Source organism: Vanessa tameamea, chromosome 27 (genome assembly GCF_037043105.1).
Source record: "Vanessa tameamea isolate UH-Manoa-2023 chromosome 27, ilVanTame1 primary haplotype, whole genome shotgun sequence".
NCBI classification, from domain to species: domain Eukaryota; kingdom Metazoa; phylum Arthropoda; class Insecta; order Lepidoptera; family Nymphalidae; genus Vanessa; species Vanessa tameamea.
In genome coordinates this window covers 3,461,299-3,605,477 of record NC_087335.1, presented here as the reverse complement: position 1 = coordinate 3,605,477, position 144,179 = coordinate 3,461,299, and the positions used below count along the sequence as shown (strand labels likewise).

The following is a 144,179-nucleotide window of genomic DNA, read 5'->3' as shown; positions in this document are numbered from 1 at the left end:
CGTAAATACAAAACTTTCATCCCTAGTCTTGTACTCTAGGAGTGCGAAGGGACGGATAGTTAGCACAAATAAAATAACAGTCCACTAATGTCTCGCTACAATTCACTGTATCAAGGTGCAATGACCTTTTCTCTAATCTAGACAATCCATCAACATATAATTCTCACGACGATTGACACCGAGGACGAGGATTAATTTATAGTTCTATCTAATGGTCGATTTAAAAAAAAATCGAAAATGGCTTAGACTTTCGCCTGGGATTGAACCCATGGATCATCTTGGAAGTAAAGTTTTTTTGCAAACATGCCAGGATAAGTATCAACCACTCATGACATATTCTAACGCCAAACACCTCCGTGACGACCTCCGTGGTCGAGTAGTGTGTACACCGGTTTTCATGGGTACGCCACTCCGAGGTCCCGGGTTCGATCCCCGGCCGAGTCGATGTAGAAAAAGTTCATTAGTTTTCTATGTTGTCTTGGGTCTGGGTGTTTGTGGTACCGTCGTTACTTCTGATTTCCATAACACAAGTGCTTTAGCTACTTACATTGGGATCAGAGTAATGTATGTGATGTTGTCCAATATTTATTTAATATATTTAAACACCAATACTTGGTACTGTTGTGTTCCGGTTCGATGGGTGAGTGAGCCTCTACAGGAACAAGAGACATAACATCTTATTTCCCAATGTAGGTGGCGCAATGATATTCCACTACGCTACTCAAATGTGGCATGGTGGATACATGCGCCAGAATTTCGTTGAAATTTGACACATGCAGGTTTCTCCACGATGTTTTCCTTCACCGCCGAGCACGAGATGAATTACAAACACAAAATAAGCACATGAATATTCAGTGGGGCTTGCCTGGGCTTGAACCCGCAATCACCGGTTAAGATGCACGCGTTCTAACCATCTCGGCTCATAGACTCATCGTATTTTCATAACCAGCCATAATAATTATAACACAATCTCAGATTTCAAGTATTAGTATTCGTTATCAGCAATACCTATATTGTTGGTAACTCTATATATTGTAACTGTAATAAAGCTGGGTATGAAATATATTTCAGATAAGATTAATCGTGGCGGCCATTGATACTAGAATGATCGATGAGTTTTTATGAAACTCATAATATTGGACATATATGGAATACCTTTATCTCGAAGATGAAAGCTAAGAAGCTAAGAAGGTGGGTAGTGGTTTGCCACGCATTGGCTTTATAAATAGAGTTTAATATCTTACAGTACCAAAGTCTTTTAAAGATCAGGTCTACTGTCTTCAAATAATTATCGAGCAGAATTGTTTCAGTAGAATAAATAAATTATTAAATAAATAAATATTGGACAACATCACATACATCACTCTGATCCCAATGTAAGTAGCTAAAGCACTTGTGTTATGGAAAATCAGAAGTAACGACGGTACCACAAACACCCGGACCCAAGACAACATAGAATTTTTTTTTTCTACATGGGCTCGGTCGGGAATCGAACCCGAGACCTTGGAGTGGTGTACCCATGAAAACCAGTGTACACACTATTCGAGCACAGAGGTCGTCAAACCAGCTTTGTTATCTAAATTCAAATCGAAATGACTATAGATTTGCAAAACAACACATTCTCAGTATGGAAGGAAACTCAGCGTAATTTTTTTGTCCAATTAAAAATTTGTTAATATTTACCACCACCAAGGTGATGATAGGGCTTTGTGTAAGCCCATCTGCCTTTTTTTTTCTCTCTGGAAAAACGCCTTACGCGCTTCCCCCACGTGATGGAAAGTGGGGGGGGTGTGGGACTCCTCGGAACACTGGACGCCGAGTGCGCCCAGGTACGCCGGGTTTACCCACTAAAAAACCAGCGGTACCCTCTCCGTCTTTCGGCGGGTGCCACGGGATCGCTTGCGCATGCTACCGTGACAAGCCCGTCTGCCTAGGTTTACCTCTCATTATATATTCTAACGCCAAACTCAATATTGTTGTGTTCCGGTTTGAAGGGTGAGTGAGCCAGTGTAACTGCAAGCCTTATATCTTAGATCCCAAGGTCGGTGGTGCATTGGTGTGATTTGTGACCCATTGGCCCCTCGGCCTACCTGTTGCATTAAATAATAATAATATGCTTTAGTGCACACCTCAAACTTATACAACAGAAGATTTCTTTGGACTTACATACTTGAGATGTAAAACAGGTGGTTTTACAAAGAAGCTATCTCGTGGTTTGCAGTCTTATCAATCATTATAATAGTTATTAATACTTTGAATATACTTAAAATACTATTTGTAGCCCGCGAATTTGCTCGCATTTTAGAAGTTAGTCGTCAGGTGATAAGTATTAAAAAGTAGCATATGTCCTTCCTTGTGCAAGCTTGCTTTATATCAAATTCGATTCAATGGTGTGACCGTAAAAACGTAACATACAGACATTCAGACAGAGTCACTTTCACATCTGTAGTATTCGAATAGATTAATAACGCATGCATGTTAATGCAATCAAGTCGGCTCCACTCGATACCGTTGCAGTGTTTATTAAATTTGTAATATTGAAACCGTCGATCGATCTCCAAGTTTCCGAATTGCAAACTTGGGCAGCACTTGAAACTTATGAAATTCCATGTCATATTTATATTACTATATTATATATATATTGTAGTTTGCCGTTCATAGTATCGTTCTATTATAATTGCTCAGTACGTCTCACAGCAGATTATTACTAGTCATTCGATTAATTAGAATTGACTGGAATCCAATTTAAGTTATCCATCCAAATTAACGCATCTTGTAATTCGAGAGGGTGATTATTTATTGCATAATAAAAGCTTGGAATGAGTCAAAAATGAGCAGTATAATTAGACACTGGAAATATGCTTGTACTTGAATCTGAAAATTTCGGATTTTGGTTATTAAAGCATCAGTCTGAATTTTTTTGGAACGATGAAAGTACCATAGTTAATCATATTTATACCTTAATTATATACTTTTATTTTAATATATATTTGTATTGTACTTAAAATATAAATGCCTAGAAAATCTTTGTTGAAATAGGTATACATATATACTACGTGGTCACCTGCATATTACGTCGCATAAAATTAATCTGAACCTGTTTTGGAGCAGCATTGCTACTAGGCGAAGAGACTTGCCAAGCAAAAGGAGACTTGGCTGGGTTCTTCAATCTCTAATATGGCGAGAAGGCTTGGAGCATTTTCCACTACGCTTCTGCAATGCCGGTTATTGAATACACGTAGCAGAATTTCATTGAACACATGACACGTGTAGATTTCACAGTACTTTCCTTCACTTACAGCTCTTAATAATGCAGTGGTATTTGCCGGGCTAGGCCCACAATAATCGGTTAAGATGCACGCGTTCTAACGAATAAAATTCAGTGGCTGTTTACGTATTCTCAAGGTTGACTTAATCTTAACTCGTAAAAATCTCTTTATTCGCGAAGACGCCCCTCAACTTTAAATTATTATCGGCTTGCTTTAGTATGAGAGAATGATGATCGTGATAAGAAGATGTCTTAGTGTGCGTAAAACAGCTAAGAATAAAAATAGCAATATATTTCAATTACATTATTTTGTAAAGTTTATTTTATTAATAATCCTTATTATAACGTGGAGAGGATTAGCAGGAGGAGGATTATAGCGCGCCTTTGTGTTTTTCTTTGAATTTTAACTGTTTCCTTACTTTTATATTTTAGTATTTCAATATTTATTTTGATTAGTAATATGGTTTTTATTTTGACTCCAAATTAAGCTTATAATTAAAGTCAGATAACCAGCCATTCGTTTGGCTAGATACGAGCAAGAAAGATGTGCTGACAAATAAATACCTGTATTATAAAAGTGGTAAGTGTCTTTAATTATAATTAAAATCCTAACGGCCCAAAGTGAAGTGTAATAGAGAAAAATAAACTGTTGTGCAGATTGAGTGACTAAAATAATAAGGCCGTAACATTACATACAGTCCGCTATTTAGGGGTTTGTCGCCATTAGGTATGAAAGTCCCATTGGACATCAAAAGTCCTTGGAGTTCAAGTTGGCTTCATATCAAATTTCATGGTTTTTTGTGGTTTGGACGAGAAAGAGCAACAGGCAGACAGACAGAGTTATTTACCCATCTGTAATATTAGTATAGATTTGTTAAGCAATGACGCTATATTATCAACATAAACATAAATATCTCGTAAAGCTAAAAGCCCCTAAATATTACAACATACAAATAAAATATAAACAAAAATTGCACATTGATAGCTCGGTGCAAACATGTCCTATTTTTCTAACAAGTTTATTTTCGCAAACATGGCGACACGACTCGACGTTTCGGAAATAATATCAGTTAGTTGCGTGATATCCAACAATAAGTCCGTGGCGAAGTTTTGCTTTAGCCTTCATTGTGTATCGATCAGGTTGACAATTGTTTTTCGATTTTGATTAACCCTATCGTTCATCTATATTCGTATCTACAGCGAAAATCTAGATTATCTTGGATGACAATTACGCAACAGATTGGATGACCTTGGTTGTGACATTGATTAATCGCTTCGCAATCCTTTTTCAAATATAACCGTTGGGAGTGTATGTTACAAAATATCACTAGATGGCGCTCATTATTTTTTTAGTCAATTCTAAATCGCGCTGGCTAGATTTTTGTTTATTTAGTTATAATGAAGTCCATTTTCGTCAACATCCTAAGTCGATGACACTGAGAACGATCTTATCGCTGAGTCCTCATGTTAGGTACTGCCTTTTTATCAGTATTACTAACAGCAACCACACAAGGTAAAGTTTAATGTGTTATGGTATACTAAATATCCTTAATACATTTCTCTCTTGATCACACGAACCAGCATCAAAGCAACTCAGGAATTACCTTTGCACCTAGTCTCCTCGCGACCATAGTGACGTAAGTGCCGACATTTTCTTGATTAGTCTTCGGTTGCTATATCTAGTGCGTGGGACATTTTTGCGACCCTGTCTGAGCGTAGTTACCTAATAACTTTTCTACAGTACTGACAAGATAATAAAAAGGGGCTAGATAGAAATACGTTATTTACACCCATGTGTTTAAAATCGTATTCTTATACGAAAACATAACACCTATTTTTTATAATATGTTACCTACATAACGGACAGGTCACCGCCGCATATAAACATTGGCGCTGTAAAACATAAATTTCATTCAAAGGGCTATTAACCTTGGGAACTAGGATGTTATGTCCCTTGTGCCTATAGTTACACTAGCTCACTCACCCTTAAAACCGCAACACAACAACACTAAGCGTTGCCGCTTGGTGGTAGAATATCTTTGGTATAAGTGGGTGGTGCCTACCCAGACGGGCTGGCACAGAGCCCTACCACAAAGTAAAATTATTTTGATGACCAAAAAATATCCAACCATGTGAAAAATACAAGACTATGAGTACTCATATGTCATGGAATTTGTTTCGTATTATCTTTTGCAGAGAAAACGGAAAATTGCATTTCTGCGTCTACGCTTATTTTTTATGAAGTTCTCATAACATAAGGGTTCCCGCCATTTCATGAAAAACAAATACGAAAATTTCATTTCACGAACAACTTTTGGCAAATACGAATCTCATTTACATCTAACATTTTCTAAAATTATTGAACGAATTTTCATTTCATAGAATATCTTTTAAAGAAAAAATTATATATTTAATAATTATTTAAGTTAAGTAGAGAAAAAAAATGTATTATTATATTTTTTTAATCAAATTGTAACAAACATTTTCTAATTAAATGTTTTACGAATTGAGTTATTGTAAAATGATCCTTTATAAAACTATATGTTTGTAGAATAAGATGTTTTACATCGTGAACATTATTATATTATTATTAGTAACTCTATATATCTGTCTGTTGCTCTATCACGCCGATCATTGAAACGAATTTAATGAAATTTCGTATGAAGGAAGTTTGAACTCCAAGGAAAGACATAGGATAGGACATAGGATTTATTCTTAACATCTGACGACCAACCCCTAAAACACGAGCGATGCCACGGTTTGATGTATTCGAGTAGACTTTTAAAACACTGTTGAATCGACATTATAGATAATTTAATTATACGTAAATCTACCACAACTATCTCAGGCAAAACTCAGTAGTTACTCTTTTCCAACATTTAAAATACAAAATTTATATCAATCAGATACAATTAATGTCAGTTATTCTGTCTGTAAGACGAAAAGCTTTGACTCCACGCTTTTTTATCACCTATATAGTCTCGTGTTCATTATATGCCTAATTTATTAAAAACGGTTTAAATAAATCAATATTAACATAAATTGGCAAAGTTAAATCAAAATAGGTTAAAGAAAGGTTTATCAAAGAAAAACCAACGTACGGACGAACGTATTATAAATGCGAAAGTAACTCTGTCTGTATGTTACACTTCATGGCAAAACCACTGAACAGAATTTGATGAAATTGTAGCAAACTCGAACCCTAAGAAAGGAGATAGGCTGCATTTTAACATCTAAAACCAACGACCGCCCCCCTCCCCCAACATGTATATTTCATAAGTGCCAATCATTTGATACCAAGCTGAGCAGAGTTGTTGAATTAATGTTAATTGAGTATTGTGCTAATATGTATTTATGTGCACAACACAGATGCACTTCTTATTTTCCCTCTAAAAGGTCCATGAGACCCACAGTTTTGAACCCAGAATCTCAGGAAATAAGCATTAACAGCCTGTAAATTTCCCACTGCTGGGCTAAAGGCCTCCTCTCCCTTTGAGGAGAGGGTTTTGGAGCATATTTCACCACACTGCTCCAATGCGGGTTGACGGAATACACATGTGGCAGTATTTCGATGAAATTAGACACATGCAGGTTTCCTCACGATGTTTTCCTTCACCGCCGAGATGAATTATAAACACAAATTAAGCACATGAAAATTTAGTGGTGCCTGTCTGGGTTTGAACCCGAAATCATCGGTTAAGATGCACGCGTTCTAACCACTGGGCCATCTCGGCTCTCAGAAAATAAGCCTTATTACTTACTAGTTCAAAGAGTTCAAAGGTACATTATAGATCGACTTACCGATATCATTATTGTATCTTGTAATTAAATCGATTCGTTTAATGAATAATATAATAATAACCTCATTTAATTATTTACGACTCAAATATAGAATTCAGTAAACAACAGGGTTGGCAATTCTTTGGCATCATCATCATATAACAATGACATTTACATTGGCAACATTTCTACGTTGGCACTTTTCGTATAATTACACTTAAGTGTATAATTTGATGAGTTCCTTATTACATATACATAAAACCATTACAATTATGTATGTTTAACCTTATCGTACGACAGGGTGAGTAAAATATGAACATTTAAGTGTTACACAAGTGTCACGCCATAACTTTAGGACGACTGTACCGATTTCATTCATCTCTTCTTTAACAAAGACATTTTCAGAAAATGTAAGAGCGTTTATTTCGCAATCGCAGTTTACACGGATTTTCTAATAAAGACTGTGAGCCAATAAAATTGCACGCGTGCGAAACCGGGTCGGTCGCTAGTTCAGATATAAAACGAAAATTTATTTAAACAGTAAATGTGTTACTGATACGAGAAACCACTACGAGAATATTTTAAATGTATTAAATTATATTAGCTAATTATTTTAGTGTTATTATTATAATGTACTTCAAATGTTGGAAAAGTGTAACTACTGAGTTTCTGGCCGGTACATCTCAGTAGAATCTACATCAATCTTAGTAGCTTTACTTTTAACATAGTTCTGTAAAATGACGATTCAATAATACCTCTAAAAGTCAAATTAAATAAAGTACATTTTGATTTTGATTCTTAAATATTACGACATAACCAAGCTCTTTGGTTCTGAATTGATATTACAAGAATAACAAGACAATAGTATTAATATTCTTACCATAAGTTAAATTAAAAAATTTCTAGAATTACCTTGTGTTTATTGATGTACTAAAATAAATAAAGCCTTTATTGCTGTTGCTGTTTATACTCGTACAAATAAATTATAATAAAATATTTTTCTCTTTGAATGTACCTTAAACTTTTGATGTAAAATTTCGGCTCACCGTCGTTAATCTCCTACAGCTTGTCTTCCTCCTCTAAAGATTTCCATTGATGTACTAGATACCTACTAATTAGAACAATACTTCCCAGGATAGCGTGCCCATTGGATTATGTGTTTGCACACACATTAGTGCAATATAATGTCCTGCGTAGTTAGATAGTCTCTCTAGAGATTGACCGGCGTAACCCAAATCGTTAGCACGACATCCTCACATTACTAATGAAATTAAAATTTATAAAAAAGTATTGTCTTAGGGTGGGAGGGCTTTATGCAAGCCGGTCTGGGTAGGTACCACCTACTCGTCAGATATTCTACCGCCAAACAAAAGTACTCAGTATTTTGTTTCGGTTTGAAGGGTGAGTAAGCAACTACAGGCACAAGGGACATAACATCTGAGTTCCCAAGGTTGAAGGTGCGTTGGCGATGTAAGGAATGGTTAATATTTCTATTGGCGGTGGTGACCAGATACCATCAGGTAGCCCATATGCTCGTCCGCCATAATGTACCATGTCTATAGCGTAAACGTCAATAGTGTGTATATATAGTGTCAATATAAAATTTAAGTTATAAAATCTGGTTATAATTATGTTGCAAGATTTAAAACATATATATATATATTAAAGATTAATTTATATAAAAGTTTGTAATTAAATGATTGTAAACTATTTAAAAAAAAAGGATATTGTCAATTCGGTTTCGTATTTTTTTTTGTTTGTCTTTGGTAACATTTGTAAACCGATTTGGAAAATCATTTTTGTTTGGGAAAAAACACGTTCCGTTGGATCCGATATCAATTTTAAATAAATACCACCCTATCGATGAAAAAAAAAATCAGGAAAAAAAAAATTGGTTCTATTTTTATTTATAATTTATTTTCTCACAGTATTATTATATGCCTTTATACCTAATTTTTGATTAGTATATAATATAATTATGTTATTATTTAATTATTCGCTATTTAAGAAATGTCAAATAATTCTTACAACATAATACGCTATATACTATATTAATGTTAATAGCTCAATATCGATAACCAAATTTAAAATAACTATTTATTTGTGGACGTAAAAATATCACGAACAACCATTTCAACGTGTTGCAAATTAAACATCCTGTGTATTCATTTCTGTAAATCCCTTAGAGATAATATTTGTATAATTTGAACAATTAAAAAAAATACTTACAATAATTTTATAATAATCCAATTTTGATACACAACACAGCGCGGTAAATTATATTTATTTAACTAAACACGTCCGCCTTCCACGGAGGATTGAGCAAACTGAGGCAGGATCGCTCAGGAGGGCAGGACCCTTCATCGAGAGGTTACTAGGAATTCTTAAATTCACGCGTTTCTATGGTATTGTATTTTGAGAAAATATTTTAAGAGGTTTTTAATTAATTGGTCTATTTAATGAAAGGTTTGATGCCATTTTAGCAAGTTTCGACTGACGGAAAAATACTTAAATATATATATGATATTTTTGTTTGTTCAAATATAGCACTTTTTTATTATTGATATTATGATGTTTATTATAGAATATAAATATAGATTATATACATAGATATATTATATAGAATACAAAATTCAAAAGAGGGGATTGAATCCTATTTATAATTTTAATTTCATTTGTAAAGGACATTGTTGAGTTTTTTTATTTAAAACATTGAAGCAAATATTTAAAGAAATGTTATTGTTTATTTTTGAAAAAACATATTATGTATATATATATATATATATGACCGTAAGCTATGAATCAGATACTTGTTATAGTAAGTTATTATATATGAACAATTTAAAAAAATCCATCAACTTGGAAATTAAAGAATTCCAACTTTAAAACCGCTTATACAATAAATTTGAAATGGATATTTTTGTTATTGTTTCTCATATTTATTATAGTTTTTATGTGACTACGTAGTCGTTTATCATTTATAGTTTAATTTTGATATAAAAATAATTGGTCAAATGGTTAAAAGATTTGAATCTTAATCAAAGATGGCGGATTTGAACTGAACGCCAATGAGTTTTTATAAATTTATATTATTTGTTTTTTTTTTTTAATTTTATAGGTTAACGTCGATAAAGGGAAAATTATCACAATCGCCCGTAGACTTGACAAGAAATACGAACCATTCCATTTTGACACCAATGCACCACCAATATTGGACACTTAGATTTTATATACCTTGTGACTGTAGTTATAATCACTCACTCTTCAAACTGAAACACAACGATACTGAGTGTTGAAGTAAAATTTGTGAAGAAACATCGGCCAACATTGGCTAACAGTTGGAATAAGTGCCAAATATATGCCCCTATAACATATCTATGTTTCCTAATGATTTTATCTTTCGCCTCCAAGCGCAAGATATATTTTAATCACAAACAAAGCACATGAAAATTTAATTATACTTACCCAGGCTTGTTCTTGCAAACTTCGTTGAAAATTCACAACTCGTAATCACTGAGCTACCTAGCCGAGGTGGCTCAGTGATAGAATAAAAAATATTTTTTAAACTTAATATTTCTACACAGACGAACTGTGTCATTGTTCATATTCATAAACGTCTTTGAAATCCAACCGAGTCTCACGTCATCCTAGGAATGCGAGTCTTCTGTGTCAAGGGTTGCGGGGTCGAAGTTCGTGACGAAAATTTTAAACGAATCGCGCAGAATGTGTTTGTCGGCTCTTTAAACTTCAGGCTAAATGTTTCAACTAGCTGCTCCACGCGATTTCACGCGTTTATCAGGAATCGTAGCATGTTATCACTAAATATTACAAAACAAAGTCCTCCCGTTGCGTCTGTCCGTTGCGAAAATTACCTAATTATTGTTTATACGGTTTTCAGTAATGAACGAAGTGATACATGAGGAATGTTTAGGTGTATAGAAAGATTTTGTGTGAATTATTGCTAAAGACTTCGGATGAAAACATGCCGACAGGATTTTTGTATAAAAATCAACGAATACTTGATTCAGGGTTTTTTTCTTATTTTATATAACGTATTGAGTTAATATGACATATTTGATAGATGGTAATTCTTCTTTTGGTCTTTTGCAGACCGATTCGTATGCCGTGACAGCAATGTTGTACAGACATTTTACTATTCTATGTAAGTTCTCGTTCCTAAAATATATATACTTATTTTTTTTAGTCTCATCAGAATTGGTTTATTTAATTATAAATTCACGTCTGTTGTCCATTAATTAAATACCAAACGAACATATTAGGTATACTATAAAAAAAAAAAAATCGAATACTATTTTAGAATTAAATGCTGGGAAAATACTTCATTTACTAGAATAATTAGAGCCTTTGCTACTACGTTTCCTTCGAATATACATATTACCGATTTATTTTATCTTAGATCTATTCTGATATTATAAATTCGAATGTAACTCTGTCGTCTGTCTGTTGCGCTAACAAAACCAAACCACTGAACCTAATTTGATGATGGTGCTGCAAGCTTGCCCTCCTAAGAAGGACATAGGCTTTAGGACGTGTTTTATTTATGCCTACCACCTAATAACCGTTACTAATTTATAAGTTTCATTATGAAATATTATTTCATCGCCGAGCATGAAATAAATTTACACAATATAACCACAATGTGTATAGAAGTATCTACACTAGTATGAAAAGTATCAAAAATATCTACACAGGCCCGGACAGACAACTGCCCTGGTGCCTACACATAAGAATATCAGATGTGCTAACAATTATAATATAATATATTATATAATAATTGTTAGATATCTAGATATAATCAAATTATAGTATTGCTGTTAAAACGTTATGTAATGTAAATTAAAAGTTACTGACACAAAGAGCAAATAAGTTATAAACAAACCTAACTGACAGAAATTAAATTGGTAAAATTAATTTATAAAAAAAAAAAAAAACAAGGGGGCTCCCACTTCTCTGTCGCCCCAGGGCCTCCAGATCTCTGAATCCGGTCCTGTATCTACAGGAGTACACTTATAAATATCTCAGAGGATATCTATGTAATTTAAATTATTGTTATTCAAAGAGACCATTTTACAAAAGTCATTATATTGTCGAGCACTTTCTTCAGTTCAGACTGTCCACTGTTCCGTAAAGAACCGCCAAGAAACTCAGTAGATGCTTGATGACATAACGACAAATATAATTGTGGATCTTTAAAAGATGGATGGATAAAAAGTTAATTAGTTATTTAGGCTACTATGCGCTCAGTGGTCGATATTTTTTACATTACATTAGCAGTCTGTAAATTTCCCACTGCTGGGAAGAAAAGGGAACGAAGAAAGGGAGAGGAGGCCTTACCTCCTTTCGTAATGAATCAAAAAAAAAATACATTTTATATAATCCTATTATAGTATGACATTTTTTTAAATTATTGTTACTTATTCAGTATATAATATTTTATATATTAAAAAAATAAGAATATTTACCGATATTGACGGTTCTTAGTAAACTTCACTTCCATAGTATAAGGTCTTACTGTATTATGCTTTGGGGTAACGTAGCTGTCTATACGATATTTGAGCTGCAGAAAAGGGTTATTAATGCAATGTATAATAATCTATGAGAAAAATAATAATTCAGTAATACCTAAATTTAAATATTAAACACAAACACAAAAACAACAACCGTATAAGCGGGTTAAAATTATAAAATATGTAATTAAATTTATAATTTTCTAATTACTTCCGTTAGTGCAATGCATCAAGCCAGTGACACTTTTGTAGGGCAATGTATACGGTTTTATTAGGGGATCCCAGAAAGCATTCGAAAAACATCCGTTGAAAATTTTAAATCGTTTGTGTGCAAAGAGTTTGTATACAATTAGTATGTTCATGGACTTACTAACTGGAGAATAAAACGATCGCGTTCTAAAATTAAAAAAATAAAGCGCTAAGCTGAGATTTATTTAAAAAAACAAGCATACGCTTAGGATTTTTAAAAAATTCAAATCTGACCGGAAAAATAACTTTTATAATTTATTAATTCCCTTACGAAGTCTGGATGGGCAGCTTCTACAATGTATGTATTTTGATGAGTAACATATATTATTAAGATTTGACTCATAATATAATGACTGGTCGAGACAAGCCGTTACATCTTAAACAAGGTGATTCATAACGCGAAGGGTAGAAACATTATCAATATAATATTAGAGATCCATAAGTGCAATTTGCAAACGTGAGTAACTATATGAATATTTCCTTTCCAAACCATTCCAGACTTTAGAGTCCGTATCTTTTTTATGTCTTCTTTTTATACTTCACGCTTTGTTATTATATTTTTTTATGAAATTTATTTGGGCGGGCAAATAGACCACCTCATTTTAAGTCACCAACGTACGCAAAAGAACCGAGACCTAGTGGTTAGAACACGTACATCATAACCGATGATTACGGGTGCAAGCCCAGGCAAGCACGACTGAATTTTTATGTGCTTAATTTGTGTTTATAAATCATCTCGTGCTCGGCGGTGAAGGTAAACATCGTGAGAAAACCTGCACGTGTCCAATTTCAACGAAATTGTATCACATGTGAATCCACCAACCCGCATTGGAACAGCGTGGTGGAACATGCTCCTAACCTTCTCCTCAAATGGAGAGGAGGCCTTAGCTCTGCAGTGGGAAATTTACAGGCTGTACGTGTTGTACGCAAAAAATATAAACCATTCCGTACACCTCCTACGCGCGACAAACTTGGGAACTAATTAGTTATGTCCGTAAACAGTCAAGTGCCTGTAGTTTCACGGGCCGACTCACCCTAAACCGGAACACAGAGTATTTCTATTTGGGGGTATAATATGTGGTGAGTACCCATAGACTTGCAAAATCTTAACCACCAACAGTTAAGTACCTTTTTCTCTTCAGTCGTTTGTCAATCGATTTTGGTTTTTGTGGTTGGTTATAATAAAAAAAAAAAAAAACAGAGTCATATTAAAAAATATGTTAGATACATAGAAATTCATAATATAGTTTCATTCTTCATTCATTCAAAATACTGGTTCATTATTACGCTTAGGAAAGTGATGATAAAATTAAGTATATTTCTAATGGCGAAATAATTATTCAAATATGTTGAGTAATTTCAAAACTAATCGATTACGAGTAAATTTTTCTTCTTTATAATATTACATACTAGCGACCCGCCCCGGCTTCGCACGGGTGCAATGCTGGTACTAAATATACTACAGAATGTCTTACAACGTTCACAGTTTTTCAGTCATTAGACAATACAAATCGTTATGTCCCTGCGTTTTAAATCTGTAATATCTTCAAAAATATTAATTTAAATTACATACTGTAAACAGCCATATTGTTCATATTAAAAGCGAAATGTATTTAAGGTACTTAATTGGATAAGAATTTATTTTGTATTGCTTAAATTCACTTCGAAAATAAGCCATTACTTCTCGTAAAAAGTAAAGGATAAAAATTGTTCCTAATCCCTAAGAGATAGACATATATCATTGCGGACTTTTTTGAAGACTTTTTTAAGGTGTACAATACTATTGTACATTATTCTAATCTATCTCGTAGGGTTCAGCCAGCGTTTGCAAAAAATGTGTTTACTTACATTAGAGACCTCTAAACAATCAGTGTTTCACTGATTGTTTAGAGGTCTCTAATTGTGACTTATTTATACAGGTGACTTATTTTCCTGTGTGTTTTAATATACAAAAAAAAAATCCAACTGGCGACTAGATTTATCTTTAATACAAAATGACTAAATCTTTGTGAAATTTTAAGACACAACCGCATCAAAATCCATTGTGTAATTTTAAAGATCTAAGCATACATAGGGACAGACAGCGGTAAGCGACTTTGTTTTATACTATGTATTGGAATATTTAGTTTAGTAGTATAATTATTATATTTCTCATCGGCTTATAAGAGTGAGCAATAGAGTGCCCCTGTGTTTCGTACACACTTGTGCAGTATAACACTGCCTGTGCACTGCGCCTGTGCAATGTGCTGTAGTTAGATAATCTCTCTTCGGTGAGGTTGACATCCATCCATGATATAAATAATTATTGTTAACAGAAATCTTTTACCGATTCTTTATAAGTTAGACGTGTTTTTCTGACCCGGTCGTTAGAGTTTGAAGAACAACATTCCACGTTGAATAAAGATTTCGAGTTTGAATAAGAAAAATGAGCTAACCTAATGGCAGTAGCCTTTCATAGGCAAGATGTGTTTTTGTTTTTCAGTCCAAAAGCCAATGATGTTTACATTGAGTTAAGTATTTTTTTCCCTGTTCACACAAGACCAACTCAGATCAACACGTAACAAGAAATTGTTCTCTATACATATGCGTATCTGTACTAATAATTGAATAGCTTTTTTTGGATTACCTAATTTAAAAAAAAAACTTAAAGAGTTATGTGAAATGGACACCCAGTTAGAAGGAAGTTGCTAAGCTGAGCCGATTATGTCCCAGTGATTATGGGACGATAGCTGCCCATAAAAAATCGATTATAGTCTCATTTTGAAGAGCTCCAGCCGTAGATGTGCAGAAAAATAAAGAGGATTCTAAATTGTTACAATTTAAAAAACAATTAATTTCAGAGAGCGGGGAAAGTTACTGGCCGGTTAGAGTGTAATAAAAAAAATGAAAAACGTCAACAAAGTTAAAGTAAATTGTTATCGACAGACTCCAATTCTAACTTAACTAATGAATTTGATATTATAAATTTCATTTAAATAAATTAAATTAAGTTTACAATGAAATGAAATCAAAATAAAACCTGTCATAGGTTCCGAAATTCCTAAAAAATCTTTTGAATAAACGCAAAGTTTCGCATCTGACCCTCGAGTTATATATTAACACAATAATATATAAATGATAAGACATTAAAATATGATTGATAATAATCCCTTGCAAATTAAAATAATAACAAAAACGTAATAGAAAGAGACAGAAAGAAAAAGAGCGAGAGGTCTCCTGGAGGAGCATAGCGCTTTTTCCTTACGCGTGTTCCGTCAGTTCACTCTACTGTAAGGCGCTTGAAAGAACTCCGTTCCCGAAATACTTTACCGGAGTAGGTCTTGGTATATAATAAACAACATAACATAACATTAGCAGCCTGTAAATTTCCCACAGCTGGGCTCAGGCCTCCTCTCCCTTTGAGGAGAAGGTTTGGAGCATATTCCACGCTGCTCCAATGCTGGTTGGTGGAATACACAAGTGGCAGAATTTCATTGAAATTAGACACATGCAGGTTTCCTCACGATGTTTTCCTTCACCGCCCAGCACGAGATGAATTAAAAACACAAATTAAGCACATGAATATTCAGTGGTGCCTGCCTGGGTTTGAACCCGAAATCATCGGTTAAGATGCACGCTTTCTAGCCACTGGGCCATCTCGGCTACTAAGCCGGTATACACTGGTATAATATATATTATATAGTATATAATATGTATATAAATAGCTGTGTAGTTAAAGCCGCTTTATTCTAATAATGTTAAAAGCGTAAATCTCTTCATTTTGTATATAATAGCCGAGATGGCCGAGTGGCTATAACGCGTGCATCTAAACCGATGATTGTAGCTTCAAATAGAAACTTGTATGTTTCTTATTTCAATGAAATGGAACCATGTGTACCCACCAAACCGCATGTGGGCAGCCTGTCGATTTAGCTCCAAACCATTTCCTCAAAGGAAGACAAGGTCTTAGGCTCTTACTTTACTTTTTTTTTCTTTTGTAAAAAGTTACGTTTATAATTTAACAATGAAAACATTTACTTGGGAGTATATTAGATGGTAGAACTTTGTGCAAGTCCGTCTGGGGTACCACCCACACATCATAATTATCTTCTACCGCCAAGCAGCAATACTTTGTATTGTTGTGTCCCGGTTTGAAGGGTGAGTGAGCCAGTGTAACTACAGGCACAAGGGCGTACATATACTACACAAATACACATATTGGACAACATCACATACATTACTCTGATCCCAATGTAAGCAGCTAAAGCACTTGTGTTATGGAAAATCAGAAGTAACGACGGTACCACAAACACCCAGACCCAAGACAACATAGAAAGCCAATGAACTTTTTCTACATCGACTCGGCAATCGAACCCGGAATCGAACCCGGGACTTCGAAATGTACCCGTGAAAACCGGTGTACACACTACTCGACCAAAATATTCATAATACATAATAACTTAATTCCAAAGGTTAGTGGCGCATTGGATATCTATGGTGTCCACTTACTATCATTGGCCGATTTGCCCACCTACCTATTTAATAAAAATAAAAAAATCAACTGTTGTATGTATTTGACATTCGATCAGATTTATAAACGACTAGCTGTTTCCCGTAGCTCGGTCCGGCTCATCCGGCAATCTATATGCCTTATCCCTTTCCACGTGGACATCCAATTTCATTACGATCGGTTGAATGCTTCAGTCGTTATGATGTAACAGACAGATTTAAATTGCATTAATATTATATATAGCTGATAGTTTTTCCGTTTTTTATATTTTATACGTTTTAAATATTATAAAAATCTCGATAAATGTATATCATTGTAAGCGTAGTCGAGCTAACAGATGTATTTTCATAGTGGCTCATATTAAAACCAAGCATATGCCTATACTTAGCTAAAAACGGTTCGTTATCCGAAGTCGTACTAAACAGACTACACTGTATTTTCAGTGGGAATACTACATAATTAGTATAGATCTATTTACTTACGAAGGCGCGCCCCTCTACTTTAAGTTATCATTTTAATAAAATAATCTTCGTTTACTCCTGGCCGTCTCACGCACACAGAGACATTGTGATCACGAGAATCACTCACTCATACTAATGCACGTCAGTTATAATTTAACGCAAAGAGGCGAGTTTACGCGAGTGAACACGGCTTGGATAAGGTACCCTAGGTGTCACATTTTCTACCTGCAAATAGCAATAGCCACGCATAGTTAGTAGGTAATTTATAATGTGTCACATTCTACTCTAACTAGTAAATTAATATCTAGTTTCCAGAAGAACATATCGTGATTCAACCTGCATTAATAATATTTACCCGAAATGACACGAAAAGCGCTCGTAAAACATTTTAAAATTCAAATAATAAATTATAAAAGGCAGCTATAAGAGTTAGTCGTGTTTCTTTAAATTAAAAACTTTATGTATAGAAAATATATTGACAACTCTACCAGTACTGATTTAAGATAATTTTCGATATTTTTCACAATAAATGAATACGTGTTTTATTCCATTTGCTGTTGAAACACCTGAAGTAGTGCAAAAAATTTCCACGAAAGTATTGCTTCGACTAATGACAGGAGGGCTGGCTCATTTTTCGCCCAGAGTATCGGAATTGCGATCCAACGGGGAAATGCTGCTAGCATTCTTGCAACCATTCCACGCATGATTTATACAGTAACTACATTTAATTTGTATTATATATAATTAAACACTTAATGTTATTAATTCTTATATAAATAAATGTATCGTTAACATAAATATGTTGATGTATTATAGTGACATGTGTACTGAACTAATGACAGTTATAAAGTTACAGTGTTACCCGCTCCACAGTGCATTAACTATAAAGGGGGAAGGGATGTTGTAGGGATCAATGGAATTAAAAAATATATTAGCCTATACTACTACTACTCAGTATAGTACTAAATATATATGTATATAAACAAGCTGCCTCAGCCGAGTTCGTCTGGGTGAAATAAAAAAATTATTTACTTAAACGTAGCACATCAGGTAGGTTAGGTCCAATCTAAACCAACATCAACTTACAAATTTTCTAGATAAGGCTGTCAGACAATAATGTTACCTTGTTTCGTATTTTTCTTAACGATATTTTGTCCATAGTCGGTTTTTAGTTTTTAAACATATTTTTATAACGACAATCACAATACAGACCACGACGCAAGACACAATATGTATTTGCCAATAAAATGTCTGACGCTAAAAACTCACTACCTCATTTTTCGTCATAGCCGGCTCAGCGTTTTCATATATTATTATTAATATTGTTTACAAAATCACACAGATTTGAAATAACTACGTGAAAATTAAAACAGAATTCGTACCTTTAGGAATGAACCTTATATAGAAATAGTATTTTGTTTTATTCAGTAAAATAAAATTATCAATAAGCTACATCTGAATCGAGATAATCTTTATTGTAATAGGCTTACAAAAGCACTTTCGAATCGTGGTAATTACGTTCTCTGTTTTATTAAATTCAGCACAATTATTTTAAACTTCCACTCCAATTTTGTTACTTTTAAAAAAATAGACACATTCTATTAATACGTCAATACAATAAAACTATTTTATTAATTGTCAGTGCCGTGCCGGTCACATTATAGCCCGCCCATGAATTTAGCACCCCTCTTCGTTTAGAGACCGTCTTCCGATATACGAGTATTCATAGATATTGCTCATTACTCAACTGCCACATTACATGCAAATACGAGCAAACAAACAAACAAACAAAGCGATCGCGTGCGAATATACGATCGTGTGTGTTTAGCTCTGAGTCGACTTAAATAAAATTATTAACGTTATGTATGAGAATTCTCTGCTTCATATTGCTCTGTATTTTAATTAAGATATAGGATCTGTTATGAAGTTTACTATGAATGAAGATTAATATAATAACCGTATACATAAAACTTGTGTTCATTTAAATATCTTTTAATAATCGAGTTCTGTACACGCAGTAAATATTGTTTATTATTGCATATTTAGTATTCATAATTTTAAACGATATAGTAGAGCCTCATAATGACATAGCAATAACACTTTCAGGGAAAATATTCTAGACAGAACAGTTAAATGATGATTTCGTCCTGCCCGATTTCGGCGGGCCAATCTCAAGGGCCGAGATTGCCCAGTGGTGAGAACGCGTGCGTCTTAACCGATGATTGCGGGTTCAAACCTAGGCAAGCACCACTGAATTTTTATGTGCTTAATTTGTGTTTATAATTCATCTCGTGCTCAGCGGTGAAGGAAAACATCGTGAGGAAACCTGTATGTGTCTAATTTCAACGAAATTCTGCCACATGTGTACCAACCACCCTGCATCGGAGCAGCATGGTGGAATATGCTCCAAACCTTCTCCTCAAAGGGAAAGGAGGCTTTAGCCCAGCAGTAGGAAATTTACAGGCTGTTAATGCATGTAATGCATCGGTATACAGCAATTTAAATCTACAAAACTTTTCTATAGAAAGCATTGTCATTAGTTTTTCCCGTTAAGGCAACGTTCATAACAAACATATTCGGTCGGCCATTTTTTGTAGACTGATGTTGCAAAATTGATCTCAAAGAATAACCTTTTTATATTAAAGGCGTTATAGCTTATGTCCACCCTGAAATTTCTTTGAGTATAGTGGTGTACGATTTTTCGAAATTGTATTAGTCGTTTCGAAGATCAGCTCGGACATCCAAACTTGCAAACTTTGCCTATTCATAATATAAAAGATGACCAATATTAATTAAAAAGCAAAATTAATTTTATATTTCGAAACATTCGAAATTTGAAATCTAACTTTTTAAATAATCAATTACATAAAGAACTGAACAGTACTGACGTAGACAAATCGACTTAATTTTTTTTTTTTTTAAATATCTTTCTCCATTGATTCTACGCTGAAAAGGCTGGGAGTATTCGCGCTTTGGCGACGTGATGTCTGCCGAGTATACAGAGAACTTTGAACACAGAGATACCATTTTCATTGCATTTTGAAATTAATTCTGTGATCGGAGGAAAACTAACAAAATAAAAAAGTAATGTCAATTTATTCACTTGTTTTCCTTCAATACTTCAACTATTTACTGTGAAATTAGTATTATCAGTGCTTATTATTTCATACAAAACGGTCTAAGTTTTAATGACTTAATATAATTTTTATCACGAATAAGCTAATATTATTTTGAAGTGATAACTTCTTACAGGAGAGTAAACCGCTTCGTTACGTAACGCGTTACGGCGCCAGTCTGTCTGGCTTCCCTTTCTCGTACGCATACGGCAGCGGTAGGCAATTTATAGGATTTAATATTGACACTAATAATCTACAAACACAAAATTATAATTTACATATTCAAGAATTATAACTAAGAATAAAAAATATTTTATAATCAATAAAAGATTTTATTAATAAATAACCTTTTCTTACATTATCATATTAAAATACATAAAATTTAAGTAATAACCTAAGATTTTCATAAGATAAACAATTTAAATATTAAATAGTTCAACTTAGATTAGTTTAAGTCCCGTGACGTAGTACATTTTTAGTATTGTAAATAAACACAATATTGATTTCTACTTTTATTCAAAATATACGGAATATTGCTCTTTTATATAAAACGAAAACAGTTGAAATACTGACTCAGTCTGTAATATTAACTTAAATGAATATGTCGTTAGATATAATGCTATGACAATAATCAATACCATTTGGAGCAACTAAATGATACCGATGGGAGCTTATTTCCCTGTTAGGGAATTGATGACTGCAGTTAAATAAGTATTCAACTCTAAGTTTCAAATCTAAACTTAATCTTATATTTTAAGTAAAGATTTACACAAACAAAATTAATTACACGAAAATATAAAAAAATACAAATACTCTTTTAATTAATTCCTTACTATAAAATGCAATTTCAAAACATATTATGCAACCTCTACGATATTTACTCTGTATGGTGACCTAGCAACCGTTGCTCAGCAACCTGCGATCGTTCGAAGCGACCTATGAATTACCATCAACGTGAATTGTTGTACGTATTTGCACTCGTACGAATGACTATATCACTGAATTTATAGATATGTACGCGATACTGCTATCTATTGTCATATATTGAGAGTCTATTATTGTGTGTTTTTATAAAATTATTATTGTTCAATTATTTTAAAAATAGTCCTGATACTACTTTCTTTTAAACTCGATTTTATCACCAGTCCTTAGTAACCTTTAAGGGTGACCTTGAAATGTTCTAAGATTAGACTGGTTCGGAATGTTGATTTTTATTCAATTTTATCTTGTGAATTGACCATTTATTAGTTCTTGTCTTTGAAATATGTTTGATTTTTTTTTTATTTAATATTCGTGGTAACGTTTTTGTTACAATGTTTTGTAGAAAGTTTTCATACAGTTTCTAAACGTTACTTATCGTTACGGTCCTAATTAAGAATAGTCCATTTGATGGTCCTCTATCTGATTCCAAATAATTTCCAAAGTTGCTTCGTTGACCTTATGGATGAACATTATAAATAATTTAAAAAGGGTCGCGTATCTTTTCACTTGAGAGGAGATAAACCTATTTACCGACATTTTGTCCTATTTGAGTCAAATGTGCTCAATTCAGAAATGTCATATGTTTCTATTCGTCACACGTATAGGTACACTAACTGCTAGTCCCGAATTCGTACGAGTGAATTTCATACAAAATTGCATACTTTCCATTTTCATCTTTAAATTAGAATTTCCAAAAATAAAAAATAATTACTTAGTAGATGCTTACATTGTGAAATAAAGCTACGTTCTTAATTTCAGCCTTAGACTCAATAGTTTTAGCTATGCGTTTATAATCATTCAGAACAAGCAATTTGATAAGTATAGATGTCGTTTAAATACATTTTAATTTGAGGTTTAAGTACTGTATAATAAGGATGGTTTTTCTTCAAACATGTTTTTCCCATGTACGATCTCACAGAATATTTTATTATATATGGAAATATTAAAAATACATTTTTATTAAGTTATAATAATTAATATAGATCCCACTGCTGGGCTCAGACCTTCTGCCTTTGAAGAGTATATTTGGAGCTCGCTACTCCAATGCGAGTTGGTAGATATATAGCAGATTATTTTTTAAATTTAGAATTCCCCATTAAGTTACCTTGACCGCCGAGCACGAGATGAATTATAAGCACAAATTAAGCACGTAAAAATTCAGTGGTGCTCAGTCGTGCATGGGTTTGAACCTGGAATCATCAGTTAAGATGCACTCGTTCTATCTAGGCCATCTGGGCTTTGATATAATTATTATTATCTTATACTAGCGACCCGCCCCGGCTTCGCACGGGTGCAATGCTGATAGTAAATATACTACAGAATGTCTTACAACTTTCACAGCTTTTTTGTCATTAGACAATACATACAGCTATGTCTATATGTCTATGCATATAAAATCTGCAATATATTCGAAAATATTCATTTAAGTGACATGCTGCACGGGGTCACATTGATCTATATTAAATGCACAATGTAATTAAGGTACTTAATTGGATAAGCAATAATGCTGTATTGCTTAAAATCGCTTCGAATTTAAGCCTTTATTTCTCGTAAAAAGTAAAGGAAAAAATTATTATTGTGGGTTATCCCTATGAGATAGAAATATGTTAACGCGGACTTTATTGAAGAACTTTTTAAGGTGTATAATACTGTAGTAATTTATTTTGATCTATCTCATAGGGATAAGCCAGCGTTTGAAATGTAAACGTTATTTACATCACTTTAGTAACCTCAAATATAATAAGTGTTTCTCTAGTATATTGTACATGTATTATACATATAAACTTACTTCCTCTTGAATCAATCTATCTATTAAAAAAACCGCATCAAAACCAGTTGTGTAATTTTAAAGATCAAAGCATACACAGGGACAGACAGCGGTAAGCGAATTTGTTTTAGACTATGTAATTATATAAGTTATTAATTTACTTTGTATTGTATGTATTTATATAAGTTATAAGTGCGAAGCTGTGCCACACCCTATTTTTTTCTAGCTGGAAGTCTGATCTTTTTCCGGCGTTTCTTTAGAGAAACCATTTATGGAATGAAAATGTTTTTAAATATTTTCTTAATAATCTTTATCAAAAGGCGAAGAGAATTATAAACAAGAATCTAATTGGTTTCCTGTAAACATGGCGACTAATAAGGAATTTCTTACGCTTCGATATTTAAAAAGTTTTTTTTTTAATTATTCTCTTAACTGTTATTTAAATAATTTTGATGGCATTCACAAACAATTAATCACTTAAATCTTGTTAAAAGTGTAAACGTCATCCAGCATACGTGAAACGTCAAAATTATTCGAATTAATTTATTACTAAAATGAAAATGTTCTTATTGTAATAATATATAGCAACCTAGGTATACTCTCGCTTTTATATAATATACTAGTTGTCGCCTGTGGCTTCGTTCGCGTTTTAGAGTTTGGTCGTCTGGTGCTAGGCACAAAAAACGGTCTATTAATATCAAGCATTTGAGCACCTCGATCAACAGAGAAACATATGATGTTTATGAATATTTAAGGAAGTTTATTTTAAGATCTATTTTAGATCTAGATATTCTTGGTGGTTAATACACGTATTCTAAAGCTATTAAAAATTGCGAGTTCAAATTAATAATGCTATAATATATTTTATCAAAAAAACTTTTTTTTTTTTCATTTTAAGACAAATGTCTAAAATCTTAGAATACCGCTAGCTAATAAGGCTGCAAATCGCGAAGTACTAGATTTGAATAATTGGTTTTGCGGTCTATCGATTCACAGTAGGCGGCCTCCCGTTATTTCATATTGATGGAAATGTTACAAGACTTAACGTTCCGATGGTCGAATATGCAATCCAGTGAACAGGAGTAAGAGGTAACAGAGTCGGTTGTCTCAAATGAAAACTTTAATGTTATGAAATGTACATATTAATTTATCGAATAAAAAGTATAAGTAACACTCTGTAGATGTCCCATAACAGAATTAAGACTATCTCTCGACCAAAAGGTTTGGGACTTATTGGACGAAACACGCTGCTTCAAACATGGGAGTTGGCTGTCGTATAATTTTACTTATGTGAACCCGTGAATCTTCAACGAAGATTGCGGGTTCAAATCTGGATCCTGGTTGACGATATTTTGATGTCGATTGAAATTGTCTATACAACAAAAACTTCGTATCTATCCGTATTGGAGCAGCGTGGTTGATTGAATTCTAAAACTCTTCAAAATGAGAGATCTTTCCAGAGAGCCCAGCTGTTGGACATTTGCAACTTGTTACTTTACTATACAAATAGCTCATTCAATCTCTGTAAAATGTAAACACTACAATGCACAATATATAGATATTTTAAGTAAGTTTTAATACATATTATTTCTAAGCCCTAAGATCCATATATATACCACTTATTTATATTATGTCTGTCTGTTAACAACAATAAAGAAAAAATCGAAAATGTATAATTCAATTGTCTGCAAGACGACACAAGCCCTTTAAGCATAAAATTGCTCTCAAATGAATGAGAAAATTTAAATTACTCTTGACTGGGAAAGTTCGGAACGATCGTTCGAATAAAACATTTTTTTAATAGGCTTAGCATTCAAAAATTAGCTTTCATGAGAAAATAAAAAATAAAAAGAATTATATTAAATAGTCAGTCAAGATTTATAATAATAACCTTAAGAGATTAAAATCATTTCTATTATGAACTTTTACATTCATCATTTCTTGTCTTTGCTGCTGGCCTTAAAGAGATATTGTCTCTGGAGTTAAACCTGGATAAAGAATTAGGTCATGATAAAAATGCCCTGTCATCGAAACTGAACCAACACGTATAATTTCAACTTTAAGTTATGTAATAACAAAATTATTACAGGCGGACAGACAACAGACCGACGACTTTAAGTGATCACCATCGCACATTGACATTAACGCAGTTAGTAATTTCGACCATTCCTTACATCTTCAACGCGCTACAAAGCTTGAGAATGTTATATCCCTTTTGCCTTTAATTACACTAGCTCACTCACCCTTCAAATCGGAACACAACGTATTGCTGTTTGGCGGTAGAATATCTGATTAGCTCATTCCCTTAGGAGGTATGCCACGATGCCACAGACTGGGGCACTAATCTTTTTACGTTGGGGTTAATAAAATACTTGATATCATCTGACCGACGACAAGCAAATTATAAAGTAAAATAATAATAGTAAAAAATAATAATATCACTAATACATTATTATCAATGTTGAGTTGATATTATCGATCTTGTTTAGTTACCCGAGATGGCCCAGTGGTTAGAACGCGTGCATCTTAACCGATGATTTCGGGTTCAAACCCAGGCAGGCACCACTGAATTTTCATGTGCTTAATTTGTGTTTATAATTCATCTCGTGCTCGGCGGTGAAGGAAAACATCGTGAGGAAACCTGCACGTGTCTAATTTCAACGAAATTCTGCCACATGTGTATTCCGCCAACCCGCATTGGAGCAGCGTGGTGGAATATGCTCCAAACCTTCTCCTCAAAGGGAGAGGAGGCCTTTAGCCCAGCAGTGGGAAATTTACAGGCTGCTAATGCTAATTAGTTACTATTGACGCTATCCCCTAATCAAAGACAATTTTACTACTTTTTAATACTAACTGATATTTATTACTACTTCATTGTTATATACATTTTTATATGTTTGCATATAGCTTTATTGTTTAAAACTTGTCTTTGGTCTATGTTTCTGCTTCGGGCTTAATAAAGCAATATCAATTTCAGTGATGTTGGATATTGTTGTTCATAATTGAAGCGTACATTCAGGCGAAATTTCACGTAGGATTTCCCATCCCATCGGATAATGAAAGAATCTGCACGTAGTACGTTTACGTACTCACTACCTAACTACCAAGTCACCCTAGTAATTGGCTTTTGGGGGGAAATCTCTCTAGTTGAACTCGTGGCTTCATCTGCTTAGAATACAATTTTTGACGAAAATGTTTCAAGAACTTGATTACAACTCGCTATCCCCAACATTATCCTTAATGGGTTAAAAAAAGAAGTCCATGTCCATACTTGGACTTCAAGCTCGCTTCGTAAAAAAATCTGTGAAAAAGTAACAGACAGAGAGTCAGAGTTACTTTCATATTTATAATATAAGCACAGATTATATCGTCACGGTATCATGCGAAAGTGATCCCGTGGCGCCCATCGAAGGGCCGGAGAGGGTACCGTTGGTTTTTTATTAGGTATTCCGGTGTACTAGTCGTTCTGGGCATCGGCGAGTTCCACAATACCCCCACTTCACGTGGGGGAAACCCGTAATGCGTTATTCATTTTATTATTAAGTTTATTGGTGACAAAAAAAAGATTACCTATATTTTCCTATAAATAATTATATATTTCTATGATTACTTAATTATTGAATTACCATACGAAAGTTAATATTCACACCTTTATAGAACGATAAGCATTTGTATTTAATGATAACGTTAATTTGTTGACAACTTAAATTTCATAGTTAATTAATAAACACGGACGCCATTTTGAAATATTCGTCACAGATTAAAAAAAACAATATAAAAAGCCTAGGTTTATTTCGTATCATTACTAGTGAGTTGGTGAAACATATCAGACAATATGAAACTTCTAATCGTTTTCGCTTTTTGCCTGATCGTTGTCTTGGCTTTGCCTGCAGTAAGTTTTTTTTTTTTATATCTTACCGTATAATTTATAAGCGAAGAGTACAATTATATTATAATATTAATAAAACAAAAAATCCGAATTCGGTAATTGACAAAGAGATAGATATAAATTTACTTTATTGAGGCGGCAATAATAGTAATAAATTTGGCGGTATTTTTTTTTTTTCTTAAAGATCTATCTGTCAAAGATATTTATCAATGGTAATTTTTCACTTTTTTATTACTATAGCCGAACCAGCAGGACGATGAGGATCAAGAACAGGTTCATAATTGTTTATAAAAAATATTATTTTTGATTCATGAAAGATTCAATATTGTAAATCTTTGAATAATTTGCTTTACAGCATACCCGAAGAAAATTAAAAAGTGTTCGCTTACAAGTAAGTCAATAAAAAAAGTTTGGCAGTGAAAATAAAATAATATACTCAAATAATTACTCAATTAATAAAATTTTTTTTTTGTTTAATTTTAGCTAGTCGACAACGATAAAGTAAATACTCTTTTATGTCTATCTTTTTGCTAAATAAAATGACAATTTATTTATCATTGCGTCGTAATTTTGAAACATATTTTTTTTCCAATTTTAAATAATATTGTTTATTTAACGTCATAATTCCTATGTTTGAGGAATACAGTTTATATAGTATTCTTATTCATAAAAAAAATGGGATGAAAAAGTATAATCAATTATAATTTATAACAAATTATAATGTATTATTTATAAATTTAAACCACGGTATTTTTAAAGACGTTGATTAACGGATGATATGTTAAACAATGTTGTGTCTTTTTCCTTTGAATGCGAAACCAATGACGACTGAATGAGACAGCTTTCTTTTTGACTAAACGTCCGCTAAGCAACGTATTTAAGCAGCGTTGATATTTCTTACAACATACCTAAACACTCGAATTCTTTTTTTCAGAAACATTCAACTCAACTCGGTCAACAAGTAAGATAAAAATCATCATTTTAAATTTTATATTTGTTAAAGGATTATAACAATAAAACAAACTTGACAATAGATTTAATAATACTTTATAGTTTGTATTATTTAAATAATATCTAGATAAAGTGTTGCACTACAAAAGAACTAAAACAAACCGGCCATCTTGGTGTACGTGACAGCTGCGCTTAACACTCGTCAAACGTCATACTACTTTACTAGAGAGCGTGTACTTAATGGTCAAATATTGACTACTATTTTTTTCGACGCATCCTCAACATTGACAGCAGGGCCGGATCTACCATATGGCTTTTTGGCCTTCAAAGTCAAGTCAAAGTCAAAAATAGACGATAATGAATCCATAACTTTATTAAATTAAACAGATCGTATGGTTTGCAGTCTGCAAGTCCTGCAATAAATCAAACCCATTCAAATAATTGAATTCAAGTCTACGTTCAGATATGTCTTAGATGGGCCCCTTAGTAGTGTTAGCGCAGGGCCCCCTAAACTTATGGCCCGACCCTGATTGACAGTCTATCCAGACATATAAACAACCAAACAAACCAAAACTTTATTATTATTATTTTTTAATTTAAACCAATCACATACACATACGTAACTTTACATAATAATTATTCAAAGTGACTGTACTATTTTTTTTTTCTAACAGGGCTCTGCAGCTTCCCAGAGAAGTGTGAGTTCACATACAAACAGTAATAAATATAATAATTAATTATTAAAAGTGTATAAAAAATATATTATTAGACAAACCAAATTTTTTAATCGTTCATCTTTAGACTATGACATAGTCTAAAGATGAACAATTAAAAAAAAACAATCAATAACATATAACACAATAAAATATTTTATAAGCATATAAGTAATAAAATGTATATATATGTATTCATTAATTAGTAGGAAATAAAAGCATTGCGTTTATTTCAAATGTCAAATCAGAAAGAGACAAATGTATTATCTAAACTCCGCTAAGCAACGTTTATAAGTGAGGCCGTTAACATTTAAATTTAGAACTTCAGTCTGATTAATATTTTTCTTTTTTTTTTTATAGTACTATGGCAAATCCTACGATCTTGGCGTATGTATACACTACATTATTTTACGATATTTTTTTTAAATTTAGAAATGATACTGACCTTTTTTTTTTTTTCAGAGCCTGAGCTTCAGATACGTAAGAACTTTCATCATAATACTTTATATCTATACTAAGAAAGGACAAGGCATTTTTCGTAATGCCTAACAAAAAATCTAATTTAATTAAAACAATATACCTTCGAAGATGCGTTTAGCAATTTCACTCGCTTTAAATTTAGATTATTGACGTGGAACATGTGAATGTACTTTACTGATATCTGTAATTAAAACGGTGGAAAAGAGTGACTACTGAGTTTCTTGCCGGTTCTTCTCGGTAAAATCTACTTTCCGAACCAGTGATAGCATTACATTAATTCCACACTGTAATATAACGATCCAAAAGTATATGAGTCTACTTAACATTAACAGCCTATAAATTTCCCACTACTAAGGCCTCTTCTCCCTTTGAGGAGAAGGTTTGGAGCATATTCCACCTCGCTGCTCCAACGCGGGTTGGTGGAATACAAATGTAGCAGAATTTCGTTGAAATTAGACACATACAGGTTTCCTCACGATGTTTTTCTTCACCGCCGAGCACGAGATGAATTATAAACACAAATTAAGCACATGAAAATTCAGTGGTGCTTGCCTGGGTTTGAACCCGTAATCATCGGTTAAGATGCACGCGTTCTAACCACTGAGCCATATTTTGAATTTGAAATAAAATATTTTTTTATCTATATGCTTTTTTACAGTATTCTCCGTATTATTACGGCTCGTACAGACCGGTAAGATTTAATTTTTCTCCTACTATTAACATTTAATAAATTTTAATAATGCCCAGTATAGCACTGCCGTTTTTAAATTAATAAAAAAAATATAGATTTCTACGTTTAAAACATTTTTTATTTCTAACTTTTTTAAAATTATTTTATAATAACTTATATTCAATTAAAGGGTTCTGTGAAATTTATAAAATATCTTTCTCCGGTTTGAAATATAGGAATTCTTTCGAATTTGGACTACTGACCCCTAATTCTCACTTTGGGGGGGATTTCTCTGCTTTTTTATTTTCAATAAAATCAGTAACTCATTCTTTTTTACTTTGCAGCCATATTATGACTACTACAACAAGGTAATTAAAATAATTTTAACTGATATAGACCGACAAATAGGCGTCACCTCCGCCCATCGACGTTAACACTGCAAATATTGACAAACCAATTTATTTCGTCTCTTTTTATAAAATCTTCGCATTTAATATATTAGAAATTATGTCTATATGTCGATATGTATGTTCGCTACAACCCCGTCTACATCTTTGCCAGCTTGTAAGTTAGGTGACGAGCCTTGGTTCAAATCCAAAAGTAAGAAAAAAAAAATAGACTCTAGGAGCCAAGTTGGCAGAAGTCCTTTGACAATTTTATTCGCTTAATTTATAAATTCGTATATAATGAAAATTATTATAACATTTTTTTTTCTCAACAGTACCACTATTACAAGGTAAACAAAATATATTTATTTATTTTTCCATTTATATTAGAAACGATTACTTCACAAACACTCTCCACGCACACAACTTTCCAAAAATAATTACTTAAATTACCATTTTAAAACTTTTTCTATGATATATTTTCTTTCTTGTCTTCGAGTCTTATCGAATTTGTAAAAAAAAAAAACACCATCACCATAAAAAAATAATTGACTCTTTATTGATTTCTTAGTGGTAGGGATTTGTGCAAGCCCGTCTGGGTAGATACCCACTCATCAGATATTCTACCGCTAAACAACAGTACAGGCACAAAGGACAATACATCTTAATTCCGAAGGTTGGTGGATGTAAGAAATGGTTAATATTTCTTACAGCTTCATTGTCTATAGGCGGTGGTAACCACTGTCCTCCAGGTGGGCCACATGCTCGTCCACATAAAAAAAACTATTTAAAATTATATCTATATTTTTGGGAGCACACAGAGTGAGTATGGGTTGTTTTTTTACTAAAGTTCATGTAAAAGGGAATACATAACAACACTAAGTATTTCGGCTTGGCGGTAAAATATACGGTGGAACCTACACAGACGGACTCGCATAAACCCCTACCAAATATACACTCAACTTATACAGTGATTCATTTAATGTGTATAATCTTTACAGCCAACTTACGGAAATACCGGCTACGGATACGACGTAAGTATTGATTATTAATTTTTATTTTCATTGTACATCGTTCCAGACGAACGAACTCACAATCGCGTTTATAATATCAGTTAGGTTAAACTGTCCTTTGATTAAAAACCAAAGGTAAAGCTTATTAAAGAAAAAAAATCTTTGACGTTAATTAATCACAATTTATTTTATTACAGACGAACACATATTACGTGAGTACTATACGACAGTTTAAAATAATATATATTTCGATCAGTGTTCGGCAATATTGTGCGAATCTTCTGTAAGAACTCACTGCATATCTCACTCGTGAAATCTTGAGAAAATACTTAATATATTTCACTGTTTTGATATGTATCCATTAAATGTTATATTTATTATAGACTAGCTGTGCCCGCGACTTCTTGCGCGTTGTTTGAATTTAAGTTATTTGGATATTGCAGCGGGATTTTATTTTTACTCTAAATGTAATTCTAAAATAAAAGTAGCCTAAGTTACTCCTTATTACATCCGCTATCTGCCAGTGAAAGTCCCGTCGAAATCGGTTCAGCCGTTCCAGAGATTAGCCGGAACAAACGGACAGATAAAAATTGTAAAAAAATGTTATTTGGGTATATGTACCGTGTATACATACATACATATGCATTTAGTAAAAATGGGTTATTTTAATATTACAAACAGACACTCCAATTTTATTATATGTATAGATAATGTCGTACACAACCTACTGTCATTTCAAGAGCGTAATCGATAGTTTTAGTATCGTTTAGACTAGCTCTGTTTGACATTGACATTGACAATCATGGTGAATTAAATTTTTTTTTTTTTTTATAGGGTCAAGGTCAAGGATATACCAATACTTATTATAACCAAGGATACCAACCATACTTGGTAAGTTAAATAGCATCGTCTTATCAATGTCTTCGTCTAATTAAATTAATATTAATTAATTTACTTGGTGGTAGGGCTTTGTGCAAGCACTTCTCGGTAAGTCCACCCACTCATCAGATACTCTACCGCCAAATAACAGTACTCAGTACTGTTGTGTTCCGGTTTGAAGGATGAGTGAGCCAGTGTAACTACAGGCACAAGGGACGTAACATCTTAGTTCCCAAGGTTGGTGGCGCATTGGTAATGTAAGGAATGATTAATATTTCTTACAACGCCATTGTCTATGGGCGGTGGTGACCACTTACCATCAGGTGGCTCATTTGCGCGCGCCTCCCGATATCATAAAAAAAATATTTCCAGTATTGCCAGTGTAAAAAAAAAACAATAATATAATTAACATTAAGAAGGGCCACACTTTATAAGATTTCCACGTTATTTATTTCCTAAACGCAAAGGCACAAATAATTCATCTTACAGCCTAATCGGTGTAGTTATATAAATACTATTTTCTTTTTCGCAGAGGGAGCAGGACGACGATGACGACAACCGACGTTAAGACTTCAACGACTCTGCTACCGAATATATTCAAATCACGTATTAAATATATCTGTTATAATTCGAGAATAAATAAATAAACTGCAGCTTATTTACGACTATTATTTTCCCCTATTGCTTATTATAAGTTATCAGTTTCGACTTGAAATTTATCAATATATTAAGAAAGATCAAATTTTATAAACTGACATTGTTGTAAACATCTGACCGTTTATTTTTTTTTTAAATAGTGATGTATACTTCTCGAAATAAATCGATTAATTAACGATCTTTGAAAGCATTATTTTTTTTTGTATATTACTGTTAACGATTATATAAAATAGAGTTCCCAGTATATAAACTTATTGAATACTGCTTCTCAGGGCTGGATTTCGGGGAGGACATCCGAGGCTACAGCCCTGAGGCCATTTAAGACTTCTAAAACAAATAAGATCCCAATTCCAACGAGTAAATACATATAATAATGTTGATATAGTAAAATGCTAGTATATTTCTTATATTTTAATATAATTCCATGTTTGTTAAAATTTAAATACCGAACGGAATAAATGTTTAATTTAGTGCAAGTCTACGATAGACACGATCGAAACCTATCTTTAAAAGTTAATGATTTTTTAGTTGATAACATGAATCCGCAAAATTCGCCTGATAAACGAAATAATTTGATATTAAATTTATAAAATTCAATGACATGGAACTTCAACGGGCGGCCATGTTTGACGTTTACGGGTGCGTTCAGAAAGTGTGTTCCAAATAATAATTTCGTGCAGGGGTACGGTAGTTTGTATATTTATAATAGTATACTCTTATCTATTTACCCGAGCGAAACTGGGTTTTTATCTAGTATTTTTTATAATCTCCTGCTTCATTGTCCAAGTCTAAATAGTCTATCAGCTATTTAGTCTTATTGAAAGTCAAAAATCTATTACCAATTCAGAAAGTACCTCAGGTTTGAAAAGTTCTGGTGAAACTCAACGACATTTTCCTTTTTTAACAAATTATTTACAATATATATTACTGTAAAATTCTAAATATCGTTAGATTATAATCTAACAAGGTAGAACTTACTATAAAACGTATAAATAGTCGATAGTTTATAACCGTTTGGTTAGGTTAGCTTAGAGTTTTTATAATTCAACTGAACATAACTTCGTAAGATTATCATCTACCGAAAAATAACGGGTTACATTCTGATCAATATGTTAAGCTTCAAATATATCATATAAATTACTTTATTTTATTCCAAATCGTAGCTTGTACAACCGGGTACAATCGCCGCCATCGAGAGATCCACTCAAATACTTCAGCCATATACACACATACAGAAGCTTTAAACATACATTTAAAATGTTAGTATTCAAAACGGCCTGAAGGCAATCTTTTCTTTTAAAAGCTTTTATAATATCCATTAAGATATGAACTTAAACAACGTAGCGTTTATTTTTGTTTTATATTTATAATTGAAAATTTGTTGAATAGATTGTCAGAAATTATGAGATGTTGTTTTAAAGCACATAATTATTGTAGTATTATAATAAGTACGTACAAAATTTATCTTTGAATCTTCGGTAGTGCTTACATCGAATCGGTGACTTTATTTTAACATTAAATATAATATTGTAACTGTTTCGTTGGTTTAGTAGCTAGATGTAACGCCACACTTCTGCATTTAAACCTCAGATCGGGCCGGTAAAAAGTTATTGGGGTTTTCTGTCGAAAAATTCTTAGTAACAGTCCGAAGTCTGTTACTTCTTTATCCAGCCCCGCCCTACTGTAAACATATCATATGTGAATAAAATATCTTATAAATATAATGAAGCATTACGAGAGTATCACGTCCACTCGTCGAACACATATTGTAATCTCCGATCTGTTTGTCATTGTCTGTGCCTCTCCTTCGTGTACCAATAATACGCTAATATAACTCACATATGAGAACTAGCCAAGTCAGACCTTAGACTACAATATATTCTCCTAAGTTATAAACAGAAATAATATTTTATGTAGTTACAAATAAATTTCAGGACTGACCATTGAACTTGGCACCCATTTAGATCTTACTTCTTTTGTCGTTGAAGTCAACAACCAAGGCCTATATCATAATATTGAACTTGGCTCTCATTTCACATTTATGTTTTGATTGAATATCATTACTTTTTGTACATAAATTATTAGTAAGTACTTATTTATAACAACATTAACACCAAATGGTTTTTGTTTGTGTTCGATACTTGCCAACATGGCAGTATTAAGCTGGTTACATATATTTTGAGTGGGAAATAAACATTCTGTATCATCGTACAGCAGTCTAAAATAAGATATGATTTATTTAAGCTGCTTCTTTTTGTTTTTAGCGGTTAATTTGAGGAGTCGATTAGACAAAGTACAACTGTCTTGACTTATTACTATACCCATTCTTAAACGATTCAACATTTCGCCCCACCCCGCTGCTCCGGCGTCGCATCGCGCGCCGTGTACCGAAATGCCTATTATTTAATTGTATTAATGAACTTACTCTAATGATGTGCGCTAAATATTGAAGGAATAATTAATACTAAATCCCATCTAATAACGTAATAAATACGAAAGTCGATTAGACTCTTAATTATACGTACTAAATCGAAAATGATTTTGGATAGAAAAAAAATTAAAGGATTTATTGAACTCATTACATATTCACGTGAAGATAAGAAGAAAAATCCACATATAGACTGGCTGTCATAAGTTTTGATTGCTGATTTTTTTTTTTTATACACTTATCACAGAATGTAAGTATATAAGTGTTCCTAATAGAATCAATTAAGTGAAAAACTATAAGAAAATGATAAAAATTTACCAGTTTCAGATATTTTCCTTTCTATTCGCCTGATTAGCTACCTGCATGCCAAATTTGAACTTTCTAGGTCACCTGGATTTGGGTTAGAGTTTTGATCTATAGGTCAGTCAGTGATAAAAATGACAATTTTCGGACTTTAATATCTAAATAACCGTTTGAGATGTGTTAATGAAATTTGAAGCACATATGTATCTCGTGAGAAAAAGTGTGAAATAGTATTTGAGTTATGAAGGGGTCAAAAGTGGCTCCGAATGATTCGTGTAATATTACACACGGTTCTGCTCGCAAGTTATTTTACTTGAACTTGCCTTGACACGCTACCGCTAGATGAGAGAATGGGTACCTACTCAGACGGGTTTGCACAGCCCTTACACCAAGTGAACCAAGTTTATTTCGTTGGATCTCTCCATCGGTATCGGTCGGTAGACAAGTGTAATTGCTTGTATCCTAACTAATATTATAAATGAAAAAAGTCAATTTGTGTGTTACGCTTTAACGACTTCACACTCACAAAAACATGCGGTCCAAGCCGTGGGTTGAAACTAGTACTGAAAAATAAATTGACTTTGGATTATCCGCAAATATAATTTAATTATCGAACATTAATTTTCCAACGTAAACGACAACAAGATTTTAACAATTAACGTTATAATTTTCAAACGATAAAGTTAATTTGCGGCCAAGTTAAATTATACACTTAATTAATCAACATGGACGCCATTTTAAAATATTCGCCACGGTAATGAGTGTACCAATATAAATATGCGGAAATTCTTTGTACAATTCGTAGTAAGTTCGGTGATTGAAAACAGGAAACATGAAAGTTCTGTTCGTCCTTGCCTTCTGTTTGGCCGTGGCTTCGGCTACACCTGTAGTAAGTACCTCAAAATATTTCATTTCATTTATTTATTATCGGGAACCATTTAGCGTAGTATAATGCACAAACATTTGATACCAAAATAAGTCTCTCATAGCCAACAAGGTTTGACTTTGACATTAAAAGATTGAATGAACCTAATAAGAACGTATATAAGAAAGTATATAAAAAAATTATACGTGTGCTTCTCGGGACGCCCGACAGAAGTGATAACTTAAAGAAAACGTCTGTCCGAAATACGGCTAGTACTGTAGTTTAGAGAGAGACAGGAGGAACTTGCATACCGCTGCCGAAAGCCAGACATACTGGCGCCGTAACGCGTTACGTAACGAAGCGGCTTACCCTCGCGTAAAAAGTTATTACTTCAATAGTTTTTGAAAAGTAATTGAAATTAAAAAACAATAAGGATATTAAAGATTTTTAAGACTCCTAAGAAATTAAACAGTAATTTAACAATTTTACGTTAAAGATTCTTTTTTGTTAATAAATAATTTTGCACTAAACAAAAGAGGTTGAAATTTTAATACAAGGTAAGTTATAATTATTTACACCTTCTGTCCAATTTTCAACCATCTAACAATTTTTTTCACAAAATTATAAGCAAAAACGCTTTTCACCCTCTCAACCCCTAGCGTTCACCCCAGAGGGTTGAAAATTTTAATTTGTTATTATTTTAACGTCCCAAACCACATATCAAAAAATCATAATGATACTAATTACTTGACCTTCACGGGCTTTATTGACTGACCTAATAATGGAACATAAAAGGTATGCTTTCAATGAACAAAGGTATGTGAGTTTTATGCATAATGCAGTATTTATCTAGGCACTACAATAAAAAAAAACATATTTATTAGAAAAGACTGAACTGATTAAGAAGACTGACTGACTAAGAAAGAGTATTATATGTAGTATATTTTTGCTATGTATACGTATTCCTCCTAATATATTATATGATTTATTAAAATTTCATATTGTAATTATGGAAAGTGCATAAGCACAGTACTTTGAAAATTAAGCCTAGAGTTCGGCTTTATTATTAATTCATTCTAATAATTACATAAAAATATATTTCGTTGTTATTGATAAATAAAAAATAAAAAATATTTTTTTCTATTTCCGCAGAAACAACTAAATGTAGGAGTAAGTTAAAGATATATAATTTTTATTTTATTTACTATTTGTTATAAAGAAGATCTCACGTCGAAATTATCAAAATGACCTCTCAATAAAACTATCTATAATTTTTTTTTTTTTATATTAAATAGCCCCTGAGAATTTCATACGTAAGTTAACATTATTATAGTTCTCGGTAATTGAACATATATTTAAAAAGAAAAATATTTTTTATTTATTTCACCTCTTTCAACAGTCCCCGAATGCCGAGAGGACTGTAAGTTTATCATTTATATTTTATTTCATTTTCATAATCATTATATATTTTTTTTTATATTTAATAATGGACTGACTGCCACAAACCTTGGGTACTAAGACGTAAAGTCCCTTTTGCCTGTAATTACGCTGACTCACTTACCTTTCAAACTGGAACATACTAAGTAATGTAATGTTACATTGCTGTAAAATGACGATTCAAAAGTGCTTATAAAAGCCTACTTGATTAAAGTATATTTTTATTTTGAATAATGCGTAGTATTATATTAAAATATATTTTTATTTATACTAATTATTTTAAAATGAAACTTGTTTTATTACAGTATTATGGACAATCCTACGATCTAGGCGTATGTAAATTACTTATTTTTTTTATGAATTTTACTTTAAACTATGAAGCGATATTAAATTACTTTTATTTTTCAGACCCTCGGCTTCAGATACGTAAGACAGTTTTTTTAAATAGTAACAACTTATTTTTATATAATTATGAAATTATATAAAAACTATTTAAAATGTCATTTTTATTAATTATTATATTTCTTTGTGGTTTTTACAGTACACGCCATATTATTACGATACGGTAAGATTATTTATTTCTTATTTCTTGGTATGGTTTTTATTAGCCAGTGTGTTATGTAACATTAACAGTTCGAAAAAAAATGTTGCCAGTTAAAAAAAACAATAAATTATTTGACTAGTATTTTTTAGACTGTGACACATTTGAAGTTGCATTAGATAGCGAAATATCATTTTATAAAAGTTTCTTTGAGTAAAGATATTCAAGATTAGAAGATTTTCAGTTTAATCCTCATAATATGGAGAATATTAAAGTATACCTTTTGGTAATTGAATGGTTGCTAAAATAATGAATAAAAATTTTATATTTCGAATACAGAATTAATGCATTTAATTCGTTAATAAATTTAATAATCTATTCATAACAATATAAAGCCTAAATTGCCGGTTTTTTTGTCTGTAAATTTGGTATAAATTGATAAAAGCATATTTAAATTTGATTTTGAAATACAAAGCAGTTCAGTGTATTTAATAATCTGTTTGGTAAACGAATTCCTTTTTGAAAATATGCAAATCATATATGAGATAAATTTTAATTACATTCGAATTTCGACCAATAGCGAACACTTATACTAATAATATATAATTCTTTGCTATATGTATATATAAATATATTAAAGTTGTTAATTTTTTTTCTAGCCGTATTATGGTTATGGTGGCTACAATAATGTAAATATAATTTTTTATTTCTTACATATAAATAAGTTTAATTTTAATAATTTAAAAGGATAGTGCTTATGTATGTTTGTCATTAAATTTGTCCAATCGGTTTAGTCTTGACAGATAGTAGATAAAAAAACAAAAGCTACGTTATTGCTAATATTTGACATAAATTCAAAATGGCGACCAAGCTATACTTATTAGAATCGATTTTGAATTAAAAAATAACAATACGTAACTACTTAAAAAAAATTAAGATGATTTTATTTCATTAGTAGAATATCAAGTTTGTAACAAAATCGAAATTACAGAAAGAATTAATAATTTTGAATTAAAGATTAAATTAGTCGCCAGTTTGAATTTTTTATTTTTTTAAATTCAAACAGACAGGAAAATAAGCTACATGGATATTGGCGCTGTACAAAATATTAACTATTTCTTACATTGCACATACGATTGCGACCAATTTTAGGCGATATTCTATCAGTGATCCTCTTGAAGGTGATAGCAATCCTGATGATCTATGACTAAGTTACACTGCGGAATTGCTTACATTGCAAACGCTAGCAGAACACTAGGAGATATATTAAAATAATGTACCACAGTATTGTACACCTTAAAAAGGTCTACAAAAAAGTCCGGGATGGTATATGTCTACCTCTTAGGGATAACCCACAATAACATTTTTTTTATCATTTACTTTTTACGAGAAATAATATCTTATTTAAGAAGAAATTTTAAACAATACAGCGTTAATCATTATCCTATTAAGTAGCTTAAATAATTTGTGCATTTAATATAGATAGATCAATATGGCCCTTTACAACATTTAATTTAAATAAACATTTTCGAAGATTTTACAGATTTAAAATGCGTTAAAGAATTAAAAACATTGTGTATAAAGACAATCTGTAGTATATTTAGTATCAGCATTGCACCCGTGCGATACCGGGGCGGCTCGCTAGTGTAAGATAAAAAATGGCTGTAGTGTGTATGGGCATCAAATTGACAGTTGATATTGAGATCAAACGACTTGTTCCTATTGCCAGTTTAAAAAAAAACACTATCATAAAAAAAGAATGCCAGATATAGATAACATAATTTTCAATAATTCAAATTTAGAATATGTTACAGACAACTAAAATATTGTATATTTTTTAACAGTACTACACTAACGACCGTTACTACAAGGTAAGAATTTTATAAATTTATTTTAAAAACGCTTTTCAACGTATTTTAATGTAGAATAAATAACCTGAATCTTATGCAAATGATTTAAAAAACTGAGCGTTAAAAAACTTTACATTAAGTTTTTTTTTTTTCGTTATATGTAATCGTTTGTGCACAAGTCAATATGTTATTCTACCTTATTTTAGTACACAGGATGCAGAGTATTAATATATGAGTTAATCGTTAAATTTTATAAAATTTTGTGCGAAGAAGTGACCGTAGTCGTGTTCAGTCGAAAACAAATTATTGTCGGGTGACCATAAAACTCTGCCGGGTTTGACTTTTTAGTTTTTAAATAAATTAAAATCCTTAGAGATTTCAAAAATGAAAATTTTAGAAGGCAATATTTATGAACAATATTTGTAATTTGATTTGATTTTGTTATCTATGTTGATAATTATTCATAATTCTTTAACATATTATTATTTAAAAAAAGGGATTTATTATCGTAAAAGATGAATGGGCCAATGGGCCGCCTGTTCGTAACTGATCACCAGCCCCGTACATTGAAAAATATTAACTAGTCCATACATCGTCCACAATCCAACCTTGGGAACTTAAATTTTATGTCACTTGTGCCTGTAGTTACTGGCCCACTAAGACTTCAAAGCAGTACTAGCTGATGGTATCTACTTAGACGGTTGAACAAAATCCTACCACTAAGTATAATATTATGATGAACATCCTATCAAACATACCTCATACTTATAATATTATGATACTATCTTAAGTTAACGTATTTTTTTAGGGTCCGTACTATGGCGACAAGGTAAAAAATACAATTAATAATTAGTAAATATTCTATTCAAATATCTTCTAATACTTTTATTTTTGATTTCGATTCAAATCTTTTTTTTTTTTTTTAATTAAAATACATAGACTGGCAAATGGGCTCTGTAGTAAGTGTTCAGTACCGCCCATAGACACATAGGCTGTCTGAAATATTAACCGTTCATATCATTGGGACATAATTATGTGTGTCATTACACTGACTCTAGCTGGAAAACAATAGTAATAAATTTTGTTATCTTTACTTTCAAGACAACATAGAAAACTAATGAACTTTTTCTACATCGACTAGGCCATAATAAGTGGTGTACCCATGAAAACCGGTGTGCACACTACTCGACCACGGAGGTCGTCATTTTGATAAAAAATTGTAAATTTCTCCTGTTGTTGTTGTTGTTGTTGTTGTATTTTTATAGGCTTCATAGCTCACTTATATATAAATACATATTTAATTTATATTATTTATTTTTTAGACGCCCTACTATGGTACCACTGTAAGCTAAACCAAATATAATTACCAATATTTAAATATTAATATTAATACTGAAATATAGTTTATCTACTAAATACTTTGATATTTCGTTGACTTCGATTTGTAATTCTTCATACTTTAGGAAAAAACAATGTACTGCAATCGTTTGACATGATTTTGTCATGAACTAAGTTCTTAAGCCGTGACATAAAAAACTCTGCACAGACAAGAATGAACTTTTTCTATGAATATTTTTCAAATTATTCGAATTTTAAAATGATATTTTAGTTCCAAATCACCATAATTTAATACAAATGTTTTAATTTTCAGACCTACTATGGTGACAAGGTACATATATAATAAAATTTAAGATGTATCAAAAACCAGTTTAAAAAAAAATTACATACATACTTCCTATAATTTTTTTTTTTTTAAATATCCTTTCTTTAATTTTCAGACCCAGTATTATGGTGACAAGGTACCGAAATAATTTAAAACATATTTAAAAAAAAATAATAGTAATAAAATTCTAGTACAACGTAGTTCAATTTTTCATAATGACATATGTGTGTCATTACACTGACTCTAGCTGGAAAACAAACGTAATATATGTTGTTACCTTTAATATTTAATTGATGTATTAACTTACACAAGCCACCAACAACAGTTCAAAGAGTAGCAATTTTTCTCGACGAGCTTAAGTTTTACCAATAAAATTTCCTCAAATTTTCAATATTTAATATTGATTGAATTTCAATCGCTCGGCGAACACTAATTGATAAATAAATAAATACTGGACAACATCACATACATCACTCTGATCCCAATATAAGTAGCTAAAGCACTTGTGTTATGGAAAATCAGAAGTAACGACGGTACCACAAACACCCAGACCCAAGACAACATAGAAAACTAATGAACTTTTTCTACATCGACTCGACCGGGAATCGAACCCGGGACCTCGAAGTGGTGTACCCATGAAAACCGGTGTGCACACTACTCGACCACGGAGGTCGTCATTTTTATAAAAAATTGTGATTTTCTCCTGTTGTAATATAGGCTTCATATGTCACTTATATATAAATACATATTTAATTTATATTATTTATTTTTTAGACGCCCTACTATGGTACCAATGTAAGCTAAACCAAATATAATTACCAATATTTAAATATTAATATTAATACTGAAATATAGTTTATCTACTAAATACTTTGATATTTCGTTGACTTCGATTTGTAATTCTTCATACTTTAGGAAAAAACAATGTACTGCAATCGTTTGACATGATTTTGTCATGAACTAAGTTCTTAAGCCGTGACATAAAAAACTCTGCACAGACAAGAATGAACTTTTTCTATGAATATTTTTCAAATTATTCGAATTTTAAAATGATATTTTAGTTCCAAATCACCATAATTTAATACAAATGTTTTAATTTTCAGACCTACTATGGTGACAAGGTACATATATAATAAAATTTAAGATGTATCAAAAACCAGTTTAAAAAAAAATTACATACATACTTCCTATAATTTTTTTTTTTTTTAAATATCCTTTCTTTAATTTTCAGACCCAGTATTATGGTGACAAGGTACCGAAATAATTTAAAACATATTTAAAAAAAAATAATAGTAATAAAATTCTAGTACAACGTAGTTCAATTTTTCATAATGACATATGTGTGTCATTACACTGACTCTAGCTGGAAAACAAACGTAATATATGTTGTTACCTTTAATATTTAATTGATGTATTAACTTACACAAGCCACCAACAACAGTTCAAAGAGTAGCAATTTTTCTCGACGAGCTTAAGTTTTACCAATAAAATTTCCTCAAATTTTCAATATTTAATATTGATTGAATTTCAATCGCTCGGCGAACACTAATTGATAAATAAATAAATACTGGACAACATCACATACATTACTCTGATCCCAATGTAAGTAGCTAAAGCACTTGTGTTATGGAAAATCAGAAGTAACGACGGTACCACAAACACCCAGACCCAAGACAACATAGAAAACTAATGAACTTTTTCTACATCGACTCGACCGGGAATCGAACCCGGGACCTCTAAGTGGTGTACCCATGAAAACCGGTGTGCACACTACTCGACCACGGAGGTCGTCATTTTTATAAAAAATTGTGATTTTCTCCTGTTGTAATATAGGCTTCATAGCTCACTTATATATAAATACATATTTAATTTATATTATTTATTTTTTAGACGCCCTACTATGGTACCAATGTAAGCTAAACCAAATATAATTACCAATATTTAAATATTAATGTAAATACTGAAATATAGTTTATCTACTAAATACTTTGATATTTCGTTGACTTCGATTTGTAATTCTTCATACTTTAGGAAAAAACAATGTACTGCAATCGTTTGACATGATTTTGTCATGAACTAAGTTCTTAAGCCGTGACATAAAAAACTCTGCACAGACAAGAATGAACTTTTTCTATGAATATTTTTCAAATTATTCGAATTTTAAAATGATATTTTAGTTCCAAATCACCATAATTTAATACAAATGTTTTAATTTTCAGACCTACTATGGTGACAAGGTACATATATACTAAAATTTAAGATGTATCAAAAACATCAGTTTAAAAAAAATTACATACATACTTCCTATAATTTTTTTTTCTAAATATCCTTTCTTTAATTTTCTGACCCAGTATTATGGTGACAAGGTACCGAAATAATTTAAGACATATTTAACAAAAATAATAGTAATAAAATTCTAGTACAACATAGTTCAATTTTTCATAATGACATATGTGTGTCATTACACTGACTCTAGCTGGAAAACAATAGTAATAAATGTTGTTATCTTTACTTTCAAGACAACATAGAAAACTAATGAACTTTTTCTACATCGACTCGGCCGGGAATCGAACCCGGGACCTCTAAGTGGTGTACCCATGAAAACCGGTGTGCACACTACTCGACCACGGAGGTCGTTATTTTGATATAAAATTGTAAATTTCTCCTGTTGTAATATAGGCTTCATAGCTCACTTATATATAAATACATATTTAATTTATATTATTTATTTTTTAGACGCCCTACTATGGTACCAATGTAAGCTAAACCAAATATAATTACCAATATTTAAATATTAATATTAATACTGAAATATAGTTTATCTACTAAATACTTTGATATTTCGTTGACTTCGATTTGTAATTCTTCATACTTTAGGAAAAAACAATGTACTGCAATCGTTTGACATGATTTTGTCATGAACTAAGTTCTTAAGCCGTGACATAAAAAACTCTGCACAGACAAGAATGAACTGTTTCTATGAATATTTTTCAAATTATTCGAATTTTAAAATGATATTTTAGTTCCAAATCACCATAATTTAATACAAATGTTTTAATTTTCAGACCTACTATGGTGACAAGGTACATATATACTAATATTAAGATGTATCAAAAACATCAGTTTAAAAAAAAATACATACATACTTCCTATAATTTCTTTTTTTAAATACCCTTTCTTTAATTTTCCGACCCAGTATTGTGGTGACAAGGTACCGAAATAATTTAAAACATATTTAAAAAAAAAAAATAGTAATAAAATTCTAGTACAACGTAGTTCAATTTTTCTGTCAAAACGCTCTCAGTAGCATCCCGGTGTTAAAAACGCGACAGTCTTACACTTGCACTACTCAGGAAGCACGCAAAGTTCTCTGTCCTATGCCTGATCTTTCTTCCATTGTACGCAATTTTGCACTATAACAACTCCACCGCCAATATACGTATCTATCGACTTTATGTTCCATAATAAAGCTAAATAATTGCATATATTTTATACCTTTGTATTTAATTTCAATTTTTTTATAGACACCCTACTACTACGGTGACAAGGTAAGCTAAAACTAACTCAATACAATGACTAATTAGTAAAAATTGTACTAGCAACATATATACATATACACTTATCCGTATGAGTAAGAATAATGGCGGATATTGATATACTATTTCTTTAATTTTCAGACCTATTATGGCGACAAGGTAAAAATATATAACAGTAATTCTGTATTATTAAAAGATGGAACTAGATTGAATTTGCAAATACTAAATTAAAAAAGAACTTAATATAATAACCTTAACATCCTTATTAATGTAATTTTTAATTTTCATGGTGACAAGGTGATGAAATTATTTCAGTCATATTTTTAAATTGTATAAAGATAATTAATAAATAAATTAGGACAATATTTAAGCAACTAACACTATATATATTTCTGATTCAAAATTGCTAACATAAAATAACAAATTTATATAAATAGCCATAAATCGGTAGTAAGCTTTATTCTGACAAAACATCAGTAGCATGTAATTGTTACGAATTTAACAAGTATTCAATTACAATATAATTTTTGCAGCGAAATTAAACATTGAATTGTGTTAAATATTCTATATTAGATACTAAATATTTTTAACAAATATGTAATTCTGAAATATCTTTTTTAGACACCCTACTACTACGACAAGGTAAGTTAAGACCAACTAATTACTAATGACTAATTTAAAGACATTCTACACACATGTATATACTTAATCGAATGAATCCTTAATTTTAAGACCCTGTATTAGTGAGATAAGATAACGACATTTTCAAACATATTTCTATCATATGGAATAATAAAAAAACTAGTATTTAAGCAGCAAATTCTTTGTATAAAATTAATTTGCATAAAATAAAATTAAGTTTTTTGTTAAGTTCATCCTCAGTAGCATTCCGTTAAGTAGTTGACAATAATCCCAGCTTCGTATAGCACGTAAAACCGTTATTGGTACTGCGCTGATCTCTTTCCGATCGTGAGCAATTTCTACACCATCGGATTATGCTCTCATAATCCGATGGTGTAGACTTAACTCTTTAAGACACAGAAGAGAGAGTTCATTTTAACTAAAGGTTACTTTTATTTTTCTTAAATATGTCGTATTTGTACAAGCCACGATTTTTACCTATATATTATGTGATTTGCAAATTATCTTTTTTAGACTCCCTACTACGGTGACAAGGTAAACGAACTAATTAAATAATTTATGTAACCCATACAAATTTCTCTCCTTTTTTTGTTAATATGTTTGATAAAATGGTCGAGCAATTTTTCGCCATTCCAAATAATATATGAATTAATGGACTTAGACTTTTCAGCCACAATATAAATAATTTCGCTGTTATAAACATTTTGACAATAACCTTAACCCTAATCTAATTGGAGACGCTTTAAAATTATATTTCTTTTAAAAATCTATAAAAAAATCTCGATATAAATGTATAAAGTCAATATTTTAATACCCTTTTTAATTTTTCAGACTTACTATGGCGACAAGGTAAATATTAGATAAATTTTAGTGTTATGTTTCTATCTATCTAAATTGTCTGAAAAATATATGGATTCGACAGTCAGCCATCTGATGCCATAAAAAAAAACTATGTTCGACCATATAAACCGTTTTACTGAGCTGTGATATTATTAACAGACCGATTTGACATACAAGCAGGGACACAGAAACAGTGGACCCTTGGTAAGAAAAGATATATATTTATTTGTTTTCCATAGGTCACGTTTATAAAATTAATCGTTTATTCATTTTCATTTTTTTTTTCTTGTTGGGAAAGTATAAGCGGTATTGTTGGAAGGTTTGAGGTAAATACATAGCACAAGTACATAACAATAAATAATAATGATCTTCCACTCGAAATATATAAGGCCCTTATGTACTTTACAAAATATTCAACAAAAAATCTTCATCATGAGTACATAAAGTCTATTTTAGTTTGCATGTTTAATGGTGATCAAACTTTTCCGAACTACAAAATAAATATTTAAGCAAGTTTTTAGATTGCTATTATTGTATGACGGATCAATGTTCATTAATAATGAGTCTAGTTAATTGATTTACAAAATGTCACTTAAGTGCCTATAAATTATAATTTATATGACGTCAGGCTAGTCACAAAATCATATGTATTTGTAATATCATAATATACATTTAATATACATTTTTTCTAACTACTTGTACTACTGTTGTACAGTTCAGAAAACTGAAATTTTTATTTAGCGCCATCTATCGTTACCGAGTTGTAACAATCGAATTATTAATTAAACTTTTAACTCTACGCTACTAAATATTCGACGAAATTACTACATTTAAATAAAGTATTATTATTATCTTCGCAGAGACAGCAAGACGACGAAGCTGATTACAAACGTTAAATGATCACCGCACTTCGACTACCGTTCTTCAGACCGTATGACCATGTGATGTCAAATATTCTTGCTAATAAATAGCAGTATTTCAAAATATCTATGACTCTTATTTTCCTCCAATTTTAATATGCACACTGAAAATTTATTAAGATAACTATTTATTAAGATTATTAATAACATTAAACAAAATAAAAAATACGTCGCAAAAGCAAGAGAACGAGCTTTAAAGTTCGTTGTTGTTAGAAAAGAAAATTGAATTTCGATTTTCGAAATTCGATTTCGGTTTCAAAATGGCTACCGGCTCACAATATTTACCGCCTTAGATCCATATCTATTGACTTATGTTCTAAATGATATTCAAATATACTTTTACATGTTTTGAATTTCGAAATATGAATTCAGTGGAAAGAAAAGACAAGAAACTTACTAGTAGTAACTATGTATTATTATTATTTGATTAGTAAATCAAACACTTTCACTTAAAACGAGCATGGATAGATTATTACACGTTTTATTGTTTAGTCCTATGCTTATGGCGCACCTTAAACAGTATAAGTATCTTTACATTTTTGTAATTATATTAATTAAAATATAGTGCTTACTAAATATTAATTCAGCTATGAAAAATCTAATCCCTTTACTAATTAATGTTGTATAACGGATTATTAGTTAGACAATTCTGTCTTCTTCTTTCGTTTATCAAATCAATGATAAAAGGTAGTTAGAAATTAGTGCTTGTTTCAACAGCTAACCGACAGATCACTATTAATTTAACGACATGTAAGAGTATTGACTTCACGTGTATATAAGGCGCGATCATAGTTTACCGGTTTCAAGTTAGTCGCAATTCACAAATGACTGCCAAAACAGTAGGTAGCGCGGTCCTAGTTCTGACTAAAGATGCGAATTCGCAATTGCGATTACAACTACGTAAAAAATCGACTATCGCTATAAATATAATATATAAATATAATTATTTTCAGTGTTAAATCGTCATTTTAAGTTTACTGTCAGCTTTCGACTCTCATGCTTCGGGAATCTTAGGATTCCCATAAGTAATAAAACGACATTTTTTGTTTAAAGCCAGTTTTCTGTTACCATTAATTAAATATTGTTTGTATACTGCGATTCCAAAAGTGTCACTGTTTGTTTTATGACGCTTTTCAAATTATTACAAACATTTTGTGTTAAAAACTTATCTGCAATGAATGTTACATTATGTTTAATGACGTTATCACTTTTCCCAAATTATGAAATATTTAATTAACTTTGGTTTTGCCTCTTCCTATGTGCAAAACTGATGTTATATTCTGTTACAAGTCCAAGTTGAATGTGTACTACTTCACAGCTTGTGATCGCGCAAGAGATCATTGTTAATGTATCGTTTGGAGTGAAATTGACGGACTTCGAGGAGCGAATAATATAGGCTCATATATTAAATTGTATTTGGAAAATAAATTGAAAACTATACATGATATACAAAACCTAGAAATATTAGTTTATTCTGACAACTCTTTTGGTCAGCAGAAAAATCAATACACGTTTTTGATGTACGAGTATATGCATGCTGTCGGTATCATTCATATTAAGAGTACAACTCATTAGTTTTTAATAAATGGGCATCCTCAAAATTAAAACTATAATGACAACTCGGTCATAAAATAAGTTTAAAAATTCTTGAAGAGCTCGCCGATCTATACCTGAACAATATATGACCCTCATACAAACTGCGAGGAAAGAGATTTGGCCAGAGTCTGATAGTAGTGGTAAATTGAATAAAAATAAAGAATATTCACAGTTTGATTATCTGATATAAAGATAATAAACTTTGACAAAGAACTTAAAGTCTATCACAAAAACTAATATGCTCAAAACGATTTATTAGCTGTTTTGTCCTGAATAATCATCACGCCTACGGGCGTTCCAGAAGCAGGCATAATTTTGACCTTCAAAAGCTGTATAAGGTCCAGAATTTAGTTGAATGCTCGAAAGAAAAGATATTTAAAATCTCTCATTGATAATAATTTAATCCCATTCTTTTATGGAAACGAGTTTTGTCACAGCACTGTCTGAATGAGTAGCATTCATGTCATGCAATAGCAATCATGCTGATTGTTTTTAAATTTCGATATAATATCATTAAGACTGATTTATTATTAAGATAGTTAAAGGATCTCATAATTACAAAAAATATTTTTAGTATAACGAGATAAATACTAAATAGTGGTACGTTAAGATAAATAGCGATTAATTGCTTATGTTATAGACTTATGCCATAGAACTCATCTGCTAGCAAAATAATAGGTTTTGTTATTAATATGTTTATTGATTTTTAAGTGCACTAAAATAATTTTTGAATAATTTACAAAATTTATATATTTTTTTATACATTACAGTAAATTTTGAATAATTTATACTTATTTTATAAGTAGATAAGTAGTAAACCCAGCAGATATTATCGGTGACCACTTTTCACTAGAAGTATTGTTTTTTCGTTTATTTTTCGTTTTCGCTACTTTATTTTCGCAATTCAACCAAACCAAAGAATATTGATCGGCTAGGTGAAAAATATGAATTATTATTATTTTTGTATTTCCATACACTTATGAGAATAAAATAACACTTTAATTAATATAGAATTTATTTTTAAACAGTAAAGTGTCACTATAATTTAAAAAAATGTATAGATAACAATTAAATAAAACATACAAAAAATATTTGTACACCCCTTCATTGAGAATAATAGTCGTTACAAATTAAAAATACATTTTTTCGAGTAAAATAAATATTAAATTTTTTATATCAAATATATTTTTCTTAAAATCTTTAAATAGCTCTCCTGTAAAATTTGCTTCATTTATGATAGTGACAGTATTGGATTAAACGTGCGATATGGGAGTGACAATAAGTAAAAAAAGAGATGCTTAATTAATTTGAATGAAATTTGTATGTATCTGTGAAATGTTTAAGGAATTGAAAAAATAGGTTTAGTACCAATAGTATGTTTACCTTAAATATATAAAATAAACGCGCTTAAAATTGTAGTAAATAGCAAAACAACTCGAATTCAACTCATAAGATATATAATTATACTCTGTTTCAGAGACTTAGAAACGTCAAATTTTAAGTCAATTTCTTGCGTCATGTTGAATTTACACAACGCGTTATTTTCGTGACTATTCCTTGGTTTTATCTTTACAATATAAAATAAATCACGAAAAATGTCGGCAGCAATAAATCAAAAAGCATACTTACAAAAGTATTTAACCGGTCGATCAGCTGAAAAGAAGAAAAAAAAGAAAAAATCTTTGAAAGGCAAAGGGTAAAGTTTCTTGTTTATGTTTTACACATTCAGCATTATTATTTATTAACAATTTGTTATAAAACTTGTGCTCAATAATCGTCGAAACTTAGATTTTAGTTAATTTGCCTTTTTATTGCTTTTTTATTATACAAAATGCTTAAATTTATAAGAGAATAGGTAACCCATATCTGTCCAAGGGTCATGTTCGCCCCTCCGAAAAATAAACACCATCTACAATGAAAAGTACAATTACAGACCTATTTTAAGTTCTATAATAAAATCATGTTTAAAAATGATTTTACTTGGTACCAATAAAGATATCAGGACTTTATATACAATTTTTTAGCATTAGCAGCCTGTAAATTTCCCACTGCTGGGCTAAAGGCCTCCTCTCCCTTTGAGGAGAAGGTTTGGAGCATATTCCACCACGCTGCTCCAATGAGAGTTGGCGGTATACAATTTATAGGATACATATTTTTTGTAGGGTACATTATAGATGTAATATCTATATAAATATTAATATAGTAATATTCGAGTATTACAATTAAAGTAATAATTCAAAAAGTGTACAAAATGCCTCTGTTTTATCAAATTCAATAATCCACTGAAGGTTTTATGATTAATATTACCTTTAAAAGCATTAAAAATATATATCAAATTTGTGCACAGTAAAATTCTCTTTATTCTTTTGTTAAGGAACAAGCTGATAAGCAACACCGACCCCAAATAAAATTGGGATAAGGGCAGGATGATAAGATGATGATCTTTTATTGAGGAACATTATCAAATGTGTTTAAAGATCTTGTTTAAATTTGGATGGCTATAATTACTCACTTGTAAAGATACTCAACACTCAACCGATCAATAAAATAATTTTAAAGTTCTTTTTACTTAAATTATATGAGGGTATAAAATTTTAGGTGTATTTCTGTCTATCTTTCACTTGGTGGCAGGGCTTTGTGCAAACCCGTCTGGGTAGGTACCACCCACTCAACAGATATTTACTGCCAAACAGCAGGCACAAGTGACAAAACATCTTAGTTCCCAAGGTTGGTGGCGCATTAATGATGTAAGGAATGATTAATATTTCTTACAGTGCCATTGTCTATGGGCGGTGGTGACCACTTACCAGCAGGTGGCCCATTTGCTCGTCCGCCAACCAAAAAAAAAATATATATAAATATATCGGAATCCCAAGCGCTATTAGTACCCTATATTCTTTCTCACACACAAAACATTTAAAAAAGTGTCATTAATCAAGAGCCAGAGTTTTAGACTGTAATATATTTTATTCATTATTAATAAAACTGTAGTTGAATTTAATTTATACTAGGTCCCTGATCTGGCTTCATGTGGGTTATGTTTAGCAAATGTTTTCTCTGTTCTCCTTGAGTTTCTCAAGAAACTCAGGAGTGCTCTACATATTAAACAAGTTTATTTAACTGGCTTCCTTCTTGCTTTGCACGAGTAAAATAAGGATCTTTATAAAACATTTATATCTTAATATATAACTCAATTGGTTTATAGGCCACATGCCCGTAAAGCTCTCAGTCAGCATGAGCAGTCTCAGTGAAACCTTCAACAATCATCATATTTCAGTAAATTTATACAAAACCTTATTATTATACAACTTAACCTTCTCATTAATCACTCCATCTATTAATGAAATCTGTGTGAAAATCCCTTTGGCAGTTTTCGATGTTATCTCACTGAAACAGACAGACATGCAACGAGAAAGTTTATTTTGTAATAGTTAGTTATAATACCGATATAATATTAATTTTCAGATTTAAAATAATTGATGATGACATAGATCTCACAAAGTTACGCACGCTAGGTGGTGACGAGTTGGACATATTGAATGAGGGTGAAGATGCACCCCAGGTAGTCGGAATCATTGACGAGAGACCCGAAGAGATCAGGAAGTTGGAAGATTTTAAAACAACTTCCAAATGGAGAGTCATTAATCAGGTAATCGTTTTTAATTTATCATAGTAATGATTTTGTTCACAACCAACTATGTAAATATTACTTTGAAAATACTGAAGAATATATATAATTTCTGACTGTCCCAAACATTTACTTCCAATTTAGAATGTTCTCACTTTTTTCTGGTCTATTTAATCTAAATATTTGCTATTTAATGCACCTACGTAACACTTTGCTCTTGATATTTCTAGGCTTAATATGAACAACAAAATCCAGCTATTGATTTGGTTTCATAATTTGTACACATTTTTGCTCATTTGGATTTTTTTTTTACACTTAACAATTAATTAAATTGATTCGTTAATTTCTATTACAGGATGATGGCTTTAATAGTAAATTACAAATTGAAGAAGTTAAACGTGATAATAAAGAAGTAGCGAAAGAAAATGAAATTGTATTCGGGAAAATGTACAGTGACTCAGAGGACGATAATAAGGGTGACTCCGACCCATCACCACCGAGAAAAGGCTCTGATAAAAATGAGACGAAAAGTTCTAAGAATAACCGAGATAGTGATACTGATTTCAGTCCACCTCGAAGAAAAGATAAATCAAAAGATAAAAATTATGACTCAGATCCTTCGCCACCTAGAAATTCTAAGAAGACAGTACAAAATAATGATAGGAACCGTCGAAGAGATGAGGGAAGCCCTCAGAGAAGAAAACATACTTCAAATTGGATGAACAAAAACGATGACTCAGATGTATCGCCCCCACGAAGAAGACCTAAAGAAAAATCTTCTAAAGCAAATAGAGATTATGATACCCAATTATCTCCACCAAGAAAATCTAGCAGCAGTAAGATTAAAAGAGAAAGAAAACCATCCCGTTGGGGCGATTTTGATGATACACAAGAAAATAAATCAAGGCGATCCAACAGTCGTGAAACTTCTCCCAATAGAACTAATAACAGGTCTCGTTCACCAGACAAAAGCGAAAAAGACTTACGCAAACAAAAATCCAATTCTGACACCTCATCACTCAAACCAAGAAGTAACGATTACGACTCAGATTTATCACCTCCTCGGAAATCAAGACGTCTGTCACCAAAATCGCAGGATTCAGATGGCTCACCTAGAAGAAGAAAGATGGAAGAAAATTATGAGAAATGTAAAAATAGTGAAAGAAAAAACTTTGATAAAAGAAGAGGGTCACCTAAGAATAAAAGATCAGATCAATTTCAGAGGCAAAATAGAAGGACGGAGAGGACGAATGAAAGTGATTCCGATTTGTCACCGCCGAGAAGAGAAAGGAGCAAGAATCATAGTGGAAGAGATTACAGAAACGATGAGCCCCCACCATCAAATAAGAAAATGGAAAAAACTTTAGATGGCAAGAAAGCTGGCCTGCAAGATGCTGGTCAATTGAAAGAAGAGAACCAAGCATTTAGAAGACGAGAAGAAGAGGTATTTAAACACATGACAGATGAAATGTCTGGTAGAAATGCTAAAGCTGTGTCAAGGAAAAGTAAGTAAAAAGGTATTATTTAATTAATATTAGTTCTTATGTCCCTTGTAAATAAGGTGCTAGCTTGCTCAAATAAAATATAGTCCAAAAAGTTATCTGGTACTAAACATATGCCAAATGCTTGTAGTGTTAAAAAATAAAATGATGACTACAGATGGAGTTCAAATTAAAAATTATTCTGTAAGAGTATCATACTTTATTTCTGTCTGTATATAATTTATAAAATCAAATATATTATAAAATGATGGCAATCATTTGATACCAAATACTATTTCAATTTTATTAGTCATGTAAAAAATTGTGATTTTAGAATATAACAGCTCATAGGAATGTTATCATTTCAGGTAAAAGAGATACCTCCCAAGACAGACAGATGCAACGGGAAAAGGCAGAGAGACAAAAGGAGTTAGACGAGAAATATAAAAAATGGAGTAAAGGGTATGATGAACTTGTATAAAAATAATAGTAACAAAAGTAGTACCTTTAAAACTATTTTATTGAAATAGTTTAATTATAATTCTAACTATAAATAATACATTCTCATTGGTTAAATATTATTGTGCTTATACAATATTGGCTCAAATAAGCTTAGCCATAGACAATTTTGATGGTGATGTTGTCCTGATGTTCTGGTTTAATCTTTTTTTTTGTAGTATAATATAGGTAAGTGGACATGCAAATGGGCCACCTGATGGTAACAGTCACCATTGCCCGTAGACATTGATATTGAAAAAAATATTGACCATTCCTCAAATAGCCACTGTACCACCAACCTTGGAAGCTAAAATATTATGTTCCTTGTGCCTAGATTCCAATGGCTCACTCACCCTTCAGACCGGAACACAACAATATTAAGTATTGCTATTTGATGGTAGAATATCTGATGGTCTGATGAATGGGTGGTACCTAAACCTCCAGGTTTATCAATCATATCAACTAAAAACATACGATCATGTCGTCATATTCTGCTCTAATCGACTTTAAACATGTTAGGTACTGTTTAACTTATATTTATACTGTTCTATACAGAACCATTAGTGTGTTATTATTATTATGACCATAAGTATGTTATTACCAAGAACATATATAATTGATCATCAAAGACTTGAGATGTGTGTGATTGTTGAGATTCTTCACGTTATAATCTACCACCAGACACCAATACTATGTATAATGGTGGAGTTCCAGTTTTGAAGTCAGTGTACTTATTGGCACTAGACGTTAGATTCCATGGTTTTGTGCACATTAATGGTCTAAGAAGTGGTTCCTATTTCATAAAATTATTGATTTTTTACAATCAGGTTGCTGTAATATTAAAAAAATCTATACACATAACATTCAGTTTTACGGTTAAATGAGTCAGTTACCTAAATCTTATCTTACTCATTTCAAATTTTAACTATTTAGGATTAAACAAATCGAAGACCAGCAAGCAGCGGTCCAAGACTTCATACACGAAGCGTCCAAGCCGCTCGCTCGGTACAAAGACGACCGTGACCTTGAAGGTCAGTTGCGAGACGTCGAGCGAGCCGGAGATCCAATGCTGAAGTACATACGAGAGAAGAAGAGGGAGAGAGGGGAGTTGGGACCCGGTGAGAGTTTATAACTACTAGTATTATTCGTCTGTAGTCAAAAATTTTCCATAAGTGTCGCAGCACACGAATCACCGGCCACAATTCCGGATTCGCCGCACATAATTGACGCCAGTGGCCGTCACACGCTACAATCGGCGAGTCCATATAAAATGTATGAAAACTACAGGAAATATGCCAATGGCGGCGTTTTGCGGTTGTGGCCGGTGGCTCGTGTGCGGCGACCCTATAAATCCTGCCCGATTTCGGCCTCAGCGGCTATCTTTAAGAGAGACTAGCCATTTGCGCACATATATAGTACACAACACAAGTGTATGCACGAACATATTCTTTTATGGTCAATTCTAACCTCCCGTAATCTGATGGAACAGCAAATTCCACACCATCGAAGAGTTCAGGCGTAAGAGCTTTTCAGGCCTTACATGTTTTGGTCAGTTACTGAGAATTTCTCTATAGATAAACCCAATAGGTTATTATTGACCTGACCTGAATTTGAACCTTGGATTTTGGATTGCGATCCTATATGCTAGCGAAAAGTCCAATGAGCCAGTTTAAACATATAGTCTGTATTTAAACTATAGTTTTTGTTTTTTCAGAAAAACCAACATATAAAGGCAATTTTCCGCCAAATCGTTTTAATATACGACCAGGATACAGGTGGGATGGTGTAGATCGTTCTAATGGTTATGAAAAGAAATACTTTGATCAGCAAAGCAAGAGAAAGGCTCAAGAGGTAGAAGTCTACAAATGGAGTACAGAAGACCTGTAAATAAATTAAATATGTTTGTAAATATTTTTTTACGAACCAAATTGAAATCTGATATTAAACTATTTTATTTTATCTGTGCATTTTAATAACTATCCTGTCTGGCAAAACGACATAAAATTTTTTTCCTAAACTAGCTTTCCTCTGTGAACAAAAACTCAACAATTTAGCGCCAAATATAATTATTTAATTAGTAGCAAATCAAATTCTTTGTCACTAAAGTTACATGACGATCAGGAAACGGTCGAGGCGAAACGAATATGTAGGTCAGCATGCAAACGTAGCAAACATTTTCCAAATATAAGTAATCCCAGACCCAGCCTATTATTATTATTATAAGACGCTTTTTTTAAAAAAGTTTTTTTTTTCAGTACAAATGTCACCGTAAAGGGTCTCACCATGTTCTCATGTTAAATCTGCACTGGTGTTTTTTTTTTCACATTGGTGCCTATATATTATATTATATTGCCTATATACTATATATATATTATAATATAGTACTTAAAAAATATTTTGGTCCAATCATTATACCGCTAGCTTGATTCATTTTTGAAAAATAACGGTTACACCCCCTAACAAATATTATTTTTCTACGAAACTATCGCAAATTTTCTACTAATTACATTTAGATTATATATTTTCTTCACAATTTTCCAACAAACAGTAGGGCATAAAATATAAAAATGCTTATGTCGTATGACATAATGCCATAAAAATCAACACTTGAGTAATAGTTCAGTAACTTTAGTAGAATAAGCTACAAACCCTTTCCTTAGAGATGTTTACCCGGTGACACAGCACATCCACGAAAGTTTACTACTATTTGGGATTAATACACAAGTTAATCTGATTAATTTGTACATAAATACATTTGATGTGTCTAGCAAATATGCCGTAGGTCATACAACACAACTGTTAGTTTTAAGCATTTTCTGTATAAGTATAGTATACTAATAATAATTTTAAAGTCCTGGGAGAACGCTACTCTACAATAATACAAATAATTTTATAAAATTGTTTTATTTATGAAACCTTAACATTCGGCTATAACAGGTAAAAAATATTTAATCTAATATGCTACACATTTTCTAGACGTTTCGATATTATTGCGTTAAGAATTTAACAACCAATTTGTACAAAGTACGATGAACATTACTCCTGTTGATTAAAAAATATTTAAGAACAAATGAAAATAACACAATTAATATAAGTATTTATTTAAATAAAAAGCGAAAAACATTACATGTTAATGAGAATATTCAGTCTAGCTGTTGACACACAGTGTATGAAATTGTTACAAATATATATATATATATATATATATATATTAAATAATTGAACATCGGTAAATAAAATAAAACTTAATAGTACTATTAAGAGGAAATTATATAACCTTCAATGTTGTTTTTAAATCAGCGCTTAAAGAGCTTGAAACGCTTTAAGTCCGGTTACTATGTTCGAGAAACAATTCCACCCAATAAAAACGAATGGTGGATTATGAAATCGTATCGAATATATATTAACGTTAAAACTGACCCGAACGACTTCTACGGTTCATTACTACAAACTCAAAAATTATTGTTGCTGATGTACAATAATCTTTTTTTTTTTAATATGGCAGCCCAGCACTTTATATTTAAAATGATTAGTTTTTCTTACAGATAGTAGTCTAATCGAAGACATTTGTTTTTATTGAAACAAGTTAATTAATATAATATCAATAATTAAAGCATTAATTTACTTATGGTCATTATACATAGACCACGGGCAGTTTAATAAATTGACTGCCCGCCGAGACCAGTAACAAGCCAAAGATACATCCTAAATTACTCCTCGTCAATAATACCACTATCCGTAAGTATAACGAATCGTTATTAAGATATATTAACCGGACATTAATATGAATTAATAACCTAATTTTGAAAATCGATTTTTCATACCTAACGTATGCGTTTGACAGATCTTCTTTCACTAATACAGACAATATCATTGGATAGTACCCACAGGAGTAATGAGCATAGTGCAGTCATGTGTGCACAAGCACCGTCTTTATTTCATACTGCGATGGGAAATGACACATTACCGGGAGATCAGACACAGGATTATTTGAAGACGAGGAATTGAAGACTGACAACTTTTAATTTGCTAAGAATGTGTTGTATATATTCGTTATAACCTCGTCAAATCTTACAAAGAATTACATAACATGTTATGTGAAAAATATTGCACGGTTCGAAAATGTTAATATATATTATTATGTAGCTATTTATTTTTAGTGATATTTTTTATATTTAACTATCGATAATTTTTTATTAAGGAATTATCGGTATGCCTTTACTATCATTGAAAGTCATTGAAAGTGTCATTTTTTTTAAATCGGTTTGTTCAAAATGAACACACTTTAAAAAAATTGATGTTCCGATGACCGATTTCAGCCAAACGGCTTCAGGCACTGGGTGTATTGCAATACTCGAGTACACACAGTTGCACTCTCTATTCAAAACGAGCGGAGAGTTCAAACGCAGGACAATCGGCTTTACGTGCGCACCGAACACTGAGCAGTTACAACATTTTGATAGAAAAACCATATTTTTTTATTGGCCAATGTAGGGTTTGAACCCAAGAGATCTACGGCCTTACTAGCCACGAGACAAACGAGGCAGCCATTTTAAATAAATAACATCTAAATATTTAAATAGATAGTCTATCGGCTTTGGGTATTATTTTAAAGCAATGTGTTATCATTAAATCTATATATAAGGCAATGTCCTGACACACTGTTTATCATTGCACAATTTTAACTACACATACGTTGACATATAAACTTGAAGAGGAGACAAGGGGATAAAATAAAGGCTTTTCGTAATTTGGTATAGAGGGGAATCACCGCACATTAAGAATAAATATGACATATACGTGATTGAAGTCAAACACAAAGTATTAATATTTCTTCGAACTGTCTTGGCGAAGTCACGACGGTTAGTGCTAGTTCCAAAGAAAGTTAAACTGAGTTTATTAAATATTAAAACATAAAGTGAAGTTAACAAACCAGGCAACAGCTATCGATAGTTTATGGGTAAACAAGTCGGCTACAACACTAGTCAAATTCGATAGAAAATTGAGAAATATGTAGCACTTTTAAATACATTTATTACTAAATGATAGAACAAACTTTAGATATGCACGGATTTTTTAATGTACTGTTTCAATCATCGTTGCAAAAAATTTATGTACGTAGTTTTAACTAGCATACAATGTATAAAATATCGACAGTTTCTATTAGAATTCTAGCGGTTATAATAGCACAGAGTAAAGAAGTACTACCGGTGGGCCAACGGATACGTCTAGACGGGTCAAGCTGTCGTATAGGGTTGTACAAATCTAAATGTACGAGAAACCTCATTACCAATAAACAAATAAGGAGGAGATAAAATAAAAAATAATTAATTCATGTGACATCCCTACGGCAATGACTATAAGCGGGTTTTCGCACTTCAAAGGCCTGTGTTCGATATATTGAAACACATCTAAAGTCATCACATCGATTTGACATTGACGTGTAACTGTTTTCACCGCATCGAACAAAACCATAAATGTCATTCAGGTACGTCAAAGCATTCAATGTACGATAACATTAAACTGTGTGATCTGTGAGAAAGAGATGAAGCGAATATTAAACCGATTTCGATATCACATTCGTTTTAACTCTTTCTCGCATATCGTACAATGTAAAGTTAGACAAGGACAGGGCGACATCTGAAATCGGATGTCAACATCGATATTTAATCCAAATATCTGTTACACAACCGATGTCCGTGCGTACCCACTGGTAGTTTTCCTTTACGCTGTGATAATAGTATGTAAATTTTTGTATGTCACTGTGTTCAAATCTAGTCGTTAATTATGTGGTTTTAGAATTTAGGTTATAAAATTTGACTAATGTTAGCGTCTTCCCCGGTAGCCACCTCTGCGGTTGTCGCGGTCATCGTGCTCGTTCTGGTAGCGTTGATTGCTGTGGTAACCTTTATTGTAACCCCCTCCTGCTGTACAAATATATCATTAGAAATACGGATAGAAAGGGGGGGGGGGGGCGAAACTTTTTTTTGTATTAAGTATGTGGATGGAAATGATCTCACGGTAAAGGGCACCGTCCATAGACATCAGCCCTGTAAGAAATATTAACCATTCCTTACATTTTTTATAAGTAATGACGATTTTGTCTTAATAATCTGATTTAACCTCTTTTTTTCATTTCTAAATATAAGCATGCACACGGGAAAAAGGCCACCTGATGGTAAGTGGTCACCACTACCTGTAGACATGGACACTGTAAGAAATATTAATCATTCCTCACTTAGCCAATGCGCCACCAACTTCGGTCACTAAGATGTTATGTCCCTTGTGTCTGATGAGTGATTGTACATAACCTGACAAGATAGCACAAATTCCTACCACGAAGAAAGTGTTTCAATATAAGTAAATAATTATCTCACCTTGAGTCGAATAACCTTGATTATAACCCCCACTACTGTCATAACCTTGATTGTAGTTCTGATTAAAGCCGTGCCCCTGGTTGTAACCGCGGTTTTGGTTACCCTGATCGTAATCCTGATAATTGTTCTGCTGCTGGTAGCCTTGGTTGTAGCCTCCGGGAGGCACTTCGTATGTTTGGTAGTTTCGTTGGTTCTGGTTCATTCCAGGACTCGTTTGAGGTCTGTACAAAATGAAATAAACGAAATAGAGATTAAAAAAAAAGATAACTCATCACCCGTCTCAAACCATAAAAATGCTATATGCAAATTTAAATTAAAAAACAGTTGTTTTAACCATAATTAAAATCATGAATATTCAAGATCTCGAACCACTGATAAGTATCAATTCAATAACAAAATTGTTTACTTGTGTGTTTGTTTATCTGACTTATATTATTACAAGGCTAGAATAAAGGTAATGTATTTTACCTCTGATCAACAGATTGGTTATATCCTCCTTGAACACGTCCTCCCCGACCGCCCCCTCGGGGCGTTCCTCCGCGCTGCTGGCCGTCACCACCACGACCACCACCGCGCCCCCCACCACGACCTCTATCTCCACCGGGTCCACCACGACCCCTCTCTCCGCCGGCCCCTCCGCCCATTCCCCCACCGCCTCCCCGACCGCCACGCTGGGAAATTCAAACAAATACATTAAGTTTTATTTTAAAGGCAAAGCAGATATATAAACTAGTACTTCCTGTACTGGCTCCAGTAATTATTATGACAGATTCATGAAACTGGGTCTATAGTCCAGTTAAAAAATACAAAAAAGAGTAATGATTACTTAACAATCACTGACATACAGCTGAAAATTCTTATAGGTCTCAAGTACACTATTACAGATAAAATGTCAAAAATCACCACTGGCCCAACATCAACTAAAAATCAATTTATTATTTCATGATTAGTGAATAAGTATTCTCTTTAAAAACTTCAAAAAATGTTGAATATCATTTTGTAAAAATCATATTTATTATAAAAGGAATTTTAATATTCTATAGTTGTTGTATCTTTAATAAAAGAAACTATTATTTCGACCATAGGAGATACTTATTACAGTAATAAATTGATTCAATTTCGTCTAATAAGAAATAGCGTAGCATCAAAGTTACCTGGGGAGCGGCAGACCGCTGTTGCCAGGAAGGCATTTCAGGTGGAGGAGGCTGTTGTTCATTGGGACGACCTCCTCTATCAGGAACCTAAAAGTATAAAGTTATTTAATTACATTTACATATTATCGGACACTATTTGATGTCGCTGAAAAAAGCCATTTAGGCGTTTACTTCACATGAAAGGTATCCCCCTCTGGATTTCAAGGGATTAAATATTAAAAACTTATCGGTACCCACACCGTCTCTTCAGGGGGCATTACAGTATCGCCAGCGCATACTACCGTGTCTCCCCGACGGTTGGCCCTGCGATCCGTAATTGGCTAACAAAATCATTCTGACCAATCAAAATAAAGATGTTATAAATCAACTCTTAGATTTGCCAATAAGCATTCAAGTTTCTTATTGTCTTAAGCCACCTTTAGATTTTCACAATGATCTGATCTTGTTAGATTATCCTATGACATATTCATTTCTGCCATAGTACCGTCAACATCGTCATAGTTTTAGTTTTTAAATTTCGAATAAAACTTACCCTCCCTATGAGAACTTTGTTAACATCACTCATTGTATTCTTTCTCACGCTCGCACTCGACGTCTTCTCGACTTGCAACAGTGCTGTTCTTGCCGCTAGGAAGTCGGAGAACTTAACGTCGGGTTTAACTTTTAAATTTTCTCTCTTCGGTCTGTATGTTGACTGGATGTTGTCTTTCTTTGATTTGAGACGATCAGACCACTGAAATTGTAAATAATGTTTTATAATTATGTTCTTTTATGACAATAGACAATGCTCTAAGTAAAATAGCTTATAAAACGGCCATTTTGTAAGACGGATTTTTTTTATACAAGGTAGGTAGGACGGGCGAATGAGCCACCTGATGTTAAGCGGTCACCACCGCCCATAGACATTGGCGCTATAGGAAATAATAATCTCTCCTAACATCGCTAATGCGCCACCAATCTTTGGACCTAAGATATGCCTGATAGACTGGCTCACCTTCAAAACTGGAACACATTAACACTATGTATTGCTATTTGGCGGTAGAATATCTGATCTGATAGGTGGTACCAACCTAGACGAGTTTGTACAAAGCCCTACCACCAAGTAGATAAGATATATTTCACTTATGATTGTTAATATCAAAATTTATTGCATAGCCTGATCCAATGGCAGGACTAAAATTAAATAAATAACTTCGACCTAGAATCAGAATGAAGTTTCGTTAGAAAAAAATTGAAAGTGTAGATTTGAATATAGGCGAAGTTTAAACGGAACTCGACATCGTCAAGTCAAGGTCAAAATCTTTATTCGATATAAAAGTAAACTTGCTTATTGGTAGTCAAAAAATTTCCAGCGGCTCGGAAATAAGCATCTCGGACCTGATGAGATCCGACTCATCTCCTTTCCAGTCACCTAAGAAGTCATTAGTTTTGTTATATCCTTTAGCACACAAACTCTCTTTAACGATTTCAAGTGAGTGGAAACTGCTGGTATTTTATTGGATATTATAGTACACTAAACACCAAGTCACATACACCCTCCCCACTTAATGTGGGGGAATCGCGTAAATGCGACATTCGGAATTTATTTATTGTATCATAAATTAAGATATACACAAGAACTCTTAGTAGTGTATATGTCAGAGCTAATAGCAAATCGCATGAAATATGCACAGCCAAGATTTATTTATCTCATGTCCTCTTGCCATTGGAATGTACAATAAAAATAATTACCTCAAAACTTTGTATAGTGCATTCTAATCTTGTAATAAGAGTTTCTCTTCTCAATCTATACTCTTCGTACATTTCTTTGAACGATGTCTCTAATTGTTTCCAATCCTTGTCCGGTATGGACTTATTGTATAACGGCTTACCTACTAGTTGGTCACCTAAAATAATTGTAATTTAAATAATTAATAACAGCCTAAGATTCGTCTTAACCATGAAACTCATGTCGTTCGTTCGGTCAGAGCGGCCATATTAAGAGGAAAATAGATGACATTCTAGTACTTGAGTAGTGTCAGTGCACACACACAAATACACTCTATCCATCGCGACTGAGAAGGTTCAGGTGCAGGATGTTTATGTGCCTTATATGTACCGGAAGTAAAATACTGCCAAGTTTCAAACTCGGAGCAGCGGTGAGAGAAATTCTTGACAGAAAAACCAAATTATTTTCAATTGGCTTGACCCTAGATTTCTACCCAGGACCTCTAAATCAGTAGCTTTAGAGCTGGTCACTAGACCAACGAAGCAAACAGGTTTTCTTTATATGTATAAAACTACAAAAATATGACTCGTATTTATTAATTCAATTACATTAAATTTGAATATGAATGACATACCCTCTTTCTGTATGGTGTCCTTTAGTTTAGCTTCTAACTTCGAAAATAATATCTCTGGCGTTATATTTGGAGGGGGCTTGTTGAATTTCAACGTAATTAATATATCTTTTAAATCCTTGGCAGTTGGAGATTCTTGCTAAAAACAAGTACATCAAACTATAACAAATATTAGTTAATGCACAGCATCACATGAAAATCAATTTGAGATCAATCCCTCAAGAACTCGATAGAACTCTTTATCAACAATTTTACCCCCTTAAAAGATAGAAAAATGTAGCTTAAGTTTGGTTCAGTTCACTTAAAAATATGTATATATATATTAATCTTTGTCTTGCATAATGAAAAAAGTCGAGATGGCCCAGTGGTTAGAACACGTGCATCTTAACCGATGATTTCGAGTTCAAACCCAGGCAAGCACCACTGAATTTTCATGTGCTTAATTTGTGTTTATAATTCATCTCGTGCTCGGCGGTGAAGGAAAACATCGTGAGGAAACCTGCATGTGTCTAATTTCAACGAAATTCTGCCACATGTTTATTCCACCAACCCGCATTGGAGCAGCATGGTGGAATATGCTCCATACCTTCTCCTCAAATGGAGAGGAGGCCTTAGCCCAGCAGTGGGAAATTTACAGGCTGCTTATGTTATGTTTGCATAATGTAATAACACTTAGACAAACTATCTATCTACTATCTAACTAGTTTGATACAATACCAAGGTGGCAACTAACAATTTTTCTACTTTTTTGTTTCAGCAGAACAACAACAAAAGCAATGGATATTAAACTTCATATTCTCTGCTCTTTTAAATTATATAACATTGGTAATAGCAAGTTACATACAGTATTATGCTCCAAAATGTCATCTTCACTGGATAGCAGACCTACCAGTGAGACAGACAATCTACTTAAATTAACTACGTTTTAATTACGAAATCAATAAAATAAAGGCATAAATACCATAACAATTTCCATTCCCGAACTAGGCTTATCCTTCTGACCGTCCACACTTATCATTCTAGCTGCCATCAGTTCTGATATTAAATAGTCTAGGAGTAGAATTTTATCCTCTTTACTCTGAAGACGGGAAGACATGTGACCTGTAAAATTAGAAAAATGTAACTGTGAAAAGGTATCGTGTCTTTGTCATCACTGCTTATAAAATACTCTATAAAATGTAGGTGGTATAATCCGCGCGCTATGAGAATGTAATGGAACTTTGTCAAAGTATATCGAAAACGACATTTATCATATAAACGAAAGTATTTCTGAACAACAATTATTCATTTTGGTAAAACCAATAGTGAGAATGTGATATTACCCATTTCTGATTATGTAGGTATATGCAGACTAAAGTGGCAGTAGGATAATTACCTATGTGGATGACCATTGAAGCAGACAAGTCTCAAGACACCTATATACATTTTATCAAGAAATATATATCATAAAAAAAGCCAGTTATTCGGCACATGCCAAACAGTCGCCGACTCCAAATGCGGCCGAATAGTCGGCTTCACCGACTAGTCGGAACATCTTTAATTATTAGTTATTACTTAAGGCACTCTGCAGTATATAGTTTTACTTATATCAGAAGATGCAGCACATTTCGGAGAAGGTTTTAGTAAAAATTATTTTATAAGTATCTGCATTTTTTAGTTTGACTTGCTTTTAATTTAGGCTATTAAGCCAAATTTGAATTTCATGTCCTTGTAAAATCTATACTGAAGACTGTAGAGCACCTTAATTAACTGTTAAATGTCTTAAGATACGAAATATACATAAATTACAAATACCTAAGTCTAGAACTAAACATTATGGTAACAAAACTATACAATTTGAGGGAGCGCTAATTGTACAATAATCTACCGAAAGAAATATTTAACGAAAAATCTTTTTTGAAATTTAAGGCTAAATTAAAAACATACTGTCAAACTTTATAATTATATTTGAATGTTTGTATAAATAAGGTCACCATTAACTATATATATGTTTATTATTATGTTGTTACTAGTTTAAGTTTCCTATGTAAGTGAACTCTGTTCTTAATGGGAAATAAATCATCTCAAACCTTAACCTTAAGATCTTTAATTTATATGTATATATATTGTATTTCATACCTGTTACCAATTTCTTGTATGGACAACCAAGTTCCTTTAGAAATGAGCTCAATTCAAGTAAGAAAGAACTTGATTCATCTGTATTGTTCATCATATTGACTGTCTCTTCTAGTTTACATAGTTTCTTGAGCTCTTCAGCTAAAATGTGAACCAGCTTAGTATATTCAAGCGACTTGGCTCCTCCATCAAGGGCTTTGGAGAATGCAATTTCTTCTGAGAGCGGACCTTCATAGCTGAAATAGGAAAAAAAATTAAGTTAACAGGTGAGTGATAATTTAAATTTTTTTCATAACATCAATTCAAATTCTGCATTTATAATATACTAGTTGTTTAATTGTTAAGTATAAAAAGAAGTAATTTCATTGAGTGGTTTGGCCGTGAAAGGGTATAGGGATAGACAGATAAACAGAACAGTTTAGTAAAACCACTTTCAATTTTATAACATTAGTATAGATAATATAGTGAGATTTTACTATGTAAAATGAATAACAATGTCTCTTTGGGCAAATTACTATTTATGGCTTTTATAGCTGACTAGAATTTTGCAGTCTGTTTGATGTAAATATATACTTAGCTATAGCCGATTCCAACGGAAGTAGGAAAAAAGATAAACAAACTTTAGATTTACGTATATCATGCGATTTGCTAATATCTCAGCTATATTTTGCACTACTAAGAATTTATGATTAATATATATTTATAATACAACACTATTACACTAACTACTTATTTCTACTTTAATTTTACTTCCATAATTCCGATTATAGTTTTGTCTATGTTCAAATCGCCATTTTTTCACATATCCATAGTGAATATCATAGATTAATCAAGCTCTCAGCAAATGATATCACGTCAATTTGTGGTCAAATGTTGTTTAATTGGCTTTTTTTACTGTTATTTTGGAATTATTGGAATAGAGCATATATATATATATATATATATCCAGGTAAAAAATTTAGTGTACATTCAAGATTTATTAATTGTTTGATGTGTACATTCATATATCAATTAATCTACAGTTTGATGAATTGATAGCAATACTTTTCTCATTATCTTGTTCTGATAAAAATGATAAATGCAGTAGAATTACAGCTATTAGCAACTTATATCCTTAAACTATATTTAGCCCATTCCAACCAGAAGAGCAGTAAAGAACAATAAACTTTAACAATGAATTATAGCAATAGCATTGGTTGAGATCTTGGATTACATTATGGATCTAAAAAAAGGGGGGTTGGAACTTTGAAAGTTAAATTAAAGTGGATAGAAGTATTTAAGTGAAGTGAATATATATTAATCAATATTTTTAGTAGTGATATATCAGAGCTATCAACTTATTTCCCAGAAAATGCTTGGGAGATACAACTTGCTAACAATGTTACTAAAACCTGTTTTATTAAGTAAGCTACAAAGAAAAAAGAAAAAAGTCAAATTAGTGGTTTTAGGTTTACCATTAATCACATTATAAACTCACATTAATAAATAAACATACATATAAATTGCTTTTTTAAAATTGGATCTGATATTTAAAAAGAAAGTGTTCATTTATTTAGAGATTTTGCTGGCACAAGTAAATTTCATAATGCCATGTCACATTCTTGCCTTGAGATCTATTGATTTTTTACACTATCTTACGATTTCCTACATACTACCTAATACGATAAATATACTTATTATTAAATATGTAAAATTAAGTATATTGTAAGACGTCTTTTAATATTGAATTTATCAGTACAACCATAATACCAATAATATTTCACGACTTGCATGATTACGCCATATTTATTCATAGTTTGTTGAGAAAAAAGTAAATTAATTATTTGGTAACGAGCGATATAAAAATCCTTATTGGATAATTTATGTTACCAGTTGGCTTAAGTATATTTCAAATAGGTAGACCGGCAGCCAGACTTCATTGACTTATAGTGAATTAAATAACCTATAAAAGTTGATTATTTATGTGTATTTTAGTTATAATAAGCCTTTTATCAGGTATGACTTTTAAATTAATCACAAAAAAGCTTTAAGATTTGCTATAATTACTAAAAATATTAACCTTATGTTTCACTTACCCCAAATCATTGAGTGAGTCTAAGATGTCGTTTTCCATGATTATTCAATTGTTATAGCTTGCTACAGAATAAAACTAATTATAGTAGACTAGAAAAACTATTTTATAATAAATGTAAATCTCACTAAATTTTCTTAGATGGACTAAATTTATATAAATTTTAGTCAGCGAACTGCAGAACAGCGACTATTGACGACTGACAGCGGTCGACACTCGACATTTCTTCGGAGTATTACAGCGGGCCATATTTCAATGTAATTATAACCTTATGCACATGATTTTAAGGTTCATTCTATTTAAGGGAAATATTATGAATGTTGATAAGTATTACCAACATTTATCAAAAAATATGTTTCTTTTCTTTTTGGCTGTTGGTACTCATGTTACAAGTAGCTATAAAAAATGTTAAAAATCACTTTGGACAACTTAGTGATGTTTCATGAAACTGTTGGTTCAGACGCCCCTTTCAGAGGAGAGGTTTTGTTTTTAGCGGCCTTTTTGGTTACAGTTATTTGTAATAGTAAGCAAGATATTTAACTGCTGAAAACGAAAGTGTAAATAATGATTAATCTGTAATAAGAATGCTTTTGACAGAAGCGGATTTCATCGCAGTTTTGGCAACACTAAATTTAGGGATTACCCCAAATAATTTTTCGTTTGTATTTCCCTTCTAATTAATATTATCGTAATTGAGTTGACTTCCATAAGTTAGAAAAAATGTGTAATATTATTTGTTAGTCAGGGTCATCCATTAATAATTATTTGATGTAGACGTACCTACCATTCTGGGTTATAAGTGACCATGGTTCACGTCTTAATGCACTACAGGTGCCAATCTAATGACAGGAATTTTAAAAGTAACAGTAAGTGTCGGCAGACATTATTTGCCATGTATTGTATACTAAAACAAAATAGATATATTTATATGACGGCACATGGTGCGCCACCTTGTTTGTTTATACTGGTCGGAATAGACAAAGATGTAAGTGTCGATGGTAGTAGGACGGCCATCTTGGATTGACAGTTACATTCATGATTTCCCGCGCACCACGTATACGACGAATAACTAATTTCCGACATTATCTTTTTTCTCTTGTAGTACATTAAGTGATTTATGTGAGTTTGTGTATATCATATAGTATAGAATCAATATTGATGACTATTGTGAATTAATCTATGTAATTGATTTGTTTCATTAAAAACTTACTTAATTTGTGGATAACCGTTTGAATATACGCTACCTACTATCTTGAATAATCCTGATATTGGCAATAAAATGTCTAAGTATATTTCTTTTTCTTTTCGTATTGATAGTTTTTCAAATCAAATCAAAATACTCTTTATTGTACACCAGTAAACATAAAGTTGAATCACATTTAAGAAAGATGCACAAGAGGCGGCCTTATCCATAAACAGCGATCTCTTCCAGGCAACCTTAGGGTAGAGGAAAGAAACAGATATAGAAAGAGGTTTAGGTTTAGTTTTTCGTGTTTAACTATCAAAACAAAAATGTTATACCGTGGATATGATACGAAATTGTTGGTAGCACTGCTTTTATTTATTTACTTTAGCTATGTTTGCATTTGAATTTGATGGACTTGATGGATGACAGAGGCTGTATTGATCCTGACCATTTGGGCTATTGTCATCAACTGTCAGCTCCTAACACAAGCTTAAATGTAGGGGTAAATAGGAATATTAGTAGTTCATTTCAATGTTGCTACTATTTTTTTTTAAAACGTCGCTTTGCGCCTGAATGTTGTAAAAAAAAAAGAAACCTTAGAACTCCAATGCCAACTCAAAAACCTACCAAACCCTTTTGTAGTGATGAGACTTTGAATTAGTTAACTTTACATGTTAAATCAAAAGTTTAAAAAGTATGTAGCCAGAATACCTGATTCTTAGTGTACACCACTACCCATAGATACTGTAAGAAATATTAACCATCCCTTACATTGCCAAAGCACCACATACCTTGGGAACTAAGATGTCCGTTGTACTTAACTCGCCCTTTAAACTAGAACATAACAATACAAAGTATTGAAGTTTAATAGAAATTTTGTCAAGTGGGTGTTACCTACCCAGATGATCTTGCACAAAACGCAAACAAAACTAGGTACAATTATTATTTGAAATCGCTCTTGAATATATAAATAATAACCGTTAAGTATAATGTATCTGGTCGAAGATTAAACATTGAATCAATGACGAGTGTATATCAACTTCAGTATGAAGATTTTGGCTTTGATTTTGGTATTGGGATAGAAGTCTTAGTAAAATAGATACTAGGTTTGATTATGAGTAAAAGGCTTAACTTTGTGATGATGACGGTTCTCAAGCGACAGTGCATTAGCAAAAAAACTAACTACGTAACTATATAATAAACTATATTCTATTCCAACCATAACAAGAAAAAGCCAAATAAAACACATTTGACAGCAAATTGACGCGATATCATTGGTCGAGAACTTGAGTAATCTATGATATTCACTATGGATTTGCGAAAAAATGGCGTTTCGAACGTCTACGAAACTGTTACCGGAATTTTGGAAGTACAATTAAAGTGCAAATAAGTAGTTAAGTGCAATGTTGTTGTATTATAATTAAAGATTTATTCATCATAAACTCTTGGAACAGGCTATACGTAAATTATGCCATTGGGTGTGTTAGATTGTATGTATTTATTGTTTTGCCAAAATTTTACCTCTCGGTTATTTTTTATCTAATCCCTAAAAAAAATTTAGGTACAAATAATAAATAACCAAGTAGTAACAAATGAGTTAAATTTCACACAAAGAAGTAACGACGACCGATTTCTCGCGTTTTCGCGCGCGAATCTAAATAATACGGAACATTTGTTTATAAAAATAAACTATTACTCATAAAATACAGTATTGATTCAAATTGGATATCTTTTTTAAATCACTCATCAAAAACAGGAACTGATGAAATTCACGTCCAGAGTCCAGAGAGAGTAAAAGAAAATCTAGTATATATATGTACATATTTGCTTTTGTTATACAGAATGGAACGACTTTTTATACACCTTTAACTAATAGAAGGAGTGATTCTTGAAGAAGTTTTAAGTGTATTATTAATTAATGTATATGAACCTACAGAGGTCATTTTACATAACAATGATGTTCTGGAATTATTCGTTTTTACGCGTCTTTCTAAATTCAAAATTGAACTAACTTTTACATTTAGTTACGTAAAAATAAATGAAAATTCCCAGAGAATGTCAAAAGAGATAATTAAATGAAAAATAGCTCAATTATAACATTTAATATAATATTTAATACAATAATTTTATTTTTAACACAAAAAAGATTCTAATGTTTTCAGTATTAATGATGACTCACTCACATTTAAAAGTTATGAAGTTTTAAAGAATACTCTTCCATAACTTTTAAATGTCTGAATAGATTTTGATGTAGGTAAAGCATCATCCCGAGTGGCATTTGCTATAAAGTAAGTTTTTAGTTCCTATAAGCCAGTTAGTCTTGTTTTTAATTTTTGCAATCGTATATATGATTTAGTTTAACTATATGACGATTGATTTTATATCATGTGATACAAAATCAACTTTATATAATATTGATGAATCACGTCATTAAACTAAGAATTGAATTTAATTTAATATACAAGAACAAAATATATTAGCGTATTGTGAGTATCCCATGCATCGTTTAGGTCTAATGTCTAAAGTCCGATTTTATTAAACTAAAATAATTTTTATTCCAAGAATAAAGCTCTTACTTGCTCCTAGATAACCGTGCTTAACTTTTCCTGAGATTAACAGAGTTTTACGAGAGTAACTCTTATCCTAACAATTTAGAAGGGAAAACGGGTTTATTCCCGGATAAAATCAAAATGGCGTAAATTTTTTATGTCAGTTGAGCTACCATACACGGTTGATTTGCGTGAGCGATCATTGATGCATATTGAATTGCATTTCAAAAAAAATATTAATGTGTTAGAAATGCAGTGATTGAGGCTAATGTATTGGACAGTGAGATATGTTAGTTTGTTCCTAGTTAAAAAAAAATGGTTAAACTTTAATATATTTTATTAAATCAACAAATTAATCATTTTAGAACCACTTATTAGAAATAAAAATTATATAAGGAACGATATAATATATGATACTATTGGTAAGACGCACTGAAATAACCCATAGGGTCATTAGAACTTTTAATGTAAAAAAAAAAAACAATAAGTAAGACTTATTAGATAGTTGCTGAACCTGCGGATTTACCTGCGCGAAATTTATAAAACACAAACTTCCTACCCCTGTTGTGTAAAATCTATTTTTAGCGGATGCGGAACGGACACCGCCTATACCCTATAACGAACCTACCTGCCAAATTTCAAGTTTGTAGGTGTTATAATTTCTGAGATTTCGTGATAATTCAGTGAGTGATATTTCGTTTTTATACATATACGTAGATTACTCGATAACAAATTGTACAGATAATAAAAAAAATTGAATACTAATATACCTTGATTTATACGTAGTATAAATAATAAATTTAATTGTATTTAATTAGTATGCCTATGTAAATTGGTGGAAGAGGACCACTAAGATTCTAGTCGGTTCTTCTCGGTAGATTATATATTCCGAACCGGTGTTAGATTTATATTTAAGTCAGTACTGTACATGACGATGTATGCATGTTAGATATCAGGTACTGTACATTATTTTATTTTAAATAAGTATATTATTAATTCACTGTAACGTATTTATATATTATGTTTATATCTGCCTTGTACACCCCTACCTCTTTCTATATCCGTTTCTTTCCTCTACCTTTGCCTGGAAGAGATCGCTGTTTTAGCGATGAGGCCGCCTCTTGCGCATCTTTCTTAAACGTGACAAAACTATCTTTTTACTGGTGTACATTTTTGACAATTCTTAGGTGCTATTATGAGACCACTTGAATAAAGAATATTTCGATTGTAATGTTCAAACTAGCCTGTCAGCTTCGTTTGGGTATAATTACAAACCGCATCCTCTTAAAGTTGGGATTTCTAAAAACTTTCTTAACGGATACTTTCTTTGAAATGTTTCAAACTTTAGCTTTATAGTCTCAGTTGTTGTTGTAGTTGTTCGTTGATGGTCAGGACAAACGATTTTATAAATATACTAACTCACCCTTCAAAACGGAACATATCAATATTAAGTATAGCTATTTAGCCGTGGAATATCAGATGAGTGGTTCTCACCCAAATTGGCTTGCATAAAGCCCTACGACCAAGTAAATATTGTAAAATAAGACAAGATTATTTAAACAAATGTTTCTTCGATGGATATCGGAACTACGTCACAGGGTATCGTACCCTAGACTAAGCTACTCAGCCCGGTGGTACCAACTATCTACCACTAAGCCTTAATAGTATGCAAGTAACAGCGAGAATAATAAATTACATGTCAATTAAAATAGATTTATGAAGGTTCTCAGATATTTTACCGCCAAATAACAGTACTCTGTATTGTTGTGTTCCAGTTGGAAGGGTGAGTGAGCCAGTGTAATCACAGGCACAAGGGACGTAACATCTTAGTTCCCAAGGTTGGTGGCGCATAGGTGATGTAAGGAATGGTTAATATTTCTTATAGCGCCTTTGTCTATGGGTGGTGGTGGCCACTTACCATCAGGTGGCCCATATGCTCGTCCGCCAACCAATGCCATAAAAATAATAATAATAATTTAAAACCATGGAAGGAATGGAAATTTTTTGCATATATCAACTCCGGGGATCGTAAGAATCAAGAAAAAATATACAACCTCCTTCTTAATCAGTCTTATATCAAAGTTCCTAGAACATACAGGCAGTTTATAAATAAACTAAATAAAGCATGTTACGTAATGTAGATAGTATCACAACAAACATGGTGGATAGTTACAAAATGTTAATGTACATGTGTAGTGATGTGTGGCTGTGTGAGTGTGTTTAAGATACCTGCGCGCGCGCATTTACAGGTGATCGTGTGCGTTTCGTCAGTACAATACTGTACAGAAAAGATATATTTTTCATAATATTAAAGAATAAAATACAAGTCCGAAGGTGCTTGATCATGTATCAAATCTAAAAAAAAAAAAAAAATAATAAACCAATGAATAATTTTGTTAAATGATAAAGCATTGAATACATTAATCGTACATGACATTTAGACGAAAATAAAAAGAAAGAAAGATTTCATCCTTCTACGTTTAATAATAATTATCTGAAAATTATAATATGTGAATATTACATATAGTATATATTTTTATTTATATATGTATTATAATTCAAAATAAATAAAATTATTAAGTAACTCAAATTTGAATCGAAAGATACCATTCCTCTCAAAGTTATTATCTAATCTCACAGAGAAAACCCATCTACTTGATAATACTGACTGCAAATAAACTAAAAGTATAAAAAAAACGTATTTTAATACTAACAGACAATATATAACCATGAACATAACGGAAGGTCGGAATTAATGAAAAAGAAAAGACTAAGCGTAGACAAAGGATGAGGAAATAAACAGAAACCTATTTGAATACATTAACAAAAGATGTAATTGTTCAGGGGGCCAGTTATTTCTACTTATAACGGTAATAATACGTGCCCGATTATATTTCCAACCCAATAACGACTATTCCTTACACAATTTAAGCTCAACGTAAGCGCAAATGAGGACCGATAATATTTCGATCCAACTTTGACCGAACCACAACTGGATTGTTGTGTTTGTAAAATAGAAAAACAGCTGAACGATTACATCTCGATTCGATTACGATAATGTGTCAATTTGTTAGTAGAATTTGGGGTACAGTTCAGTATTATTAAACAATACACGTACTAAATACACACTATAAAATTGTTGTTGTATAAAAGTATTTTTTTACTAGTACTAATACTGTTATTAGTGGTAAAATCGAATTAAAATTGGGTTGTGTTTTTTAGATTGAATACGAACGTTTTTGTGTAAGGATTTGTTTTAATGCAGAAAATGCTTATCAGATTCAAATGACAAAAATAAAATATCTTCATTCAAAAAAAATTCTACAAGCACTTTGTAATAAGTTTATCCACAAGGGACATAACATCTTAGTTCCCAGGATTGGTGGCCCATTGGCGATATAAGGAATGAAAAATATTCGTACAGTATCAACGTCGATGGATGGTGATAGCCACTAACTGTCAGGTTGCCTACCTTTGTCAGTCCGAGAAGCTATTATCAATAAAAAATAAAAGAAAATTTTGATTGGTCATTAGATTGGTCATAGGATTCATTTGAAACCAGCACGGAAAGTAGATTTGTAGTAATCAATTTAAATATATATAAGTATGACACTTGTATGAATATGTATAATAATAATGCTCTTCGATTTCTTTAAAATTACAAAATAAAATGGAGTACATTGTAATAATTAATTAATCTCAGTGAATCGGTTGGATAAACAAGCAACAACTAGTTGAATATAAATATATTAATTATTATGCTCGTATTGCCGCTTCAACGTCCATCATACCAAAGCCCAAACATGTTTTCCACACACGCTTCGTCTGTCCCACAATCACAGTCTATTCACGAAGCCACCGAACCACTACGTAACGAATGCGCCATAGTCGACCGCGCGGGCTGACGCGGCGCACGCATCAACTCTGTCGCCCCTAAAACTCATCGTTAACTTTCAAAATTCGAAGTTTAAATTTTAGTAATGTGATTGTTTTTTTTTTTTAATTTTCGTTAAACTTTCGTGCCATAATAGTGATGTTCCACTGTGTTATTTAAGGAAAAAAATGGGTGTTCTTTTAAAGTTATTTCTTGTGACGGTCGTTTTGCCGTGTGTTTTCGGGCAAGCACAAGAGGAATGTTTTGGCGCGGGCAGCGTAGCCGGGGCTGCGATAGGTGCTTTTATAGCAGCATTTATTTTAATCGGTGCAGCGTATTACTTGAGAAAATTGTATTGGAAATCCCGCAAAGGTAAGATGCCTGTTATTATGTTATTATTATGCTACTTTGCTCGAAACGCCCGCGGCGTGGACGCTCAAACGTCGAGATGTTACCCACGTAGCTTAAACTTTGATGTCGTAAGAGGTAATGACCTTTTTCAATCATTTTGAACATTCCCTAGACCGCAGGGAATAATGATTTCTTAACATTAATTTGGCCCATACTTATTAATTTATGATTGAAAAAAAAAACGTCCATTATCGTACATTTTAAGAAGCCACCACTTTAATACTTCTATGACGTCCACGACTGACCACTAATGAGCACTGCTAAGCTAATGTCACTTGTATATGAAGTTTAATATACCTAAGTATTTATAATAAATAAATATATTTAAAATCTTAAGTTAAGAATAAAAACGTTCAATTGTCTATGTTTTATCTTATCTTTAACAATACATAGTTAGCATAAAATATTTCACACGATATTTACCTCCTAATATATGTTTTAAACACTAATAGTCAATGAATATAGACTTTACGTCTTGTAAATGTTAATCAGAGGCTGATCACTGCTTAAACAATGTATCTACTATTGAATATAAAATATATCAAGAAGAAATACATCAGTATTTAACTAAACAGCAAGTATAAATAAGGATTAAAGCACCTATTACATTCAAAACTTCGACACGTAGTTAGACCACATACCTAAAACTATAAATATTTAATTTCGAACCTTATTTTAATAGTCATACGAGATATTTTCCATAGAAGGGATATGTCATGTCGTGTTTCGTTCCATTTTTAGATTTGTTACATTGCAATAAGGATGTTTTTGCGTTGCTATTAATTATATGTAAAATCTGGTTTACAACTACGTGTTAATAATATTTTTGCACCTTTGCGATAGCGTCAAATAATAATGAAAAACTTTCTATGATTTCTCTCGTGCAATTATCGCTTTGGCTTATTGAAAAGTAATCTTTATGTTATATACATAAAGATAAATATTTATTTATTATTACATATTATTTATTACGACGTTTGAGTATTATAAGTTAAATATTTATAAAATCGTATGTCTAATGTCCTAAAAAGTTTGCAAAGCAGAATATTGCAAGATTTGTTTATGGATATTACGTAAGCAACTGCTAAGAAAGATTTTTGGAAACTTCAACTTCAAGGGAGAGAAATGGGAGGGGTACGAAGTCGGGACAGAGAGCAAGTAAATTATATTATTGCAGCGTTCAAACCCCATGACGGGTCGATGAAAAAAAAATTTCGACAGAAAACTGTCCAAAATTTTTTAGTCTGGAAGTTTGAAGTTTCGCCGTCCCATCGTATAGACTTGTGAGGGCGCACACATTTGTGCGCATAATATTTCGTGCGTTGGCAGGTCGTCGCAGATTAGCCATCGTGGAAATCAGTTAAAAAAACATCCTAAACCTCAGAGTTGCTTGTCCAGGGCACTGGACAGAGCTTGTTCAATGAGCAAATTCAGTTATACCGGATCGAACGAAAACATTTTTAATTTAATACAACATGAAATACACGCTTGTCACGTTTATAGTCAAAACAGGTTAAACTGCGAAAAACAACTACTTATAAAGTAATATTACATACTTCTCGGAAACGCACTGCATCTTCTGGTATAAGTTTTATCTATGTAAGGTGCGTAGTTTTTCAATTGTTTGCTGTAGTAAGTGCCTTAAAGGCACTAACAGAGTATGTATATTAACCTACTTTGCTAATGTTTTACTCCTAACGTATATTAACTTGAAGATAAGTGCTAAGATCTACGATAAGATAAACTAGTTCAATAGATATGAGTACAGCGAGACACAGATTAATGATAACATCGTCTCATGTATGACCACAGATTAATGAGTTTTTAATAATAATTAAAAAAAAAACAAAGTAATCCTACTTGAGATTGTAATAAGCTAATAAGTGAGGAGCACCGCCAGGCCGCGAGCGGAGAACAACACGGGAAAGGCGGAAGATGCCTTACATCAACCCGATCTCACAGTCTTTCCGATCCTGACGAAAACGGCCAATGCAATGGATTTAGAGGGTAGGGAGTGTAGAAGTATATAGGGGTCCGTGTTATGTGGGATTACACGGTTTCCACTCCGCACATCAAAAAGCGGTAACAAGTAAATTTGAACCGATGACTAAAAGATTAAAAGCAAGCACCACTGAAATTTATTATGCTTAATTTGTATGTATAATTTCGTGCTTGGTTGTTTGGCTGGACGTCGTAAGTCTATGTGTTCATGAAAATCAGCACAGGACTGCTCTTATTGGCATAAGCTTGAAATCTTCTCAAATGAGACGAGACATTATCACAGTTTTGGGACATTTAAGGGCCGTTTCTTTTAAACGTTAACGTCAATGTGATTGTTAAAGTACTTTAATTAGAGCATAAAATAAAATCAGTTTTAATCTGTTGTACTATTTATAGATTATACTACATACATACATAACACATATGTTCTTATATACTCATCACCACGTATTGTGTGCTATACATCAACATTGTATTGCTTAGTTTGCAATTCGAAGGTTGAGTTAGCCAGTGGACAGGCGTAAAACATCGTAAATGATTGATTGTATTCAGCACGTTGACAGTGCAAGGAACGACTCATAGTGGTGCACTTATGGATGAAACTAACCACTAATCTGATAATGGTGATGGTGTTTGGTGGTCAACCATTAATATTTGATTATATTTAAATTGAAAGCTTAATATTTTATGATGACTTGACTATTTTAAGAGAAACTATTGCTTATATATATTATTAATACGTGAGGAGAAAACGCTGTAGCTCTTTTTAAGATTATTGCGCACACGGAAGGAATAGTTGTATTTGGCACGATGGAATTAATGTATTAGAAATATATTAATTTGTTAGAAATATATTATTCAATTAAATATGAATAGTTTACTTTTACTGCCAATATCAAACACATGAAGTAAGCATGTAAATGTACCACTACTGGACTAAAACAGAGGAGGCTTTTGGAACTAGTTCCAAATACAAACACGCTATTTTAAAATTCATAACCTTTTTCATAAGGTTTTTAGCCCTCATTTTTGTGACTTTCGTATTTATCAATTACTTCGACAAAAAAAGGATAGAAAAAAGTATTGAATTTGTAGAAGATTTTATATTTTAAATTTAATGTAATGAATTAGAATTGTAATAAATTTATCTCATAGCTCTACGAATGTCAACTCTCATTTTTACTAGCAATTAATTCCGTTTGAATATCAACTAATGTGCGGCCATTAGTAATAATTTAGTATGATCTCTAATAAAAATAATCTTCAATATAATATACGTTCAGTGTTGAACAGTTTTTTGTTCCAAAGAGAAATCGTGAAGCTTCACATTCAACGAGATTAACTTTTTACACATTACGCAATTATACAAAACATGCATGCAATTTTACGTGACAAGGAAATAAAATTTTTAAATTATTGTTATTATAATATTTCATTGCGTAATCTTTCATTTTTTTTTTTCGAAAATTGTTGCTCTTTATAGTATGTATATAAATACTCCTCTTTGAAACGTTTTCATTTCTCTGAAGATATGGTTTTATTACGTTCGTATTAAATGTGAAAATAATTTCGATTCAATCGACACGATACCAAATTACATTTAACGAAAATAAAGGAAAAAGTTATAATAAATCTACTATTTGTAACTAGTTTTCGCTCGCGGCTTTGCCCGCGTGATTCGGTCGTACGTAGTAAGTATAAAAGTAGGTGTCCTTCCTTGGGGTTCAAGCATGCTTCGTATCAAATTTCATCAATTTCGGTTCAGTATTCTAGCCATGGAAGCGTAACAGACAGAATATTAGTATACGTGTTGTTAAACGGGCGTTTAGTTAAACACAGATTTGTCACTTTCAATCACCATTTATTTGTCATTAGGGAGAAGACAGCATTATTTAACTAATAACCCCCCTAAATATTTATCGATAAAGCCGTTACACAGTTAATTAATTACGATAAGATATTTAATAAGATTTTTCTTTATAGCTATTAATATTTTTTAATCTTGAATATTACTTAATATAAGGTATGAAAATAAAATGGATTATTCCAAACAGCAACAAAAAATTAATACAAAATAACTTTACACAAGAAATTCATTACTTACGAAGTATATTGTTGATGTCACAAGAAGCGCTTTACACTTTTTAGTGTCCCGTGTCTATGGAACTCTTACCATCGAGTAGCTTGTAGTTCATTTAATCAATATAATACATTTTTTTTACTATCACTGGCACATTACTCTCCAGACAGTGAGAGGCTTATATAAGTATAACTTGTTGCGTGTGTGCGGGTGCGTGTACGTGCGTGTCGGTGTGTCTCTTATTCGTTTATTACCTACAACTTGTATTCATCTATGACAGTTTCAAACTTATGAACCACTCGAATATAAGCTATAATAAGCATATATATATATATAGCTTATATCATTATAAGCTTATAGGTAAACAACGCATGCACTAAGGATTAAATTAACTTACAAAATGCAAGAGTACAACTTACAATATACATAGAAAAAAGTATAGAATGCCTGATTATCATTATTTTACAAATTAATTTGAACATTTTCATTTCTGCCAGTCAGGTTTGTCAATAATATTTTTACTATTTTGTATGAGTAACTTTTAAAACAGTAATTAGGAATATTATTTATTTGACTATAATTATCTAGATATCTAAACACATATATTTCATTATTGTCCCTCTTGTGGAGGTCCCAACGTAGTTGCCCAGGTTGCCCTCCTAAATCCGATCCTGTCTATGTGTGTTGTGGGTTCATAAGTGGATGCATGTGTCTATGTATTAGTATATTACTGCAGACATGCTTTGCGACGTATTTTATAATAATAATATCATTATTATTCTAATAATTTAAAAAAAAATGTTATTTAAAGAAAGTAATATCACCCCAACATCATCATATCACGTATCACGTGACACTTCTGCTTTTTTATTTACGATTCAGCCTAATTACAAGCCAAGTTCATTTCATTTTTTTTAACAATTTATTACGTGTAATTATACTAATTTGTATTGTAAATTGATTGTGAGTGTTGTTTTTTAACCTAGTTGAGTAATATGTTACGAATGAAGTGTGGAGTGACCGATTGTATGAATTTTAAAATATAATAATGTTAATTAAATACCTGAATACATATAACGGAAATCTAATTTTCATATCTAAATGACTTATATATAAAAGTATAAATGAATCTATTATTAATATTTATGTTTTCGTTTTTGTCATTTATATTTAAATTCAATATTCAAGAGTCGTTATGACACTTAACTGAATATTGTAGGATCGATCCCGAAAGAACTTATTTTGCGGTTCAAGTTTTTAATTCATCTTGTGCCTTACTTTGAAGAAAAACATCCATCCTCCACAGCACGAGCCTTAATTAAATGAGGCTATTTATTCATTTCTAACTGATGTTATTATAATTAGCAGCGGAATTATCGTAGGCTGAAACCGTAGTATCAAGAGCATAAAAAAGGAAAAAAAAAGTTAAATTATCTTTCAAGCAACATCAACATAGCATGATAAATGCATTCCAATCGATCAATGACAGGAAATGCTTATCCGATGTAAATATGGCATCGTTAATAGTGCACAATGTTTTCACTTTCCAATATCCGCGATCATCTTTCTTTTGTTATGTAAACGCAGTTAATTTGCACCCGACTGTATTGCCAGCATGACACTTGTGTTTTGTAATCTGTTGTTATTAAAAGCTCGGGAAACGTTAGTCGTATCTAATTGTACTTTTTTTGAAATTATATTATTGGTTTTTAATTTTACTCACACTTAAAAAAGAAAAGAGATAAATTTGTTATTTGACTTTTTTTTTTTTTTATAAATCAATTGTTTCATGAGTGAACATATACAGGCTAAACTATACTGGAATTCATACCGCTAGTTTTTGACACGTTCTGATTTTGAAATCTGCAGTTGATGACGCAATAAGCGACCAATGAGAATTCAGATTAAATCCAAATTAATTCATTTGACAGCGCTTTGGAAAATAAATGATATACTTGAAAGTTATACATTTGTATTGTAATAAATTTGCCGCAAGAATTTTTTTAAAGGCACAGACCTTTGCCGTTTTGCCTGGATTTACCAGTCGGATTTGAAAAGATTTTCCAATTGATAGCCCAAGTTTTTCATTGGTCAGGGACTGGGCGGGAAGATCAAAAGCGAGTGAAATCGCGCGCAGCAACTGGCTTCCTTATAAAGCTACATTTGTTGTTAATATAATTCACATCTATAGAATTATTTATCACATTGTATTATAATGGAATGCTGTCAGCGTTAAACTAGTTTCTTGACCTTGTTTTTAAAATATAGCTATTTTGCAAAATGATATTTTAATTTTATAAAACGCTATAATTCTGTTTATTAATTAGATAATAAAATTGTTATTGTACTTTTGAATGTTGAATTAAGTTTTATAACATAAATTGTTAGAATAAAATATGAAAATATCTTGGTCGTCATTTACGACGGCTTTTGCAAAGGAAATTCAACTTTAACTGCGTAGGACATATTATAGTGCGCAATTTTATCTATTGTCGATTCCAATGGAAGAAAGAATAAAGATAACCAAACCTTAGATTCACGTAAGCCACGCGATTTACTAATAGTTCGGCTATATTGTGATTTGTGCGCTACAAGCAGTTCTAGTCTTGTCTATGTCTTTATTTATAATACACTGAACTACTTATATCCACTTTAATTTTACTTCCAAAATTCTGATAACAATTTCGTTGACATTCAAAGCGCCATCTTTTCGCAAAAACATAATTAATATCATAGATTATTTAAGCTCTCGACCAATTATATTAATTCATTTTCGAATTCAAATGTTGTTTATTTGGCTTTTGTCCTTTCGTAGTTGGAATATACAATAGTGGTTACGAGACCTTGGCAGTAAATTGTAAGATAATTATTGACATTTTTGAAACTACATTAATTCGACATAAAAAAAAAATATTGGCAGAATATCTACGAGCGCACGATCCAACTTGTACCTCAAAAAAAAAAAGTTGATTGACAGTTCATATAACCGGCTGTAAAACATCTGTACAAAATGGCGTACAAAAATACATACATCATTACAAAATAACTTTTTGAATGACTTTAACTTAAATTTGAAACTTATCACCTATTTATTTTATTTCTGTTGCGGATATAGCATATAGTCTTGTATATAATAATAAACGATTCTATGTAACATTTTTATATACTTATATATTCAATGTAGAAGCTTAAGACGGTAATCGATTTTAAGTGCTAAGCCAAGACACAGCTATTGTTACAGTAATTCGATTTAAAACTACTACTACTACTACAAGCGACAAATATTTAAGCGGTTTGTTGTCAACAAACGTCCTGTACAATCTATGTATAAACGTCAGTACTTTGACAATTAAATTCAGTGTAGTTGGTGGTAGATCTTTATTCAAGCCAGTCTTGGTTTATACATACATAAATACTTAGTATTGTTATGTATAGTTTAGAAGATGAAGTCAGTGTAACTACAGGCACAAGGGACATCATATCTTAGTTTCAAACGTTTTTTGGCTAAATAGAATGATTACTTTGGTAGGGCAGTGGTGACCATTTCCATCATGTGGCCCATTGCTCGGCCGCTTTACTGTACTACAAAAAAACTGCAGGCATAACATCTCAGTTCTTAGGAATGGTTAATATTTCTAACAGTACCAATTTCAGCAGCAGTAGCAGTGGTGAAGATTTATGAGCCAAATATCTTGTTAAGTACAAGATTAGGAGCTCATTGACAACAATTCAATAATAAAACCAGCACCTAATAGGTATACCGCACTATGTAAACACTTACATGTAAAAATACAATCTATTTATGAATTGTTTACTAACACGTGAAATTTATGTTTTGATAACGCAGATTTCGATAAAAATTTATCGAAAATCTCATATCGATAACATATCGCTTATAAACCCGATAAGTATAATCTATGGTAATATTTTCAGTCTGTGATAGGATTTGCGTGTAACACTTGTATTACGTAATTTTATTTTAACTGTTTTAATTCAGTATTATGTCAATTAGTGATGTGCCAGTTCCACCGACTAGGAAGTTGAGGAATCGACTAAGTGAGTTTTTAATCTGTTTCGTAATAATTTATTAAGTATGTAATTATATTTATTAAAATGTTAAAACTCGTACAGTGCAAACAATAAGTAATAAAACAAATGAACTATTTTCTCATACAATACATTAATCGTTAATAAATAAAAACTAGTAAGATTTTTTAGGATGTTTGGCGCCAAAATGATGAAACCTCTTTTAAATGAAATTTTTAATATCAAATAGTATACATTATTTTTCTTATACAGCCGTAGTACCGCTCTCTAACCGGCCTAATTTAGTAAATTGGAATCAAGAATCGTCTTTATTTTTCTGCATATCTACAGCTGGAGCTCTTCAAAATGAGACTATAACTGATCTTTTATATACAGCTATCGTCCCATAATCACTGACACAAAAATCGGCTTACACTATTAATATATTAAATGTCGTCACGATTTCACCCACAGGGGCCAATCGTAGCACATCATAGTACACAAGTGTGTGCACGAACACAGGTGCACTCTTCTATTCCCTCACTCTGACAATCTTATGGGACGGCAAATCCGAAACGACCGGTAAGAGTTCAGGCGAAGGACCAACGGCTTAACGTGCGTTCCGAGGCACGGCAGTACACACACTTCCAAATTCCAGACTCTTGACTGTTACTGAGAGTATTTCGACAGAAAACCTCAATAGCTTTTTATCGACCCGTCATGGTTTTGAAACCATAACCTCGATATCCGCGGGCTTATACCTAGCCACTATACCAGTGACGCAGCCCATGTACATGTAAAGGTGTTTTAAACTGGCAACATTTTACTGCAATATGCGGTTGCAATATTTTCAAATATAGTTTAGCCATCATAGCAAAATTTTTGCAGCTGCAGCAGAGGTGCGGAAGTGTACACTGATGTTGCTGAGAACTGAGAATTTCTCGATGGAAAAACCCAATCGCTTTTTATCGGAGCGACGTTTAATTTTAAACCAGGACCTCGGGATCTGCGGTCTTATATTCTAGCCAATAGACTAACTAGGCGGTCAATGAATAATATTATAATATTTGTTATACCTACGTTGCTCAGTTCTGAATATTTATTCTTTTTAATCTGTATTGAAGGGTAAATTGTTAAAATATTTTTTCTAATACTATTTCCCGGGGATATATTTATATAAAGATGACCAACCAATTTCTGTTACGATATTATATAATACATAGTTATTTAATAAATACATAAAACGTGTATTTAAGCAGGAATCGCTTTGCCTTTACACGAAAGAATGATCGTTTATCATCGTTATTTAAAAAGTTATTTAATATATTTAAAACATTTGAGTTTGATAAAGAAAAAAAAATTAATGCTGTCATCCATATTTATAAACTTAAACCTATACCTTTGCTTAAGAATACCCGAAAAGAAAAAAAAAACAAAAGGCTACAATTTCAAAGGAATGTATCAACAATGTTGCCAGAAACAAAACCAAAGAGCCTAATTATTTTCGGAGAGTAAAAAACCTTTGGCATTCGAAGGACGGTGACGTCAACGCACAGGTATTGATAATAGCTTGGCGGTAAAGTGGTTCTTTTTTTAAATTATAACTTCGTATTGTTATTGTGTGTATATTATGGAGGTTTTATATTGTGGAAATGACTCATTGATACAACTAAATGTTACCATAGTTGTAATATTATTGATATAAAAGAAAACGAATCATGGATATCCGGTGCAATGAAGTTTCTTTCGATATATATTAAATATTTCTTAAATAATAGACACATGATTCTAAATTAACAAATTTGATGAACAATAACAATTTTTTTATTTATTATTTATATACCAGTTGTACCCGTGACTTCGTGCGTATTTGAATTTAACAAAAAAGTTATTGATGTAGCCTAAGTTACTCCTTATTACATCGGCTATCTGTCCGTGAAAGTCCTGTCAAAATCGGTCCAGCCATTCCAGAGATTAGCCGGTTATTAGATTTGGTATATGGACCGGGTATACATACATATGCATTTTAGTAAAAAGCAATTATTTTAATATTACAAACAGACACTACAATTTTATTATATGTAATGTATACATGTACCTATATATATATTTTAAAATAATTGTTATAAAAAAAAACATACGTGTAGCGACGTTTGAAGTCTCAAACTTATATCGGCCTAGCTCTCATGCGACAATGGTCTGGAGTGTAACGTATGATAAGAAACACCGTTTCAAAACAATTTATTGCTTACAGACCTAATAATATTTCATTACAATCATTATAAATAAAAAATCAGTGTATTGGCCGTTTCTACATTCAGGGTGACGTTAACAACTGTGTACAGACAAACAAACCTTAGATTTACGTACAATTCATTAATAGTTCGTCTATATACATATATATTATGTACAACAGACAGTTCTTGATTATTTACAATACATAATTATATAATTTAAAAAATCGATAAAAACATCGACAATATTCAAACCTATATTTTCACGAATCCATAGTAAATACCATAGATTATCTATTATCAAGATCTCGACCAATGATATGACGTCAATTCAATGTCAAATCTGTTTATTTGTTTTAACTCCTGCGATTGAAATAGGCTGCAACGAAACGAACGCGCGTCCTATCAAATAATAACTTACTAGAAATTTTAACAGGCGTTGTAAAGCATGTTGCTTATTAGTTAGATAATAATGAAAATTAAAAAACGCCTAAATATTAATTTTACACTTGTTGTAAGTGTGTTATGTATTACACAGATATTAAATAAAAAAAAATACACGTAAGTATTATTTATTGTACATATTCAAATGTTTCGAATAAATTAAATGTTTGAAGATTTTTTTTTTGGACACGAATGCGTCTTTTTAACGTAAAAATATAAAAATAAATTAATATATGTACATAATCATATATCAAAATAAATTAATATATGTATATAATCATATATAAAAATAAATTAATATATGTACATAATCATATAAACAATTGCGGTACAAAGTTCCAGTGTGTTATTATGAATTTCATATAAATTGCGAAGTATGTACTTTTATTGTTATATATTCTTAAATTTATCTACTATTTACCGACCACAACATAAGAATATATTTTTTTATTTAATGGTCTAAAGGTATAATACTAAAATGCCAAGTGGTTTCTTAGCCTATATTAATATAGACATAGCATATCCTTCTCATGTACATCTTTAAAATGTACATTTAGATAAGATTTCAATTTAAAAGAAAATCATATACATATGTACTTACACCCGTACTAAAAAAATAAAAAATCTGTTGTAATGCCTAATTGCAAAGAAAATACTAAGCTAATATACATGAAACTTATACGAGAAGAAGACTCGAAGATATATAATATAATGTTACACAAGAAGCGTCCCGCTTTTAATTTAGGGACTTAACATCTTAGTTCCCAAGGTGGTGGCACATTGGCGATGTAAGGACTGGTTAATATTTCTTACAGCGCCATTGTCTTTGGACGATGTTAAACACTTACTATCAGGGGCCCATTTTCTTGCCTACCTACCTACAGCATAAAAAAGGTTGTGGCGATTTTTTTATGCTCATACGATATCTAAGTGCCTGATAAAAAATATAAAACATCCCACAATTTAAAACAAATAATATTATTGTGAAGAAGATTCAAAAACTTCGTACGATTTGTATTTTGCATACAAATTATAAAAAAAATATATATATATTTCGTTTCCACGTCTCACAAACTGGTTATTAAATCGTTGAAAACTTTTACATCCTCCATAAAAGTAAGCTTTCGATAGGGCTGCCGATGCCATTTGTCCGAATAAAAAATTTTAGTTGTTGTTGTGATATTTTTTTGACTTTATATTGTAATTTTAGTTTATAAGTAGGTACTCGTAGTTGGCCCTTACACCGACGTGAACCATACAAACTATTTCTTTTTTGATAAATTTTGTAGTTTCTACTTCTATGTGTTTGTTTATACGATTTAGTGATTTAGTTGTGATATAACAGACAGATCTGCTTTTACATTTATAATATAAGTGTATATTATTTAACGTCACATCTAATTATATTCAAATATTTTGTTTAAAACAAAAAGTAGTGAAATATGATTGAAAGGTATCTGTTATTGAAGACAAACGCCGACTTCTTCTCTTGGTTTATAAAATTAATCCTTTGTCGAATAATAGCAAAATCTAATTGCGAGATACGTTTTAGTATAGTATTTTTTATTCTGTGATATGTGTAATGATTTATTAGGTTATATAAAAATTTCACTTCTGAGTAGTGGACACAGCTCTAATACAGCTGGATAAAATTGGTGGACCGGAGGTTTATTTTTCACAAGCAAACGCTATAGTTTTCTGCTTGAGCTCCGAAACATGCTATATCTTCTTGTACAAGCTATGTATATTTCTTTAGTAGATTTTTCTAGTTAGACATTACGAAAAAAACATGCGTCAATTAAATAATATTATACTACTATGTATTTTAAAAGTGTCAACCCTACTTTCAAAAAACAAGTTTGATTCGTATCGTTAAACATTAATGGTGGGTACCAGTTGATTCTGTCAAAGGTCATACGTGCAGACGTGTTCTTTAAATTATGCATAAATTTTACCTGTCCACTGTTAGTACATATCTATTGATAGTAAATAATTACTTTGAAACGTGTTCACTATAGAACGGACTCTTGCGAGTTTTCCTCTTGTCATTTTTACTATTCGAATTGGCTAAAGTCCGTGAACGTACAGCCAAGTAATTCGATTCTGCAATAAAAAAAATCGTTACTGTTATCCAATGTAACAAACGTCACGTGGGTTTAGAGGGTGACCCATTCAAGCTCGTTGCTTAACTGAGGTGGTCGGACCAGAACCGGTGTTTTCAACAAGTTATGAACGTTGGCATTTTTTTACACTTAAAATATTTTATAAAGACTGGCTGTTTAATCATTTGACATACCTCAATGTATGAGTTAAAAAAATAATTTCAATTTAAATTCCGTCTTAATTTTCAGCAATCTATCTCCACTGAAAGTAGGTAGTATTTGTTTACATGAATTGAAAAAAAAAGTCACGCCATAAAGGGCCAATGCGCGTTATAGCTATGTGGGTCAACTAAAGAATGCCGTTCCACCGGCCGGGCCCCACCTGCAGACGAACACCCGTTTATATTACGAGATTGCGATTATATCGTTGATTTTTTTTTTATGACTAAGACTTTTATCCTGTTTACATCTTGTCCAAACGATATTTGTAATTTAAATTCCTACCAATTCACGTTAAGTAAACTTGTTTTATAATTATTTTTTTTAATCAAATGTTTCTTAAATAGCTTCAATATTAATTGTATTAGGAACTAATATTAGATTTTTTTATAGATAAAAAAAGAGGTTTTGTTAAGTTTTAAAACCTCTTTCTGTTCTCCAAGTATTTTATTTGGCATAGCAACGAGATTTAAAAAAAAAATAAGCGAGCCTGGCAGTATTATGTGATGTGTAGTAACATATAAAAATTCATTATGTTAATAAACAATCCTCTTGGAAAAACAATTGCTATCATCTGACGGGCAACTTTAACTCGCTCCTTGGTCGAATCCAATAACGCTTCTTCAGCTTCCCGTTACATACTTTCGTCTTTACGAAATCACAGATTGCAAGAAAGCAAGAGGAAGGAAGTTAAGCGTCTTTAAACAAAACTATCAAACACATATTTAGTATAAAAGGATCTAAGTTTATTTCTCCAATTAAAGTCGATTATTTTCTTATTTAAATATTTTATTGTTAACAATTATATTCAACAATAATGTCAAGTCCTTCTAGTTTATTCCCCCGTTGCCATAGTTACATAATTAAAGTAATTATGTGACTATGGCCAGTTATAACTTATGAATTTGAAACTTATTAGTGATATGTTACATAGAATTAAATAAATACATCATAATATAATATCTTGGCTAATTAACCTTACAAGTATACTGAATGGTATTAGCACAAAAAGTTTGTGTTAGTGTGCAAAATTTTAGTTGATTCGTTTATGAGTAGTTGAAATTTAGTTCAAACACAACTATGAATAATAGCTTGTTTATTTAATAGTGTTGAATTAATAACTGTCAAATATCATATTAGTATTCAGTCTTAAGATGCTGTAACAAATAATTCTATATTTAATAACTAATATACTTCCTAGAAATTATCAACTCATTATTTTTATGTTGCTTGAACTGAACGCGTGATTTTAGATTTATTTCTATAAGTATATATAATAAAACGATTTTTAAAATGTAATATGTACTAATATTAAAATTGCGAAAGTAACTCAAATTGTCTGTTTCTCTGTCTGTTTGTGACCTAGCTAGATAGAAGCTAGCTTGAACGCTATCGAAGGACAAAGACTTTACATACCTTTTTTTTTTTCGCTGCAAAAACGCTTTACGCGCTTCCCCCACGTGATGGAAGGTGGGGGGGGGGGGCGTAGGACTCTCCGGAGCCCTGGACGCCGAGTGCGCCCAGGTACGCCGGGTTTACCCACTAAAAAACCAGCGGTACCCTCTCCGTCTTTCGGCGGGCGCCACGGGATCGCTTGCGCATGCTACCGTGATTGAGACTTTACATACCTAGGTGATCCTAGATATTACATAATTTGCCAGATCTTACGTAAGTTCAGACAGAAATTAATTGTTTATTCGTTTGATAGAAGTTTTAATATACCTTCTATTCCTTTCAGTCCACTTGAACAGCTCACCTCATGTTTTCCTCCCACCGATCCATTTTACCTACTTTCCGTTCCGTTCCACGCATGCACGCAGTGTCAGTGATTGCAGAATCGAATTCTGACAGAACGTAGCGATTGGTCACATTTTCGATTTTTAAAAATCGAATAACCTTTCTAGGCTAACAAACAAATAAAAGAAAAATACCTTCAGATAGAATACTAAAATGATACCTACTAAGTTTTACATTATGACCCATTATGGCTACAAGATATTTGAAACGAGTTTCAAGTATAAATTGCAATAGAGAAATCTTTAATTTCTACAATCCAGAGACAAATAATGAGGAGTCATTTGTATCGTCTATAATAAACTTGCTTTCTTCGTATTCAGTAAACATTGAATTACCTAGGCTCGACCGAATGATCTAGAATGATTGGAAAGCATCTGTATCTCTATTTCCGTATCTACATGTGATTGCATACACGCAACTTGATTTATATGAATATATATGTATATAATATGTAACGTATCGATGTGGGGAGGTACTAAGATAGGAATGAAATATATAAACACTTTGAAACTGACTTATATGATAGTTTGTACGAGGTCTTAAAGACAATTTCATTCGGATTATTTTGAGTACAATTATCGTTTTATTGTTTTTTTGTTTCTGATTTTGCGGGTTTCTTTCTAAACAAAAACGGTTAAGACTACCCAATCATTGGCTAAGAATTTCCGGAAAATAATAATTTGATTTCGATGAACAAATCAGTATACTTAGCTTATTTTTTCGGCGAGGATTGGAGGAGATTGGAGGAGGAGGAGGAGGAGGATTATTGGAGGTTATTTTCTGAGTATTAGGCACAGGAATATCTATAAGGTATACTGTCTCATTTTTCTTATCATGTAGCATATTGTCCGGTGTATTCAAGTGTGTCTTATCAGTTATTAAAGTCCTATCCCAATACAACTAGAATTCACGTGATTCAAGGATGATATATTTGGTTTATTATTATTGTTAATTATAATCTATTAGTTATCGATGTTCATAAAAAAGTTGTTGTTGCCGTTACCGTCTTTGACATAAGGGCAAATGGAGCACGTACCCGGGGCCCCCATCCTAAGGGGGCCCCGAAGAACCAAACATTCCTCTCACACGTTGAATGCTATGTATATTTTCAAAATTGCTATATTTGTAAGAAATAACTGACATATTGATCAAAATACTAGTGACGATGGTCGATATTAGAAGTTGAAAGCTATAGACGTGCCATAAGATTGTACCACCAATCAGATTCCTTAGAATTTACGAAAAGATTGACCAAACTAAACTTAATGCCTGGTTATAAGCAAATTTCTTCTACATGATAGACGAATTTTTAAAATTAAAAATAAATTGTTTCATTGTTATTTTGTTAAATACTGTGTAAGATATTTAATTTTTAGTAAATATTTAGCAAAGGGGCACCAAATTCATGTGTGCACAAGGGCCCTAGCGTAGCTTGAGATGGCTCTAGTTGTTGCTTATAATTAATTTTATTGTTTTTATATCAATTTACATATATCGTACAAGTTAAGGCTGTATGAAATACAACCATGAAAGCGACTTCAGTCGACTTGACTTTCATTCAATGAAAAAATAACTTTAACACTTGCTAGCCTTCTAAATTAAATGATTTATCAGATATCATTTTGATAATTGACCTAAATGATATAAAAACATTATTATTTATAATTTAAATATACTTTAAACATTTCTTATTACTTTTTATTAATCTATTTTAACAAGTTATCTTAATAGTTCTAAAAATAGGTATAAGTTTGACCTATACAAGTTTCACTTACCACCTCGTTGCTAATAAGTTTGAAGGATATATTTCGTAAATAAGTCTTAGTATGTCTACGCTAATACCTCAAAACTTCACTTTAGTTTGACCTAGATCGTCAGCAAATATGAGGTACAATGTAAAGTTTTAAGACTAAAGATTATATCGTAAAAATAATAACATACATCTTAGAATGAAGTTAGGATGTATATTATATCAAAGATTCCGAATTGCGATTAAAGAAAAATCTAGTCGTTTGGGCAAAGTTTACAAAAACTATAGTCAAGGCTACTTACTAAATTGAATATTGGTAAAATTAAAGAAGTCTGACATGGGAGGAGTAGCAGATAATATGTGGAAACGATTCTAGCGGGACCGGATTTGAACGGAGAAGTGGGGGCCCTAGTTATTTTTTTATAAATTAATTTTAAGGACTTCATCACTGTCAAAATTTATTTACTCTTGTATCAGTAATTTTTAAAACAGTATTACTATTACTATCATTATGACATTGATATTACATTAAACTTAACTCGTCGGAACCTCTATTGTGGAGGGCCCCTCTCTTGTGGAGGCCCCAGGGCTGTTGCCCAGTTGCCCTTCCCTAAACCCGGCCCTGGAACTTACAGTCTTTCCGATCCGTGTCGAGGCAAACCTTGATTCCCAAGAATTCTACGAAACCTGGCTTTCTTCTAAACATTGGTTATATTTGGCTATAATCTATCCTTCCTGTGTATCTGTGTGTGTATTCCTGTGGTGTCACCTATCCTTCGTAATACGCGCCTAATTTATCGACGATGAATAATGCTATCACGAAGAAACCCGCCAGATATGATGATAACTCATGATTTTCCACATATGTACTAAAGAACCCAATTAGTAACAAGGAGCTGTAAACATCTTCAGGAGGAAAGGGGGAACCTTTTTAGAAGATAATATCTTACTGCTATTCAAAATGCTAAATTTATCTGCTTAGATATTTGTTATTGAGCAACATGCTCAAGTCAGACGAATTTAAATAAAAGGCATATAGAATTCGATTATATCGAGGAATAGCACGTAGTCCACTTTTTTAATTACTGTTTAACAAGTTTAATTTACGCCGAGGGAAGCGAAAAACAGTTAGTTACTTTATTGAAGACTAGCTGTGCCCGCGACTTCGTTCGCGTAGTTGTCGGAAACACTATCATGATTATCGTTTGATTGCTCACGTTGGTTTTTGTTATTATAATCGTCAATAAGATTTAATAATATGTTTTACAGTACTTTAGCGTAGATTATATTTTTAGTTTTATTTTCTTGTGGTAGAAGAACATACTGATTTTGCCCGCAACCCGATCTTGACAACGCGACATATAGTTGGCCGTGTGAAAAGCAGTCTTGACGTAAATCGATTCCTACGTGTTTAAATGTTTGGCCCTGTGATTTATTAATGGTTACGGCAAAAGATAACTTAATGGGAAATTGAATTCTTTTAAAATTAAAAGGTAAATCATTTGGAATCATTGGGATGCGAGGTATAAGCACTGTTTGACCAACTGCCGGACCAGTCAAAACTGTTGCAACGATCACGTTATTGCGAAGGAATTTTACTTGAAGGCGGGTCCCGTTACATAAATTTGGTGGTTTAAGATTTCTGAGTAAAATTATCGCAGCACCTATTTTTAACTTCAGGGAATGTGGTGGAAGGCCGCTCGGGTTTAAAGAATTGAGAAACTCTTGTGGGTAATGGACAGCATCTTCTTGATCCATTACATTATCAATAGATGTGTAGGTAGTTATATCGCCTGGAAGTTTGGTTAAAATTAGGTCGTTAATTTCGTCAACGCTACTATTTCTCGCCGCCAATATTGCCCTTTGACACATCCATTGGTAATCTTTATTTTCTATTTCGACGATATTAGGGTAAACTTTTGATATTAAATCCTCTATGCTAGTCACTTTTTCTCCTAAATCGCGATCAATTTCAATTTTATTTTCAGAATGAGGTACTTTTCCATCTCCTATTAAAAGTAACTTTGAAGGAAAATTTGTACTTCCTCCCCCCAAATGTGCTCTCATATTCGTAGATAGTTTTAAGGTATGGACAAATTTCCATAACGGTGAACTTTTAAGGTAAGACCTTACAATGTCTGCTCTAGTTCCTCTTAAAATTACCGGTAAAGTTTGTCTAAATAAATTACCAACATCTGTGTTTTTATTGCTTATTGTTATACGGTCAATTATGACAACCCTTTTCTTAAACATAAAAGAAATATTGTACAATAGTGTACGATTGCGAATATTTTTTTGTTAACAATTCGATGCAGGTGTATCGACATCTGGATGTAAGACAAAAGAAAAAGTCAATTGTAAATAAATAAATCACAAACAAAATTCATACTCTGCCAAAACAAACAAAACGTTCAACAGGAAATGTAATAGTAAATCTGAATGACTTTTCTTTGTCTTGGATTAGGAGAAAAGTTCATGAATTGTAATACCTGACGGTAGACATGTTTGCTTAAACACTCAATTTTGATTCCAATTTTCTGTCATTATATAGGACCACTATGTACGTATAGGGTTTAAAAAAACATCAAGAAGAAGTGTATTTATCGATAGACCAGATTTACAAATTTGGAGTATATCATATATTTACAAACCTACCTTGGCTGACACCGCCTCCAAAAATAACAATAATTTTAACTATAATATATTATCGTAATAACTTTGCTGACTTTTAAATAGTCTAAATATTTTTAATTTCATTTTACATAGTATAAATCTAAAAAATATTGTGATCATTGTTTGTTATTCATAGGTTTGTGTTAAGTTAGATTTAAAGTGGGTAGGTACATACTTATCTCCTTGCGTGGAAACACAGAACGTACCTACATATTGGTAAGTAGAATAAGTTACTTGATTATTAAGTTGTAGAATAATAAGCAATTATTTTTTACTTTTTAGAGCATATTATTTTTTTTCTCTTTTGAAGTCGGTTTTTTTTTGTCAAAATTTTTGTTTCTAAAAGATTCGGCCGAGTATCGCTAACGTGCTCCTTAGAATTGTTCCGTTCCCTTCCGTACCGTTACTTTGTCATGGATCCTATGCTCAGAACCTTACCAAACTTTCACCATAGTACCCTTGAAGTATATCCTTTATAATAAAAAAAGAATCATTAAAATTGGTTGGCACAATTTTGAGTTATTCACCTATTTATCGCGCACATATATAATGCACATTTAAGACTTATATCGTTTTCATAAGGATACCATCATCGTAACAGGATAAAATTAAAATGGGGCCACACGGGAAGCACTACCTTTCAAACAAAAAAAAATTATCAAAATCCAGTGAAAAGTTATGAGGTAACAGACATATAAAAAAAAAAAAATACAGACGAATTGATAACCTCCTCCTTTTTGAAGTCGGTTGAAAACAAACAATATTAACTTAAACGTAATAAGATAAACAAACCGAACAATAAGAAGTTTAGATTGTTTCTCCTTTGGTGTTATTATTTCATAAGGTGATTATAGTACAACCGTGTTGAATATGCTTGAACGCAATAGAAATTACTTGAAATATTGAACTACTAATTTATTTGTGTAGTCATTTTAAACGATATTCACCTATTTGCTTATTTGCATAATTTATTTTCTCAGTGATGATTAATCTGCATCGGTGAAAGTATCGCTCGCCAGTTTGAACTTTTTTACGTGTGTAATGTAATTTTTATACCTTATTTATACCGTGAAACGTTTGAATTGTTTACTTGCAAAGTACGAAGGAATGTTCATTGAAATTTTATCTTATATCGTAAGTTAAAACTACAGCAGATTATGATTTAAATGTAACCGATTTTAAACGATAAAAAATAATGAGCAAATAAGCTGATAACAAAACCTAATTTTGATAAATAATTTAACTATTAAGAATGTTAATTTTTTTAAGTCGTTATGTGCATTGCTACTTCGCAGAACTACACCCGCGGGTGAGAGTGGCGAGCGCGGCGGCGGGGCTGACCCGCCTCCCCCTCATCCGCCGCCGCGCCCCGCCTGCTAGCACACTCTTAACAAATAGACATATAGTGTCACGGACTTTTTTTTTATTATTAAAAGAGGAATATATCTTTCATACACATTTTTTGAGTAACTTAAAACGTTTATGCTGCGCACGCATCGAAAGTCCATAAATGTGAATAATTTTCCCCGTTTTTGCAACATTTCTCACTGTCGCTGCGCTCCTATTGGTCGCAGCGTAATGTTATATAGCCTAAAGCCTTCCTCTATAATTGGACTATTCAACAAAAAAAGAATTTTTCAAATCGGACCAGTAGTTCCTGAGATTAGCGCGTTTAAACAAACAAACAAACAAACTCTTCCGCTTTATATATTAGTATAGATGTTTTTTTAAATTAGTGTGTAGTTTCGGGAACCACATTCCAAAGGTGACCAGCTTACCGTTTAAGTGATATGATAGATTTAAAAGTGGATATATAGAATCTACTTGAATAAAATTAATTCGATTTTGATTTATTTTTATTTTATTAACTGGCAATGTTTTTATATTTAGGACCCAGTCATCATCATAATATTCTTTTTCCAATCAGCAATACTTGACTTGAACATATTTGTAGCGAAATAAACTTCGTTCCAAACGGGTGTCCCACGAAATCTATTTTTTTAACTTTTGTTTGACCGTGATGATGCGCTGTTTACATTTATTATCTGTTTATCAGATACGCTAAGATTGTGTAAGGTTACAAAATGACGTCATTCAGTCCACGCTAGTATAAACACACACACATAATCACAACGATTGTTTGAATTTACCTATATCTATGTTGTTATTACCTTCAAGAAAAGAGCGTACTCTTTCCTGAAAGGCCGGCAACGCACCTGCAAGCCCCCCGGTGTTGCAGATGTCCATGGGCGGTGGTAGTCACTTTCCATCAGGTGAGCCTCCTGCTCGTTTGCCACCACTACCATAAAAAAAAAAATCATAATGGTATAATCAACGTTCTTCTAAACAAGATTTTTTGCAAGAAGTTTGTATTCCAAAAGCACGATACTTACACTTACTTGGTGGTAGGGCTTTGTGCAAGCCCGTCTGGGTAGGTACCACCCAGATCATCAGATATTCTATCAGGTGTTCCGGTTAGAAGGGTGAGTAAGCCAGTGTAATCACAGGCACATGGGACATAACATCTTAGTTTCCAAGGTTGGTGGCGCTTAGGTATGTTATATATGTAAGGAATGGTTAATATTACAACACCTTTGTCTATGGGCGGTGGTGACCACTTACCATCAGGTGGCCCATATGCTCGCCCGCCAACAAATGCCATAAAAAAAAAAACAATAATTTGTACGATAAATGATAATATTCAACGGCTTTGATGATATATCTTGGGCCCAAAGTCGACTGGCATATAATATCTTATTTGCAATCGAAACGAAACATAACACAACGATCCAGTTGCGATTCAGACGAAGTTGCATCGGAATATAACGGAGATCCTATCATAATAAGTAGATTTGGTCATCACTTCATCTGAGTTTTATTTTGGTGACAAATAGGATTGAAATCGAATCGGAAACGTCTCATAACTGTTATATGTTTGTAAAATATCCCCTCCCCATCTATTTCGGACATGGACTCCTCTTAATAAAGAATAGCCCTCCGCATAGGAAACATGGTGGACAAACTGTCCGCAAACACAGGTGAACTTATTCACTCACTATTATAAGAAAGCTTATTAGACGACGGATGAAAATGTATCGTATTGAAATTCTTTCGCCTGTTATTCTCAGATCTGTAGCATTAATTAAACTTTATAATGTTATTATTAAATTATTTACGGATTGAATCTTATCTGCTAAGACGTGTCTGTAGTTTACAAGCAATAAAATCGTTTCGCCATTAGAATAAAAACGACATAACAGTTTCACATAATGCGGACGCAGAAGCGGGCAGCGCCATGTTTTTTGTGACGATTTATCTCAGATCAATTTACATTGGAAATGCTATCAGTGCTGCTATTACTGTTATAGTAAAGCAACTGTTGCTATCAAATATATGACGGAGGATGAGCCTCAGTTTGACCTTCAGATGAGAGACATATATATATATTGTATATATTTAAAAAAAAAGAATATTAGCAGTGCCCCAAATTAATTAAGGAATTACTAATATTCCTATTAACCCCTCCTTTTAACCTTATCACTTATGTTAGTAGTGGGGACGAAAATATCCTAAGGGGTCAGGATCAATCCTGCGACTTTTTACATCGCTAGGCGGCCCGTAAACCATTGCGCTATTTAAGCTTATAATGAAATCAAAAAATTATAAATCAATATTATGGACTTATGCAGTAGCATAATACTCCATAATACTGATTTATCGACTGCAACATTTATTAATTCGCAACAAATATTTGCTAGCAACTGTTGCTATGTTATAACCTTAATAGCACCACAGAAGTATTTGTTAGCAATTTGTAATGGTGATGTTTTGTTTTACATATTAAATCTGATTTTTGTTTGTACTTGTTTTTTTTTTATTTGAACTAATTTGCTTTTGCAGTTTCGAAACGATAAAACCTTGCTATTTTTTATAATATAGGTAGCTGGACGGGTTTATAGACCACCTGGTGTTAAGTGGCCACCACTACCTATAGACATTGGTGCTGTAAGAAATATTAGCCTTTAATTATATCGCCAAAGCGCCACCAACATTGGGATGATGTTTTGTCCCTTTCGCTCGTAATTACGCTGGCTCAATCGCCCTTTAAAATCTTAACACAACAATACTAAGTACATGATCACATAAATTGTAAGAATTTGTCTATACTTGAAAGTTAGTATGTAGCACCCCTAGATTCCACTTTCAATCTAGTCTCTGTTCTATGATTATATACAGAAAGAAAACTGATACAAAATTTTTAGAGCGTAAATATTATCTGAACGAGTTTGTAGGTTAATACAAGTCTAGGTATTATGTTTTGTACATACAAAGTACGTGACAAACATTATATTGCCTCATATATAAAGCATTCATTGAAATTAACGTTCGCGCATATTATAGAAATACGCACGTCCAAGAAATATATATATAACCTTAAATTTTAAAACGACAATGTTGATGTTTCATAGACATCTTAAATTAAAAAGTAAATTTGAAATGATTGAAGAACATGTTTTCATTTTTTAAACATCAGAGTTTTAACGGAGCTATTCAAGATTTACTAATACTAGATGGACCGTTTTCGAGCGGTTAAAATAAATAAAACTAAACAAATACGGTTTATCATTTATTACTAATTTAATTTTGTATAAGTTTCCATCGGGTTTACTGTACATCTGCACGAAATTATTATTTGGAACACACTTACTGAACGCACCAGATTTATTGTCCAAATATCTTGAATTGTACGAATTATGTCGACTAAAAAGTCATTATTTTTTAACGATCTGTAATAATTGTGGATAGGTTTCGATCGGGTCTATTGTAGACTTGTACTAAATTATTAATATAGATTATGTCCCCGTAAAGTTAAAGAATACCGTAAGATTATTAATATATCTCGCGAGATTTTAAACATTTTGATTAAGTAAATGATCAAATGAATCAATTTTTGAGTAGTACACATTAGGATAATGTTAGGTATCTGTTACTATTATCAAAATGAAACGATTACCAATAACAACATTATATTAAAGAGTAACAAAAAATTTAACTGTTACGATATTTCGTTGGCGAAAGAGGTTAAAGAACTGCTATAAAAGATACAATATTATCGGTAACAAAAACAGCCTGTTTGTATCCCACTACGGGAAATGTTAAGGTTGATGTTTGGAGGTTATTTTACCTCGCTCACTACAGGCTTTTAGATATATTTACCTGAATTTCGGGTTTTAGGTTTTCTCACGGTGCATATAGTCGCTATCTAGCGTGTAATGTATCGTTGTCTAGTGGAAAAGCTATAGATTCCAAAGTCCCGCGTTCCAACGTAATTAAGCCAAAAAAAAAAAATACATATGCATTTTTTTTATTCTTCACCACCGGTGTTAGAATATTGGTAGTGTTGAAATCGCTTACCTCGGAAGGCCTTATACCAGATCAAACTGGTAATAACCGGTTCTTGAGCAATTAATAACATACAGATAACGAATGTGTACATAAACTAACGCGAATTATCCAATACGTTCTTAATCCGTGCACACAGATGTACATAAAATAAAAGCTCCGTTTACACGAGATATTGTACATCACAAACATTTACTTTGTACCATTAAATCATGACCTCATTTCCTGTAACCATATAAAGACGACTTACTTAAATTCTATGTGAATTGTATACAAATATCTGTATACAAACATTCATTTTAACTGTTACTTAACTTTGGTTAAATTTATTCATGTCACGGTTTGAAATCGTTTGCTAAATACGAATATAGCAAATACGTGTTTAAGAACATAATATAACTCGTACAAATGGTTTTTCTGCTTTGCTTAAGTTATGCAACAATTTCACCAGTACATTTATTAAAATTAAAATTAAATTTACTAGATATATTATAGCCTATGCTTAGCAAGAGTAGAATAAGGCGTTTAAAATATTTATTTCCTTAGCCGTTTTATAATATTACGTTAAATTTTTCACTTTAATTTTGTTTCGTGTATTTATGTGATTTAAACCCATAATCGCGAAGGACTTTTTCATTACTCTGTACTCTACCCAAAATATCTCTACAGAGGCGACGTTACGGCGTCACAGCGATCTCGAGATGTCCCACCATAACGGAATGGTAGACTTGTGGATATACTGCGCCCAGCTCGACTTATACTAGCTAGCCATACGAACGAGGCTGTAAAAATAAAAATAACATGTATTTTCAGAGAATAGTCCGTCTAACGTACGTTTACTCCGGTCCCTGCTAGAAAGTATGGAGAAAGTCTCTCACCGTAACTTGTCCATTGAAGTCCGAACATTAAAAAAAAGTGAAAACGACACAAAATAACGACATTAACAGTAACTATTAATTTAAAACGTGTAATTAGCAGTTTTTGAGTGCTTTAAAAACACATCAATATTTTGATAATTGAGTTACGAAACATTTACACTTGTATACGAGTATCAAGATTGGCCGGTGCAGTAAGATGTATTACATAATTATAAAAATTAATTGACGGGAGTTTTGAAACGTGATAGTAAATATATTGATCATAAAATCAAAGAATTTTTAATATATGTTGTTGCATAAATTTGTTTGGTTGTATATATACTTTATTGATTGTATATTACAAAGTGGGTTGTCTTTTGAAGAGCTACAGGGTATTAGCACATTAGGTTTTTAAAGATTAATCGCGAGCAATCATCTTGCCATTTATATTAATAATAATTTTATTTTCATTGTGATTAATCAAGATCCGAGATGGCCCAGTGGTTAGAACGCGTGCATCTTAACGATGATTTCGGGCTCAAACCCAGGCAGGCACCACTGAATTTTCATGTTCTTAATTTGTGTTTATATGCTCGGCGGTGAAGGAAAACATCACGAGGAAACCTGCATGTGTCTAATTTCAACGAAATTCTGCCACATGTGTGTGAAATACAACCCGCATTGGAGCAGCGTGGTGGAATATGTTCCAAACCTTCTCCTCAGGAGTGGAGGCCTTAGCTCAGCAGTGGGAAATTTAAAGGCAAAAGTGTAATTAGAGAGTTTCCGGCTCTTCTCGATAGAATATGAATTTAGAATTGGTGGTAAACTTTAAAACTGTGTGAAAATCAAACGAACGATTAAGAAGTACTTGTAAGAACCGTATACAGTATATTCAGATTTGATACACGCTTTAATCACTGGAATGGATTTTGATACATTTTAGCTCATATATAACTTAGATTAAAATATGTTAAAATATATTGAAACTATTTCCTTAATTTACAATTTAAAATAAAAAACTAAATAAATTAATATTATAACTTATAATTTTCTCCTTTGCCTATCGCTACTTAAAAATCATATCTCGACTATCACACAAGTTATTGTTGTATTCGTGGAAATATACTGTCATAGGGTGCTATGACGTGACCAAAATCTTAACATGTTTTAGTACCTACACACTATTATTATTTTTTTTTTAAATTCTTTGTTGTGTGTGTTACTTTTGTGCATCTTCAATATTCAATAAATATAATATCTAAACTTAAAAAATAAATTAAGTAATTGTTTAATTCTTTATTAAACTTCTAATAATATACGAAATACGAATACGAATCTGAATAGTAAAGTTAATACTTTGTTTAATAACAAGAAAATATTTCTGTCTGACATTCTCATTCAAGTAAGTGTAATGAGTCTATTTAAATGAAGGAATTTGATTTAATTTGATGTGATTACTTGTACCAAAATCTACACAGAATATCAGTTATAAATACCCTCCACATTCATGACTAGTAGTGAATAGGATGTGTGATCAGTGATGTTTACTAAACTATCAATCAAGTTATACAATGGAACAATTACTTTGTTAGTAAAACACATGTGGATTTTACACCTGTACTAATATTTAAATAATACGATGTATAACACTTTCTAAGAGACACGTTTCTTAAGAGCCGCTTGGTGACATTCAAAACGGCAACAGTTTAATAGACGACGTTTTCTTCAGGGAGATTTATATTTATGATTTAAAAAAAGGATATATTCAAACAAAATTAACAATGGCTACTGTAGAAATTATGACCGTATGGTATGGTACTAGAATTGCATCATTTACAATCGCTAGAAATGTACCAGCCCCTTCATCATGGGCTATAGACGGGGTAGTATTTGTTTCAGAAATTTACACCTTATTTTTGTTTTCATATGGTTATTTACGATAACATGACGTACGAATCAGTGTATTATTTACGTTTAAGGGGCAGTGTATCAATGTGTCAATTAAACCTAAGGCAAGTGGTAGTTTGCCAATGATTTTAAATTTATCTTATAACAGTGTTTGTATTGAAACTGCATGGAGATGAAATGGAATACTTTGTTTTGTCATATATATATATTTTTAATACTTACTTATTAATATTTAGTAGCAGCTATTAGTGTGTATGTATATATTTTGTATATGAACTCAGAATCAAAATATAGTTTATTAGAGTAGGCAAGCACTTTTCAGTCATTTTACAGAACAATTTTAAAAGTAAAGAAAATAAGTGACGAGAAACTCAGTAGTTACTATTTTAGTTAAGTTCGTATGCAAAAAGTATAATTACATTTCTAAGATTTTAAATACATTTTTTTACGAGTTTTGAACTGAGTTACGAGAACCTGAAATTAAGATCTATACTAATACAAATTACTTTACAATCTATGTGTACTGTATTCGTTTTAAAAAAAGCGATTTGAAAAATTTTTTGTAACTTAATTTTATTTATACGTCTTGTGCTCGAACATTTCAAAACAAATCTATTTCGTTTTAGTTTAATCATTTCGTCTGTTCGAAGGGAATGCTTCTAACGTCTTTATGTAAAGATAGATAAGAAATTTGAATACAATGCCTTGTCCTATGAAGATTATCTGAACACCATTTCGTGCTGTCGTGATTTGTATTCTAATTTATCATGTTTATATTCAAATTTCTGTTCTCGAACCTTATTTCATGATAGATAGTGCATTATGAAAATCTAAAGATTGATGCTTAAAATAAATTTTTATACGATTGTTTTAAATTTGTTCATAAATATAAATGTAAAGTAAATAATTAAGAAATATATTCTACAAGATACAACACGTTTGAAGACTTAAGATATAACAACAATAAAAAATCTGAATACCACGTACTAAAAGGATTGAGCAAAGCGTTTGATGCACTGAGTCATTATTTGAAAAAAATAATCGCTATTATTATTATTGTATATTTTCTACCATGTAAATTAAATACATATTTATATATGTACATATATGTTCTTTACAAGGGCTTGTAGGCCGTATATTTTATATTCTATTATAAGCTAGACTTCGTAACTTGAAAACTCATTGACGATTACATTACCTTTGATATTACCGACAGTGACGAGTAAATTGGCCACAAAAAATATAGTAAATACTTATCAAATAAACCAAGGTTCGAGTTTGTTAGTGATTGGCAGAAGTTGAGTTTTTACTACGCGGCCCGCATGCGCGATTGGTCACGGAGTGCCGCAAGGTCGTGTGTTTGTGCCTACACTTTATAATGTTTACCTGTCGTTTACTTAACATTCTACGTTTTATTATCGCGTTTAGTTGAGAAAGCCTGATTTTTAAGGTCAATGCCACTTTTACATTTGTTGCATTAATACATACAGATACGTTTATTTATAATTACATAAGATTGAGACTAGATCTGTCAGTATTTATTAAATTATATTGTTTTAATAATTTAAAAGGTAAATAAATCAAGTTAGTCGTGTATTTGCTGCTCGAAATATTACGTTCAATTGATCATTTGGAACAATGATTGCTCCTCGGATTGGAAGTCGTAAAAAATATCTCACGAAGGCAGGTTTCCTCATTGCCCTTGATTAAACTCGAGATGAATTCTAATAAAACAACAGCAAATAACAAATACCTATTTCTATTATTATGAATTTATACTAACTTCGCACTTTTTTGTCGTCTATATATTTTTATATAAAAGATATATCTAGTATGTATAATAATATTTTTAATACGATATTTAAACGTTTTACTTTGCAAAAGTAAGTGTTTGCTGAATTTTAGTATGGGGATACCTTCCAACAGATAATCATTACAAACGTTGGAAACATACTGTTATTAAAAGCTATTTCAAATTAAAAAAAAAAAAACTAAAAGAACGTTCGTATGTAAAAGGTATAATTATTGAATTCGTCGATATCTTATGTGTTGAAGGTGTGTAAAAAATTGTAAATAACTATCAAATTTGACAAAAAATCTCGCTGAGTCTTACGCTGTTTCGTCTCGTGTTGTTTTTTCTGGAGTGTTAGTTTTAATAGTAGCTACTGGTGGTATTTTTTTACTTTGACTATCAATAAATACACGTAATGCTTCAATTGAAACATTAATTTGATTTTATATTATAATAATATTTCAAAATATCTACTAAATGACTCTACCGTATGCTATGACTAATGAAAATGGCAAAGCTATAATTACGTAGTCATTTCTTTAAGATTATCATATTAATATGCATTGATGTCTAGATATAGTATTGTAACGTACGCCATAAGAATGGTATGACATCATTTGTGTTCTTGGATATTGTTTGAGGATGTTAAAAACGTGACCACAAGGCAAATGGCGTTTACTCATACGTAGTGTAGTTATTATTATACTGATATATTTTGTGAGGTAGCAGTAGCTTTGTCTCTTTTTATCGTCTGTAATTTAGTTAAGGATGACGAAGACAGAATTTCTCTGAACGATTACGACCACGACGGTCATTTTCAAGGAAGACTGGTAAATACAAGAGCAACTTCTATTCCCTAACGTTCATACTCCAATGGGACGACAAATTTGGCTCCATGGGAAAGACTTCAACTGTAGGACGAACGGCTTAAAACTTTAGATTTTCGAAAAAAATAATGAAATTTGTAAACATTGAATTTCGGGAGTTCCCCTTGCTGTGCTGATATAACTTACCTTTTCTCATGTATTTATTAAAATATATTTTTATTATATCGAAAACTGTTCAACAACTATTCCAAAATTTATAATCTGTCTATATACAAACTAATAGTTCTTAAGATTGTCCGCTAATATATATACAGTATAGACTATAGGGTTTATATTATGCAAAACGGAACCCTAAATATATGCGTAGACCAAAAGATCATTAATAATAGAACTGCCATACCTTGAATACCTTTTCTTTATAATTCCAAACGCCTACGCATAGCGTTCTCTTCGCAAAGCGAATTAACATATCTATCTTGTTATCATGGTATAAATAATAGTAAATATTTCAAATATGTAATATTTGTTAAACGATTCTAGTTCTTATAGCATAAAGCTTAAAGGTTGAATAGTTTTAAACACCTGGTCACACAAATGACGAATTGGAAAACTATGTGTTGCGCAACAGATTATATTTTAAATGTTAATTAAACATTTTAAATAACTTTCGGTGTGACACACGGCCTTATTGTAAATGGTTTTGGCGGGTTTTTAATATAAAACTGATCCCTTTCTGTCATTAGTGATTTGACATTAGAAAGAAGAAAACAGCATTACTCATACTTATAAAGCCGTTAATTTTTAGTGTTTTTTAATATACTTATTAATTATAAAACTATTATTGATTTCGAATTTCAATTTATATTCTTATTATTAACGTTCTGAAATGAACATCATATTGTTTTTTTTTTTTTTATTTTGAACCTTTGCCTGAAATGTGTCCGATCGTCTCGGTGGAATGTTATCGTATTATGAAACTGAAGTAAGGAAACAGAGATTAAACTGTTGTGAAAACACTTATTCGATATAGCATCTCCTCTCTGGTTAGATAGTCAAGGTTAGTTATATAGGACTTCGTAACATACAGTAATACTTATAAAGTTAACATACTTTAATTTATCTTTAGCGCCAAATAACGTTTTGAGACAACTGTTTATTCCAGTATTTTTTTTTCTTTACCTTAGTTAGTAGTTGTTCTTAAGGCTGTAAAACATGCACGTGAAATAAAAAAAAAGCTGTGAGCGAGTTCAATTCTCAAGAGCAAATCAGTTAATGGAAACGGCTTTGAAACCCACAATTTGTCAATGTCTGAGTGTAATTAAACAATCATTGTTTTAGATACGACTTGAAATAAAATGAATGAGGAAAGAACGTTTGTTAATTTAGTTTAGTCTCAGCAAAAACAAGTTCACACAACGACCTTCTTTTATGGAAGAGTATATAATGAAAAAAAAAAAAAAAACTAGTACACAACAAAAGTAACAAAAGATGACTCGATGTATAATATTAAGTCGTGCATATATTTATGATGAAATAAAATTAATTTTTTTTTTTATTATATGTCCAGAACCTAAGATTTCCTCGCCTTGGAAAGTTCGAGAAGACCTGCACCAAAATATTTATTCTGTACCACAGTATACATAGCTTATTTAAGGTTGGGGTCTCTGTGTGTGTGTGTGTGTGTGAGCGTAATACATACTCGTGTCGAAGCGAATCGTATATATGTTTAAGTCAGCTTAACATAATTGGTAGATAAATCGGGTTATACTATATTGTATAGATGATGAAAAAGCTTGAAGTTAGTATTTGGATATAAATAACTATCAGACATATTATAAAATAGAGATACAGTTACTATTCTCGCCGGTTCTAATCACTAGAATCCACATTCCGATTCGGTGGAAGCTACACGTTAAATTTACTGTGACATGTGTATTCAAAGCTGTTTTTAAACCAACCACGTTTTCGAATTTGTTTTTTTTTATTTAGAAATCTGACAACTAACGTATCTTTTTAGGAAAGGACGCTGTGCTATGGCTGTTAGAACATTTACAAGCTATTGAAGCACTGAGAGTGAATCTTCAAAGCCCTTTTGGTGAAAGGGCATTGTGCAAGCCCGTCCGGGCAGTTGCCACATACTCATTATATATCTTACCGCCAAACAGCATTTGAAGGTTTCACTACAGGCCTTGGGATCATAACATCTTAATTACCAAGATTGGTGGCGCATTGGTGATATGAGGAGTTCTTTTAGTAACAATCTCTATGAGCAGTAATGCTGTGGTGGTATGTGGCACACATATATCTGTATTATGGACCACTTGCCACCAGATGGCCCATTTGCCAATCGGCTATCTATATAACATAAGAACAAACTTTATTCTTTTAAGCAGACTAAGACAAATAAATACAGTTGTATAGTTTTTGGCATTAGACGTAATTGTCGTGCTGAAAAGGCACTAAGATCCTTTGACGCCCCATCTGGTAGTTAATAGAACTTCGTATCCATCCATCAATTTGTAAAAACAGGTTAAGTGAAAAAAAAACCGGGCAAGTGCGATTCGGACTCGCGCACTCACTGTTCCGTACCACCGCAGATCGACAAACATACACTGATGTAACAAAAAATTTACGGTTTTCGGATTTTTTTCTGTACTTATTGTTTCTTTCCAAATTTCATGATTCTAGGTCAACGGAAAGTGCCCTTATAGGTTTTGATTCCCTTTACATATGGGAAGTGCGTCTCAAACGGCTGTAGCTTTTAATAACGTAGTCTTCAGACTTCTGTATTCGGTAATAATTTCAATAAACCTAAAAAAGGCTCGTTGACGGACAGACAGGCGGACAACGAAGTGATCTTATAGGGGTTCCTTTTTTTCTTCAGGGCTCCTTTTTATGTACGGAACCTAACAAAACAACGAAACGTAAATAAAATCAACAACAACGTCAGAAGATCACTGGACTGTGTAAGTCGGCACCCATTCATCGGATAGTAATGAAAAATCATAGACTTCGCGTGTCTCGAACAATAACAACGGATTTGTTTCCGTTGTAATATGCCAGTGTTTCACGTTTAATAGTATATTCAGGTCTTGGACGCTTTGCTTATTTATCTGTGGCATATCACTTGTTCAATCAAGATAAGATAATGACATCTCCTTTGCGACTTACTAGTTTCGCTCCGCGGTAACGCTCGTGTGACGGTTGGGGGATCAAGCAGTTCATATTACAACGTATACGCAAAGTTTCATGATTATCGGCTAAGTAGCTGAGACGTAATAATACTAATCGTCGTTCTCGGGTTCGCTCGCTTTGTTTGCTTGGTTAATAGGTGTTCGGTATAAAAAGTAACCTAAGAGTTACTTTCGCTTTTGTAATATTAGTACAGATTTAGTTAGGATATATGAAATGTTGTTTAGTTTAGCCAAAACTTAACAGGATAATAGCTCAGCTAAATAATAAGCTAATATTTAGGTTTTGTAATGTTTCATAATTAAACCAGAAAATATTAAATACTTCGTATTTTTTTTGGACCTATGCTTAAATTATTCAGCCAATATTAGAACCTTCTTTTTTTAAATATTCTTATCAAGTACCGCGTATTGAAATGACAAAACAGCAAAGTAATGTGATATAAATTTACGAAATAAATCGTCTCTTAACAATGCAAACATACGCTCACGTAGACATATATGAAACAATAGACATGACGACAACTCCATAGATAAATACGTACTTTTTATCAGTTAAAAACAAGAAATTGAATTTTTCTGTATAATTATGTGTATGTGCGATAATTTATACCAGTAACCAGACTAAATTCATAACAGAATATAATTTTACAGTTGTAATTTAATTTAACGATCATTGTGATTAATAATTATAATTAGCATTCCGATTATCCGGTTTCGCAAGGTTGGTCTACAGACTATAACATAAAGCTGTGCATTTGACTGCATTTAATACTAGGAGGTATAACAGGGAAGTAAGATTATGCATCCAAATTGAAATGCCACTTAAATGTAACGAGCGGCAATGATTTTGTCGAGCGATATAGTTTTGTGTCACTACTATGATGAAGAAACTAGCATTTTTGGGACTCAATGCAAAAAATATCTGATGGCCTACCCTTTGCCTGTTGTGAAAATGGTCGTGGACTGTTGAGCTTTGGACGAAAAGTTTGTCGGCAAGCAGTAGAAACTTGAAGGCTGGGTTGTATCGCATGTGCCGAAATTAATGACACTTTTTCATTGTTGTTTTTTTCACTTATATTTGGTAAAAGTATTTTGACAAAATAGTATCATCTGTGGCCTGTCGGGCTCCCTTAGATCTGGGGGCCCCATGCGCATGCGACCGCATTAGTTTCATTGGCAGAGCTACACTACAGACTATGATTGTCTATCAATATACACAACATATAAAAACCAGTCGCAGTGCGACTTGATCTACCCACAGGCACTATTAGATAGTTTCAATTCAATATCATTGAAGGTTTTAAGAAATACGAGAACGTACGTTGTACGTTCATACGTTGAATGTACATATGTACGAAACAGGGGGGTCAATACCACTAACTTACAACGGTGATTTTATTCCTAACCAACTACGACGATTCCTTACAAAACTTAACCTCAGGTTAATCGTAACTTAAAAACAATTGTATGTAATTGGCGCCACCATGCAAAAAAATATTCAAATGCGACTCAAACGGCCATAGCTTTTGATAGTATACATAGAGGTTTGATTTTTTTCACAGAACCAAAGAACTTCAGATGTCTGTTTTCGGTATTAAATTCAAATCTATACCTCTACACGTTTTCGAGAAAAAGGGTCTAGTTCGACATACAGACAGACAGACACGGACAACGAAGTGCTCTTATAAGCGTTCCTTTTTTCTTCAGTGGTACGGATCCTCAGTTTAATCGTAAATTAGAAACAATTGTACTAATTTATGTCGGTTACGATTCGATCTTGATTATATTCGGATCCAACTTACACCGAATCGCACCTGGATCGTTGTGTTTGTAAGTTGTTTAGAATAGGAAAACAGAACGGCAACTATTTTGTTTCGATTTGATTGCGATAGACTGTCAATTTGTTGTTTGAATTGAGGCTCAGATTAGATAAGGAACGTATATTCGCTCAGCATAATCATCCGTTACTTTGAATTCCAATCAACAGCGCTGAAAATACTGCTTGAATTTGAATTAAGCGGATTTGGCTGAGCCAAGGGATTTTTTATTTGTGTGTTGTTTTACTGCTTCCCTAAGAGTGCTTGAAGCGCTTGAAGCGCTTGAATGCTTAATGATTCATTTACATCATCCACGGGGTGAGATGGAATATAACTCGCAAAATATTATGAATTTCCGATTATAGTAAAGGCATATTTCAATTTATATATCCCAAACGATTTACAATTAAGATTATAATTTTAATTTGCATTACTAAGAATAAAAAATTGCATCTAACGTTTAATTCGTTGCATAATCGACGTAATTAAACTCTGATTGAATTGTTTACACCGTACCTCGTCAAGTAAGCGTGAAGTGTCAAGGTCGACCCGACTTAGTTGTAAATGTGACCATAACGAATTAAAACGTCGTGCTTAATGTTTAAAATAATATATTGATACTAAAAAAAATATTAAAAAGATGTTTGTAAAACCACTTTTTATTTTTTTATTTATTTAATTGGAGAAAATACAGCCGTTGATAAACAAAAATAACAAATACTTAATAACTATTAGGCCGATAACAGTTCTCACATATAACATTAAAGAGACTGATAATAGGAAAATTAATGAAAAAAAAAACAAAAATGATAACAACAATACATATAAAACCAAGTGTTTTATATACAAATTAAAAACCTAAGTTTTTTATGTACAACATTTCGTGTCTACGATGATCGCTGAGGAGTTCCTTCGCCGTGATTTTTTTTTTTAATTTAACACGGTACTAAAATTAGTATATCGATCGTTATCTTTGAGTTTATTTGTGGACGTGTTCTTAAACTTGAATAATTTTATATTTTTTCTTGCGTAAAAATTCTAGTATTTGCAATTTATACGTTTTACTTTTATTGGATGGCACAATTTGAAAAACCTCTATGTATTATTTAAATGTAAATTACACCAACAAAAAAAATTGCATATTTTTTTAAAGTGTAGGAATTTTGTCGGAATAAAGTCGAAACCTGTCTGAGAAAGTGACATGCAATATTTATTGTAACAGTGAGATATGAAGTGAGTTTTTACAGAATAGTTATTGCTAAATAGATGAAAATGAACTTGATGAGTACACATCTTTTAAGAAAATATATCAACAAACATCTAAATTCATTATTCTCAACGTAATTACTTAATAAAATAAACAACATTCCTACTAACGAATACGTAACAGTTGCTAGTCACGAGTGGAATTAATTTTTAATGAATTGTTGGTATTATAATTTCATTTTCATATGGTACGAATAACGTTTGAGCGTAGAGGGAGGGGGAGGGGACGACCTAAGAAGACATGGATGCAGTTTGGGAGAACAACGATATCGAATAGAAAATAGAGATTATAAAATTTACCGTTTAGAGTGTATATACCGAAAATAGATCCAGTAGTTACAGATCGCTAATTAAATTGTATCGTTATGCTAATTATGTACAATTAAAATTTATATATATCCTGTACGCAAATACTAACTGTATTTTATCATCGGTATTATCTCGTACTCGGCAGTATTATTTAATGAAGTTTAGCGTAACAGAATTTAATTGGTCAAGATAATATCTGTGGGATTATAGAAACAGATTTAAAAAAAAAAAAGAAAAAGATTAGTAGCAATGCCCCAAAATAATTAAGGAATTACTAATATTCTTATTTACCCCTCCTTTAAAGTTTATCAATTGTTGTAACGTTAGGAGTGGGGACGAAAATAGCCCAAGGAGTAAGAATCGATCCTGCGACTTTTTACATCGCTAGGCGGCCAGTAAACCATTGCGCTATCAACACTTTAACCTTGAAGGAAGACCTTACCCAAAGTACCTTGCCCAAGGAAGATTAAAGATTCACTTTGACGACAAAATGAATAGCTATTCGGGTTATTCACAGTCGGTTAGAACAGTATTCATACAATACATAAGAAAGATTATATCTTAGCGATGTTAAGCATATTATATTAATCTATACTTATGTATACTATAAATGCAAAAGTATATGTCTATCTGTATGTTCACGGACAAATCACTGAATCGAATTTGACGAAATTTGGTGTGAAGCAAGTTTGAGCCCCAAGGAAGGAAAATTATTTTTATGTCTAACGTCTGACGACTAGTTGTCTAACGCGAGAAAAGTCGCAGATCACAACTAGTATGAGTATAAAACTCTTGTGTACCAATGTATAATTTGCTGGTATTATAAAAATCTTAAGGTTTTTCTACTTTGTTGTAGTTTACACGTATAGCACTTTTATTTCACACAGTGGAAAACCCAGTCACCTGGGCGACCTGGTTACGTGGGATTCTTACGCACTAAAATCACGGAGAGGCTAAGGGATCATATCGACTCGTATCGTAACTACGATCTCGTCCATTTCCTAATAAAAATAAAAACGTATGTTGTTTTCGTAATTCATTTTGGTTGACAAGTTAGGGAGACTTGGTATGGGCATGTTATGCGGAGGAATGAGGACCATGTTGTGAGAAAGGTTTTGAGAATGGATGTGGATGGATATAGAGGTAGGGGACGACCCAAAAAACGATGGATGCATTGTGTGAAAGACGATATGGTTAGAAAGAATGTTACTAGTGAGATGACGTCCGACAGAGAAGTAAGGAAGAAGACATGCTGCGCGGACTCCAAGTAGAATTGGGATAAGGGCAGGAGGATGAAGTTAGGGAGACATTTATTCAAATTGATTTGTGTTTTATAAAGTCAAACCCCTAAATGAAATGGTATTATTTTCCAAAAGGAAATGTCACCTAAATGTCTGCTCCCTTAATTGCCCCTATTCCAAACTGAAGGTTACACCTTCCTTATGATATGAAAAAAACAACTCACGACATTGCACAGACTATAAACAAAACACACAAAAAACCGGTCTTTGTTTTTTTTTTAATTTTTCTTCTAAAATAAAAGTTATTTTGAGTTTGTTTATTATTAAATTATTTTTGTGAAACAATAAAATATGTTTAAGAAAAGTTATCTATAAAATGACATTATTGAATAATTTAAGCAACAAAACTATTTATTTTTTATTTAATAATTGAATTACCTACATGTTAATTAAATTGACAACAGTTGAATTCGTAGCGAAATGAAACTTACAGTTATTTAAGAATTATTTATAATTTTCTGTCAGATAACACAACGGTGGTTCGTCGTAAACATGATATTACACTTACTCGTAAATAAAACGGCTAAATAACTGTGTAATGTAAAGAAAGTCCAGTTAAAGATGCTGAACGTCCTCCTTACCGGACTATCACTAACCGATACAAACATGGGGATCTAAGTAGAGATTTCTCTACGTCAATCTCACAGAAATACACTGAAGTTAAGTGTGAAAGGTCATGAACATGGGACCTCAATTGACATCAAAATGTACTTACATTTTGATGTCAATTGATTTTACATTTCGCGCGCTGTGAATTAGAAAAGAGCTGATGAACCCTAGACAACATGAAATTAAGATGCCCAAAAAGTTTTCTTTAATATTAAGAAAGCTAATTAGCCATAAGTCCGCCCGTTGTACAGCACATCAAATATTTTTATATATTTTTGTTTTTATTTTTAGCATTATTTCTTTTTATTTTTTGTCTTAAAATTTTTGTATTTTATGTTTGTGGTTTTACAATAAAGTATTAACATTTATATTAATAATTACCTTCTAGAAATTAAAATTCAATGGTTCTTTACTCATTATTACGTGATATCGTATTTTGTTATTGAGCTTTTTATCATATATATCTATTAGAACAGTTACCACAGATGCATAATTAAAATAAAAAATGGCATTCGAGAGCATAACATGGCATAATACTTTAAATCATTGCCATTTTACATCGGGTGAAGGTCAATATATAATAAATTATTTTCACGAGTATTATTATCTGCATTCCTTGTCAAACAAGATGGCGACGACCGTGAGATATGCAATACAACCGGTTATGATAGCTGAATGAGCACAAATCTTACTAAACTGCTTAGTTGGTTAATACCGTGCATTGCAGATTAAAAATAGAACAAGTTTCGTTGGCTTACCATAACTATTGCCAACAACGCTCGTTATATTTAAAAAAAGAAAATGAAAAACTAGACCGTTTAAACATTCTCAATTTGAAAATTATTTCTATTAAATTAAAATAAAAAGTCATAATCAAAACTATAATCACTAAAAACAATCCTTCCATGTTTGTAATTATCGACATTAGAAGTAATTTGATAACCAGGCGCTTTTATAAAATCCTAACTACATATACATATAGATGGCTCCGTCTTGACACACCCCGGACACAACTAGGCCAAGGCATGGGGAAGCTTGGTATTGGTATATATAATAATGGCAACTTAATGGGTCTCCATTGTGTCCAGTCATGCCCTCAATGAGAATTGGATTGTATTGGAAAAGCATAAGACCATTGAAACGCACGAGGGATTTGTTAAAAGTCATTATGCCATTTCTCGACCAATATTATATAATTTCATGGCGTGAATACGGATTGCAAGCCCGCTGAAATTGTAATGCTTGTGCAATAACAAAATAAACGCTTCACTAAACGGACCAAACGGACTTTAGAGACACTAGCAGTGCAATTAAATTTCGTGCAGATGTTACTTTACAGTATGTTCTCATATAAAAACTTAATTATAGAAGGCATTAGCTGAATTTTTCGAATTTCGAAGCGGCGATTTTTGTTTTTTTAACTAATTAAAATGTTAATTCTATAATAGACTGTCCAATAGCAGAAAGAGTAAAGACCAATAAACGACTTTGACCTTGAATTGACGTGATGTGATTGGTCGAATAAATATTCGGTAGTATGCGTTATGGATTCGGGAAAATTACGTTTTGAATATCGATTATCACCGAAAATTTGTAAGTAAAATATAAGTGCATATTAATGGAATAGTGAATCTAAATAATATAATATATATATATATATATATCATTAATCAGGAACTGTTGGGAGTGCATATTATAGATAGATATAAATCTAAGGTTGGTTTATCTTTATTCTTTCGATTTTGGTCTAGTATAGAATTAAAATTTAATCAAACTCGCTGGTAAATACTTCAAAAATAAGTTAACAATTTGGAAATACATGAATTATTATATTCACCCGGAATAAACAGCCTTCACGCCATCCTTAACAATTATTTAATTTCATCATTTCTGTTATAATAAGATAATTAAGGACGTTAGTAATTATTACATTTTGTACAATTGTAATAATATTTATGTGTCATAATAAATATGTTGCAGCCTGAACTCTTTTCCGGTTAAGATTATTTTTGACTTGCAATGCGGTCGCAATTGCTTATGACCGAAAAAAATAATGAACAACAACTATAATTTAAGTTAAACTACAAATTCAAAATAATGTTTGTGTTTTAAAGAACGCAATAATATAAAATAAAAATTATTCTTCAATTATACTTTTATAAATAAAGAAAAAAAAAACGTTAATACATTATTTTACGTACTTAACAAAATAATTTAAAATAAAGATGAATTCAAACAATAAAATTAAAAAAAAAGAAGTTTTTTTTTTGTAACAATACTTGCCAGTGTAAAAAATTAAACTTAAGTTGTTTGATATTATCGTTAGTTTCGGTCGATTCTTTTGAAAACGACACAGCAATCAATAGTATCGCTAATCTCATTAGACGTAACGTGAATAACTATTGTATCATTATCTGTTAATCCTATTTAAAAAACGTTAAACGTTAAGAATTATATATAATGTTGTTAATACTGTCATTTAGCTATTTGTCAAAAATAAAATAGTTTCTCGTCAGATTTATAAGGAAAATGTTATCTAACAAATCAAATCAAAATATCTTTTATTCAAGTAGGCTTTTACAAGCAATTGTGAATCGTCATTTAACAAACTATTTTAAGTAAAGCTACCACTTTTTCGGAATGTAGATTCTACCGAGAAGAACCGGCAAGAAACTCAGTAGTTACTCTTTTTCAACATCTAAAAATATAGTCATGTTAGTTAAATACAATTATATATGTATATAATTCTCCTGCCTGGAAGTCAACAAGCATTAACTCCACACTTTTTTATCATCTATATAATCTTGTATCGAATAATATGTCTTCTTTACCAATCTATTTATATGGCTTATGATTAAATGAATTGATTGACATTATATTCTCAATACTAAATATATTAATTCTCAATACTATTCTAAATGCGAAAGTAAGTCTGTCTGTTACCTCTTCAGGCTTAAACCGCTGAACCGATTTAGATGAAATTTGGTATGGAGATAGTTTGAGTTCCACACATAGGATACTTTTTTTATTCACCCCTCTAAGTGGTAAAAGTGGGGGGGTTGTGTGCTTTAGTAAAATAGTGCGATGGTAAAGTTTTATAAATCTCGGGTATAGTCGCTGGTTCAAATAGTAGTGCAAAAGTTTGCGTACTCACAAAATATGATGAGACGGAAAACTGACAAGCAACAGAAAGAGTTTGAGTACATAGACATCATCCACTCAAATGTAAGATCATCTGAAGGGTGAACCAATAATATGAGGAACATCTTATATATCCCATATAATACGGTGTATTGATGGTGTAAGGAATGTATAACTTAGCATCTCTCAAAGTGCCGATGTGTGGATGGTGCCTTTATCTACTTACTGGTAGAATCATTTGCGTGTTTGTTCTAATATAAAAAAAAAGTTTATGAATAATAATTATTTCGGTATCTGTGTCTGAATCAATTTGAATTTAAACATGATTTTATACATGTGTTTAGCGTTTAGTCCTGTGTTTAGCGAGCATACAATTGTATGCTCGCTAAACACAGGAACATAGAACATTGCAAATAATATTATAAATTTTAATATTATGCAGTTGTTTCTTCATAATTAGACCGTTTAATTTACATATTAGCCTTAATTGTTTAAACAATTACACGGAACATAGTTTTTGAATTTTAATCACATATTAGAATACTGACAGTTTAGATATTCGTATTCCTTGGTTACATTAATTTCAATTTATATATAATCTGTTGTGCAAATAAATTATTCTTATATAGTCATTCTTAATATCTTGATATGTTTAATTTAATTCATATTTAAACTGTTCGTACGGTTTAAACGCCTACGCGGCCGTTGACTCGTGAGTCGTGTCAGTTGACGAAATCGGTTTTGAGGGTATGCTGTGTTATTTTAATATACTTTATAATTTTTGCAAATTTATTGTATTACTAGATTAAAAACCGGCATTGATCGCGTGAAAAATAAAGCTAAACAAATACGGTTTATAATTTACTTTTCACAGATATTTTTTTATAAAAGTTGTGATTATCAAACAGCTATATTTTCTATTTGCGTGGTGAAAACTAACAATAATCATTCTTAACACAATTTTCTGAACGCACCCGTAATCGTCAAACATGGCCGCCCTTTGAACTGACAGGTCATTGTATTACATGGATTTAATATCGAAATATCTCGATTATACGAATTTTACGGATATATTTTGTCGATTAAAAATCATTATTTGTGTACTCTACTAATCTTTATAATCGTGTACTTCATGTAAATGAGATATTAATAAACATCAATCAAAGGGAATCGTGGTGAAAAATCATTGTATCGACTAAATCGTCTGTGAGACGTCAGCATAACTTTGCAATTACTTAAATATAAGTTAATATTTATAAGTTAAAAATAATAATTCTCACTACGAAAAGCCTAAAACACTTCGGTACCAGTAACAGGTGACAGACGATCGTACGAACATTGCATGTACTTAATATAGCCTGCAAGAATCGTAACCCGTAAAATATATATTATGTAGACAACTAACTTCGTGCCCTGATTGCGTACGGCTAAAATTCATACAAAGTCAACCATCCCATTTCTCTCTTAAAGTTGAAATTTCCAAAAAGTCCTATCGTCTACGTCGAGAGAGAGTCTATCTGACCTCTAGTTTCAGAGATGTCGCGATGAGTCAGAAAATAGTATACGCCTTAAATTTTTAAAAGTATATATGTGTGCGTGTGTTTGTTAAGTGTTAATTAGTATATTAGTTATATGTTATACGGTATAATTTATTATAACGTTCCAGTATTAGATTAATCGCAGATATGCGACCGCAGTTATACGCGGATACTTCTTATATGAGATCATTTAGTTTTGAATAAATTTTTTTTTTCCTTGTCTTGTATAACGTCAACTGTAATACAAATTTTTACTCAAACTATCTTTTAATTACTCGTCCTTATCACAATAATATTGAACATATTTGAAATGTTATTTAAGATATACTTATTGAGTATGAATTTTATTTTCTAAAACGTTTCTTTAACGAATTCAAGTTTTCTTATAATTATTTTCAGTCAGGACTTAAAAATAATATAGCGTCATCGTCATGTGAAACAATGGAAATTCATGGCTATTGAAATTATTTATTACTAAAGAATACCAATAAGTAAAAAATACGTACAATTTTCATAATATATAATAATATACATATATAACAATGTAGTAAATAGTACGCGCCATCACACTCAAGGGAGTAGAGAACGTCAGGCTGTTAGCCTTCACTGCATTACAGTCGGTCCTACCCCCAAGCCGAGCCAATAGGTAAAAAAAAACTAAGCAAAAATCTTAGCATACATTTTTAAACAAATAATGCACTCCTTAACAACGAAATTAAATTATAATGACAATTCAATATAGCCGCTTCATTTATTTGCAAATTAGTTAAGACATTCAAAGAAACATTGCAATTTATATTTCAAACGCATCGCAATGTCGGTACGAACACACCATTGTGACGCCATTCGATCAATCAAAAGAAATATTATATTGATTTAAGACTCTTACAACCGATTTTGAATCATAATTTTATAAGCTTAAAATTTAATTTAATTTATGCTTATAAACTCCCAGTAAGATCCTTATGTCGTTTTACTAAGAAAAATCAGCCAGATAAACTCCAAGATATTTCTTCAAAACACAGGCAGTATCAGCCCAGCATTATGGCATTTGTACCGAGAAATGTCGAGATCGATACATTTCATGTGATTTTTTTAAATACTTTTCTATCACTTTAAATAACACAAAATGTACGCTTATATACTATTTATATTACATTAACAAAATAAATAATAATAATAATAACTACTCGATTGTGTTGACCGTCAATAATATTGTAACAATAAAACTGGCAAAGTTCCATGGTTCATTATGGGGCATTAAACAAAAATCGATAACATATTTGACGCAATAAATATTTATCTATACAAGTTTTGCAAAACCTCTGATATTATGATCAGCGCTGGATCTGAATCCACAACAGCGCGATTTTTAAGACACTTTCTGCCTCGCACAACCACTCTGTGGAACCAGCTTTCGCCGGCGGTTTTTCCGAACCGATACGACTTAGGAACCTTCAAGAAAAGAGCGTACTCTTTCCTGAAAGGCCGGCAACGCACCTGCAAGCCCCCCGGTGTTGCAGATGTCCATGGGCGGTGGTAGTCACTTTCCATCAGGTGAGCCTCCTGCTCGTTTGCCACCTCTACTATAAAAAAAAAAAAAAATCTACACTCGGGGCTACTGTTCAGGGCGGTAAAATTAGGGTTAGAAGAAACACATCACACTATATTGATTTTATTATCTTCTAAAATATGAATAATTAAAAAATATATGTATAAATTTTTCTGATATAATTTAGTCGTTTTATGTACTTGAATAACTGTGTATCGAAACTTTGTATAATTTCGACAATGGGCGGCGTTTTTAGAGTGAATGTAGCCCTAAGGATGAATCCGGCACGATTTATGATGCCCTGGTACATAGGATATTCGACTTAGGTAGAGTAACGTTCCTTATTTCCATGATTTTCATCCTGGGTGTTAGATAATTGTATGTTTAAGTTACATTACGTCTAGCTTTTTACAAGCATAAAATTATATTATAGTTTCCAAAGATTTACACGGAACTAGTTGTGTCCGACGATTCCGCTCGTGTCGATTTTTATAGTTTGCTATATTGGTTGATGTTTTTGACTACTGCTCTATGCGTTATGAAGCTTGAAGCTATATCACCTGCCATATTCAACTATTCATATTTTTTTTCACAGATGCGATCGTACGGGACTTTTCGCTCTTTCATTATAATGGTATACCTAATTATTATGTAAAGAAGAGCCAAGATGGCCCAGTGGTTAGGACGCGTGCATCTTAACCGATGATTTCGGGTTCAAACCCAGACAGGCACGGCTGAATTTTCATGTGCTTAATTTGTGTTTATAATTCATCTCATGCTAGGCGGTGAAGGAAAACATCGTGAGGAAATCTGCATGTGTCTAATTTCAACGAAATTTTGCCACATGTGTATTCCACCAATCCGCATTGGAGCAGCGTAGTGGAATATGCTCCAAACCTTCTCCTTAAAGGGAGAGGAGGCCTTAGCCCAGCAGTGGGAAATTTACAGGCTGCAAAAGTTATGTAATTTCTTTAGCTTCTTAGGATTTTTGCAAGGGTAACCCCTAACTTGACGGGACTACCCGGACTATCTAACGCAAAAAGTTTTGTTAAAATCGGATTTGTGGTTAATGCCACTACCGCTTCGAACCATATTATAAATTCGTTCGATTAGGATATTTGTATAATTCAAATGATCGTGGCGTCTTTATTTACACCCATGTGTATAATATTATATAAATACATTATGAAATTAATTGATAACTGTATCATAGACGTCATGCCAATTAATTTTACGATTATTTTTTTTGAAATAACAGCAACTTCATTCGGTCTTTTAAGATCAAGTGAGATTTTGAGACATTAGATACTCGAGACGAGCTTGAATGTTCGTTTGTAAATTGACATAAAAGTTTATTGACCTCTAAGAACAGCTGATAGTAAATGATAATGATCGCAAGTGATGCAAGTGTCGGTACGCAAACGAATTACTAATTATAAATAATGTCGTAATGGTGATAGTTTTCTAAACGTTTCGCTAATGACAGTGTACCGAGTTAATTCACACGTTTGATATAATAGTCTAGGGGACGATCGTGAAAGATTGAATTGAATTTGTATTGGTTAATTTTATATTTTTTATCAGTATCCATTGAAATTGTAACTGAATATACATTTATTTTACATAAAATAATGTAAATACATTGGAAACAATTTCTTGATATTATGTATTGAATAGAGTCATAAAGTTTTAATTGTAAGGTGTTGAACAATCATCTAAATATAGGGTATATAATAGATTTACTTAAAAACTATAATAACTATGTTAATACTGTTAAAATAATGAACGTAACAAATGACACGTGTCAATTCAACATCAGCTCCCTGCCTACATCGACTGTTGCTTTCAATAGAGATCTAAGCAAGTGGGCCACTTTCACGACACTAGTTTTTCTTCTTGTTAACCTTCGTACGTTTGACGTTTCTTTTTTATTGTAAACATTAAGCGTATGTTATTATTGTGTTAAACATTCCATATTTAGAGAAGGATTACAGATATATTATTTCCGTTTTTCAAAGGCAGGGCCGGTAACCGGGACTGGCCGGCCAAAATATACGTAATAAATTTTTTATTAAATTTAATGATGGCAGATACCTAGAATTTCACATTCGTTCACATTAAAAATCAAATCTAGTTCTAAGTTACATCAGCCCGTACGTATGTATGAGTATAATATTTTATGTATAAATCCGTAATGTTGGTATAACTTTTTTTTTTTAATAATTAATCAAGTGCTATTATCGTAATGGTAGATATTTATAATTTCAGATTCCATTTAATTACAAAATAGCTTCATAACATGAACGCAATATTTACAAGCTTTGTTAATAGTAACGAGCACAATACGTGTGAATGAGGCTTAATCTTTTCACTCAGTGAAAACTAGGCCTTACGTTGCGATACCAGACTTCGTTATAAATTATATTAATAATATTAAATGAATTGTGTTCAAGGAGCTGTCAATTTTAAATTTATTCTATTTTTAAATTTATAACAGTAACAATACACATTTAATAAGTTGGTACCTATGTTAGTATTTAATTTCTAAAAAGTATTTAGTCTTCGGTATAAGTATGACCTAACCGTGCGTTGTGACGTATTGTTTATGCTGAAATTCAAAGAGACGAGATGGCCTAATGGTTAGAACCTTATGGTTGCGGGTCCAAATCCAGGCAAGCATCACTGAATTTTCATGTGCTTAATTTGTGTTTATAATTCATCTCGTGCTCAGCGGTGAAGAAAAACATCGTGAGGAAATCTGCTTGTGTTTAATTTCAACGAAATTCTGCTACATGTGTATCCACCAACCAGCATCGGAGCAGCGTGGTGGAATATACTCCAAAACCTTCTCCTTTAGGCAGAGGAGGCCTTAGCCCAGCAGTGGGAAATTTACAGGCTGTTAATGAGCTGCCGGGACCGTTTTAAGCTTAACTATTCGAAAATAAATTAAATTAAAACATAGATTTAAATTTGTTTATTTAAGATGCAAAATACAAACGGATTAATCACTATCCTAATATGAATGCAAAAGTCAGTATGTTTGTTCGTTTGCTTGTTGTTGCGTGATATTAAAGATCCTAACACCCTGCCACCTTACCCTCACACGCAGCCAAAGCGGGCGAAAACTACAACATAACAAATTACAAATTTAACGCGAAGTCGTTTGTAAAAGCAAGCATGTATGTAATAAAACTCAATTAAAGCCGTCTAACTTTCTAACTTTTAACTACTGAGTTAACTTTATAAATATTTGCGGTATTTTTTTCTCTCTCTTAATGACCGCCGTATATCGTTTAACTATTGATCAGCTTTCACTAAACGATTGCCGTTTAAGGCTATTCCACTAACGGTTATGCGATGATATGCGAAATATATGCAGATAATCCATGGACTGTTCGATTAGATTTTTAAGAGCTTATCTATACATATAATAAAATTGGAGTGTCTGTTTGTAATATTAAAATAACCTATTTTTACTAAATGCATATGTATGTATTACACAGTACATATACCAAAATATTTATTTTTACAATTTTTGTCTGATTGTTTGTTCCGGCTAATCTCTGGAACGGCTGACCCGATTTCGACGCCAATTAAAAATAATTAACCCGTCCAAATAAAATACCTCTTCAGCCTCAATAAAATATTTATCTAAATAAATAAATAGTTAGATAGTTAGTTAAACGATCTCAGCTAGAGTCGCCCGACGTCCAAAGGAAATCGTTCAACATTCGATTTGTAACGCAGCAATCCAAATACAATCTCTTGTATAAAACGTGTTGCTATGCACTTATATGTGAATTTACGTAACGACTTATTTCTCATTTCGTCGAGAAGTCGTTTTTTATTAGGGATCCGTACCCAAATGGTAAAACGGACCCTTTACTAAGACTCCGCTGTTCGTCCGTCCGTCCGTCATCAGCTGTATCTCATTAACCGTTATAGTTAAATATTCGAAATTTTCACAGGTGATGTATATCTGTTGCTGCTATAACAACAAATACTAAAAATAAAGAGTAAAATAAATATTTAAGGGCAGTCACATATATGATTTTATTGCCTTTTTTTATAGATAATGGTATGGAACCATTCGTGCGCAAGTACTACTCGCACTTGGCCGGCTTTTTAAGATATTTTAATTTTAACTAATTTGTTTTTACTTTACAACGAATATGTTTTAACAAATAATTAATTATGAATTCAACGCTTGTCATAAGTGAACGGTAACGAAAGTTGTAACGAAATATAGGGTTTGTAAACAATAGGAGGCCCAGTGATTAGAACGCGTGCATCTTAACCAATGATTACGGGTTAAAACACAGACAATCACCACTAATTTTAGAATTTACGATGTCGAAGTAAGGCCTTAAGATTTAAAATATGTCTATAATATTAAATATAAATTATAAATCAATAAACGAACAAAGTTCAATGTTCAATTTCAGCAATCTTAACTATATAACCAGACAAATAATTCTATTTTTTTTTTTGTTGTCAACAGGCAAGCATCTAGTCTTCACAACAGACCCTGAGTCAGTCAAGGATGAGTTCGCCTTCGATAACCCTGGGTTCAGACAAGAGGAAAAGAATTGGCAGCACGAAGCTCCAACCCTCCCTCTCGGTGGCAAGACGCATGCCTTACACGCTGAATTCACCAAACCAGAGCAATGTAAAGACGACTCGCATTTACAGGTAACTAAACAACCGGAGAGGTTTTACTAAAAAAAATTTAGTTATTAGTTTTATTATATTTGTTTAAAAAAAAAACTCAAGATAAGGATGCATGGTGCAATACCTTTGCCCTACTCTGCAATATATTAATATCGAATTCTATTTTACATTAATTAATTTAATACATATTAATAATTGCACTTTTAATTTAAAGTATTGAAATAGTAACTGCTTATAATTTTATTACAGACTTATTTGTTACGTAATTAATACAAGTCTGTCTTATTAGTGTTGTCAACTATAAAAAAGGTTTACTTTAAATATATTTCGAATGCATCGTACTTTACGATTACAAATAGTCTGAGTATACTATATGGCAAAAAAAATTGATTATGCTTTAACATACCTTTATATAAATAATAATAATTACTTACCACTAATATTTAATCTGAAAAAAATCATACTTATGTTAATTCATACATACATACACACATATGCACAAATGTACTCATATAAACAAAATCTCAATGGCATTTAAATCGAAACAAAAATATTTATTTTTTTATGGCAATCGGTAGGCAGACGTGCAAAATGGGCAGCCTAATTGTAAGTACACATCCCGTAGACTTTACGCTAACCTTGGTAACTAAGATGTTACGTCCCTTGTGCCTGTAGTTACACTGGCTCACTCACCCCTCGACCCGGAACACAACAATTCTAAGTACTGATGTTGCACAAAGCCCTACCGAGGTTATTAAATTTTAATATAACTATAATTCAGTATTACAACCTTACAAGAAATGAATAAGCTTTAAATAATAGTGCTGTAATATTACGGTTGTCACACGTCAATGTCATATTATACTAGAATGCCATCGCGTCGAGAGTCGAGATCAATTCGCTACGTGTTGCGTTGGCATGTGATCGGAATGACGTTAGCCGTTTTTGCAGCGTATATCTAGTTGCGATGAAATTATGCCGGGATATTGTGAAATGGCAACACTCAAGTGAATGTAAACGCATGATTCTACATTAAAATGGAAGGCATACGGTTGATAGGGTTGGCAATCTTATCGATATGTATGTATATTTAGGCAAAGACACGTTCAAAACCTTCAATTGTTGACTTTTTCGTCAAACGATTTCCTTTTTTTATTTATAGTTTTTGACTGTAATAGACTAGAGTTATTATCTTTAACAAATCACAAAATTTTAATTGCATGTATGTTTCCTCATATTTTCCATAACGATAGTTTGGTTGTATGTGTGTGTAGGTTGAGGTTTCTGGTACTGTTACGTACAAACGTTGCTTACAAAACAATTTAATAAGGTAGGTTCTGCGCTCATTGATTTCACGCTTTTCTCAATGAACAATAGCTAACTGCGCTGAGGACATTTTATTGTTTTAGAGTAATCCAGCGCGCAAGACCAAAAGTTTAACTTGGTTTCCAAGGCACAGGAGTGTAAACATTGTTCTGGACTGCTACTGAGAATTTTTCGCCAGAAAAACTTACGATATTTTTTTACGTATGATGTGTATATTATATATTAAATGTAATTAGGCTTATTTTATACTAAATTTGTATCTCTTGTAATAGATCACACCTTAAAGTGCCAATTGAGCACAAAACGTTCCGCAAAGTATAGATATTTTTTAATAAACATCGTGTTTTTATCCTAAATCGCCTTAACTCAAATAAGAGAATAAATTGTAATGGATCTTGATATAGCGATATTTTTTTTATTGGCCCAACCTAAGGTTTGATTCCAAGACATTGGAACACTAACTAACGAGGCACTTGGACCAATACAATACTTAATAGGAGACCTGGTAGCCCTAAGTTGAATTGATGTTTAATGGATAGTGACGGTGGGACACTTACCAAACGGTCACCATTCAGAATTACCTAATACGTGATGCTAGTAATTGCAATGAATCGCCTTTACAAATGTATAGTAAATATATATATAATATTTTTCTTTTTTATTTTATAAATCTTCTAATTTGCTTTTATATTCCTCAGTACGGTATTTTTTCTATGTTATATTAATTTCAATTATTATTTAGTTTTTAAAATTTAATTTTATATAGGTTAGTTTTGCTTATATAGTTTCCTATCAAAAACATTTTTGAAGGTCAATGTTGTTTACACCTTTAAAGACGTGTCACTTTGTATGTTACCCAACAGATATTAATTTTAAGTGCTTAGTGATAAGTTGATGGTGTAACTTTTCCAATAAATAAATAAATAAATGAATGAATGAATGAATGAATGAATGAATGAATAAATAAATAGAACAGGAACGACACGTAAACGCAAAGTAAGTATTAGTATAGTCGCCATTATTTAGAAACGAAGTTCTTAAAAATCACAGCATAAGGAAGGCGATCGTTCCCTCTCTGTCTTTCCAACTCTTTCTATTATTTATTTATTATTTTTATTTAACTCTTTATTGCACACCAAATATACATAAAGATACAAAGTATATTTTCTTTAAAACAAAATTGGCCAAGCAAAAGGCGGTCTTATGGCTTATAAGCCATTTCTTCCAGACAACCTTTGGGTTAGAAGAATAATGTGTATGGAAGACGGCAATATGGTGGTGCAGTAAAAACTTTTATATACGGTTTTATAAAATATTGTTTAAACTTATTTTTTGTTATAATTTAAATTCACGTGGGATTTTTAATAAAAAGTTTTTCATTGTCATTTTATTATTATCAAATGTTGTTAAGTTTTTCTTTTGTGTCTCATGTAATACATAATTTCCAAGCGGGAGTCACGACGACACCACTCGTATTTTTGCCACTAGCAACACATAAATGAAGCCTAGAAAATCGTGTACCAAGAAGGATTTATTACATTTTCCGATCAGTACTGACAACTCATATAATCATTATAGTCTTGACGTCAAAACGAAAAAGAAAATTAAATTATGCTGATATTCAATTATTTTAGTCTAACATGTCTATAGTGTCTGAGTTGGAAACAAATATGTACGGTAACTATAACTCCTTATAAATATTTATAGACTCGACTGATTTTGACGAAATAAGGACTAAACGATACCTTGGAATACTACTACTAGAAACATCCAATATATTTAAATTTATAATTTTATCCATTAAATCAAATAAAATCAAAATATAATTAATTCAAGTAGGCATCTACAAATACTTTTGAATCGTTATTTAACAGAATATTAAACGTTAAGCTAACACCGGTTTGGAATGTAGATTGTTCTGAAGAACCGGCAAGAAACTCAGTAGTTACTTTCCAATATTTGAAATAAAAAGTTATGGTAATTAAATACGATTCAATTTATATAACAGGCATATTATCAACATTATTGGTATTAGCAGCGGACAAACAGACATATAAAAAAATATGGTTGTTTTGATATTGCTTACTTATATATAATATACTAATTTAATTTTTATGTATATGTATATCTCATAAAAAAAATTCTATATACAATTTTATAGCAAACATTCACCCGAAAACATTTGCCCGAATGGTTATTTAAATAAATAAACTGTTACACAATTATTTCTTATCTATTTCCTCTGACATTTATATTTTTATTTCAAATATTTATTGCGGTTATTTAATCGATTTTTCAAAGAATGTAGTCACCGACAGACAAATTAATATCAAGTTAGTCATCGAATCGTTAATATATCATTATAGTTTAGTCGTTATAGCCAAGATGAAACATTTTTATCACAAACAGGAATTTCGTTCGTTCTTGGCCGCAAAATAAGTTTATTTGACCGTTAGAGTCAAGTATTGTCCTAATTTATCTTTTATAAATAAACTAGCTTCTCGATCCGACTTCACACGGGAAGAATAAGGGTCTATATACGACATTTAGATTGACACATATAGCTTTTTTTTTTTTTACCGACGGTGTATGTTAAAATTCTTGGCTTTTAAAATATCTATGCGTACAGACGGCGGTAAGCGACTTTGTTTTCTATTTCGTAGAATTAGGCAAAGATTAAATAGTTCAGCCTTTGGTCCTCTTGTCTTGTTTTTTACACGCTTGTCTGTGTAAATTATAATATACATATATTGTTTAAAGTTACTGATATTTCACAAAGGATTGTACGCCTTCCCACGTGTATTTTAAAATCGCTTCTCTGCCCAAATGTTGCCTCTGAAAAGGCCGCCGCCGCCGGTTGCACCTCATGCCGCTTTTGTTAATCCGAATGTCAAATTTAGTTACAATATTGGTGTGTAATAATAATTGAATAACTAAACCGATTACCTATTGTTTAAATTTGCTAATTGCCACCAGCAATGCGATTCTGTAAGAAATCACTTCGTATCTCACTCGTGAAATGTTGACAACCGACGGTGATACACCATTCAGATACGTGTTACGTATACATTTTATAATTATTATAGTCATTGTGGTATATCATATCATAAAATTGTTCTAAAAAAATATTTCGATAGATTAAATAACACAAAATAAAATAAAAAAATTAAAATTGTATGCTTAGTCTCTTCTGCTGTCATGGACTCGACGCTAATTGGTACTTAATATAAAACGCATATCGTGTCTACGTCATGAGAAATGTAATCATATGTATTATTTTGATTGTCATTTTGTTTAGTAGACCTTTGAACATAAAATAAAAAAAAAAACACATTCTGACATTTCAAGCTGGTACTCTGCGGTGAGTTTCGAGTTTCTTGTTACAGAATAGCCTAACTGGTTTTAAAATTTGGGATGAGTTTCATTTAATTGTAGCTTACATTGAAATCTAGGATTGATTTATCGAAATACCAACAGCTCAATGTTCTAGATCTTCTTACTAGAGGCGAAAAACCTTATAGTGTCTATTCCGATTATGGTACTTTGATACCAAGAAATATATTTGACAATAATGACACCGGTATCTTATCTTTTTATTACGTCTGTGCGAATAGAGCAAACGACTCAGCAGTCGTAAATTTTTTCAAGAACGAAGCCCCATTAGGGTATCAATGTGTCCTTTGTAGTATAGTCGGAACTATAAACACTATGAGGTTTTTTGTTTACTACACGTTAAACGGACGTCGGTTATAAAGGCGACCTTAAGTTAGGTACTAAAGATTTGAATAATTAATAATAAATATAAATAATAAATATTGGCCAACATCACATACATCACTCTGATCCCAATGTAAGTGGCTAAAGCACTTGTGTTATGGAAAATCAGAAGTAACGACGGTACCACAAACACCCAGACCCAAGACAACATAGAAAACTAATGAACTTTTTCTACATCGACTCGGCCGGGAATCGAACTCGGAGTGGCGTACCCATGAAATCCGGTGTACACACTGCTCGACCATGGAGGTCGTCATTGAATACTCGCTCGATATGTTTATCAGGAACGATTTTCAAATAAGGGTCTGACTTTAATGTTTGTTTTGGTAAAACTCGGTGGTAATTTATTCCCGTCTGGATAGGTACCATCCACTCACCATATATTTCACCACCAAGCAACAATATTTAGTATTATTTTGTTAGTATTTGAAGGGCGAGTTAGCCAGTTTAACCACAGGCGCAAGGGACATCATAGTTCCCAAGGTTGGTGGCGCAATGGCGTTGTCAGGAATCGTTAATAATTTCTTCCAGCGCTATTGTCTATGAGCGTTGGTAAACATTTACCATTAGGTGGCCCCTTTGTGCATCCGGACTACCTATTTCATACAAAAAATCTTAATATAATGATAATAACTTCGTCGACATTAATAAATCCATATATTACAAATTTATAAATAATATCATAGATGATTGAAACCCTCGACGAACGACATCGCGTTAGTTCTCAAATGTTGTTTATTAGTCTTTATTCTTGTCTTGTTTTAAACTGCAATCAGGGCCGGATCTACCATATGGCTTTTTGGGCTTCAGCCCAGGGCCCCGTGGATTTAAAAGGGCTCCATCTAAGTCAAGTCAAAGTCAAAAATAGACGATAATGCGAAAGAATCCGTAACTTTATTAAGTTAAACCGGTCGTATGGTTTCAAGTCTACGTTCAGATATGTCTTAGGTGGGCCCTTAGCCCAGGGCCCCCTAAAGTTCCATCCTGGCCCTGACTGCAATAGTCTATAACTTTCTCAAATAAAGGAGTTATCTCAATCAAAAGAATTTCTTAAAACGGACTGTTAGTTAGATGGTTAAATAAATACCTATTTAAATTGTCTACATTACGCACCACAGTATAAAAATATCTCAAATATTAACGAAGGATTAAAGCTCAGTGTACACGGATGTAGGTAACCGAGAAGGTTTTATGGAATGATGTCATTACACCGTCGTAATAAATCTCGTAAGTAATGATAAACAAATTAAATCATTAATCTAACTCATTATTCATCGTAATGAAATCTGTTTGTACGTTCTGTAAAAAATATGCGACTTAAATTATTTTTTTTTTAATTATTATTTATTTATTCTTAGGAACACCAACAGGAGACAATAGTTAAATAACAGGGATACATAATATTAACAAGAAGATAATTTTATTTTTTTTATTTTTATTGTTAAACACAATATGTATTAAATATTATGAAATAAAAAAAAATTTAATAATAATAATTGCATTGTTGCTTTAAAATAATTCTGAATTTTAAAGTGAAAAAAATATATAATTATTGATCATTATCGTTATAAAATTAACATATTCAAATATTAATTCGAATTTCTTGGTACATATATAAATACATATATCTATTAAGAAATTCCAATTTAAATGAATATTAAATAGATACAATCATTTATAGAGAAAAAATTTATAGACTCGAAAGTAAGTACAGATAAATATTATAAAGTTATCTGTAATAATAATAAATATTACATTCTAATTATCCCACTGCTGAGCCTGGGCATCTTGAGCGGATCCAAAATTACTCCGCCGTATGGCAAAAATGCAGTTTTCCTCACGATGTCTTCCTTCACTAAGGTTCGAGATCAATTAGAAACACAGATTAAAAAACAATGATGCTTGCTCGGCTTTAAACACCTTCAGTTAAGGTTCACGTGATTCTTGAAATCCATCTAATAATGTTAATATTAGTATTGTATTTTTTTATAGTTTTTTTATAAAACTTTTATAATATATTTTTTTATTATATAAGTACGTTTATCTACGCTGGTACTTTATATAATTTAAATCTTTAATAACTTCCTTATTTCTCACGTCATAAAGGTCATCAATTATAACGAAATAAATGATATCAGAAACTATTATTGTTCGTTTATTTTCAAATGGCTCAGTCGGTTTTATCGTAATACAAAAATAATAAGAGAACATTTACGTAATATCTATTTATATGATATTGAATTTATAATTATAATATAAATAAATAATTGAGACCTCGATTAATCTATGATATTCATTATGTATTAGTGAAAAAATGGCGTTTTGAACGTCGAAACTTTTATCGGAATTTAAAATTAAAGTGGAAATAAGTAGTTAAGTGTAATAGTGTTGTATTATAAATAAAGATATATTAATAATAAATTCTTAGTAGGGCACAATATAGCTAAGTTATTAGCAAATCGCATGAAATACGTAAATCTAATGTTTATCTTTTTTCCTACTTCCATTGGAATAGGATGTTGGAAAGTTTGTTTAAAAGATACTTTGAAAATTCAATACGATACAACATTTTACGAATTCGATATGAATTCTCAGAAATTAAAGATGTTTTTATTACCTAATAAATCAGCATATTATATTTTTATACACGCAATGTAGTGTTGAACAATATTTTGTAATATGATATATACTGAGACATATATGGAACACAGTATAACATAGAGACTGGGTCTATAGTCCATTGGCTGATTCTAAAAATATGACTTTCTAATGTATGCTGTACGATATTATCACACAATGGATAACACCCAAATCATACTTATTATATAATTATAGTATTCACTGTCGAAGGTCCCTTCACGTTAAACTACTATTTGCATGTATTAGTGTGAGTGCGTGACGACTACAAGATGTCTTAGTGTGCGTAAGACTAAGAGTACAGACAGCAAAAAATACAAATTAGTTTATTGTTCTTTTATAAACAAATGATTAATTTTGTGAATGTTTTGATCTATAGCGCCTTTGTATAATTATGTTAATTAATAATTTTGTTTTGACTCTTAAAGTTTCAATCGTATCATTAGTATTTATGTAATTATTTTCATTATAAACTTAAATTCGACTTCCATTTATAGGCCCAGTGCGTACAAGTATTTACGTACATATACGTTTTATTTAAATATTTTATATAATGAAATGTACAACAGAAACAGCTTATCCATCTATATATTTATTTGAATGTTAAATGTTGTTTGTTTGGCTATTATATTATTTGGCTCTTGTGGTTGAAATTTACTATAGATACATTAATATGTTCCCATAAACAATTAACAAATACTATTTTGATATGTTAAAATCTGTAAGCTGTAATGAAATAACGTTATCTTTTTTAAATTTTCAGCGTGCACGAGTGCGCCGCGTAAAGCTATGGGCGCGCGACTTCACAGGTCTGGGTCTGACGTGTGGAGGGGGCGCTCGTGATGGAGTGTGTGTTCACTCCGTACTTAGGAGCGGCCCCGCAGCAGCCGCGAAGTTACAACCCGGTATGCAATAATAACAATAATTGATTTATTAAAACTCAAAATAATTTTAATGTCATTTTATGATGGTAGCTCTACCGCCAAAACTCTGTTTTTGCAACTATAATTACATAGTATATTGTATATAGATATATTATGAGTCTTGTATGGTAATATCGAATACAAAATTTTGATTTTCCATATATTTTTTTTTTTTTTTATTAATCTTGACATTTAAAATTATTAATAGGAAAAGATAAAAATATCTTTAGAGTTATATTGTAGGAACGAATACGTTGCGAAGTCGAAATCTTGTTGGCTTACGCACCTAATATAACTAAATGTTAACTTCACAGACACTAAGATGTCTGTCTTTATTTAAATTTTAGCTTTTTCTTTTAAATTATAATAATTGTATCAATGTATCTTTCTCCTACTGTTACTATAAAACTAATTATGAATGATTGTGTCGGATTTGAATATTCGGTATCAGATAATATTTTATTACAAAAAAAATATTCCTGCATATTTTCACTTTTGACATAGACATATTAAAAAAAAAGTAAAAATATTTAAGAGGTAATAAGCGATGTTGGCTAAAATATTAATAAGTATTATTCTTTAATTTCCAGGAGACAAAATTAAAAGTATTAAAATAGAGTTCACTGGCACACCACTAGAGGACGCTGTCGCTATCCTCTCCCTTGCGTCTCCTTATCCGGTGGAGTTAGAGATCGTGGAAGGCGGACGGATCAGTGGGGAGGGCTGGAGAGTCCACCATCCTTTGATGAAAAGGGCTGGTTCCACGGGCGATGTTAACACGGTAATAATTAACGTACACCATATTTCACTCCCTTTAAAATTAATATCATAATATTAATTTTAAAGTGAGTTAATAGTGAATCAATCAAGCTTAAACATTTTTTTAACGCATGCGTAACTCACTTAAACTTAACGTCGACGCTAATTCAGTATCCACACTTTGGTTTATCTTAAACAAATGACTCCTCAATTCAGCACCTTAGCCGCTAACAGCAACAAACCGTATCAGTTGGTTTCGAATTTCCAACAATGTGGATATCATCGGTAGTAACGGCTAGTGTCTTGCAAATAATTCAGAACACCTCAGTTGATGTCTTTAACAAACCAATGTGTATGGATTTCGTTTAATTAGGGTGACCAAAATATGAGTATTCATTAAAGCCTATTAAATTTAAGTATTTATACTGACGGTTTATCATATAATACTTACAAAACCTGTAGACAGGGTGAATTAGAAACGCTAAAACTGTTATCAACGCCACCTATTAACATTTATTAGAAACATATACATTTTTTTTGACAAAAAATCTTCGTAATCTGCAGTATTTAGATTAGATTTTTTAATCCAATAATGTTTATTGTGGTAGTTAGTAATACCATCTTGATCAAATTTGAATTTGTCAGTCCAGACGATTTTATAAAAAAAAATGCATCTTCTAAATCTTCATTAAGCATGAATCTACAGAAAGCAACTCTTCTTTCAGCATCCTCTTCGTAAATAACGTTCACAAGATTAAAATGATAATACAAAAAATCTTAATCGTAACTTAGCTACTGAACTGTTTATGAATCTAAATTTAATTTTAAATTTGTATTAAGTAAGTAAGTTAAGTAAATAAGTAAGTTTTTTTACATTGGTTATTATTTTAAATCAATTTTGTGGGAATTTTAAAGAGCGACCTTTAGTACGAATTCGGTCATGTTCGAATACGAATTTCCACCAACGTCCTTTCTGATCATTTTATTTCGGTTGCTTTTAAATAAATTCCTAGTTTTTATACATTTTCGGAAAGCTAATTAAACGATTATGTTTTTAAAATAATCTGCAGAACATATTTCATAATGTTTTTTTTTGTTTTTCAGGCATATTTGAGGGAAAAAAATAAAATAAATAATGAAATAATATCGTTTTCCGTCTCGCATTTTTAAATTTAGACTGATAATTATTGTTTAAATATTGAAAAATATCCAATGTTTAATCATTTTTATAAATCAGAAGGAAAAAATAGATTTTAATAGATACTTTTTTTAAATACATTTTTGAAGTTGCATTTTTGACTTATTTTGAAAAAATCTAAAAAACGCGATAACTCAAAAATGGTTCACTTTTGCATCATGCATATGGGGGTTAAAATTATCGCAAATAGTCACCCCTATCACCTCCTAACGGGAATACGTCGAATTACCAATAACCCTGTATATTTAATACGCCACGGCCCACAATGTATTAATAGGCCTTATTCGGTATTCGGAAAACTCCATTATAAAATCAGACATATATCATAAATAAAGTTATGTAAATAATCGTAAAGCTCGTGTTAAAAAAGGTTATATTATGTCTGAAGGGGTGGTGAGTATCAAACCTGAGACTTTCCTACCATTTGTTCATTTGATGGCACTAATCATTGCGCTCTTGAGGCCTTAAGACATTAACTTTTTATATGCAACATATTACTATGCAAGCCGCTCCTATTCCGACTTATATAATAATTGTATTCAGGACTCAGGTCTTGTCACGACGTCTATGCCTTGCAAATGAATAAAACAATAGACGATTCGTGAACAAAAGTACGCGTCACACCAAACAGGTTATAATTTCCCATACAAATTATATAAAATCATAAATTCAATCACCAGTACAATTTGATCTCTAATAGCTAATAGTTCTTAATAAATAATGGATTTATTAAATTTTGTTGAATATTTCAACAACTTCGAAATATTGTAAAATTTAATTTAATACACAGTAACTTGATATCCAATGAGAGTATGCTTAGGCTGTTTATAGCCTGGCATTTATTTGTATATACGACGTTTTATACGTATGATTGAAATGTTTGGAATACAATCATGTCGCCTACGCCTTGGAATGTAGCGTTTTGTTTTGAATTCAATTGAAGAAAGTCACAAGTGATTAGACAATAGAATAAAAATTTTATTTGGTTGCGACTGCACGATACCAGCATATAAATTATTTATTAATATGTATAATTATTTTTTACCTGTAACATCTTAAGTTTTTTTTGTTTGTATATTCAGTAGGAATGCGATAAAATACTGTAACGGAATGTTCAATTAATAACTGACTCTGAGATTTTAAATGTAATGCATTACCGACTTCCTTTAAACGAACCCTTTTTCTTTTTTTACAGCTTGAAAAAGAAGGGAAACTCTTACATCCCCCGCAGTCACCTCTCCCATCGCATTCAAACAATTCTACTCTAGAAACTAAACATACCAAGGGAGGTATTAAAAAAATTATCACGGAAAAAATCATAACCACCACACTGGAAAGAAATAAGAAAGAGAAAAAAGATCCACCTACTACTTTAGAGCGAGAAAACGAAAAGAATTCTAAGCTTGCAAACAAAGCGCGGCATTCCGACACACCGGCGAGCTTCAACAAACCAGAAAGAAATAAAAATAGAAATTCTACTGGAAGCGACATTCAAATTATTCAACCTGAGAATGGAATCACGCATTATGAGCACGCGGAAGTACAGAAAAGAGAATATGATCCCAAACGAGGCATGAAGTTCGGTATTCGAGTCCTACCACCAAATGTACCCGATGATGGCGTATTGAAACAGAAAAGTATCGAAAATGGCGCTGTAGTACTTGAGAAAAATTCAGTCGACGAACCTGACAAGCCAGAGCCACAAAGATTAGCGCCCGTTGCACTAATCAAACATGAAAATGAAACTGAACAAAAGAAACCAGTCGTTGCAAAGAGGAGGGAGAAAATCGCGCCACCGATACCAAATGCGAGAGTGAAACCGACAGAGTCTGAAGTAAATGTCAGCCATGAAACGTCAAAAACTTCCGAAACATCGTCTCTATCGTCATCATTCACTAGAACTGATCTTAATTCTAGTGGCATAAAAAGAGACGAAAACGGTATACCCCAAGAGTTACCTCAGCACATGTTCGATGCAGCAAAAGCAGCAAGAAGTAATAGAAAGAGTTCAGCGGATCTTGTTCAAGAGAAAGAAAAAGTTGAGCATAAGAAAGAAGAAGCTCCCAAACCGAAGAAATCTAAAGGTAAAGCACCTTCGCCTCCAGAACCAGAGAAGAATAAAAGTGACGACAGCATACTGGAGCAAATGAAAAACTTACATGACTTCTTGAAGAATGAGAAGCATCATTCAAGTCTCTTGCATGACTCCTTTACATCAAATAGATCAGTGACGTCATATAACACTTCAACTCCGAAAGTAAATAAAACAAAATCGCGTCTCGATGAATCTATAAATTTTAGTCAAGACGACATTGATGATATTGTTGGAAAACCTTTTAAGAGGGAAAGCGATTCTCTTAACAATTATTTTGAAGATTCGAAATCTAATCTTTCATCGAATCAAGACGTTCATTCGGTGGTATCTTTGAATAATAGTGACAAAAGTGATAAAGGGTCTACTACAATAGAACTAAACAACAGTGACATAACTATACATAGTTCTCCGTTAAACGACACGGGACATTCTACTTCAGACGATGCTTCAATTTTAGATGAAAGTGAACGTAAAGCTGCTTCACTGGGTGATCTATCTAGATTCGAATTGAGGGCTAAAACTAGTAAACCATCTACAGGTACTTTAGAAAGAGCTCAGAGCTTAGATATTTCCGCAGATGATGCTGAAATCCAAGAGAGTACGTTATCGCCTAAGAAAAGGAAAGCGATGTCTGTAGTTGAGACAACATTCTTTGATTCTGGTTCTGATGATGTGTTACCAGACATGATAGATTCAGATAAAGAAGTTGTATTAAAACAAAAGGAACCCCGACTCAGTCTGAATATCGCCAAAACTTCCGCAATGGAAGGACTAAATACATTCCAAAGAAATCGTCTAAAGAAAGGATCAGAATTTGGTAATTTGGAAGATGCTATCGTTAAGGGTTCAAATAGTTCAATGGATTCAAATAAACATGGATCACAGGAAATTGCTATGCGTAAATCTCAAATTAATTTAGATTCAACTCAAGAAAGCGATGATCAGGAAACATCTGACCATTTGGCGCGTAGAATAATGGATGAAAACTTGAAAGTCCATTTGAAACTTGTATCCGAATTTGCTAAATCAACATCCGATGGTAATAATTCTAGTTCATTAGAAAGCAGCCAAGAATCGCACACATCACAAACAGTAACTGAAGCTAAACCAATCAAATATGAGGAAAAACTTACAATGACCTATGATACAAACATTCCAGACGACATGAAAGTATCTCGTAGTTCATACGTTAACAGCTTGGAAAGACCAAAATCCGAAATGATGAAGAAACTTCTAGCAAAGAACCCAATTTTTAACGTTCATGTTGATCAAACACCACAAAAGTACGAAGCGTCGACGAGTAAAGAAACGCCTGCGTTAACGGATTCTTTTAAATCAACCATGCATCAACCGGACATCGTTAACTTTGATTTAAAAACATCAACAGCTGCACCCAAGAACAGAGACTACGAAGATTTTGTTAGCAATATCAGAGTGGGCTCAAACAATAATAGCTTAAAACACAACAAAAAGCCTCAAGAAACAATTTCGACTGATTGGTCTGAATCTAAGAATAGAGCAGAAATTCAAAGCAGCAATATTGTTACAATATCTACTGATGATAAGAATTTAGCTTCAGACAGTAAGACTAATTCTTACACAAAATCTATAGAGATCGGCGAATCGAGCTTGAGACTGGTTCCCGATCTTGTTGAAGGCACAAAGAGTCGAACGGAGCAGAAAGAAACTAGAACATTATACATGGAACCAGCGAACGTATCCCTGACTATGAAACAAGAACCGGTTCAGAAAACTGTCATGGTAAATGTGACTGAAGACGATTATGGAAATAAAGTTATTACTCAGAATGTAGAAAAAGTTTCCACTAAATATGTAAGCTCTAAGATCGAGGCTCCCTTGCAAGTTGAACAATTAACTTTTGGCATTATGAAAGGTGGTGCCATTGATGAATTAGAGCTAGAAGAGGGCAATGTGAAAGATTTTGACAAGAAAGTGCTTGAAGATATCAGAAGACAAAATCCGAACATACATTTTACAATAACCGAACCATCATATACAAGAACTGAAACAATAATATTGAACACAGCAGATATGAATGAAGAAGAAGCGAAAGCGTTAATGGAAAAACTACAGAACGATCCCAGCTTTATGGCACAAAAATCATCTGAGGAACTGTCACGTATGGGTATAAGGATAATTCAAGATTTAGAAGACAGGAATACTGCTAATCAAGACACGGTTGAAGTGACAAAAACAAGATATTCTATAAACCCAACTCTGATATCCACCGATCAAAATATATGTAAAATCGAATCAAAAGACTCGGAATCCCAAAAAGATCACGTAACAGAAATTCAAGTGGTCACACCAAGAATAGAAAAAAACACTAACGAAAGATCAGAAATAAATAAAGATAAAATATCAAGTAGACAAAGAGCACCGGCAGCTGTTAAAAAGTACGAGGAACCGGTCCTGTCTTACGAACTTGATATGGAATTGCTGAATGACTTCATATCGAATGAACGATATCATTCAGCGAAACATCAAGCCGACATGAGAAAACGAACGAGTCAAACTACAAATGAACCAAAGAAACGACATTCCGACTTCGATTTACCGCGAAACAGTCACATCAAATTCCGTACAGCTACTTACGAATCACCAAAGGGGACGATCGTGACTAGTACCGATTTAGAGAACAGACGGCTTTCCCAATTGGACCAAATGCAGCTTCGATCACAAAGCGACCAACCGGCATCGAGCGACAAGCCTGTAATTTCAGCGAAACCTAGCAATATACCCGTTAAAACGTTAGATAAGAAACAATTAGGAGGATTCGTGTCGTCTAAAATACCGGTATTCGCAACTCAAAAGTCACTAAGTCAAGAGAATTTATCAGATAAGAATTTTTCATTACCTCGCTCACCGCCTCCAGGCCTAAGCAGTAGTTCTGGCAATATATCAATTACGTCTATAAAAAGCAGTTCAAGAAGTCCAAGTGGAGGAAGATTATAGATTTAGATCTAATGATAACTTTCGAAGAATATATTATGAAGTAGGTACAATATCATTGGGGTTAATGTAAGTTAAAATATATAATGAAATTAGTTGTAGTCATTGAGATTTTTAAATCACGTAAGTGCCAGAAAATTATAAATTATTTGCTTACGAAACGAAATATGTGCCTTATAAATTTTAAAATTTCTTATTATTATTGTTTTCCTTTAATATGCGGAATTATTGTTTTGGGTTGTGAAAAAAATGTGTTTACCTAGTTTTAGAATATGCGTCACAATTCGAATTAGGAAATTAAATAGTACAGATAAAAAAAATAAAGAATAAATTTGTTATCATACCAACGTTCCGTCCGAAAAGTATTGCCGTGTAATATATATTTTTAATCTAGGTATATACCCTTATTAAGACAGGAAATAACATTCCATTAATAATAATATATTTATTAACGAAATACAAATTTAATTTACCAATATTTACGTTGGTAGAACGTCTTCCAATTGCAAACTATTTTTAGTTGGCTGAATGAAAAATGAAATTAAATAAGAACAGAAGAAAAAGATATATTTAAAATAAGAATTAAAAACCTTTTCTAAATTCGATAACTATAATTAATTATATTAGCTTGTAATGATAAAATGTTTTATGTAAGCATTTTTGATGACATGTAGTAAAAGAAATCCATTTTTTTTAATTATTATTATTAAACGTGCACACGTAGATAATATTTTCTAAAAAAGTATTCTATTAAAGATTTACACTTCTCGTATCAAAGAAATATTTCATTTAGATACAAGATAATTTAAAACTTTTTTTTATTCTAAGTTGTATGGTCAAAGTCGTCTGTTTGACATTTTTTTTTTCTTCATAAAATGTTTTATGATTAATATATTATGTAATACTGGTATCCATGTGATCATGTTTTTTTTAAATTATATTGTATGAAATGTTACAAGTGTATATCGCATTACCAAGTTATTATCACAATTATACAAATTGTATTTTATTGATGTATTATATAAATAAAGACAAATTTTAATGTTTTTGTTTGTTTTTTTTTTTGTTTAATTAGTCTAGCAACACCGACCAATAATCCTCTTATAGTTTAAATCTAGAAAATATATTTTGGCTTGTTTATTGATCGTAGAGTTGACCTAGCTGATGTATGTGAGGCATTACATTATAGCTAGCGTGAGGACCTTCTCAACTTATTATGGCCATAACCAATTCCGTAGGACATCTTAGCCGAGCATGTTGGCGAACACGAGTGCACTCTATTCGTCTTATAATAGGACTAGACCGGAAACAGTACGAGAAGTTACAATAAACTAAGTAAGTAAGTCAGATAGATAAAACAAGATATCTCTGCTTTATTCCAAACCTAAGAGAAATAAA

At 32.0% G+C, this 144,179-nt stretch overlaps 3 protein-coding genes and 4 long non-coding RNA genes across 9 annotated transcripts; 6 read left to right on the top strand and 1 right to left on the bottom strand.

Moving 5' to 3' along the window:
• The first annotated feature begins 27,467 nt into the window (after positions 1-27,467).
• Positions 27,468-28,487, top strand: LOC135194185 (uncharacterized). Its single transcript, XR_010309697.1, has 5 exons — positions 27,468-27,532; positions 27,770-27,802; positions 27,885-27,920; positions 28,013-28,030; positions 28,464-28,487. It is a non-coding gene; the product is annotated as an uncharacterized LOC135194185 (long non-coding RNA).
• A 4,095-nt stretch (positions 28,488-32,582) lies between these two features.
• Positions 32,583-33,279, top strand: LOC135194186 (uncharacterized). Its single transcript, XR_010309702.1, has 2 exons — positions 32,583-32,633; positions 33,154-33,279. It is a non-coding gene; the product is annotated as an uncharacterized LOC135194186 (long non-coding RNA).
• A 4,994-nt stretch (positions 33,280-38,273) lies between these two features.
• LOC135194198 (uncharacterized) lies at positions 38,274-43,486 on the top strand. Of its 2 annotated transcripts, XR_010309711.1 has the most exons (10): positions 38,274-38,294; positions 38,617-38,643; positions 38,720-38,737; positions 38,853-38,876; positions 39,512-39,541; positions 40,697-40,723; positions 41,511-41,531; positions 42,025-42,045; positions 42,354-42,371; positions 42,481-42,506. It is a non-coding gene; the product is annotated as an uncharacterized LOC135194198 (long non-coding RNA). The 2 variants fall into 2 exon arrangements; XR_010309712.1 differs by lacking the exons at positions 42,025-42,045; positions 42,354-42,371; positions 42,481-42,506 and adding exons at positions 43,140-43,160; positions 43,469-43,486.
• A 2,401-nt stretch (positions 43,487-45,887) lies between these two features.
• LOC135194197 (uncharacterized) lies at positions 45,888-48,369 on the top strand. The gene is made up of 7 exons (XR_010309710.1): positions 45,888-45,913; positions 46,043-46,060; positions 46,523-46,543; positions 47,057-47,077; positions 47,375-47,392; positions 47,543-47,587; positions 48,244-48,369. It is a non-coding gene; the product is annotated as an uncharacterized LOC135194197 (long non-coding RNA).
• Positions 48,370-51,405: 3,036 nt separating this feature from the next.
• LOC113391982 (BUD13 homolog) lies at positions 51,406-57,465 on the top strand. Its single transcript, XM_026628149.2, has 6 exons — positions 51,406-51,595; positions 53,365-53,548; positions 53,883-55,032; positions 55,377-55,470; positions 56,440-56,624; positions 57,221-57,465. Exons 1-6 carry the CDS (start codon positions 51,495-51,497, stop codon positions 57,391-57,393), a joined length of 1,887 nt encoding a protein of 628 aa, XP_026483934.2. The 5' UTR covers positions 51,406-51,494; the 3' UTR covers positions 57,394-57,465.
• Positions 57,466-61,218: 3,753 nt separating this feature from the next.
• Positions 61,219-69,771, bottom strand: LOC113391983 (protein FAM98A). Its single transcript, XM_064219280.1, has 10 exons — positions 69,567-69,771; positions 67,495-67,727; positions 66,338-66,477; positions 65,380-65,515; positions 64,769-64,923; positions 63,570-63,770; positions 63,038-63,124; positions 62,352-62,554; positions 61,884-62,104; positions 61,219-61,430 (listed from the first exon to the last, which is right to left on the bottom strand). The coding sequence occupies exons 1-10, from the start codon at positions 69,602-69,604 to the stop codon at positions 61,333-61,335; spliced, it is 1,512 nt and encodes a 503-aa protein (XP_064075350.1). The 5' UTR covers positions 69,605-69,771; the 3' UTR covers positions 61,219-61,332.
• A 7,359-nt stretch (positions 69,772-77,130) lies between these two features.
• Positions 77,131-143,827, top strand: LOC113392109 (uncharacterized). Of its 2 annotated transcripts, none has more exons than XM_026628387.2 (5): positions 77,131-77,543; positions 126,924-127,114; positions 135,597-135,738; positions 136,347-136,537; positions 138,909-143,827. In XM_026628387.2, exons 1-5 carry the CDS (start codon positions 77,360-77,362, stop codon positions 142,782-142,784), a joined length of 4,584 nt encoding a protein of 1,527 aa, XP_026484172.2. In that variant the 5' UTR covers positions 77,131-77,359; the 3' UTR covers positions 142,785-143,827. The 2 variants fall into 2 exon arrangements, with proteins under 2 accessions (XP_026484172.2, XP_026484173.2); XM_026628388.2 differs by lacking the exon at positions 77,131-77,543 and adding an exon at positions 85,609-85,719.
• Positions 143,828-144,179: the final 352 nt, after the last annotated feature.

Excerpts from the sequence above, each read along its gene's own strand:
- LOC113391982 (XM_026628149.2), top strand. The coding sequence starts at position 51,495 with ATGTCGGCAGCAATAAATCAAAAAGCATACTTACAAAAGTATTTAACC. Across the intron at positions 55,471-56,439 it reads TATAAAAAATGGAGTAAAGG|GATTAAACAAATCGAAGACC; the intron begins GTATGATGAACT and ends TTAACTATTTAG. Across the intron at positions 56,625-57,220 it reads GAGAGGGGAGTTGGGACCCG|AAAAACCAACATATAAAGGC; the intron begins GTGAGAGTTTAT and ends TTGTTTTTTCAG.
- LOC113391983 (XM_064219280.1), bottom strand. The coding sequence starts at position 69,604 with ATGGAAAACGACATCTTAGACTCACTCAATGATTTGGG. Across the intron at positions 66,478-67,494 it reads ATACAAGAAATTGGTAACAG|GTCACATGTCTTCCCGTCTT; the intron begins GTATGAAATACA and ends CTAATTTTACAG. Across the intron at positions 62,555-63,037 it reads AGCGGTCTGCCGCTCCCCAG|CGTGGCGGTCGGGGAGGCGG; the intron begins GTAACTTTGATG and ends TGAATTTCCCAG.
- LOC113392109 (XM_026628387.2), top strand. The coding sequence starts at position 77,360 with ATGGGTGTTCTTTTAAAGTTATTTCTTGTGACGGTCGTTTTGCCGTGT. Across the intron at positions 127,115-135,596 it reads AAGACGACTCGCATTTACAG|CGTGCACGAGTGCGCCGCGT; the intron begins GTAACTAAACAA and ends TTAAATTTTCAG. Across the intron at positions 136,538-138,908 it reads CCACGGGCGATGTTAACACG|CTTGAAAAAGAAGGGAAACT; the intron begins GTAATAATTAAC and ends CTTTTTTTACAG.